Raw genomic sequence first — 107,500 nt, forward strand, 5'->3', positions numbered from 1 at the left:
GAAAGGTTTTCTTTGAAAAAAAAAGCCATCATGAATTTTGGTAGAAAAAAAACGCCTTACTATACTATGTCGAAAAAAAATGTGATTTTTCAAACACGTTGTGAAGACATGCCATATGATGAAATAATGGAAAGGAGACCGTGAAAAACACTCCAGAAAGGTTTTCTTTGAAAAAAAAAACCATCATGAATTTTGGTACAAAAAAAACGCCTTACTATACTATGTCGACAAAAAATGGGATTTTTCAAACATGTTCTTAAAACGTGCCATATGATGAAATAATGGAAAGGAGGCCGTGAAAAACACTCCAGAAAGGTTTTCTTTGAAAAAAAAACCATCATGAATTTTGGTACAAAAAAAACGCCTTACTATACTATGTCGAAAAAAAATGTGATTTTTCAAACACGTTGTGAAGACATGCCATATGATGAAATAATGGAAAGGAGGTCATGAAAAACACTCCAGAGAGGTTTTCTATGAAAAAAAAAACCATCATGAATTCTGGCGCAAAAAAACGCCTTACTATACTATGTCGACAAAAAATGGGATTTTTCAAACATGTTCTTAAAACGTGCCATATGATGAAATAATGTAAAGGAGGTCATGAAAAACACTCCAGAAAGGTTTTCTTTGAAAAAAAAATCTTCATGAATTTTGGCGCAAAAAAACGCCTTACTATACTATGTCGAAAAAAAATGCAACTTTTCAAACATGTTGTTAAAACGTGCCATATGATGAAATAATGGAAAGGAGGCCGTGAAAAACACTCCAGAAAGGTTTTCTTTGAAAAAAAAACCATCATGAATTTTGGTACAAAAAAAAACGCCTTACTATACTATGTCGAAAAAAAATGCAACTTTTCAAACATGTTGTAAAAACGTGCCATATGATGAAATAATGGAAAGGAGGCCGTGAAAAACACTCCAGAAAGGTTTTCTTTGAAAAAAAAACCATCATGAATTTTGGCGCAAAAAAAACGCCTTACTATACTATGTCGAAAAAAACACGGGATTTTTCAAACATGTTGTAAAAACATGCCATATGATGAAATAATGGAAAGAGGCCGTGAAAAACACTCCAGAAAGGTTTTCTATGGAAAAAAAAACCATCATGAATTTTGGCGCAAAAAAACGCCTTACTATACTATGTCGAAAAAAAATGTGATTTTTCAAACACGTTGTGAAAACATGCCATATGATGAAATAATGGAAAGGAGGTCATGAAAAACACTCCAGAAAGGTTTTCTATGAAAAAAAAAAACATCATGAATTCTGGCGCAAAAAAACGCCTTACTATACTATGTCGAAAAAAAATGCAATTTTTTAAACATGTTGTTAAAACGTGCCATATGATGAAATAATGGAAAGGAGGCCGTGAAAAACACTCCAGAAAGGTTTTCTTTGAAAAAAAAAAACCATCATGAATTTTGGCGCAAACAAAAGCCTTACTATACTATGTCGAAAAAAAATGCAATTTTTCAAACATGTTGTTAAAACGTGCCATATGATGAAATAATGTAAAGGAGGCCGTGAAAAACACTCCAGAAAGGTTTTCTTTGAAAAAAAAACCATCATGAATTTTGGCGCAAAAAAAACGCCTGACTATACTATGTCGAAAAAAACACGGGATTTTTCAAACATGTTGTAAAAACATGCCATATGATGAAATAATGGAAAGAGGCCGTGAAAAACACTCCAGAAAGGTTTTCTATGGAAAAAAAAAACCATCATGAATTTTGGCGCAAAAAAACGGCCTTACTATACTATGTCGAAAAAAAATGTGATTTTTCAAACACGTTGTGAAAACATGCCATATGATGAAATAATGGAAAGGAGGTCATGAAAAACACTCCAGAAAGGTTTTCTATGAAAAAAAAAAACATCATGAATTCTGGCGCAAAAAAACGCCTTACTATACTATGTCGACAAAAAATGGGATTTTTCAAACATGTTCTTAAAACGTGCCATATGATGAAATAATGGAAAGGAGGCCGTGAAAAACACTCCAGAAAGGTTTTCTTTGAAAAAAAAACCATCATGAATTTTGGTACAAAAAAAACGCCTTACTATACTATGTCGAAAAAAAATGTGATTTTTCAAACACGTTGTGAAGACATGCCATATGATGAAATAATGGAAAGGAGGTCATGAAAAACACTCCAGAGAGGTTTTCTATGAAAAAAAAAACCATCATGAATTCTGGCGCAAAAAAACGCCTTACTATACTATGTCGACAAAAAATGGGATTTTTCAAACATGTTCTTAAAACGTGCCATATGATGAAATAATGTAAAGGAGGTCATGAAAAACACTCCAGAAAGGTTTTCTTTGAAAAAAAAATCTTCATGAATTTTGGCGCAAAAAAACGCCTTACTATACTATGTCGAAAAAAAATGCAATTTTTCAAACATGTTGTTAAAACGTGCCATATGATGAAATAATGGAAAGGAGGCCGTGAAAAACACTCCAGAAAGGTTTTCTTTGAAAAAAAGACCATCATGAATTTTGGTACAAAAAAAAACGCCTTACTATACTATGTCGAAAAAAAATGTGATTTTTCAAACACATTGTGAAAACATGCCATATGATGAAATAATGGAAAGGAGGTCATGAAAAACACTCCAGAAAGGTTTTCTATGAAAAAAAAAAAACATCATGAATTCTGGCGCAAAAAAACGCCTTACTATACTATGTCGAAAAGAAATGCAGCTTTTCAAACATGTTGTTAAAACGTGCCATATGATGTAATAATGGAAAGGAGGTCATGAAAAACACTCCAGAAAGGTTTTCTTTGAAAAAAAAATCATCATGAATTTTGGCGCAAAAAAACGCCTTACTATACTATGTCGACAAAAAATGGGATTTTTCAAACATGTTGTTAAAACGTGCCATATGATGAAATAATGGAAAGGAGGGCGTGAAAAACACTCCAGAAAGGTTTTCTTTGAAAAAAAAATCATCATGAATTTTGGCGCAAAAAAAAACGCCTTACTATACTATGTCGACAAAAAATGCGATTTTTCAAACATGTTGTGAAAACGTGCCATATGATGAAATAATGGAAAGGAGGCCGTGAAAAACACTCCAGAAAGGTTTTCTTTGAAAAAAAAAACCATCATGAATTTTGGCGCAAAAAAAACGCCTTACTATACTATGTCGAAAAAAAATGTGATTTTTCAAACATGTTGTGAAAACGTGCCATATGATGAAATAATGTAAAGGAGGCCGTGAAAAACACTCCAGAAAGGTTTTCTTTGAAAAAAAAAAACATCATGAATTTTGGCGCAAAAAAACGCCTTACTATACTATGTCGAAAAAAAATGCAATTTTTCAAACATGTTGTTAAAACGTGCCATATGATGAAATAATGTAAAGGAGGCCGTGAAAAACACTCCAGAAAGGTTTTCTTTGAAAAAAAAATCATCATGAATTTTGGTACAAAAAAAACGCCTTACTATACTATGTCGAAAAAAAATGGGATTTTTCAAACATGTTGTTAAAACGTGCCATATGATGAAATAATGGAAAGGAGGCCGTGAAAAACACTCCAGAAAGGTTTTCTTTGAAAAAAAACAAACATCATGAATTTTGGCGCAAAAAAACGCCTTACTATACTATGTTGAAAAAAAATGCAACTTTTCAAACATGTTGTTAAAACGTGCCATATGATGAAATAATGGAAAGGAGGCCGTGAAAAACACTCCAGAAAGGTTTTCTTTGAAAAAAAAACCATCATGAATTTTCGCGCAAAAAAAACGCCTTACTATACTATGTCGAAAAAAAATGCCATTTTTCAAACATGTTGTAAAAACGTGCCATATGATGAAATAATGTAAAGGAGGCCGTGAAAAACACTCCAGAAAGGTTTTCTTTGAAAAAAAAACCATCATGAATTTTGGCGCAAAAAAAACGCCTTACTATACTATGTCGAAGAAAAATTCAATTTTTCAAACATGTTGTTAAAACGTGCCATATGATGAAATAATGGAAAGGAGGGCGTGAAAAACACTCCAGAAAGGTTTCCTTTGGAAAAAAAAAACCATCATGAATTTTAGCGCAAAAAAAACGCCTTACTACACTATGTCGAAAAAAACATGGGATTTTTCAAACATGTTGTAAAAACATGCCATATGATGAAATAATGTAAAGGAGGGTGTAAAAAACACTCCAGAAAGGTTTTCTATGAAAAAAAAAAAATCATGAATTTTGGCGCAAAAAAACGCCTTACTATACTATGTCGAAAAAAAATGCAATTTTTCAAACATGTTGTGAAAACATGCCATATGATGAAATAATGTAAAGGAGGCCGTGAAAAACACTCCAGAAAGGTTTTCTTTGAAAAAAAAATCATCATGAATTTTGGCGCAAAAAAACGCCTTACTATACTATGTCGAAAAAAAAAGCAATTTTTCAAACATGCTGTTAAAAACGTGCCATATGATGAAATAATGGAAAGGAGGCTGTGAAAAACACCCCAGAAAGGTTTTCTTTGAAAAAAAAATCATGAATTTTGGCGCAAAAAAAACGCCTTACTATACTATGTCGAAAAAAAATGCAACTTTTCAAACATGTTAAAACGTGCCATATGATGAAATAATGGAAAGGAGGGTGTGAAAAACACTCCAGAAAGGTTTTCTTTGAAAAAAAAACCATCATGAATTTTGGCGCAAAAAAAACGCCTTACTATACTGTCGAAAAAAAATGCAATTTTTCAAACATGTTGTAAAAACATGCCATATGATGAAATAATGTAAAGGAGGCCGTGAAAAACACTCCAGAAAGGTTTTCTTTGAAAAAAAAAACATCATGAATTTTGGCGCAAAAAAACGCCTGGTTTGGTCGGGAGCATGTGGAACAAACATTTGAAAAACTGCACTTTAACATCAATAAATGACACTGAAGTTTAATCTCTACATAAATGAGACTGAGTCTGGATGTGCTGCTCTGTCATTAACTTCTAAGTTTAGGGAAAGTTAAAACAAAAGAGGACAGTTCAGATCAGACTTGAGAATGAGCTTATTTTGAACAAACATCTCAGACTTTCTGAGCTTCAGCACCTCTAGCAAGATATTTTAACAACAAGCAACTCAAGAGATCCAGAAGTTGCAGAGAGTTAGCTTTAGCTGAGCCAAAGAACATGTGGGACGCTAACCGAGCAAACATTTCAGACTTTCCTCTGTGAATTCAGAGAAATAATTTCCTATTTAATGACAGAGCTACACATCTTAACTCAGTCTCATTAAAACAGACTCTAATTCAGTGTCATCCATCCATATTAAAGTGCAGTTACCCAAAATATTTGTTGCATGAGCTCCAACAAAACCTGTCCATTCCTCTTGATCTTGGCGTTCAGCGTCTGTTTTCATAAGACATTTATTCTCACATTATGAGCATGTTCCATCTCGTTACTGCCTGGGTTTTTATTTTTATTTGACTCAGAAACCCGTGAATTTTCCCGTTCTGCTCCACAGAATCCTGACCTCCTGACAGTCAGCTGTCAGAGTTGAACCTGAGGTTTGTCTGTTTCTCTGCAGGAGACTCAGAAAACTCTCCGTCGTCACATTTACCTCCCAGGGTTCTGCTCATCAACGTGTTTTGAAAATGCTGTGGCGTTCTGACAGAGAATATGGAAGTAATTTGATAAATTATCTTGGAAAAGATCTGAATTACAATGAATACTTTCTTTTACAATTCCTCTCCAATAAACCTTCAGCTGTTTAGCTCAAAACACTGATTGAGACGGAGTCCAGGGAAACCTGGAGCTACTTTCTCAGCTTAAAACCAGTTTTAAAAAACAGGACTTTAAGGACAAACCTTTAAAGTTGATGAAAATGTTTTCTGTTAGCCCCACTGATGGTCCTCTCTGATGACCACAGATACAGAAAACATGATCTCAGCTGTCAGAGGCCTCACAGAACAACAGAACATTTAAAAACCAAACATCTGGCACAGAGAGGAGCAAACCCTGGACCAGAACAGGAAGTGCTCACTACTCCATGACAAACTAAAGCTGGAACACTGATGGAAAAACACACCATAGACCAGTTTACGCAATTTCACATCCAAAAGTGTGATAAATGTGAAAGCTGCTTCAGCAATAACAGTCTAAAGCAGGGGTGTCCAACATGCGGCCCGTGGGCCAAAAGCAGCCCTCCAGAGGGTCCAATCCGGCCCTCAAAGTGTAAAAATTCCAGAGAAGACATTAACTTGGACCATAACAAGTTATTTTGATCCTAAAGTAAAATATTAGATTGTTCATTGTTCTTTAGTCGATTTGTGTCTCATTTTTCTAATATGTTCATTTTCTAAATGTTTTCGTTGTTTTTTTTTGTCTGACTTTTGTTGTTTTTCTCATGTTTTTGGCACTTTGTGTTTCCTTTTTGTCTCGCTTCTGTTTATTATCTCATTTTTGTCATTTTATGTTTTGCTTTATTCGTTGTTTGTTGTCTCGCTTGTGTTCTTTGTCCATTTATTTGTTGTTTTCTGTCTCATTTTTGTAATATTTTGTCTTGTTTTTGTTGTTTTTTGTCTTTTTTGTCTGATTTTTGTGGTTTCATCGTCCAGTAAATCCTCTATGGTTCAGCTCCAGATGACTAAATGTTGTGTTCCTTTGTAGACACTCTGTGATCTGGAAGTTGTAATGTGGAAATGATAAACTGAAGCTGAATGTTGCTGAAACTGAATTCATTTTTCTTAATAAATTTCAGGTCGTTCATGATGTTTTGTAAAAAGATAATTCTTAAATGTGAACATTTTCAGAATGTACTTTTTTGCACTAAACCAAAGGAACCATTAGTAGTTGTGGTTATTTATAGGTTATTATGCTGTGGTTTTACTGGTCCGGTCTGTTGGAGATCAGACTGGACTGAATGAGGAACCTGGACTAGAATGAGCTTGACTCCCCTGATCTAAAGAGTGTCAGAGTGACCAACATTGAAACTATTTCATTAACATTAACAGTATAATATGTTACTTTATACTAACCCTAACTAAGCAATGGTAATACAGGGGCTAACCGGCAGTTTATTTTATCTGTTACTTTAAGCTGTTTATTAGTAATAATTTAACTGTGAATTTTTGAAAGATAAAATAAGATAAAAGTAAATTTGGGCTATGTAATTATTAATATTTTTATTTATTAACTAACTTTATGTTTATTCTCAGGGACTGCACAGTGGATCAGTGGTTAGCACTGTTGCCTCACAGCTAGTAGATCCCCGGTTCGTGTCCCGGCCTTCCTGGGATCTTCCTGCATGGAGTCTCCATGTTCTCCTGTACATGTGTGGCTTTTCTCCAGGTTCTCCAGCTTCCTCCTACAGTCCAGAAACATGCTGAGGTTAATTGATGATTCTAAATTGTCCATAGGTGTGAATGTGAGTGTGATTGTTTGTCTCTATGTGTAGCCCTGTGATAGACTGTTACCTGTCCAGGTGTCCCCTGCCTTCACCCTCAGTCAGCTGGGATAGACTCCAGGCCCCCATGACCCTAATGATGGATGGATGATGTTTATTAGTAATAGTTTATCCATGGATGTTTTAGATAAAACTGGCTAGAAGGAAGTTCGAGCTGTATAATTATTTACTTTTTCTGAATATTCTCTGCTTTTTCTTGATAAGCCTGTGGTTGGAGGATAGAACCACAAAACAAACCACAGGAGATACAGAAGGAACTGAGCTCCTGGCATAAAAATGTATCATTTTAAACCTTGAAAGACTGTGCTGGTTTCTGCATTGTTTTGCTCATCTGGTCTCTGAATAAACGAGAATATTTCTCTGAAGAAAGCACAAAAAAGTAGCAGAACTTTCAAAATGATAAAACAAACTGTAGTAATCAAAACTCTGTGTTGAAGTTGCACAATCACATTTATATGTTCACCACAGACTGTTAAAAGTGACTTCTGCGAGTGTTTGTGAACGCAGCCTTTCTCCAGGAAACACTTTAGATGTGAGTAAACCTGATGGACTCCTGAGGAAGCAGCAGTGTCGGTCCTCCTGCTGGTGATTCACTTTAAACTGCACCAAAGAGACTCCAGCATCAGCAGCTCTGTTCTCCTACAGAGAAAGCAGCCCTGATCTAAACCCTCTGTTCTACATGACTCTACGTATGACCACTGTAACTCATCGGCCTTATGGTTTATTGGATGTATTCTGGTTGGAGGAGCAGAACTGGACTTTCCAGTGAACCTCCCTCCCTCTGCCGGTGGGCTGGAAGTGGGATCTGGATGTGGCAGAAACATGGGATGGAACAGTCTGTTGTTTGAGTGAAGCAGCTTCGGCTCACAGTGCAGACGTGGCTTTGAATGAGCTGTAGGTCTGTTGCTGGTTCCCTCTCACCCAGTGCATGCTGGGATAGACGCCAACACTCCATGACAGTTAACAACATACACCACCGTTCAGAAGTCTGGGTCAAGGGTTTTCTAATCATCAAGGAGCCTTTCAACACCATTAGCTAACACAGTGTAGCATTAGAACACAGGAGTGATGGTTGCTGGAAATGTTCCTCTGTACCCCTATGGAGATATTCCATTAAAAATCAGCTGTTTCCAGCTAGAATAGTCATTTACCACATTAACAATGTCTAGCCACAGATATCTGAGGCTATCAGCTGACTGAACAGGAACAGTGTGATGTGTGACTGAAACCACCAGAGGTCAGTGTTGTTCCTCTGTAGAAGCTCCTGGTGCTCCTCAGACAATCCGGGACCACAGCTGCAGCATTACTACACAGAGGTCATGTCCTGAGGATTGTTTTTCAGGAAGCTGGGAGTCACAAGTGCAGTTTGTGTTTTAAATTCCAAATTATACACAAGTGTTCTGTAATGTAAGGACAGAAATGTGTTTTTTTTTTTTTTTTTTTTAAACTAAGACTCCTTAAATTTGACACTTTTGGACAGAAATACAGATATTTCTGCTGCAGCCTGCTGCTGTGTCCTTTGGTCTACCTGCCGGTAAATCCAGACCTATCTGGGCCATGTGGGCCTCTACAGACTGCTCTTCCCTCTGTGTCCTTCAGACTGGCATTTTTGAACCACTAATATTTTGTATATGTTAACTGGGTGGATAAATTATTAGGAACATCTTTAAATGTGTTGTATTTTGGTGAACCACCATCCATAACTCAATTCAATTTTATTTATATAGCACCAATTACAGGTCAGATTGTCTCAAGACGCTTTACAGAACCCATATGAGCCCCCAGAGCAGCCCTAAGGAGACAGTGGCAAGAAAAACACCCTTTCAACAGGGAAAAAACCTTGAGCAGAACCAGGGACTCACAGAGAAAGGACATAGGAGGACACAGAGTGAATGCAATGCAATAACGGTATATATATTAAATATACAGGTAGTTAGAGAAGGGCTCAGTGCATCCAGAGAGGTTCTCCAGCAGCCTAGGCCTATAGCAGCAGAACTAGGGGCAGAACTAAGGGACGTCCAAGAGGAAGACTCCAGCTGACCCCCTCAGGGTCACCCAGTCAGTCCTAACTATAAGATTTGTCAAAAAGGAAGGTTTTAAGCCTGGTCTTAAAAATAGAGAGGGTGTCTGCCTCCCGAACCCAAACTGGGAGCTGGTTCCACAGGAGAGGAGCAGATAACTGAAGGCTCTGCCTCCCATTCTACTTTTAGAGATTCTAGGAACAACAAGTAAGCCTGCAGTCTGAGAGCGAAGAGTTCTGCTAGGATAATATGGTACTATCAGGTCTTTAAGATATGATGGAGATTGGTTGTTAAGAGCTTTATATGTCAGAAGAAGGATTTTGAATTCTATTCTAGATTTAACAGGAAGCCAATGAAGAGAAACCAGCATAGGAGAAATATGATCTCTCTTGCTAACTCCCGTCAGTACTCTGGCTGCAGCATTTTGGATCAGCTGTAGATGTTTCAGAGAGCTATTGGGACAACCTGATAATAAGGAATTACAGTAGTCAAGCCTGGAAGTAACAAATGCATGGACTAATTTTTCTGCATCACTCTGAGACAGGATGGTCCTGATTTTTACAATATTTCTCAGGTGAAAAAAAGAAGTCCTACAGATTTCTTTTGTGTGAGTTAAAGGACATGTCCTGGTCAAAGATAACTCCGTGGTTCCTCACAGTAGTACTGGAGGCCAATGTAATGCCATCCAGAGTAACTATATAAGTAAATATTTACTAGTAAATATGATCTCTCTTGCTAACTCCTGTCAGTACTGTGGCTGCAGCATTTTGGATCAGCTGTAGATGTTTCAGAGAGCTATTGGGACAACCTGATAATAAGGAATTGCAATAGTCAAGCCTGGAAGTAACAAATGCATGGACTAATTTTTCTGCATCACTCTGAGACAGGATGGTCCTGATTTTTACAATATTTCTCAGGTGAAAAAAAGAAGTCCTACAGATTTCTTTTGTGTGAGTTAAAGGACATGTCCTGGTCAAAGATAACTCCGAGGTTCCTCACAGTAGTACTGGAGGCCAATGTAATGCCATCCAGAGTAACTATATGCTTCGAAAGCGAGTTTCTAAGATGTTTGGGGTCAAATACAATGACTTCAGTCTTGTCTGAATTTAGTAGTAAGAAATTATAGGTCATCCAGTTCTTTATGTCCTTAAGACAATCTTGCAGTCTGGCTAGCTGATTAGTTTCATCTGGCTTCATAGATAAATACAACGGAGTGTCGTCAGCGTAACTAATGACCTCAACAGGGAACATGAAGCAGAATTGTCACACACACACACACACACACACACACACACACACACACACACACACACACACACACACACACACAATTTAGAATCATCATTTAACCTCAGCAAGTGTCTGGACTGTGGGAGGAAGCTGGAGAACCTGGTAAGAACCCACGCTGCACAGGGAGAACATGCAGACTCCACACTGACCGGGAATGGTACCCACGACCTTCTAGCTGTGAGGTGACAGTACAAACCACCGACAGATCAGGCAGCTCCATCACCACTGTCCTCTGGAGTATCAAGATGTTTGATGAAGCATTAATGACTGTGATCTAAAACATTTTTCATCCGATACACCTGATGTCCCCTGACAATCCACTAGCTGCCTGGTCCTTGTGTTTACTACTAAACCTGCTGTTCATCCACAGCACTGACTGTAAATGACCAGACTAATCCATTCAACACTGTTACAGTGTATCTGTGCACATGACAGTAAATCTGGTAAATGCCATTTATAGAGTACTGGATGAACCAAGATGTGGAGATGAAGGCTGGAGTCTATACCAGCTGACTGAGGGTGAAGGCAGGGGACACCTGGACAGGTAACAGTCTATCACAGGGCTACACATAGAGACAAACAATCACACTCACACCTATGGACAATTTAGAATCACCAATTAACCTCAGCATGTTCCTGGACTGTGGGAGGACGATGGAGAACCTGGAGAAAAGCCACACATGTACAGGAGAACATGGAGACTCCATGCAGGAAGATCCCAGGAAGGCCGGGATGTGAACCGGGGATCTACTAGCTGTGAGGCGACAATGCTAACCTGTAGCTCCCTCCAGTAACAACATGAGCCACGAGATCTTGATTAAAGGACAGGGTTTATTCTGCTTCCAGGCCAACCCGTGAGAACTGGGTTTAAGACAAAAAAATAAATAAAAATAAATACACAACATTAAATCACATGTTTGTCTGTCTTAATAATGAAAGCTTCCGTTGCTAATCTAATAGCATGTAGAGCTTATGCAGCATATAGCGCACCTTTCACATCTCAAACACCAATTAAAGGTTTACAGAATACTTGTAAGGCATCAATAACACATCAAACCCACAGTAGATTTCTTAACTTATACATTTAACGTAACACACAGCATGTCCATATATCATTATCGTAGCATGCTAATTGTTCTAACAACACGAGCGCTATTTGCATGTCATTTACACGTCTTTAATTTGAATAACAATGTGAACATAAATGTAACATACCTCGTAGGCTGCTTGTAACTAAAGAGGGGCTCGTATTAGACTGCTCTTCTCTTCTCTTCGTCTTTCTTTTTAGTTGTGTACAGTAAACGTTACACGCTGAAGTCTGCCGTTTTCATTCAGTCATTTCGCGCTCCGTCTCCACTTCCGGTTTCGCCGTCCGTCCGTAAACATGACGTGCGGAACACTCTATCAACAATAATTAGTTTCGCATCAATAAATAATAATATGAACAAAATTAGAACGGAACAGGGATATAACTAACTATGAGAGACAGTTACATAACCACTAAACCACTGTGCAGCCCTCTCTCAGTCATGTCCTGTTTAATATGCAGAGTTCACCACACTTCAGTCTCCCTTGTAGTTTCTAGGTTGTGCAGCATCTAACATTAAACTGCCTGAAGAAATACAAAGACAATGTGTTTATTACATATAAAACTTACTAATGTCTTCTTTTTCCTTTAATTTCTGACCTGCAGATAGCCTGTAAGTGCGTGTATTCTGCTTCAACTTTGTTTTAACTGTTGATATTAACTCTTGACTGACATTTAAATAAAGACACATGAAAATGTGTTACAGAGCACACGCCATGCACACATGTACGGGCAATTCATAAAGTATGCAGACTGCTTCACATTGTGTTGTGAAATGCATTTTGATCCACACCCAATGGGTCATAATGATGAAGCAAAACCTGAATTTTTAAATTGAAAGTCAAAAGATGAAAACTGTTATGTGAGATGAAATTATGACACAGAGCTAAAACCCAAAAGCAGAGGCTGTTAGGGGAAAATAAACCTTTGACAACAGTCAAAGACAAAAACTGATAGGTGGTAGTGTGGAGTGGACTTCAGACTGGAAGTGGGCAGTAAGGCAACCCTAAAACATGCTGTTGAAGATCAAAATCAATCCATGGCAGGGACAAAATATCAGCTGTCAGTGGCATAAAAGCCAAGAAGACTGAATGCTCAGAGCTACAGCAAGGTCAATCATGACGGAAAGTGGATGCAAATAACAGAGAACAGCAAAGCTTTGGTTGCTCCGTAACTCAGACCTTTATTATAGCTTCACACACAAAGCACATTGTTTCGTACGCTCAGTTCAAGTATACTGTTAGTATACATAATGTAGCTGTTCAACATGTACGGTCCTCAGAAAACAGAGGACCAGTTTGATAGCACCATTACAAAAAGTACATTAAAACTGGAGTCACACATTATTGTACAATAGAATAAAATGAGGTGACGTTAAAATAGGACCTTACTGATGAGCTGTTGGGAGAAAAACAACACATCTGTAACTCTGGCTGTCTAACAGAGAACAGAGAGGATGGTTTCTACCGATCACAGGATGGAAATCAACTCTTCTGTCCTCCTGATAGGAGAACATAAAGCAGTGAAGGGCTGAAACCTTCCTGTACCGACAGTATGCTGATGTAGACACTCCAGTAACATGTCTTAAAGCGCACTTCACAGGGATTTTTAAATATATCAGTAATATTTTTACTACTAAAAGGAAGAAAAAGGTTGCTTCAGAAACATTAGATGTGTTGTACCTTTGTCGAAGTGCACACAGACAGCTGTGGACGCCGTGGACGAGCAGCTGTAATTAGAGGACTAGAAACAGTAGTATAATAGTAGAACTCTAAGAAGAAAGAGTTGAAATGGTACTTCTCAGTGGATGTGAAGAATGGACATACGGAAAGATAGGGTTAGGGTTAGGTAGTGTTAAGGTTAGGGAGGTGATATTTGGGGCTAGCATGAATTTTAGCCATGACCAATCCTTTAGTTTGGGCTGATCCATTTGGTTGTCCAGAACAGGGTTTGTCCATGACACTGCCCGTTTCTTTTAACTTTTAACCAACTTCATCACAGTTGAAAAGCCAAGAGGAATCCTCCTTGGATGATTAAATTCATCTGCTGTCTTTCCATATGTCCATCCTTCACTGAGAAGTACCAGTTCAACTCTTTCTTCTTTCCACAAAGCCATATTTAATCTGTGGAGGTAAAAACATGATAGTTAATGAGACTTCCTGTGTCCAGACTTTGTAGACTCCCTGTATAACTGACTACACGTCTGTGGTGTCCGTGGCTGTCAGTGAACAGAGAATGATCAGGGCGTAACACTGGCCTGAGTCTTTAAACTGTACAATGTAATACAGCTGGTTAGCTGGTTAGCTAGTTAGCTAGCTACCCTGCATTCTGCCCTGGGGGGGTGGCAGATGCTGGGGTAACTCCGTACTATGCCAAGAAAATGAAAGTTATCTTAAAAAAGCTAATGTGAGCTGTTCAGCTGGAGATGTGACTACCACTGGTAAATTACCCTCTGAGCCATCCCATAAATCTGCTGGTGATTACACAAATGGTCAGTTAGCTAATTTGTTAGCTTGGCTAACAGAATAATAACTCAACAGGTAATGAAACATGTTTGTGCTACAAGTGGTGCAGTTAAAACGTCATGAGAGGACAATTCATGGTAAAGTAGCCCACAGGCTTTTCATTTCGTTCCTTTGAACAGTCAGATGGCTTGTTGTTGCGATCAGTGACCCATCCATCCATCCATTATCTATACACCGCTTAATCCTCACTAGGGTCGCGGGGGGGGGGGGCTAGAGCCTATCCCAGCTGACTCGGGTGAAGGCAGGGGACACCCTGGACAGGTCACCAGTCTGTCACAGGGCCACATATAGAGACAAACAATCACTCTCACATTCACACCTACGGGCAATTTAGAATAATCAATTAACCTCAGGATATTTTTGGACTGTGGGAGGAAGCCGGAGTACCCGGAGAAAACCCACGCATGCACAGGGAGAACATGCAAACTCCATGCAGAAAGATCCCGGGAAAGCCAGGACGCTAACCAGGGATCTTCTCGCTGCAAGGCGAAAGTGCTAACCACTACACCACTGTGCAGCCCGCGATCAGTGACCAATTAATCAATTAGCTTAATGTAACACATCTTTTCAGGTCACTGAAGTCAAACCTGCTTGAACTGAAAACACTCAGTTGTAAATGATGTGAGGACCTTTATGGTTGACTATGCAAATGAGGAGCAGGAAATGCGATGGCACTTCTCTAGAAATGCAAAGCGATGCTCCCAGAATGCACTGCAGAGCGGTTTCCATGGACGATGAAGGCGATGGATCCTGTGGACACACACCATCAGAGACTGGAGGTCTTAAAGAAGGGAGGTGGAATGAATGTAAAGGCAAAAAGAACGTTTGCTTCAGACACATACTGCTACATGAAAACAGAAAAAATAAGAATAACATTTCTATCTATGTTAAATGAGATTGCTTCCACTACACCTGTACAACACAGTAGTGCACCTCTGTTATTGAAATGTAATTTCACTCTAGCCCATTCACTTTGCAGAGCAGATTAGAGGCACTTTAGTACGTCACGTTTCAGCCATGGTAGATTAGTCCTGCAGCTGAATCAGGCAATTAGCATCTGTAATTGGTGATGAACGGGTGGTTTGCTTTCTGAGGACTTGCTTCTGCTGCAGCTCATTTAGCCCTCAGTGGAGATGTGAAGCTTGTGCCTTCACCTTAAATACCCGGCATGCAGTAGGAACGCCTGTGGAACATAACCTCACTGTGTCTGGACTTCAGTGTGTAAAAGGCACTCTGTGAAACTGTTGAAAAGTGGAAGAAAATGACCTGTGCTGCCACACTGATAATTCTCTCAATCTTCAGGTACAAAAACCCAAACTCTCCAAGGAGAGCTTTGAACAAAAAACACTGCAGCAGAGTTCCATTAAAAAAAGCACATTCTTGATGACGTTCCCCGCTGCTGCCACTAACCTGCAGGTTTATTCAGCACTCATTAAAAAGTAAAAAGGTCTCTCAGTCACAGAGCATGCAAAGAGCTTCACCAGCCTCCTGATCTGAACCAAGGAAGTGTTGGTGAAGCTGCAGCTGCCTCTGTCTAGACAGGAGGGGAATCAAATCATCTCTCTGCTGAAGGAAAAGAGGAGGGCTGAGGGTCAAAGAAAGCTGCTGCTTCATAGAAGAGGAGACATAAAAAGAGACGGTTGGACCAGGACATAGCTGGCAGGAGGAATCCAGCACAGATGGAGATGTGCAGCGGTTGGTGGGCGTCAGACAGTCGTCCTGCTGGAGGGAACGGCCGGTTGGCTTCGTTCTTCTTTACCTGTGGGTCACCTGGTTGTTGAGGAGGCCTGGGAACGTCTGTTCTGTTTCAGTGCTTAATGAGCCACCTACAGCAGCAGAGACAGGCAGTTACCACCGACACACTCTGTCCTCGTTTCACATCTGACACCAACAACTTTCATTCATTCTCACGGCCAAGCATGAGATCAGATCAGATGTAGAGGAGGTCAGACATGCTTACCATAAGCACGCAACATTAAGATCGCCCAACCAGAGGGACAGAGGGTGTTTACACTTTCCAAGACGTACGTAGAAAGATTAGTGCCACTAATTTTTAAAAATTACGCTTTGATAAAAAACTAAAATGTTATACTGAGCCAGACTAAATGTTATGAGTAACTAGGTAAGTTCCAATACTTGATGGTATATTATATTATATCTTATCTAAAAGTAATCAATATATGGTCAACATACACAGCAAAAGCTATTACTAGTTATATTTAATAGAAAATAAGGTTGAAAAAGCTAAAATAACATGTAAACTTTGGTATTAACCATGAATATCATCCTGCATTGAAGGTGATTGAGACCATAAACCTGTTAGGACAATGTTTACTGAGGTCGTAAAAGAAGACCTGTGTAGACCATCTGAACATTTGCATTTCTGTCTTTACAGTGACATCAAACATCCTGGAATATCTGCTATTATGCTGGACAGAACAATTCAATCTCTCCTGTAATAATAAAGAGCTACAGACAGTCTTCTCCTACCGTTATGGCAGCTGTACATCCACACACGGTGACCATCGTATCGACATCTGCATTTCATGATGTTATTGCTGTAGTCTGACTCTGGCACTTCATAGTTTGGATTGATTATAATCTGGAAGAGAGCAGACATGAATGAATATGAAGCAGAAACAGAATCTACAAGCATGACTCCAGGTTTAAAGAAAGAGCATCACCTGGAAAATGTAATCCCCAGGTTTGAGCTCGGTGATGTCAATCCACTGGCAGTCGATGTCATGTCTGTAGGTATCCCAGCAGCCCACAGTGATGCCCTGCTCTCCAAAGTTAGCACACTCGTACCTTTTTTCAATCCCTGCAATAAAAAATACAAACACTTTAGAGAACAAACCGTCAGACAGCATTTGATGAAAACTTGTGAATGTATTATCTGCTTTTAAAGTCGCTCTAAGCTCACTGATGGTCCCTCCTGACACAGAGCAGCATTAGCATCTATTTGTCATCTTCTATCTGGACGCTTCATGTATGGTTCTCTCTTTAGCTCTGTTCTGGTCTCACTTAACTTCTTGTTCACCAACTAGCTGCTGATAGAGCTGAATATGTAGAAAAACTGTTGACTTGTGTCTGGAAACGAGGTTGATAAGAGCAGTGGACCAAAACAGTAAAGTATTGACCCATAAAAAACTCCTTCTAACTGAGTGGAAGTTCTCACTAGTTCTCTGTAGGTTCGGTACCATCAGTCATCTGGTCAACCGTGAAAACAGGATTGTTCAGTGCTGCTTTAAAGACTATATTTGATATTAAAAAAAGAGCTTCTAGCACAGTTTTGAAAAGTGAAAGTGTTTTTGACATCCCAGCAAACATCCTATGGTGGTTCCTACCTTCATCACACTCCGAGTCCTCCAGACAGAAGCTCGCTTTGTGTCCTTCTGCCACTTTGGTTCCATTGAGGCTGAACAGGTCATAGATGGTGAACACCTCCATGCTGTGATAATGCCTACACACACACACACACACACACACAGACACACATAGAAATGGAGTTTTACAAACCTACTCAGAAACATTCTCTGTTGCCTACCGCAGCGCCAGTTTACTGTGCATCAAGATCCTGTAAAATTCAAAATGAAAATGACATCCTGGCACCTGTAATTCACAGCACGTCTTTAAGGTGGGTTAATGTCTTTTAGTGGTCCTGCCAGTCCTGACAAATGGAAAGCTGGTAGCTGTATGAAGCTGCAACAGCTTCCTCCAGAGAAGATGGGAAACCACAAAAATGTGGGACTTTCTGTAGCAGCTTTAGCTGGAGTACACATTCAATTAGAAGGCAGCAGAACATATGGATGTCTAATCTGAGATGTGGTTTCTGGATGTATGAATCCAGCTCTGGTACAGAAGACATTCATGAATGAAAACAGGTTGCTGCTGTGAGTAAATCTCGTATAGAAGCACTGAGAAGACGCTGACCTGTGACAGTCGTGCCACACCCAGGAATGTCTACCAGCTTTGGGCCGGAAGTCCGACTGTCCGTTGTTGTGGATCTGGGAGGAGAAGCGCAGCAGGCGGCGGTAGGAGTTGGCCGGGACCTGGCTGGACGTGGAGGACAGACAGTTCTCCTCGTAGGCACACTGCAGCATGAACATAGGACGGTCCTCCATGTAGGTGGTCTGCTCCACCACCTGAGGGTTCAGCACCAGGTCAGGAGCCGCTGTGGACGGGAGGATGTGATAAAAAAGAAAAACCCACAGAGGAGCAGACGGAGACAAAACAGATTTAGAAACTGAGAAGTGGCTCTGTACAGAGTAAATGAGTAGTTTCTGTTTCAGACTGCAGAGGCCTCTGGTGATTTTCAGTTACGCAAACATTTCTCTGAGGCAGAGCTTCTCCAGACCCAGAAATAATTCCATTTGTTGAATTTAAACTCAATGAGTAGCGCAAAAGGGTGAAAGCTTTTCAGTTGGAAGTGATAAACTGCATAGCAAAGTGGAATTAAAAGCTAAAATGTCAGTTACTTCTTTCCTGTATTCACTACTTCATGGTTAGACAGCTTTCAGGATCTCAGAGGGTAAACCTTCCAGATGGAACATCACACGACTCTAAGCAAACTGCAGCGATGTCTGAATTTCAGGCTCTTACTCTCGGAGCAGGACACTCCGGCGGCGTTGCGTCCGCCTCCCTTGGAGCAGCTGAGGTGGTGTCCGTGGTGCAGACAGTGGGACAGAGACATCTCCGTTCCAGAGCAGCGAACGCCGCTCATCACCACGGCGTCGGCACTCACCTCCCCCGGCCAGTACCACGTCTCCTGAGGAGGAAGATGGAGACTGAACAAACTGGTCAGGAAAGCTGCAAACTGGACCGTTCCGGACTGTTCCGGGCTATTTGTTGACATGCAGGCTCCACATGTGCACAGCAACAAATCGGTTCTAGACACATATTTCAGCTGCACAAACGGTGATGTCGATCCTTTCTGTTGTTTGACCCTTTAAATCAGCACCACTAAGCTCTGTATGATGAGTGAACATCACCCTAAGCAAACACTCCTTCCAGACGCCTTCTATATTGAGAAAGGTCGCAAACTCCAGAGAGAAATCATTGAAGCAATAACCGTTCAGCTCACAAAAGACATGACACCACTTCATACAGTTACCAGAGAGGGTTTAAAAACATGATCTGGTCGCTTGAGAAGCAGTATGTAGTTTTGTTCTTAAATTGCCATCCCAGAGTTGCATGAAAAATGCAACGTACAACCAAACAGAGCTGCCACAGGTAGAACATTCTGCAGTTGCAACAGACAGCGATGGCTCATCTAGATCTATGAAATAAAAATGATCATCACTGTCTGGTCAGAGCAACCCTCAGGCAGCTGTTACAGGTGAGAGGCGCTGGAATACCATGAATTGTTATGAAGGAAGGAGTGCCCTCTCTGACCACTAGGTGGAGCACCAAACCTTCATGCAGTATCATGAATGGGACATTATATTATGCTGATGACTGTGGCTAAAACAGGCAATTAAACTGCAACTTTTTTCCGTGTTGTACAGTGTTATTACCTGCTATGTATTTATTTCCAAAAAGTGCAACTTAAACCGCCAAATAAGGGCTTTTTAAATGATATTCCCATGTCTCTGATGAAGTAGAACACAACACTTTAACCTGGTAAATGTCCCCTATTCCAGCTGACAGTCCTTCTATATAATCACACAGCTCTTCATTCCACAGCTCTGCTCACACTCTGAGAGGCCGTCAGCCCTCCACCTCCACCACGCTGTTTAGGGTCACCCAGTTTACGCCCAGGGCTCTTTTTCTTAACGTCTCCCACATGTCAGCAGTAAGCAGAGGCAACAGAAGGACGTTTGTCCCTCTGAGCATCCACAGACACACAGGACAATGTGGCTGCCAATAAGACAAGGAATCATTTAATACAACTGAAATCAAATCATTTAGGTTTCCTGATTCAAAATTTTATATTTTTCTGTGCACCAGTAGAATTAAAAAAAAAAAAAAAAGTTACTGTCATATTTTCAGCTGAAATAAGATTTTATTTTGTTTTTATTTGACAGTCAGCAGCCTAAACTTGTCCTAAACATCCAAAGTTCAAAAATGCCAGAAATAATCACGCTTACAGCCTGGTAAACTAAATAGTTTTGGTCTCTGTAGTTTATTTTCCGTATAGGGGTGAATCTGTAGAAAACTCACCAATTTAAATTGCATTAAAGCTAAAAGTTGCGCATTAAATTGGTGTCTAGTCAAAGGAGCCGTCACTGCCCCCCTGAAATGTCTGCACGGCTTTCCAGTTTGCTTATTCAAGTTTATTGGAGCTCCTGCTTGTAAATGAAAATGATTTAAGGGGCAGTAATTTGGGGTTTTCAAGTAAGAATGTAAAAATGAAAATTGAAAGTCTAATTTTATGGTGAATGCTGCACAGACAAGAGAAAAAGAATGGCTTCATATTGGCACCTATATACTTCCAGTACTGTAGAGGAACAGGTACTTATTACAAAAGACAGTAAGGCTGGAATGTTTGCACCAAATCCAGTAAAAGTGATGCTAGATGGATCTCTACCTAAACATGTTCAGCTGCTTAGACTGAAAGGTTTTTGTTTTTATTCTTTATTTTAGCAGGTTAGATCAGTTGAGAACTCTTTCTCCTTTCCAATGATGACCTGACAAGAGGCCCCAGCAGGAAGAAGGAGAACAAATAAACAATATATATATATGAAAAAGGACACACACGTGTTTAAACAGAGATTTAAAACTGCCTAAATTAATGCAGTTCAGTTCAGTAAAAATACTGACACTGCAAATGTACTCACTGTCGCATTAATATTCTAGAGAGAAGAAAGAAGTCATGTTACATTTATTAATCTAATAGACTGGAATGCTTCAAAAGCTGGTAGTTGTCTGCAGAGTTGGGTCCAATGAGCTTTCATGGCACTACTGACTGCAAACAGCTTGGTGTGGCCAGTCGGACAGAAAAAGGAAAAAATGGAAAAAGCCATGAGACCATGAATGAGCTACGCCAAAGAAAACTAACAGACTGATGCTGACTGTGATTTAACCCAGGAAAAGGCAGCTGCCGAGGGGGTTACTGGCTTCATCAAGGGAACTGCAGTGCAGCTAGCATGTAGCAGCTATCATAAAGCATCTAGCAGCTAGCATGTAGCAGCTAGCATATAGCATCTATCATAAAGCATCTAGCAGCTAGCATGTAGCATGTAGCAGTGGCTCTCTGGATGCAGTCCATCCATCCATCCATTATCTATACACCGCTTAATCCTCACTAGGGTCATGGGGGGGCTGGAGTCTATCCCAGCTGACTCAGGTGAAGGCAGGGGACACCCTGGACAGGTCACCAGTCTGTCACAAGGCTACATACAGAGACAAACAATCACTCACACATTCACACCTACGGGCAATTTAGAATAATCAATTAACCTCAGCATATTTTTGGACTGTGGGAGGAAGCCGGAGTACCCGGAGAAAACCCATGCATGCACAGGGAGAACATGCAAACTCCATGCAGAAAGATCCCGGGAAAGCCGGGACGCGAACCAGGGATCTTCTCGCTGCAAGGCGAAAGTGCTAACCACTACACCACTGTGCAGCCCTCTGGATGCAGTCAGGACAGAAAAAAGCTGCTTTTTAATCCACCAGCTCCTCAGATCCACATGGATTTCTACCTTCCACCCACAAACGATGATCACATTTTACTGTTGCGTTCTATCTTTTTCTCTACCTCTTTCTGTGCAGACGTTCTAGCTGACTGAGTGCTGCTGTCTAGAGAATAAAGTGGCTGTTTTCTACTATGCCACTATCTATTTACTGGAAGCTGTTTTTCTGCGTTTTCAGGTGGGTTGATGCAGAGTCAGCGCTATTCAGTAGATGTAGGTAAATACACCTGTGCATGCACACAGGTAACATTATTTTTTACCAGCCCCACATACAGCAGTGTCCTACCACTGCTTAGGAAAACACTAATATGCAACGATCAGTTCAGAGGAAAGTTCCTGCAAAACATGATGTCATTTAGTGTTAATTAACAGAAACCCAGAGGTGGTGTTAAATCTGTACAACCCCAATTTATTTATTCACATTAAGTGCTAAAAGTGGCTTTTAGTCGCCACATAGCAGGTCACTTGGACATGCAAAAACATACATTTTCAATAATAAATAGATAATAAACATATATTCATGAGTTTAGATGAAGTAGATCTTTTAAAAAAATGAACTTCTCATGAACTCACAAAGCTTTTCCACTTTTTTCTTGCTCTTAACAGTTTTACAGGAAGCGTCCTTTGGGTCTCCACTTAGAAGCTGTGGCCTTGAAAACTAAAGATGCAGATCTAAGAAAAACAACTCTCAGAACAATCATTTAAAGGCTGAAACCAGTGGAACAGCAGGCTGACCTCCCCCCTGGCTGCAGTGACTCGTACCTGGAAAGCGTTGCTGGCGAAGCCCAGGCCCAGCTGTCTGCAGACCACCATGGCCTCCATGGTTCCCCAGCCCTCGCTGCACACCGTCCCCCACACCAGAGAGCCGTTCTTCTCCATCAGCACCTCCACACGGCCTTCGTAGGGGTTACGGCCTCCACTCAGGCGCAGCTAGGGGGGTGAAAAATACATCATTACATACAAACTGTTGCATGAATCAGTGGGGTTAATTGTCATATAATTTTTGTGTACATAAGTGAAGCTGTTAAAGGCAAAAATAAATGTATGAAAATGTATAGAAGACATAGAGCGCCAGCAAAACGTTTGGACACATTCAACAGTGTTTCATTTTTACTTTTTCTGCATTGTAGACCAAAACTGAAGACATCAAAACTGAAATGAGACATTAGGCGTTAAATCATGGCAAAAGGAACTCCAACTACTGCATACTTCATCCAGTAGATTTCTCAGAGCAGCCACCACTGGCCTAAATGACAACCCAATTTAACTACCATAGTAATAAACACTATGACACCAACCATTTAACCACGTACAGAGAAACAAAGCTCAGCATTCAGTGAAGAAGTCCAGAACATGTCTGGAACTTTGAGTTTCTTGTAGAGTAAAAACCATCAACCTCTGTGAAGAAAGTTTTTCCCTTAGGGACCACCCCTGGAAGGAAGACCAAGACTTCCCTCTGCTGTAAAGGAGCAGTTCACTAAAGGTCACAAACTAACAAGAAATAAACAGTTAACAGCACCGTGGATAAGAGCCCACATCAGTGATTCTCAGCTGTTGGGAGACGGTGTGAATGAGGTGCTCATAGTGGAACTACTGCAAATAAACCACTACTGAAGGAGCCCAATTAGACAAAGTGCTTGAACGAGGAAACATAAGGGACTGACATTAGACCAGTGGAAATCTGGACTTCTTAGCTCCAGCGAATGAGCGGATGGTTCCCATCATGAAGCATGAAGGAGGAACTGTGATTCTGTGGGCAGAATTCAAAGCAGCGCTTCACCGGGATGGCCACCACAACATCTGGCTAGGTCATATTGTTTTTCACAGAACACCCCCTGGCCTCCACAGTCACCCAGCTAAACCCAACTCAGAGGGTTTAGGATGAAGTGGAGAAAGAGAAAGCAGCCAAAAAGTGCTCAGCATATATAGGAACGTCTTCAAGACTGTTGGAAAAGCTCCCGGTGATGACATCATGATGCTGGCCGAAAATAAAGGCTGTGCACAGCAAGTATCAAAGTTTTAAAGAAACTAAAACATGAAACAGATTTTGTTCTGTATACACTTTTCCATATACTGGATGATTTCAAGTATCATTTTATAGTTCTGATGTCTGCAGCTGCTTTGTAAAAAAAAAATACATATTATGTTGAAATTAGTAGAAATGAAGAAAAATCCTTGAATGAGTCGGTGTGTCCAAACTTTTGACTGGCACAGAGAGGAACATTATTGAAAATATTTGCTGACCCTCTCCTGGAAGCCCATAGCAGGAACGTTACATCTGACGGCTGCATCCTCCTCATGGCTGCAATCCACAGCCTCCTTGTTGAAGAAACACTCAGTTATGGACTTCTCAAATCCAGAGCACTCCACCTCATTCATATGCACCGGGCCCATACCTGAAAACACACAGAAACTCATTCAGGTTCTTTTCTCGTAATCCCACAGAAACTGATACAGGAAAAAAAAACATACCAGTGATTATAATGGCAGAGCGAGGACTGCACTGTTTCTGGAGTCAGTTCCATTTAAAAATCAGCCTAACAGCACCTAACCACACCTGACTACTAATAGATAGACAAAAATTTAAAATTTAGCACAGTGGTGCAGTGGTTAGCACCGTCGTCTCACAGCTAGAAGATCCTTGGTTCGTGTCCCGGCCTTCCTGGGATCTTTCTACATGAAGTCTCCATGTTCTCCTGTACATGTGTGGGTTTTCTCCAGGTTCTCCAGCTTCCTCCCACAGTCCACAAACATGCTGAGGTTAATTGGTGATTCTAAATTGTCCGTAGGTGTAGCGTACTAATGAACAGAACATTCCATAGCAACACAAAGATCCAAAGACCCTCTCCCAAAGCTGTAAATTTGTTAAGACACCATTTCAGGAGACGGCTAACCCAAAATTCACCTCCAAATGGAACATCTGCTGATGGGATGTTTGCTACTAAAGGACCATTCACGGCTCTCTTGGAGACAACAGGATGCCTCCTACCTCCACTAGGATTTGATAAGGGTCATAAAGTGTCAACTGTGAGGAAAACCACACCTCTGGAGGATTGGCATGCTGACCTTCTGATCTCCCTAACTAACACACAGAGAACTTTCTACACAGGAGTGAATAGAACAGTTTAAATCAGAACATTAAAGAAATGCAGCATCACCAGAGTGAGCTAGGCAGACAGAGACTTTTTACTCTAAGAATGTGTTCTCCCTATGTCTTCTTTTTCTCATTATTAATGAATGTATATGCTTTTGTGTTTCACCATGTTATAAGTTTACCTTCATGTAGCCTAAAGTCTACAATCGGTAAGTTTATTCTTATGTTTATACCTTCTATTATTATCTCAGGAACCATATGAGATAAACACTGTTTGGTGTCATTTTAATCATTTATTCAGTGTTATTTTAGATCTGTGATCACCATAAATGTTGAACAACTGGATTTGTACATTTAAGAAATGAACTAAGAGTAAGTTAGAAAGGTATTTGGCCTCTGACCTCTCCTGGACAGTGAAGCTCTACACCACTCCTTGGGAGGAACACATCCATGATTGGTTAGATGCTGATTTGAATTTGGCTCCAAAACCTTGTACCGTGCTTTCCAGACTATAAGCCGCTACTTTTTTCTCACGCTTTGAACGCTGCGGCTAATGTATAGTTTTTTACATGCGAGTTTCATGCCATCAATACATTTAGCCTCGTCACATCACAATGAAATTACCAAACAGGTCACAGTGTTCCAATGAAACTGTTCAAATTAAATCAAACGCACTCACACTAAATTCTTCAAATCAGTCAGTTTGCGCTTCATGCACACACCCTCATCATGGAAAACACACGAAGAAATGCATATGATGCAGCTTTTAAGTTAAAGGCAATCGATCTGCCTATCGAAGAAGGAAATAGAGCTGCTGTCGTAAGCTTGGCATTAATGAATCGATGGTGAGACGTTGGAGTCGGCAGCATTAACTGACTCAACGCGTTTTACTGCTGTGTTACTGGCACTGTTCGGAAAAAAGCATTTATTTAATTAAATGTTAAAAAAAGTGTCTGTGTAAATATCTCATGTTACAATGGGGACACCTGCGGCTTATAGTCAGGTGTGGCTTATAAATGTACAAAATTTTTTCTCCTTTGAAATTTAGTGGTGCAGCTTATATTCAGGTGCACTCAATAGTCCGGAAATTACAGTATATAGAGGAAAGTCACTGGAATGTAACTGGGCTTTCTTTTGGAATTTGTCTTGGATGGATGGATGGATGGATGGATGGATGGATGGATGGATGGATGGATGGATGGATGGATGGATGGACGGATGGACGGATGGAGGGATGGATTGATTGATGGACAGTCGATTTAGAAATTATTCAAGCCAGTTCACTATTTGCAGTTGTGCTGGAAATTTCATTTAAAACTGTTTAACATTAAAATTTTCCCACCAGTCTTCACTCAATAACCCATAATGACAAAATAAAAACATGTTTTTAAACTTTTTGGAAATTTATTAAAAATGGAAAACTGAAATCTGTTTTTACAAAAGTGTTCAGACCCTTTGCTGTTGCATTTCAAACTGTTCAGTCCATCCTGTCTCTATTTAATATCCTTAAAATGTGTCTAAAATTTGATTTGTCATTCTGAGCTGTGGGCTGTAGACCAAAGGGAAACATCTCTCTGTAGACATCTAAATTAGATCTACAACACAATAAAGTTATTAAAAAGTGAAGGTGTCTGAAATCTGTAATCCTGATTTTGTGATTCAGTTTGGACAGTGCCAGCGGAGCTGTGGATCCCTGCTTCCTGTCTTCATGCTTGGCTAAGCTAAGCTACACTAAGCTAAGCTAAGCTACGCTGCTGGTTCTACGTTCCAACAGTATTTACTGGACAGACATTAAGTGATTCTCTTACCTCTTTCAACAAGAGAGCAAATGAATGCATTGACCAAATTTTACACAAGTATGTACAGCGTTCTTTAAAAAAACTAATCATTGAAAAATACCCACAAGGCTGATAGTGTTCTCAGTGGAACTGGATGGCAAAGATAGCATAGCTGAAGAAGCCAGTTTAGTACAGAAAAGAGGCTCATACTGATAACAAATGATCAAATAATCAGAAATCCCAACATGTAAGAAACTACACAACAGCAGCTTTAACAACATGAAGTCAAGTTTCCTAAAGACCTCAAAGTTCCTTAAAGGTCCAGTTTACTGAACCTGCAGATCAACTCAACCTGCTCTAAAGACACCAAGGCACATCAACAACATATATTTTATGTCTACTATGCACTAATAATCCATGTTCTCCTCTGTTAAGGTCATTTAGACCATGTTTTCCTCTGTTATGGTGCACTACTACTATCTGAACAGTTTTCTGATTGTTTCCATGTGACTGTTGTTTTTCATGAAGGGTTAGGGTTAGAGAGCCAGTGATGAGAAATCAGGATGGAAAATAAATTTGGAAAAGGAACATTCTCTCCATTTCAACATTTTCCGAGTCTAACATGACTGGAATGTGTAACAATGTACAGCATGTCCCTGTTGATCCATGAAAACTAAACACGGCCTTCTTTTTACCAGTTATTGGGGCAGAATATGCTTTTTTTGGCAGTAAACATTGATAACAGGTGAGCTAGGGCTTTAAAGTCTGTGGAACACATAGCAGATATCTGCTGTGTGTATAATTTAGAAATGGGTTAGTGGCACGTTTCTGTTGGGTGGAGGCTCCAGACCTTCAAACCTGCTTCACCTCCTGTAAACTCCTCATGCAGCATAACTTCATGGAGCCCATAAATGAGACTTTCAGACTGGAGGCCTCCGTGTAAAAATGGCTGGTCAGTAAAAGGCGGAGCACTTCTTCCAGACGCAAACTAAAAACAAGCAAGCTTTGCCTTCTATATTTCTGAATAAGACACCTGAACATTAAGGCCTGGTGAGAAAATGAGACGAACACGTAGAACACGTCACGAACATGTCAGGTTTATAGTGGTGTGGCCGGAGTTTGTAATTTGTAAAAATTAGCTATGATAACGCGTTTCTTTTTCCTGCTGCTCTTCACGTCAGGTAATACTGTCTGGCTTTAATTTTGTTATTTGCAATTATGAGCTATGTTAACTTATATAAATTCACTCATTTTTACATATATATTATTGTTATTACGGTATATTGAACCAGGACATTAAAGTGAAGTTGCACATATTCAATCAAGCAATGTATTTACAATGATCTGATATGTGGTCAGAAAAATAAACCTCTCTCTGTTGTCAGGTAAAACTAACTTTGTCATCTGGCTATATTACTATTTCATTTCTATTAAATTTGTTTATTATATTTCAGTATCACTGTTGCAGAAAATTTGGACAAATAAAAGCAAAACTGTAATTTTTTGTTATTTATTTAACCAACCTTCTAGGCAGTTTTAAACTTTAAATCTACTCTAATGGATATCTTCATGTTAAGATCAAGTCATGATCAGCAGTATGATAGATAGTCTTTGTGCTGACAAACCTAAAAACCCAAAAATAGTTCTAGTGTTCATGTTTTGGTACACCAGAACATAGAGGGAATACATGTTATAAATGATCCTAGAAACCATCTACCACACCAAAGGAAAGGGAAACATGGCCTCTCTAAAAGATGAAGGCTAACACACTGCCAGAACCACTACGTAACGTCATAATGTCAGTATTATGGATACTAGCAGTGGAATGACCCCAACTGGATTTAAAAAATGCTGCTATAAAGTAGAAAAAAAAAAAGCAATCTAAGTGGCAATCACTTTTACCATCAGGTCGAACTTCTCTGGTTCCACAGATGTGATATAAGGAGGAAAAATTAAAGGCTACAATTACTGTCTGACATGTTTAGAATATGTGGTTTTACTCCACAGTCTCCATCCCATGTAGGAAATACACATGGACAGTTGTTCCAGCCATCCAGTCTGTCATTGGCACGGGACAGTTTCAGATCAACCTTCTAATTATTCCAGACATTTTATTTTCTCTCTACATGTCTCTATACTGCTCTCATTTTCTTATTATACAGCTAAGGACAGAGCAGCACTTTCATAAGGAGTATTTTATACATTAGTTTCTTCTTCCCTTTCTCTGAACCATGAAGCGGCTGGAAGAAAGATGAAACATGAAACCAGCTACCTTGTCCCAGGCGACCTCCAGACAGGGCCTCCTTTGCCGTACCGAAGCCCAGCTCTCGACACACCACGGTGGCAGACAGCAGGTTCCAGTTGTCATCACATATGGTGCCCCACTCTCCATTTTTCAGCACCTCCACTCGGCCCTCGCCCACGATGGCCCCGCCACGGAGACGAACCAACGGCTGCTGAGGAGGACAGACAGACGTACTGTAAGGAGAGGCACTGTAAAATGCTCAAAGAACAAAACCACATTTTCCTTATTCTGGTTCTTTCCAAAAGAGCACACTCAGCTGGAAGGTCGGAACATCAACTTTTCCTCTCTGAGATGAGAACGCTGAGGCAGCAGACTGGGCGGCTTCGTGTTTATAGAACATGCCATTAATGCGGTTCTCCCGTTAACTGTTTAGATAAACTGGAAGTGTTTCATTTTACAAGACAACACAGTTTAATCTGGTTTACTGCTGTTTGTATACACCAGCTAAAGGCCAGATGTCTTAATGTGTGGGCTCTGGAACATGTCTTTACACTCACTGTGAACATACTGGCATTATCACTACAATCTTAAAACATCTACCATCCAAAATGTGACACAATCCTGCAAAACAATGGGCTGGAGGAGATGGTACATGTGTTTCAGGTGTACACAATTAAACCAAAATGCTAGGATGAAGCATAAGGTTGATTCTCTCATGACAGCAGCACATAAAGGGTCCCTCCCAACATGTAAACCCTTCATGACCATGGTGTTCCTGGTTGGCAGCGGCCTCTTTCAGCTGGATAATACACACTGCCATGCTAACATGCTGTTCAGCATCGATTAGAAGATCCTGACAGATAGCTCAGAGCGTTGACTCGGCCTCTATACTCCCTATATCTCATTCATCTTCAGGATGTTCCCCAAAAAGCAAGTTTGATCCTTGGAGGCTCCACCTTGCATTTCATTAGATTGAAACGATCAGCTGCTGACATATCAGTGCCTGAAATCATCCGTCCTGTTGTCTTCGCTCATCCTGACTGTTGGAAAGTTCTATATTCAAACAAACTAACTCTGCAGAGTTCCCACATTATCCACTTGTTGGCTTCGCCACATTATGCAGCAGCTTCCCAGACAAGGATTCCTGTTTATTATTGAATTCTAAAGCCTTGTAATTATTCTCACAGCCCAGGACAGCTTGGCTCAGGCTGTGAGCCAAAGCATTATGACTGCCCAGTATGCTGTTGGTCTTATAGATGATGCCAAAAGCACTCCAAGCCCCGAGGGATAGGCTCTACCAGAACTCTGAAGCTTCCTGTGGCATCTGACACCAGCATGTCGATGGAACCTCCTCTCTTCATAGGCCTTACTGATGCTCCAATCCAGTCATAAGGCCACAAACTGGTTCCATCAAAGGTTGGTACATCTGCTCATCATTCCTCCATCCAATGTGTTGACCACAAGAACCACTGTTTACCTGCTCTCTGATATATCCCAGACCCTGATCTATGGTACTGCAATGAGATCATCAGTGTTCATCTGTCAGTGGTCACAAAGTTTTGTCTCACTGGGGCAGGAAAAAACCCTCGGACTCCTGGGGACTGGTCAGTAAATCCACTACAAGCACTTCTTACAAACAGTTTGCAGATGACAGCTCATGTCACGACTCCCTGCTGATATATCTGGTGTTCCACTGAGCTCTCACATGTTCATGCACGGGTTGCCAGTTTGGGATTTGTTTTGATTAGTGACACAATCCAAACGAAGTAGAAGGAATTATCCTGTGTGGCATATCTCAGTCTGCATGTTGCTCCAGTTCAGACAGATCTGTTTGAAATCCTGGTTGGATCAAAGTCACTTTCATGCTTCTTTGGTTCAATTTATTCTCAGAATTTCTTCTCTTTTGTACTTTCAGAATGAATTTTAAAGACAACTACCACAAAAAAGGACGGATCAAAAGATACTGAAAATAATCTCTAATTATCACCTCAATGTTCATTAACTTATTGAATGTGGAAAGAAAATTCATCAAAAATCAAGATATCAAGTTAAATATAATGAAACAAGTGGATGAAATAATAAACTGCTATTATGTAGAAGGTCCAAGTCTTTGGTTCTGATGTGGTGATATTAGCAGATGGTGTCCCTTTTTCTTTCCTTTTTGAACTGCAAACATCTGGCTTCAGGGTAAAATTCCTTTGAGTCAGACCTTCTGAGTGTGTTGGAACATTTAGGATGTGATGTGAGGCAAACCCCTCTCAGTCCGGCCCTCAGCTGTGGAACGTGACGGAGAGCATGCACACTCCCAGCCTCACATCAGAGCGCCAGAGAAGTCACACACAGAAACTCATGTCAGCTCAGGGATTCTTCTCAGCTTGGTTTGAACGGTGCCCTGGTTGCTTACAGGCTGAGTGACTTTCACGACCCCTGAAGTCTTCAGACGGAGTGGAAAAGAATCACTGTTTGAGGTCAGGACAGGAGGGAAGGTTTGTGGAAGAAAAAAACCTTCTATTCAGCATGAACTTATCAAGACACTTCTGATGAAGAAGACATTCTGGTCAAAGCCTCTGTGAGCCCTGTTCAGTAAATAATGTGGAGTACACGGCCGTACGTCTGGATGTTACTGCTGAGTAGCCTGAACCCATGTGTCTGACCTGCTGTTTTACCAGACTTCATTCTGTTGGATTCAGGGTTTCCACCAGATGTTGAAGCTGCAGCTGCAGGGATTTGCTCCCACTCAGACTGTGTGACTGTACTGATGGCTGATGGAGGTGTTCCTGTTCATGCCATTGTGTTAGATGGTGAGTAGGTGAACTTAGACCAGGATGGACGCTTCCCCAAACCGTTTGGAGGTCCATTACTGTTTTCTCCTCATCTTGTAATATGGTTTCTTGCCTAATCCATGACCAGTATCTCCTGGCTGGATAAGGCAGGTCAGAGTTCGTACATTCTTTACTGTTTTCAGGAGGGAACAAGCCTGAATGAATGCAGCCACTCTGAGGGACTGACCTACATGAGATTCTGTTGATTTTAGGTATAGCGTACCTGCCAGTTACAGGTATCGTCCAGAAACTCCACATTTAACTGCAAATAGTTACTGTTTGTGTTTTTGGAAGACATCATAAGCAAAAGTATTCCTCAAAAATGGAAAATTGATTAGAGGTCTGAGAGTAGAACAACCAGGATCTGGAGCCTCGTTCATGAAAGTCCTGCACTGTCTACTCTAATGTGTTTACAGGCAAATATCTATTCTGTACATAATTTTGTATTTCCCACCTTCTGTAACAACCACCGCAGGTCTGAATGAAGCCAGAAGGAAGACGGAGCTCCATAATGTGTTCCATGTCTGGATGTGTGATCTAATGCACAGCTGGTAGATGATAGGAAGATTAAATCACCAATGACAGCTGAAATCTGACCTATCTAATAAACGGAGTGCTGACTGTCTGATATCAAACATATCTTTTAAGAATCTCTGAAACAAAAGAAGTGGAAGTTCAAATGCTGAGAATTAAGACGAAGAAAAACAAACGAAAAAGAAGGTAAAAGGCTACTGAGGATGGAACTTTAAAGAAAAAACCCGGTTTCAAGAGGGCAGGCATTGGTTTGACCTCTAGGAGTTTTGCTGAATAACAGCGGATGTAAACCTGATTCTGTTTAATATAAAACGCCACAGCGCAGCTTTCAGTCTGTATATGCAGTTAGAAACTCCTCAAAGACAACAGAATCATGGCAAACGCACCAAAAAGGAAGAGAGCAGATTTTCCATCCTGAATTCTCAGAAGGAGCAGAGAATGAATCACACCTCCAGGAATCAGCAATCAGCCTCTGTGAATTACATTTACACTTTACTAAGTCAGCTTTCTATTACCAACTGCACTGTGCTCTTTGGGAGGAACTGTTTGTGCCTTCTCTTTATTTCCCTGAATTTCCAGCGAATAGACAAAACTGTGCAGTTATTCAAGCAACTAAAGTGTAAAAAGCATGAGAAGCACTGACTGTTTGCTCAGGGACATCTGAGGAGAGAAACTGAGCTGACAGCAGCTCGCTTTGCATCTCCTTCTCCAAGAATTTGACTACATCATGTCATTTCTGAAACCCAGAGGCGATGACCATGAGGACATTTCCAAAGCAGCTCCAGCTGTAGTTCACTGAGCGACATGCAGCATCCAGCGTGACTCTTGGCTTAACGTCCAGCCAGAACCTCTCACTGAGCCACCCCCTGCAGTAGAGCCAGTGACCTGAAATGAACCCGAGCAGCTATTTCCTCCCAGCTTTGTTTACTAGATCAGTTAGTTCACACCATCTCTGCACCCTGACGCCTTGTTCCAGCGCTCACTGGGATAAAAGAAGAGGTTTTTTACCTCTTGTCGGAAGGCCTTCCTGAATCCCGTCATGGGCGTCGGTGCGAAGGCTCTACCGGGAACGCAGCTCACCACCACCGGCAGCCCTCCGCTGCACGTCTCATTGGACTTCAGGGCTGTAGCCTGGCCCAGTTTGCAGCTGGAGAGATGGGCTTCGTTTCCAGTGCAGTTGACGGAGTATTCCCAGTAGGTGGGCTTCCTCCTGCGAGCAAACATCCTGGACAGGAGCAGGAGAAAGAATGGAGGTGATAAACGGTGATTAAAGGTCCGCTACGTACACCAAAATGTTACATCTACCATTTTATGTGACTGAACTAAAGCTACACAAATCAACAGTTTCATATGAACAATGGGTAAAATGATCATGTATGAAATGTTGCTGCTGGTGATGATTCCATATAGACGCAGCAGCTTCAATGCAGGCTTCACTCACTCACATTCCTCATTCCAGCCTCCTAGAGGGGATTAAATGGAGCTACGACTCTACTGGCCTCTTGGTACACATCAGTTAAATCCTTTCCCCAGACATCCAGAATCATCCAGCATTAAAGAGCTGTAATAATTACTGCATTAGTTCATTCACTGGTGTTAGATTTTCAAATGTTTGCAACTTCTTTAGTTTTTCTGTTTTTGTAAACTTGACGGTGTTGGGGTTGGACTTTTGGTCTAACAAAAACAGTTAATCTGTTTTATTTGTTCCTCCACTAAATAATCACTATTTCAGACAGTAACTGTTGGTTTTATTGACCGTGTCGCTGATTGTTGGCATTAGTCTTACAACAATACAGCCTTCCTTCAGGTTTGTTGAGTGTTGATTACTTTGCACACAGAAAAAAAAAGAAGCAATCAGAGAAAAACAGACACAAAGACAAAAAACTGAAAACAGAAAAAATGCAAGACAATTTCCAGCTGTTGTTGTGGGTTTAATTTCCATCATCATTCACTGTCTTTACCTCTTTGGTAATCGAGCCTTCCATAGCAGATAAAAACCTCTGATCAACTTAATGTTTCCTGTCCAGCTCCAGCTGCCTGCAGGTTTAACCAGTGAAAGATTAGCAGCTAATGCTTTAGCAGCTGAATATTTAATTCAGGAGTTGTTAGAGACCAAACCACAGCTAAAGGAGAGTGAATTAAAAAAACGTACTTCTCAGGTTCTCAGACATAGAAATACAAATAAAAGCTACTGGTTCAGCTGTGTGTCAAAAAGAAGCATAATTTAACCTAAATAATATTGTTTCAAATCCATGATAGTTTATTTCATGAATAATCATGTCTGAATGAATGAACACTGAGTATAAATGAGCCGTCTAAGCTGTGTTCTGTAGCTTGTACGTTGTGGTAGACCGACGGTTCCTGAGGAGTGGATAATCTATACTAAGCCACCTGACACTATAAAACTAGACACAGGGAAGTGATATCAGCATATGGTATCATTAATACCAGGAGGAAAGGTTAGCTAACAGCTGGAGAGTTCACAGTCTTCATGTGCACTTAAACAAACGGAGGTTAATGATCCTTCCAGGCCTGCTGAGGTGCTAATCTCCTCCTCTCCGTTTATTACTCAGCCCATATTCTGTATTTAATGAGCCCCATTAGCAGAATGCCATGTCCTGTGAGCCTGATAGGGTCTGTGTCCTGTGTCTGAAGACAAGAAAGACCAGACTGAAGCAGGACAGGCAGCATTTGTCCTTCATTTGGATCTGGACACTGGAAGCCGTCCAGTTTAAAGCCTGAGGATTGGCTCCGCTGTTTCTTCAGTCAGTGCCGTCCAAAAGCAGCAACCATTGAATAAAGCATGAAAGACGCTGTAGAGGACCATTATTAGACCCCTACTAGGATCATATGTGAAGAGCTGAGTGAGACAGACATGTTGATAGGTTTTATCTCGGCTAGCTCAGGGTGAGGCGTGTAGGGAGATAATTAACTTCAGTCGTCCCGTTTTTCATCGTCCTGGCAGCAAATGTTGGGTTCTGGAAAATCTGAGTTCAGGAATCAGCAGGTTTTATTGGCTCCACAGTGAGGATATCTAGGAGGCTACATGAAGCCATGCAGGGCAAAGGTACCTGCTGATGGTCAGTAGATGCCTCCAAAGTGATGCCTTTTAAATGACTGCCTCATTTTCTATGAATATTAAAAGCAGCAGGACAGAGTGGAACGGTTAAAGGCTCTATTAACAGCTGGTCTGACTAACAAATGTCATGGAACAGAGAAAAGTCTCTTCTTCTTCTGCTGTTTACTACTTAGTAAATCACTGGGACGACCTTTAAACAAGAAATAAGAGATTAATAACTGATTACATTTAGAAAATGAGATATTTGTCTAAGGTGACTACATATTAGCGCTGGTATCATCAAACCTTATCTAATGATTATATAACTAGAAATCTGATCCTAATGACACCATCTTGTTAGAATATTCCTGATCTGTCATTTTCATCTGTTTACTTTTGAACAGTTTCAGATTTAAATGATTTTCCAGGTTAAATCCCTCCATTCTTAAGAAAATGTCCAGCATAGAAAGCATATCAGAACCACAAATTCCTTGATACTGGAATCTCAGAGTGTCTCTGGATGAAGCTGAAGTTACAGAACATCCACAGTTTCAGGATTATGAAACTGTGGCGGCTGCTGGCTGGGTGTCAGCACTGTTTCAGCCTGTAAAAGCACGCTACACATTTCATGGGGCTGAAGGAGCAGGCTGACACGTAGATGGAAAGTTAGGCTCTGCTGTGGTTACCTAAAGCACAGCAGACTTCCAGCCCAAGCAGACAGTCAGCTCAAGGTTAAGTTGAGTGCTGGAAGTTTTATGGTACGCTGAGATAAACCTGTGGATGTCTGGCTGAAAGCTTCATCATGGAAGCAGCATTTAGATCTTTGTGGAAAGCGTCCATGTTGGCTATGCAGTGGTCCCTCGTCTATGGTGGGGGTGACGTTCCAGAGGCCCGATTGGCTCTGAGCCAATCAGAGCCCAGCGCTGGATGCCACGCATTTTATTTTGATTAAATATTCTTTTAATATGTCTTAATTAATATTATTTTTATATTCTTTATATTGTTTTAAGTTTTTTAGGCTAGAAAACGCTTATTTTACAACAAAAATAATTAAAATAATGCAGCGATGGCAGAGCCGGTCTATGACTAAACTGTTGTGCTGCAATGCACCATGGGACTTCTGTGTGTTGGGGGTTTAAGTGTCATTATTGTAGTTTATGTTAGTGTTCCAGTGTTAGTAGAGTTTGTGTTTTATTGTGTTTTTGTGGGATAGTCAGCCTAGTTAGTTTGGTTCAGTGTTATGTTGTCAGCACCGTGACGTCTGGTGTGTTTGATGATTTCCTGCTACATTTTTACATACTGCCACTCTCTCTGAGTGTCAAAATAAAAGCATCTGTCAATTGTAGAGTGTATAAAAGGCAGACATCCTTTCTTCAGAGTCACTGTACAGCGCAGTATGCCACAATAATATATAGATAAAAATACAGTGAGACCGCGAAAAGCGAACCGTGATATGGTGAGGGACCACTGTATGCCAACCAGCCACAGCATTAAAACCACAGACAGGTCAAGTAAATAATTACGATTTAAAATGCAATGTTGTGCAGGGAAACTTCAGGAATTTCTGCAGACATGACTTTGACACGTACCACTGAACATGGTTGTAAAAACCCTGATAGTATCAGCCCCCCCATTGGACAGACTGCCCTGGGATGACTGGAGGAACATGAAAACAGCCCAACCTTCACATTTCACCACAATATGCAGCTGGTTTTAATGCTGTGGCTGACGGGTATGAGTTTCAGTGTGTAAGGACTTGAGATGTGAAGAAGAATCCACACACTGCAACATTTAGCGTGTTCCATGTATTTTAGTGTTATGATCCCCAGTCCAGCAGCCGAGCCTTGCTCCCTGCCTGCCGGTGTCGGCGATACACTTACCGACCAACCCTGCCTTGTCTGCTGCCGGTCCCGCTCCAGGTCACGTCTGACCCCACATTCCTGATCCTGTCTTTACCGTTAGTTCAGTTCCCCAGTTTAGTGAGTATTCCCTGTTTTGGTAGTGTATCTTTATTCAGATTGTGCCCTTAGTTTAGTGATTTCAGCTCTTTAGTGTTCATTTGGTCTCAGTTCTGTCTCCCATCACCAGTTATCCTCGCTGGTGTTGGTAATTCCCCATTAATGACTTTCCGACATTTTTGTTAATTAGATAAAATTTAATTTTGAGTTTAAGATTGTTAAATAGTCGGTTTGGTTTAGTTTCCCCCTCAATTCATTTTTCTTTTTTCTGTATTGGTTTGGTTTAAATGAAGCCTCTTCCTGTATTCCTCCTGTCTGTCTGGGTTCTCTGACCTCCCCGTGATATTTAGCCCTTTGTCACCCCTTTATGTCGTCTTCCTACATCACAACAATTATGAAAAACCTTTGTTTGAAGTTGAACCTAGATATTTAATAGACAATAAGAACAATAAAGACTGGAGATACACCTGTATGGACGAATGAAACTTTTCGTGATTTTCTGTCGTTTATAACAGTTTTGAATTCAGAAGTCTGGGTTGTAAATGGTGAAAGATCCAAAAGTTGAGGTGAAATCTGTAAATGTCCTGCCTGAGACTAATCCGTGAAAGTTCTCCCGCCTGCATTCGGATACAACAGTCAGTAGTAAAAAGCTAAAATCGGTCAGGGCTCTGGAGAGATGACTAAGAAGTGTCCAGTTCTGAGTGTCAGCTTGAGGGTGGAAAAGTAATCCAGCACACGGAGGGATCATGTTCTACCATGGAACCTGACATCCCTCAGAGATCCATGACAGCTGAAATGTTGGGTTTCAACAAACTGACATGAGGTCTCTGCAGGTCAGATGGCTGACCAAGGCTGGATTACCAGTGAGGCAAACCATAAACTGCCTCAGGGTCCCAGACAGTCAGGAGGTGTAGAAGAATCAAAGAACGAGGTTTACATTTTGAACATATGCAAAGCTGGAATCCAATGCTAATGACCTCAAGTCTGCAGTCTGAGGTTTTCAGACTTTGGTGTTTTAGACCTTATGATATATATATATATATATATATATATATATATATATATATAGATATATAGATATAGATAGATAGATATAGATATAGATATATATATATATATATATATATATATATATATATATATATATATATATAGATAGATAGATAGATAGATAGATAGATAGATAGATAGATAGATAGATAGATAGATATATATAGATAGATATAGATATATAGATATATAGATATATAGATATAGATATAGATATAGATATAGATATAGATATAGATAGATAGATAGATAGATAGATAGATAGATAGATAGATAGATAGATAGATAGATAGACAGATAGAAACCACACAGACAGTGTAATCAACAGAGGGTCTGTAAGGGTTGAACTTTTACCCAGGATCCCATATGAGGTTAACTGTCATTCTACCGATTCTCTGTTTTATTATTCAATATGTTGGATTTGGCTTGAAAGATGAATAAAATCCTCTGTGCTGACGTACTTGTCACCCACACAAATGTATTAATTTAAATAATTCAGCCACCGTCCCACATTACAGTAGCTAATAAGTGTAATCTATGTTTCTGTTGTTGTTGTTGTGAAGAGCTCCTCCATAAATCTATGTGAAACTAGGTTGTATGTCACTGAATGTTTCTGCATCCATGTGTGGCACCGGGGGTGGAAGCTCAGCATATAATTACCAATTTGTGGTGAAGGAACACGGGGAAAAGAGATCAGAGTTTACCATCTGCCAACTCCCCCAGAAGCAGATTTAGCCATTATCCAACAGGACGCCCACTGAGCCACAGCGCTGAGCACTAAGCTGGTGTCTGCATTGTTCTAGAAGACCTCATGATACCCTGAACCTCTGCCAAAGTGTCCGCTATCCAAACCTAAACGCTGTCCTGCTCTGTAAGCCATCTGTAACCTCACATACTCACTTGTAGACCCTGGCGTTGTACTTCCTCTCCCCAGGGAAGCCGAACATGCCACAGATGACTCTGCTGTTAAACTGGGTCCACTCTGCGTTACAGATCTGCTTCCATTTGCCGCCATCCTTGACCTCCACGTAGCCCTCAGTCACAGGGATCCGCTTACGGTACGATGACAGGATGGCTCGAATCCGCACATCCTCCACCTGAATATCAAGGTTCTGTGGACAACATATGAAGAAATGTGTCAAGAAGTTTGCTTTAATCACAGAAGAAAAAACATACAACCCACTTCTTAAGCAAAAAAAGGAAGGTTGGTCTTTCTGAGATGTAATTTGTCACAGTAACTATGTCCATGTGTTTTTGTGTAACTTGTTTAGCATACAGCCATATGCTACCCCTGCAGCTAACAGATGTTTAAAAAGAGCCTTTCTTTAAATGTTAACGCAAAAATGAAAAAGAAAATCAGCAGTAGTTGTGGCATGGGCAAAGTTTTAGGCCCCGAACATCATCTAACCCTTGCCAAAGGCCTCTGCAGGTCAGACTAACCCACAGCCTGATCTAACAAATCTCTACTGTTGTTCAAATTTGCTGGTTTAAAACACAGAGAGTCCTGGAGCAGCTAGAGGCTAAACATGCACCTTTACTGAACATGGTTATCTGTGAAGCATTGCTTGGTCTTAAATGGCTGCTTCAGTGTGTTCACTATGTTTCCATGTACACTAATGTCCCTCCTATCCTGGATTTGATCACACTCAGGTCATTCATGGACCCTGATAACCCAGTTAGTCAGACTGCTGTATAGAAAGGTTTCTGATCAGTTGTGTACAGTAGAGTAGAATTTCTTCTAATTCATTACATTCTCTACCAGCATGTAATGGTCAGAAACCTGGAAAAACTGGTTTCTGAACATTCTGCAACCAGATGAAGAGGTTTACATGTTGAACACCAACCAGGACACTCCAAAAACCTAATTATTAACAAGATGTAAGCATGTGAACTCAGACGTCATCTCTGGTACACTGAAGACAAACACTGACACCCCCGTGCTTTGATTTTTGTGGTGCTTTTGGTGAAAGAGTTCCAGCTGAACTCTATGAACAGCACCTGTTACCCCGGTGTTGCTTTTCAGGTGTCATGTTGACCATTAGGTGACAGATCAGGTTTTATTTCTGACATGTAGTCCTGTTTGTGTGTTAGCGCTGCTAGAGCTTGTTCATGTAAATAATCTTTTGGTCCCTTTGGTTTGTTGATGTGAGAAAATACCTGCAGTACGTCCGCATACTGATGTTTTATAAGCAGCTATACATCCCATCTGTACAGAAACTGCCTTTCCTGTATTACATAACCTGTAATAACATGCAGGAACCACTCAGCTCTGCCAGGCTGCTTGTAAATCTTCTCCAGATTGCTCAAACATTTTTACAGTGAATCACCTTATTAAGACTAAACACTATGACCGCCTTCCTTGCAACTGTTTCTGGCTTTACAAGCCAAGCGGATCAAAGGGTTTCCATGGTAAAACGTGCAACATACTCAGGTCTGCCACTGGAAACATGCACAAACACAGCATTGTGATTACACATGCAGTAAGAGGCAATTAACAGCCATTTCTTTCCAGACGGCACAAGTCTACTTCGTCATCGACCACAGATTGAGCTGTGAAGGGTTCAGACGGCACACCAGAGCTGGGTTAGTGTCGGTGGACTCTCAGGTTCTACTTTCAAGGCCTGCTTCCTGCTCTTCTCTACTCTTTGAGTAATAATGATGTTAGAATCCTAGATATGCTCCTAGTAGTGACTTCAGTCGACAACGCTGCAGTGGCTTTAAGGGAAACACTCATATAAAGTGATGCAGGGTCATTTTAATAACTACTGGCTGTAGCTGCACTTCTCAATAATAGATTAACAACAGATCAAATGCGAATCACATACAGCGATCAATCACCCCTCTGCAGGTCTTCAGCATCTTTCAGTTGACTTTTTTCATTTTACAGCCCAATATTTTACTGTTACGGCTGTTATTAGTGGTGTTTCCTTCAGCAGCATGCAGCTGTTCCATCTAAAAGAAGCTTTGATTATTGAACACTACCTGTCCAGCAGCAAACACATGATTAGCAGTTATCTGGTAAACATAGCTGCTCAGGAGCTACACATGTTTATGAGAAAAAAAAGAGAGTGGAAAAATACTGATGCTGTATTTGCTTGGAGCCAGAAATATGACTCAGAGGTGTAGCAGCTCATAGGCTGAGGAACCTCAGGAGGTTTACCTGCAGAACAGGTAGTCATGGTACTGTCCACACCTGCAGGAAACTGCACCAAGTTTAAGGAGATACTGAAGCAGAAACTCCATCCCTCCATAAATCCATCCATCATCCATCCATCCATCCATCCATCCATCCATCCATCCATCCATCCATCCATCCATCCAGCCACCATCTATCCATCCATCATCCATCCATCCAACCATCCATCCATCATCCAGCCATCAAACATCCATCCATCCATCCATCCATTCATCCATCCATCCATCGATCCATCCATTCACCATCCATCATCCATCCATCCATCCATCCATTATCCATCCATCCATCCACCATCCATCCTCCATCCATCCATCATCCATCCATCATCCATCCATCCATCCATCCACCATCCATCCTCCATCCATCTATCCATTATCCATCCATCTATCCACCATCCATCCATCCACCATCCATCCATCATCCATCCATCCAGCCACTGTTTAATCCTCATCAGGGTCATGGGGGGTGGAGTCTATCCCAGCTGACTGAGGCTGAAGGCAGGGGACACCTGGACAGGTAACAGTCTATCACAGGGCTACACATAGAGACAAACAATCACACTCACATTCACACCTACAGACAATTTAGAATCATCAATTAACCTCAGCATGTTTGTGGACTGTGGGAGGAAGCTGGAGAACCTGGAGAAAAGCCACACATGTACAGGAGAACATGGAGACTCCATGCAGAAAGATCCCAGGAAGGCTGGGATGTGAACCAGTGAAACCGCTAACCACTGATCCACCATGCAGCCCCTTAAGCAGAAACTCTGGGAACAAATGTGCTTTCTGTTGTGAATTCAGAACCTGTGAGCTCAGATCTGACAGCTCAACGTTAACTCATATCAGCTTGTGGATGTACAAGAAACTGTCTTGTCCTTCTGAAAACAGAGATGGAAAAAAAGGTTTCAGCTGCCTTAAAATGATCTGCAAGCTCCTGCATGGGAAAGTGGCCTTATGTAGTGGTACAGTTATCCTTTGTATTATAGTTTATATCTCTGACAGACTAATCAAGAACGACTGGATTGTTGGGGCACCCTGGTAGCTCATAAACAGGAGCTATAGTCCCCGATGCAGCACTCATGGGTTGGAGTCCGACCCACGGACATTTACTGCAGATCATTCCCCTACTCTTCTACCCATGTTTCCTGTCTCTCTCTCCACTGTCCTATATAATAAATTTTTAAAAAAGAAATTTAAAAAAAAGAATGACTGGTTTGTCAGTGTAAGCTTAGAGGAAACCTCCAACCACCTCAGCAGAACTCAGCCAGGGGCCAAACATTTTGCAGGCAAAAATCAGATTGAAATTATTAAATCAATATTTCCTCTTTCATTCTACTGCCAGAATATCTTGTCAGTTTCATCATTTGTAGTTATATTTACTGTTGGTATTAGTTTAATTACCTGATTCTATCTTCCTCAGCCTTAAAATGTTTTAACTCTGGTTCACACATGTAAAGCACTTCGTAACCTTTTTTTTTTTTTTTTCCTGAACAGTATTGTATAAATCGAGTTTGTTAAAATGATTACAAACCAAAGCTTCATTCTTGTGCTACGTGACGGAGCCGGCTGAGGGGAGGTCTGGCTGGAGGGGCTCAGCAGATGGGCCTCATACCAACTCCTTTCATTTACAGCCAAGAAGAATTTAGACATGAAATAATGAGAAAACACGGTTTCCTCAGCTGGCATTTGCCTCCAATGAAGGGCAGATGCCACTGGAGTCAGAACTACAAATCATCACTCTGTCTGCCATTTTCTCCCAGAGATAACCACATTAATCACTGTGGTCTGAGGCAGTGAGGTCTGGATGCAGAGGACATGAAACTGCATAAAAGCTGAACTCATGGAACAAGATAATGAGTGGAAATGTGGTGGTGGTGACCTGGTGTGGTTCTACTGGATATACAGTACATGACTGGCTAGTTACAGCCAAACGCTGTGCATCAGATGAGCCAGTAGCCTCCAAACAAACAACACTGCAGTCCAAGCTGAACATCTCATAACACAGAAAGACAGTTGGATCCCAGAAACAGCTACTTTAGTGAGTTTGTTTCAGGTCATCCATTTTGTTCCGTGGTTAATTCACGTGCCTACTTCCTTTAATTCCTCCTAACTCACTTCCTGTTTAGGGTTCAGATGATCTTCACATGTATGTCTGCAGACAAAAGAATGGCAATTTGACTGTAGAAAAGAAGAGCTTTCCAACATGTGCGTCTTGTTTTGGCACACTCCAGGGAGGAGGGCCGTTCCTGAGTCTTTGCTTTCCAAGAAAAAAGTGGCACAGATGGAAAAGCCATTAGTGGGATGAGTGGTTGGGGAAAGGTGAACAGGCCTCAATTTGTTGCAAAATCAGTCTGATTCCCAGAGGTTACTGAGAGGTTCCACTATACAGTATATTTTCCTGTTTGAAAAGCTGCTTTAATGCACCAAGTTTCTTGATTCTACGTGTTAAAGTGCAGCTCTCTCTCTGTAGGAAGAAAGCCAATATAAACAGCAACGGAAAAACAACTAGGGTTCTGTAGGAATTCTAAAGTTGAAGCATCGCTGCATAGTTAAGCTGTATTCTCTGGTTCTTAGATAAACTGTTTAACTGTCTGTGTTTGTGTCCACCTGTGCCTCCTGTGGACTCTATTGACTTCACAGATAAATATCTGTTTCTTTAGCTGCCACATTTTGGACTTTCCTTCATAACTAGTTGCCAGCTCTGCCTGCTGTTTGATGCTGGGTATACAGCCGGGTATCCTTTTTTTTTCCTTTTCTTAAAATAGCTGCCTGCTGCGGCTGGAAATGGCCCTGATGAGAGTGGTGAAACTAAACCAGAACAGAAAGTTTGCAGGCTTTAAAACGACGTGTAGCGCTGTAGGCACAGCAGATCACAGTGATAATTCTCTGTAATTAACATTCACATTACACACAGTCATCTGATCCACGTGTTTCATTTTGTAGCTTTAACACACAAATGTGCAGATAAACAGTCTAAACGAGCATCTGTTGTTGTTTTAGCTGCCGATTAGTGCAGCTTTAAAAAGAAGGCTGATACACACGTCTGAATGCATCTGCTGCATAAAGGCATTAGCTTATAAGTTGTTGTCTATTTTCAAACTAAAAAAGAAAACATGATGAACCTCTTCATAGCCCTTAGCTCTGCTCACTCCTGCAGAAAGCTGACTGTAGAATATTTTCAACTGAATCACAAATAAATCTCAGCATACAGACTTTAACTAAAAACCAATCAGACTTGCAGCTGCAGCCGGTTTGCACTGAAGTGATTTAATGGCAGCTTGTCCAGTGAGCACAGAACACAGATATATTCAAAAACTACAAGTGGAGAACAAGATATGAATCACATGAATGCAGGAGACCCTCCATTAGATCTGAAGGTTCTTCCAGGCTGAAGAACGCATTGCTTTAAAAGTAAAAACAAATGAATCCATTAATCAAACCCAACTGGACAATAATGATTTTCCATTATTTCCCGAACAGCATACACTTTGGTGAAAAGCATTATTATGCCTTTTGATTTTTCAAAAAAAGGAAAGACAGCTCAACACTAATTGTTGATATGTTAATGGTTGATGCTGGAAGTTTTGGCGAAAACCAGATGTATTCCCCAAAACGTGTATGTATTAATATTATATCCAAGAAAAGCACTCAGAGAGAGCAGTCCTCCTCCAAGGCTGCTCAGTCCTCCTCCAAGGCTGCTCAGTCCTCCTCCAAGGCTGCTCAGTCCTTGTATCATTTCTGATGGATAAGTCCTGATAAGTCCTCAGCGGTGGATTTGTAGTAGGATCACAATCATGTGATCGTCAGCAGGCAGCTGATGTAGTGTTCACTTGTTGTCATGGTTACAGTGACGCCGTGCCGCTATCTGGCAATGATACAGAAATCTTCAACAAATCCATGGATCCAGACTATAAGCTGCATCACTGCCAAAATCTAATCACTTGGTCCTTGTGTCATTTCTGACCTTCCCTGAAAATTTCATCCAAATCCGTGAATCTGTTTTTTGAGTAATGTTGCTAACAGACGGACAGACGGACAGACAGACCACTGCCGATCATCACATAACTCCGCCTGATAATAAAATAATAAAATAACTAACCCTGACATCAAAGATCTATCGAGGACTATCTTTCACATTGGAACAGAAATACCACAGGGCGATAGTATATTATTATCTACTATGAACAAATAAAAAAAATTAAATACTTCTATAAAAGGTTCTCTTCACATTCAGTTAAATCAAACAGTAATTCCCATCTGTGGCTATGGGATAGCAGCTCAGGAGATGGTCTTCATTTCCCAAGAAGTGAGTTTCTGTAAAGGCGTGATCATCAGCAGAGCAGACTGAGACTGAGGACGATAAACCTCCTCCTGGAGAGGAGCTGAATGCTGACAGACCAACATACTGTCGCTGTTCCACAAGTATATATTAAAAAAAAAAATCAGCAAAATGAGCTGTAATGCCTGCTACACAGAAAAATCTATTAAAAGCTCGGCAATAATCCTGAACTGTAACCACCATAAGGTTGGCAGGTCTTAATAATAATGTCTTAAAGAAGCTTCCCTCCATTCTATAACAGCTACCAAATGATTCCTTTCTAATAAACGTTCACTGGGAGAGATGGGGGTAAAATCCTCATTGCTTCAGCAGTCTGACTTATTCAGACTAACTGTGGGGTTTCCAAAGTTAGTTTTTGTTTTTGTCAATCCAGTGAAGCAGTAAAATGTGCATTTTTAGTTTAGAATCCTGTTGCTCTACATTCATTGTCAACCATCAAGGAGAAACTAATAAAATATTGAACTGAACCACTCAGCTGGAGATAAAACCTTCTCAGACTAGAAGCCTGTTGGTTTAACTCCTAAAATCAAATGTTCTTTCTTTGTTGTTCTGGTGTTGCTCTGCAGAAAACTGGCCGCCTCGAAGTCCAGGTTCTGTCTGGCTAGTTAATGAGAAACACTGATGGTCAGAGACTTTTCCCACTCCTCATGAGTCCCATCTGATACAAATGTCAACATCCAAAGAAGAAAATCTACACCGAAGAACTAAAACATGATAAATGCTGATGAAGTGGATCAGAGGTTATCTGGAGGCAGGTCTGGGTCCAGGATGTATGGTAGTTCACCTTTACTCAACATTCAAAGAGAACTTGTAGGTGCAGCGACCTGGGTGGCGTTGACAAGGACCAGATCATCCTGACCAGATCACATGGACCTGCTGATGACCCCAGGAGGGCTGAATCCTGGACCAGGACAGGCTGGTGGCTGCTGATGTCCAACAGCATGTTTGATGTTCGGCTACCTTATCTTACCCACAGTCATCTGTGACTACTTGAGGATAAGTGAATGTAGACCATACCACAGCCAAGTTACTATGGTAACCCTTTCTACAGTTCACAGTGAAGTGAAGACTACATTTTAAGAAGAGCTCAGTCTAGAAACATATGGTTCCAATAGATGGTAAACTCCAGCCAGCAGAAATCACCTCACATCTACTGCAAACACCGAGACCTGGTTCATATAGAGTGAAGGAAGCAGCAGCACGTCTCCTGAAGAACATTTAGTGAGTCTGCTGTCATTTTCTGGCACGTCCTGCTGTCAGAAATGACTATAAGAAATGAAAACATGTCTAATTAATACCCAGTTTTCCCAGAGAATTGGTATTCCACCAGCTGTGAAGCAAAGTGAAGATTACGTGTTTTTACTGTTTCCACAATGTGGAGAATGCTGCGTCTCTGTGAGCAGTTCCTCCTTTAAAACCCATCAGAAGAGATCCTTTGTTACCAAACTGGAAACAGATGCTTCACAGATTCGAGACAAAGGAGCTAAACCGCAGTGTAAATTACAAAGACAATGATTGAATGGAAAGCAAACATTTTAATATGGTATTAAAGCTGAAGTGGAAAATAAAGGCACTCTGGGGAGTGACTGCTGGGGACAAGGATCTGACTGGTAGGAAGACACTTCTCATATCAGTCCTGTAGTCTACTGACAGCAAAGTACATCAGAACTGTTTGAGCTGAAAACGTTTGCAGTGTGACACATCTATTGAATCCACAACATTTAAACTAGTTCACCAACATTCAGAGAAGAATTTACACTGCTGTTGTGTCTTCTCATGTCCCCTGTGTATGGCGGGTTAGACAGGACACCTACTGAAGGCTTTTAATTCCAGCCAGAACACTGAGATTTATCCACACACAGCTGGTACTGGGTATTAAAAACAGTAAAAACAGGGCAGTATTAGCTGGAATAAATGCCATGCAACACAAACAGCAGGTGTTGGTTGTAAAAATCTTTTCAATTGTAATTCCTGACATTTGCCAACACATTTAATCATCGGGTCCTTTTAGATTCATTCTAATTCTTAGTCTACTAGGAGATATAAAAAAGTAAATCTGCTGTAGTCTTTTTGTTTTGGGGATTCTAAGCCAAGAGTTTTTGGTGTTCCCAAGCTGTTTCTAATATTCCTGAAGAAGAATGTTTGCGAACTGTAAACATCATTGTGTTCTAGAAAAGTACTGCAAGCACCCACGACCCACGAAGGCCGGGATGCAAACCGGGGATCTTCTAGCTGCAAGGCAACAGTGCTAACCACCGAGCCACTGTGCTGCCAATGATTGTCCCAATGTGTTAATATATTTCACGAAACACTGGTGGGAAATGCTAGATATTCTCTGGGAGCATGAGTATCTGTTCCAAATATTTATCCAAAAGTTGTCATCCGATAAAGCAGAAACTGTCATGTTCATCTGAGGCCAGTGGGGGCGCCATTAACGTCTGCACCAAAGGACAGCTGTTGAGCTATTCCCATCTGGACCAAAGTGTAACCACATCACACAGCGTTCATCAGCAGATGGAGTTCTGCTCTCTGTCTAGTTTTTATGACAGTAAAAGATTGTAAGAGGACGTTGAACTGGGACCATTTCAACAAAAGAAGAAGATTTAAAATGTACAGCTGAAAACGTGATTTAGTCTGACTTCAGGTCTGACAACAGCAGGTTTTTCTGTCACCACTTCTGAGATCCTGTGTTGACTAAGAAGGGAAAAAAGAACAGCTGCCAGACAGTTTAAATGGCTGCATGCCTCTTTAACAACATCAGCATACGAAATGCAGCAAATATGTGGCACATGACTAGAAAGAAGAAACATCAAAAGTCAGTCAGAATAACCAAAGACATTACTTCTGTTGACACGGACGGATGTTTGTCATCCTCAACAGACTGGATTCTGTATGTGAGAACGTAGCAAACCCATGTTTCTTTAACATGAAATCAGTTTCTCTGTAAAAGCAAACCCTGCTGGCTGAGATCCTCCATCCACTGATGTCAGAGCGCTTCATTTTAGAATCTCCAGAGGCTAAACATCCGCCTGCAATGCACTGTGGGAATGTGATGCCTCAGGGTGAAAACAGAAACATCTAGCAGCGATGTGAGCGCCATAATGAAACAGCTCAAATCATTCTGAGGCCGACACAGAGCAGCCATGGATTAATCCACAGTGCAAACATGCTGAAGGGCTGACAAGGCAATTTATGACACCAAACCGCTACATGGTTGGAGGTTTACTATGAGAAAAGTGGAAGATGTGACCTTTAGGCGTCAGAAGGAAAAGATGACTGAAGAGAGGAAAATGGGAGTTGTAAACTCTGCTTGGGGTGACTTCATGGCTGCTTGTAATCCCCTTAGAGAGGCAGAGGAGGCAAAGCTGCAGCAAAAGAAGCAAAGAAATGAAGATAAAAATGCAAATACTGAGAACATCTTTGGTTCTGTTAATCCCCACAGTCAGATATATCCCCACCTGTGCTGGCATAAATCCCACAGAAGATGTGTTAGAACAGGAGAGCAGACTAACAGAACTAGAGGGAGGCAGCGTGGCCTTCACACATCCTATCATCAGGATCTCCTTCCACCACAGAGAGCTACATGTTGGGATGGATTTCACTCATCATTAATAGAACAAGAAGCCCTTTTCAAAGATGGGATAATAAACGTTGTTGTTTCATTTGTCTGTTAATGTGACAGAATTCTGTCAGTTTTAAGTTAATGTTCCTCACAGCTGTAATCACACGTACCTGCATGTCTATCCATTATTACTCCACCAAAGAACGGTGGAGTTACGTGACAATCCGCGTCCGTCCGTCCGTCCCTAACATTACTCAAAAATGGACTAATGGATTTGGATTAAATTGTCAGGGAAGGTCAGAAATTGTTCATAATAGATAATAATATACTATTGCCCTGTTGTATTTCTATTCCACCGCGAAAGATGGTCCTCGATGGATCTTTGATATCACGGTTAGTTATTTTATTATTTTATTATCAGGCGGAGTTATGTGATGATCAGCAGTAGTCTGTCTGTCTGTCTGTCCATCTGTCTGCAACATTACTCAAAAATGGATTAACGGATTTGGATGAAATTTTCAGGGAAGGTCAGATATGACACAAGAACCAAGTGCTTAGATTCTGACGGTGATGCAGCTTATAGTCTTTGTTAAAGATTTCTGTATCATTGCCAGATAGCGGCACAGCGTCACTGTAACCATGACAACAAGTGAACACTACGTCAGCTGTCTGCTGACGATCGCATGATTGTGATCCTATTACAAATCCACCGCTGAGGATCCGAGGAACAACTGATTAAATTGTGGGGGTGTTTCCGAGTCCCATCAATTCCCGCCGCCTGCTACATATTTAGGTCACGTGATTCGGTATCCGTACATTACGTTCACATGCAGAACACACACCTGTGCTCAGCTCAAGGTAATTTTTTATTAAAGATTTTATCTGTCAGAAATGATCCAACGACTGAATCCTTGGTGGAGTACTGCGTCTCTGAGTGACTTTCTAGTTGCAGTTCAGGCCTGTGTTGAAAGTGACAGAGAAATGTCTGGCCTAATAAAACTGCTGTCACAAGTTCTGTAATAAAAGTGAGCAGGATGCATTTAGACATGAAGCCGACTTGTTTGGATGTCACTGAATCAACTTAAGGACTGCATGTTTTTTTTGGTTATATTACCTTTACCTAACAACTAACACGAGATAGTAAACATGGCCTATGCCTTCCATACATCTCACAAAAATTATTTTGTTGCAAATATTCTCATATCCATTAATCATTCAATCACGTAGTCAACATCCCCTGTTAGTAACCTGAATGACAAAACACAGCAAGCACTGGTTAAAATTCATAAACCTGAATATAAAAAGTACTAACCAAAGGCAAAATAAACAAATTGAAGTATTCTTCTCTTACATTCATTATGTCATTGATTAATCTGTTAAAGAACATGGTGAACAGTCCCCATATGAGTGTCCTGCAGCCCAGGGTGATGATATCAAAACTTTAAAAAACAATAATATAACCTCTTCTGACTTTTTAAAAAGCTTTCAATGATTTTTAATGAAACACATTTGCACTAAATTACATCTCAGAACCCCTTCAGTTCTGTCCTCCTCCTACATGCAGCCAGTCATTTAACATTTTCTCTGAATATTCCTCTTTCACAGACGCTCCTCAGATGTTTCTAACTGCTGTGTTTGTCCCTTTAAACCAGGATCTGACTGCATCTCTGTTCATCTAACTGGGATAAATGAGGCAGCGCTCAGTCGACACTGCCAACCATCACATTTCATGAAGCCTGGAATTTCTTAATGTTGAAAATGGTTTCAAATGGAATGAAATGCACGTGCTCGATCACAGGTCAGACCCCAGAATTCTTCTCATACATAAGCCTTAGTGCAGAGGACTTCCTCAAAACCAGGAACATATAAACAGCTGAGAGATGTGGCGGTAAATATTCCAGGGACACAGCTGAACACTGGGTCCTACTGTGTGCTGTTTACTGACTGGAACACAAAGCTAAATATACCGCCACCGGAATCCACCGACCACAAGAGAACAAATTCATGGAACGACATATTTGTTTTCTGCAAGTACGCTTAAAAAAAAAACAAACTTTTCAGTGCACAAACTGTCAACACCTCCTTTTCTGTTTGAACAATGTAAAAAGACACAGCACAGCGAGGAATCTAAGCAGGGATGTCAGAGGTGGCAACACACATGTAAAGGTTCATGTTCCCCCTCTGTCTGAGCTCACTCTCTGGGCATTTCCTCTGCGGTTGCTTGGCTGTGCCCCTGTACTGAGCTTACATCACCTGAGAAGGCAGCGGTCCCTCAGCTTACAGCCTACTAATCATCCCACACCACAAAACCCCAGCGACATGTCGTCATGGCTGTACACCCCACAGTGAGGCTGCCTGGTGAGTCACCAGATGATAAGGACCGGTCCGGCCGCCCGGTCCGACCGCCCGGTCCGACCACCGGTCCGGCCGCCCGGTCCGGCTGTGTCTCAGAGTGGAGCACCAGGCTGGCAGGCCTTTACATGCCGGGGATCATGTGACTTCTTTCAGTGAATGGAAAAGCTGAGTCAGATCTTTTTCTTTCTAGCTGCTATCCCAGCCTGACTCCAGATGTCTAGACCTCTCCAGCAGCGCTCCCTGGAGAATCATAATCTCTACCTTTTGTGTCTGTAAACCTCAGTGCAGGAAGTCAGCTGCATGGAGCAGCTCTAAAGGGAAGTGATCTCACACTTCAAAGTGCATTTACAGGTTCTGGTTAGAGCTACTGTATACACTACTGTTCAAAAGTCTGGGGTCACCAAGACAATTCCATGTTTTCCATGAAAACTCACACTTTTATCCATGTGCTAACATAACTGCACAAGGGTTTTCTAATCATCAATGAGCCTTTCAACACCATTAACTAACACAATGTAGCATTAGAACACAGGAGTGATGGTTGCTGGAAATGTTCCTCTGTACCTCTATGGAGATATTCCATTAAAAATCGGCCGTTTCCAGCTAGAATAGTCATTTACCACATTAACAATGTCTAGACTGGATTTATCATTCATTTAATGTTATCTTCATTGAAAAAAAACTGCTTTTCTTTCACAAATAAAGACATTTTTAAGTGACCCCAGACTGGGTTAGGTAGTGGATGTGGAGAAAACAGCCTTTACCTTCTTCAGAGGTAAATGTGTCAAGTTTGATAGATGTCTTCAAGTGATGTAATTTAAGTTGAAATCATTGGAGCTGAAGTTGAGTCGGAGTTGTCTGTCTGTCCCTGAACACAAACCCGGATTTATTTTCCTCTAAATAGGACCATAATTTACTTAATGAACATGATGCTGTGTTCATGAAGTAAATCCAGTAAGAAGCGGCGTTACTTTCTTGTAGACTTCTACATAAGTGGACTTATTTTCTATTTTCCTTTAGGTTGTGAAGCATCTAGAAAAATTCATTTCATGATGTGTTTGATGGAAGTCTTTGACGGAGCAGATGGGGCTTACACTCATGAACATGCAGACGGCCACACAACTACAGACTAGGAAAAGTTTTCTGTGGTTTGTGCAACAAGGAAGCAATTTTCTGAGCAGGCCAGTTTGCCTTCATAAACTCATGCCAGCCATTACTAGCACAGGACACTCCAATCTCTGACCAAACTGACAGCTATCTTGGCATTTTAATGAAGGCACCACATTTTGCTCTAGAAATAATATGTTTGGTGGCGTAATAGCTGTCTATTGTGGGTTCCACAGTGGGACAGTAGAGCAAAGCTACATTTTTTTAAAGCACTAAATAGACTCAACTTCAGTTAAAACCTACCAAATCTCATTCTGTAGGTCTCTTTGGAGCAGATATAACACTGAACAACACAAACAAACACAAACACTCACAACAACAGATTCATTTGCATCAACATTCCCTGTAGGTTCATCGCTAAGTGTGACCCTCTATTACTTTTACACGCTGTTCCTGACATACTTTAACAATGTCTGCAGTCAGAGAGCACATCTGAGAAGCTCAGAGCTTCAGTGAATAGTTTTCTACTCAAGCCAGCCCTAACAAACCGTAAATCCTGCCAAAAAGAAAAGCTCCACACAATATCCGAGGGCATTCTGAAAAAGGCAGACCCTCATTTTTAACCTCCAAAGCAGCAGAGGAGTGGGTCAGAAGGAGAGTCAGAGGCAGTGCTAGCTCTGGTCTGCAGTTTGCTCATAACGTTGGAATGTGGATCCATGAGGCCTGCAGTGAGCAGAAAGATAACATTCTGCTTGTGGAGGCAATTAGCTGGAAGCTTATTGGCCAGAGCAGAACGCGATGCACAGCGGGCTCTTCAAAGGTCCGGCCAGATGACAGTTATGAGCAACACCCAACAATTACCATGTTAACTTCGCTTTCCCTGACACACTTTCACTGCAGGCTATTTAGAAAGGACTGTTATTAGGACACAAAGTCAGGATGGGTTGTTGACTTTATTGTACAGAGCTGTTTCCAGCCAAAGAACCAGGAAAGATTTATTGTTTTAGGAATACAACAACTGTCTGATGCTCTGAGCCCGGAGAAGTTTTATCAGGTCTGAAAGCAAACTGTTCCTGAACTCAGCTTAGTGTTGATCAGTTTGAGTATTTGCCATGCAGGGACCATCTAACATAAAGATGCTGTGAAGCTGCATGCTGGGAAATGTAGGATACGCCGGATGCAGTGTTTTGTGCTTAATCTGCCTGTAAGTCAGTCTCAACCTTTAGCTTAGTTTTTTTTTTTTAACTCCTCCACATACTTTTTATGTGATTATCTGTCATTTTCATGATGTTCTGAGTTTGTTGTGCATGCTCAGAGCTGTAGAGGTTGAGGTAAATACACATAAATATGCTTCTTGTAAGACGTTCTAACCTCACCTTCCCATCAAACTGACATTCTGCTCATAAACTGATCCATAGTGTTGGTTACAAAGACCTGGTAGCTGGTTGTTGGTGTTGTCCTTCCCTGTACCTGATGCGAGCTTCAACATGTACAGAGTTCACTTCTGTAGCCTCCAGAGATAAGCCAAGTCTGTCAGATTTCTAGAAGCCATCCAATCAGAACACAATCTGGTCATCAGGAGGGGCGGGGCTTAGATAGGAAGGAGCTAAAGCAGCATGTTTCACCCTGAGTCTACACACAAGCTAGTCTAGCTAGCAGAAAAGATTATTACCCAAACCATTAGGGCAGGGCTGTCAAACTCACTTTAGTCCAGGGGCCACATTCAGCCCAATCTGATCATAAGTGGACCGCATTCAGCCTCAGTTTATCATTTCCACATTACAACTTCCAGATCACAGAGTGTCTACAAAGGAACACAACATTTAGTCATCTGGAGCTGAACCATAGAGGATTTACTAGAAGATCAAAACAACAATCGTCAGACAAAAAAGACAAAAAGCAACAAAAACCAGACAAAATATTACAAAAATGAGACACAAAATGACAAATGCGAGAAACAAAATGACAAAAAATAAGACAAACTACACGAAACAAAACAAAAAAAAGGGGCAAAAAATTAGACAAAAAAGTTACAAAGCGACAAAAAAATGCACTAACGACAAAAATGAGACAACAAAGTACACAAAACGACAAAAACAACACAAAAAACAACAAATAAAGTGAAACACAAAATGACAAAAATAAGACAAAAAGCACAAGGGAGACAAAAAAGAAACACAAAACGACAAAAATGAGAAACAGAATGACAAAAAACGGACACAAGCGAGACACAAAAAATACACAAAACAACAAAAATGAGACAAAAAACAATGTATAAAGTGAAAAACAAAATGACAAAAATAAGACCAAAAACAAGAAAGAAAATGACTAAAACATGAGACAAACGACAAGTCAGCCAAAAAAAGACAAAAATAAGACAAAATATTACAAAAAAAAGACACAAAACGACAAAAATGAGACAAAAACCAAATTATTAAAGAAACTATTTGAATTTTTTAGTTTCACAAATTTACAGTTTGCAGTTAATGTCTCCTCTGGAATTTTTACACTTTGAGGACCGGACTGGACCCTCTGAAGGACCGGTTTTGGCCCACGGGACGCATGTTTGACACCCCTGCATTCGAGGATTATGTGTTGAATATTTCATTTAGATGCCATGAGGTCAATGGCAGGGCGTGGGTGGGAGGTCCACTGACTAACACTGCTGGGAACGTAGGAATTAGCAAATTTCCAGACACCTTTAGTGACTTTAAAATAAGAAAAAAACAACAACTAGCCACAAATCTAACAACTTTTTTTTAACAAGCTTCATGTACGTTCCTTACTAGAGAGTTGAATGGTGAGTGTGGGGTCTGGCTTTCACACAGCAGCTGGCAGCGACAGGAACGATCCCTGAACGATCATTTAACACAGAAATATCACCGAAAACATAACACAGCCACTGCCTTTAAGCCATGTATGTGGTAATAAATATCTGAGGTGACACTGGTTAGCGTGGAGTCTGAATGAGCTGTGTCTCACTACTCATTCTGATATCTGAGAGCAGAATAATATTCGATGAGCACAATTCTGCTGTATTAGAATCCAGAGAGACTAACGGATGTAAAGGCCTGACAGTGGCTGTTACTGGGCAGCGTACCAATAAAACAACTCACATAATACATACGTTAACTACTGCATGCATCTAGCAACATCTGGAAACTTTCTGAGCCTTTAGCTACTTTTAACTGAAATTAGTGATCAATATGACTGAGAAACAGAGAGTCAAGTCATGGCTGACAACAAGGGTGCGGTCCTTCATATTACCTCACTAAATGTGCACATTAATGCTCAGTGCTTCCTTTGCATAAGTGCTGCATCCATAACAGAAATGAATGATGTGCTCATCATTTGAACATCTCAGGAATATAAAGCCGACTTCAGACATCCACCTCCTTTCATAAATGGATGATAGATTACAAAAACAGATGTTTCGCATGAAAACAACACTTTTACTAGTTTGGATCCATTTCTGTAACACTTTCAACATGACTCTAGTTAAATGCAACGTTCAATGTGCACAGATGCAGCTGGAGGAGAAACTTCTCATGTCAGTCTGTAAATATGAGTTGTGTAAATCCTCTCACAACGTCACCAGGATAGAAGGAACACAACTAAACACTGCTGTCACTCTGTTTGTGTCAGACATTATCAAACGAGCAGGAAAATTCTCTGATAACTGATAAAATAATTAAAATAAAAAAAGTATTAGAAGATTCAGTGCGTAAACAGGAAGTGATACCGCCTCATAGTCAAGTTACTAATACCTGTTGGGTATCTGCAACAGTCAACAGTTGTCAACATGTGTTTTTTAGACTTTTTATGAATCACATGCAGTAACTGTGACTATATTAGCAGTAAGGATGTGAGTGTGATTACCTACAATTATTCATGATTAAATCTAATTGTCTGAGTACTTTCTGGCTTTATGTGGTTCAACAGTAAATGCTGTTGTATACTATAGTGGCCTGGACCCTGATAAATGGTATTAAATACACTACAGTTCTACCAGACATTTGCAGCTAAACACACTTCCAACGATCCCACTCGTTGTTTAGCATCCTTTGGACGAACACTAAATGAAAAAGATACGGTGAAAAACCAAAGCGGCACAAAGCATTTTGGTTTCCAGCCCTGCAGTCTTACCTCTACATGGTTGGGCAACGTGTTGACGAATTTAAATCCCGGGATCCTCTTGTCGCTGCACACCACGCCTACGTCTTCACTGTGTTTGCAGTCGGAAACGCCGATCCCGTTGGACGGACACAGCGCTAAAGTCTTCTCTTTGCCAGTGCAGTGGAGATTGTCGAACCAGATGGGTCCTGACAAGGCAAAAGAAAGACTCATCAGTGCTTCCATGGGGAGTCATTTTTCCTTTTAGTAGTGGAAACAAAGGGAAAAGAGATTTTTCTGAAGCTTAGGCTGCTTTTTCCAAAAACTGTGGAACATTCACCTTAAAACATTTTCCAGTTACTACTGAGGTACATAAACTGACGATCATGCACAGGAGTTACACCAGTATGTCGTCATCTGTTTTTATTGTAGGCCGAGTTTACTGCCTGTTTCTGAAAGGATTATGATTGAGGTACCTTCTCCTTTCCCATACTTTGAAGATGGTGACCATGAGATGGCTTCCAGGTAGCCCAGCTCCCGACACACCACCTGAGCAGCGTGGATGGTGAAGTCGTCATCGCAGACCGTCCCCCACTCTCCGTTGTAGAAGACCTCCACCCGCCCCTCGTTGTGCTTCCTCTTATCTCCAGCCAGGCGGAGCTGAATCCTGGGCGTGTCTGGGGCCAGCTGAGGAGCCGTGTACTGTTCCTGTTCCGGGTCAGGGTAGCCGGGTGGGTAACCCAGGTGCTCATACTGGGCGTGGCCTAGCTTCAGTAGCACCAATAGGATGACAGCGCAGCGTGGCAGCATTTTCAATGGAACTGATGAAAAGACAAAAAGAGAAGAGCACCCATTAAAACTCCCTGGCAGATGCCTTAGACAGTTTTTCACAGTGATATTTGTTGTTCATTTCAGTGTAATCCAACTGAAGGAAAAGCAAGGGATGAAATGCTTAAGAGGCACTTGACTGATTTTTATACACAAAGGTCATTTCACAGTCTGAGCACCACTTCTACAGTCCACAGGGTCACCTCCAGTTTCATAACAGGACATCTCCTCTACACACTAGGCAAGGAGGATTTGACAAAAAGAGCCGTTACATTGCAATATAGGAAATGAGCATTTAGTATTTTTTAGCCATTCTGGGGATAGAAGTCAGCACATCCCAGCTTCTGCTGTTTTCAAAAGAACTTCATAAAGTGCAGTTCTTCATTGTTGACATCTCTAAGCAGCAGCCATCAAATGTGGCTCAGTTCGGATTAAACCTGCAGTAAACATCCATCCATCCATCGATCAGCTGTTTAATCCTCATCAGGGTCATGGGGGGTGGAGTCTATACCAGCTGACTGAGGGTGAAGGCAGGGGACACCTGGACAGGTAACAGTCTATCACAGGGCTACACATAGAGACAAACAATCACACTCACATTCACACTTACAGACAATTTAGAATCACCAGTTAACCTCAGCATGTTTCTGAACTGTGGGAGGAAGCTGGAGAACCTGGAGAAAAGCTACACATGTACAGGAGAACATGGAGACTCCATGCAGGAAGATCCCAGGAAGGCCGGGACATGAACCGGTGATCTTCTAGCTGTGAGGCGACGATGCTAACCACTGGTCCACTGTTCAGCCCCAGCAGCAAACACTCTTTTTCTATTGGTAATGGAACAACTGTGTGTGATGTTTCAGGGGTCACTAAAGGGAGATCTACAGAGAAATATGACAGAAACAGAAAAATATGTTTTTACACAAAAGCTCGGACAAACCCACTGTGCACTACTGAACCATTGCCAACTAATGAGAAAGTCAGCATCTAGCGGGTGGAGCATTTAGCTCTGAGTCAACCATTTCCTTTGAGAGTTAGCAGGGACCCAAAGCAGAGCTAAAAGATAGGCGTCATTGTACTGTTCCTTCACGCCTGCTAACTGTGGAAAACAAAACAGGTTGCCAACGTATTCACACAACTTTGTGAAGTCAGTTAATATTTCGTCTACAGCTGCTTTCATTGTCCTAAGTGGCAAAAATACATCAATGCAACTGATCAGGGCTCTTCCCTGATAAATGCTCGCTCGTTCTGCAGTTGGGTGAAAGCATTTCCTGAACAGATGGCTCAGTTGATTTTAACACCTTTCAGTCAAACTGCAGGTTGCGCTCGCATCAATAAAAGACGCATTACTTTCTATGCAGCAGAGAACTTTCCACAGGACAGAGAAATGCCCTTTATGTTTGTTAAAACAGAAAAGAGAACCTTTTTACAGCTGAGTACTGGTTAAATTATTACACTGACATTAGTAGGAGGAATTAAGTAGGTAAATTTGGTTGATAAAAAAGAAAATTGTTCCACAACTATTCCAGGTACCCGATCACCCAGTTGTTTGCTTTGAGTGAAGATACCTGCCCTGACGTAACACCAAGTTCCTCCAGAAACATCCTGATAGACCCTACCACTGCTCCCACTGCTCCCACTGCTCCCACTAACTGCTGAACAGGGACAATAACTCCTAATTCCAGTACTGATGAAACCAAAAATTGACAAAGCGACAAAACTCAAATACTGTCACACAGCTGGAATCACTGCAGCTCCACAGACTAGTGGAATGTGAAAACCTGGAAATCTTGTGCTTTTGCGTAGAAACATCTGGCAGGATACGGATGATCCATCAGCGGCTGGATTTCTACTCTCCTCGGTGTGTAACGTGGCAGCAGTTGCACAAGCTAGAACCGACACACACACTCCACGATGAGCAGATGGAATGAAGCCTCTGGGTCTGTTACAGAGCGTCCGTCCAGACAGACAGAAAACCAGTCAGCACACACAGCGAGCAGAGGTTCAGCTAAGGCTTTGCAGCGACTCACTCGCTCACGTTCTGTAATTGAAGCTCTTTCCTGTCCAGAAGGGATCAGGGGTGGATGAAGCTGCAGCCACATCTGATCATCCGGAGCAACAGGTCCAGGATGTCCCCTCAGCCTTACAGACAAACCATAGAAGCAGCAATTCCACTGAACCAGAAACCTCTGCCTCCTCTCACATCACAAACGCTGACATTTCTGGACCAAAGAGATCCAGCTTTTAGGACATTCTCAGACTGTATGCAGGTGAACCTCTCTTTAAAGACTCTTAATGTCAGGACCATCGTGCTGGGAGGAAGGCCTTTTTAGTTCTCTATATACGTCCTGCTTCCACCTCCATGTCAGACTTCTGAGTCCCACCTGCTGCTGGAGGGGATCCCTGCATCGGCTAAAAGGTCAAGATGTCACTTTATAAGAATGTCAACTGCTCCTCTTGTAGCCTTTTCTAAAGCACTCCTCCCGTCAAGCACACATCTGTTCCACTATATGCCCTTTAACACATTTCTAAAGTCATACTAGAAACACAAAGGGCCTGACAGAAGAAACCTTGAATTTGAGCATATTAAACAATATGGCACAGTTTTGATTCTAATTTTATTTTTGAACTTCTTCATGTATGAAGCTGCTGGATATTTTTCAGATAAATGGAACCATTGTTTAGTCACTGATATGCCAGGAAGAAAAAAAAACATGCTATGAAACAGAAAAACAGCAGATCCTCCCAATGGAGAAGCTGCATTAACTGACTCATTGTTTTAGCTCTGTTCTCATGCATAACATGTTTACAGGATCAAACAAGAAGAAAACTGAGAAACTAGCACGTTTCCAGAGAAATGAGTCAACAGGTTTCCAAGAAAGACTGAAGTCTGAACCCTAAGCAGTGAGTCTCCTGTGGCAGCATCACGGTGCTCCAGAAACACCGTTCAGTCAGTAGATCTCAGCAAAAAGCCTGAAGTCACCTCCATGCTCGGCTGGACTCATTAACGAGCTGCAGCTGGACTTACTTTTGTTCCTCCGTCCGTCCTGAAGCTGCAGCACCAGGAACCCAGCAGTCCTCTCTGCAGACCGAGCCTCGACTCAGCTGCTGTCCAGACTTTCAGCCCCTCTCCTCTGGGAGGTCCCGGTCCCTCCCAGTTCAACCCCCAGCTCCACTCCCAGTTCCACTCCCAGTTCCACTCCCAGTTCCACTCCCAGTTCCACTCCCAGCTCCACTCCCACCGCCGCCCACCTCCCTACCAGCTCAGACGGCCCATAGACTGGATGATGTATTATGGGATGGCCCGGGACGGAGAACCGCATCCAGCCTGAACGTGCAGCTATGTGTTGCTTTCAAAGACTGTCGGAAATTTGTACTTGAAAGGAAAAAAAAATTTTTTTACTTTTATTTTAAACTTTGTCCTATATTACAGGCCAAAAGCTTGGAAGCAACTTCACGTATCTGTTCACAATGTCTGTCTTAGAACCCAGGATGAAATCTACGGATTATGGGATGTATCTATGAGTCATTCCAGAACTGGAGGACATTTTACATCCAATAATCCATGTAGAAAAATCCTAAAACATGCAGTTGTTTTGTCAATGTTCTTATCCTGAGACCACATCTAAAAAAAAAAAAAAAACTAGGAGAAAAGAATGCTAGAAAATATTTTTTTAAAAACAAATAATCTGGAGTTTCCCAAAAATGTCATTTTTTCTCTTGTCCCACCCCCCTGATGACCAAACTGAATCTCTAATAAAACAGTTCAGATCAAATTTAAATCTCCTTTTTTTTGGTTTTATGTTTTTTCATTGATGTCTCTTGTAATTGTGGGAACATTTTTAATCAACATAATATTTTAAATAATAATTATTGTGGATGACAACATGTTAGCGTAACCTGTTGATGATGTCTGTCTTTTCTGATTCATTTTTGTCATTTTGTCTCATTTTTCTAATTTTATGTCTTGTTTGTGTCATTTTGTGTCTTGTTTTTGTCGTTTTCTGTCGTTTTTGTCATTTTGCGTTGTATATAATATTCCATATCTATTTTTATTTTATTATTTTTATGTTTATTGTTACAATTACATAAAGTTTGGTCTGTCTCTAGGTTGTTGTGTGGAACCTTCGCTGGGGGCTCCTGTATCCCTACGGACACTTTTAGCCGCCCCACACAGTCCAGTAAATTAATTTTTCCCGCCTTACCTCTCCCCTTTTGTTTATGTGTTCTGAGAGAGAGGCCAGTCGGATTGTGCAGCTGTAATTTGTGTGTTTCATGTAATGTAATTCTACTTTTAAGTTCACTTTTCCAGTCTAATATGGTTATGCATTAATTAATTTCTGTAGGAGTACAGGTCTTGTAAATTGACTGAAGATCTTGTGTGTGTTTTTATCAGCTGTCAAGGCTGTAATTAATGAAAGAAAAGAAGGGCTTCGTTTTAGGGTTGAGAAGATTTACAAGAGTCACAACTTCAATGCAAAAGTAAAAAAACAAATCTCATTTTGCATTATTCACTTTAGCTCTTTGACTTTTGAGAGTTTGCATACAAAAATCCCAATAAATTTCAAATGTGTCCACCTCTGTATAACTACCACAGGAATGTCTAGAAAGAAACAGCCAAGTAAAGAAACAAGACCACAGATTTGTACATTGAGGAAAGAAGGATACACTGAAAGAGAAATTGCAAAACACTTAATGGTGTCCGACTAAGGAATTCACTAAACCCTGAAAAGACTAGAAGAAACTGGAAGTTATTATGACAGAAAGAGGACTGGAAGAAAGAAGGTTACTACAAAAGCAGAGGATAATCATCTCATTGTCACCAGTAAAAGAGAACAGCACCACAAGTAAGGAAGGAAATCAACATGACAAGGCCAAACCCAAATCTCTGACAACTGGGAAAACATGTTTGAGCAAAGCTGGTCTGAAGGGTTGTGAATCAGAAAAAAAAACACTACTCTGTCCAAAGAACAACAAAAACAGATATGAGTGGGAAAAAGCACACAAAAATAAGACCTATGATGACTGGAAACAAGCTCTCTGGACCGATGAAAGCAAGTTTGAACTATTTGGTTCAAATCACAGAGTCTATGTCCATAGACAAAGTGGTGAACGTCCTAAAGCATCATGCGTAACACCCACAGTAAAGCATGGAGGTGGTAGTATCATGGTATGGGGACAGAGTAGGAGATTTGTTTGAAGTTAAGGATATCATGAAGAAGGAACAGTACCACTCCATCCTCCAGCATCATGCAGTTCCATCTGGACTAAGATTTGTGGGTTGAAAGTTTGTTTTGCAGCAGATAATGACCCTAAACATTCTTTAAGCTCTGTCAGGGTTACCCAGACAAAAAGAAGAGGAAGGTGTTCTTCCAAAGATGGCTTGGCCCCTCAGACTCCAGACCTCTCTCCAACTGAGCTTGTGTGGGACGAATTGGATGATCAGTCAGAAAAGTGTGTCCCACCAATCTGCAGTCTCTCACTGATGAACCTCAGAAAGCCTGGAATGCAGTTCCTGCTCATACCTTAAAAACTTGTGGAACCAATGCCTCATATATGCCATGCTGTTGTTGAAGCCAGAGGAGGTAACTTTGAAAAAAGCAAAATTGAAGCAAGAAAAAATATAATAAAATATGATGATCATGTTTATTTTGTTGCCAAGTATGCCAATGAAAATATGATCTTTTGTTGTATAAATTTGATCTTGCTCCCAAACTTTTGGCCTGTAGTGTTTGTAGTGGACACTCAGTAGTTAGAGAGCCATAAATTGAGACTGAAATTCATTAATAAGGCACAAAGTACTCCTTTATACTGTTGAATTTTTGGGGAACACTGTACACTGAGTACAGAAATTCCCATAAAGTAAGCTAAAGACATGTTTAAATAGCCCTAGATATGTATTAGCATGCATCAATGTCAGAGAGCTACCTGGTGGTTAGAAAAGCTTGAACCTGCTTCCCCAAGTCACACCCAATTCAGAAAAAGAAAGATGAAGCCTTGTAGATAGCTAGATATGAAAACGAGTTGCTACAAAGGAAACGGTAAAAACATTTTGTTTATCCTCCCTTTCTCCTTTTTTAATCCATCTAGTTGAGTATAGTATTTCAGAATTATGGAACGTCCTTCAGAACAATATTCACACTGGCTTCTTTGGAATAGAAAAGATTTGTGAGTTGAAAAATCAGCGGGTTACAAATTTAAGCTAATGTTAGCTTGCAGAAAAGCAGGTTGTTAGGTATTTACCAAACATAAAAAAATAATATTTGATCAAGAGCATTTGTATTTATAACGATATCTCAGCAAATTAAAATATGATCTTTTCTAAGACAGGTTATCTATTATTTTAATACTTTAATATCTGAATGTAATCATCCGTTTCATGATAACGTGTTAAATGAAAAGTTAAAATACTAACAGTGTGAAGGAGTCAGTTGTTGAGGGAATTATGACTTCATGGATATCTACAGACAGTTTTTTGCTCAGCTGTACGACCCACTGCTTTACTCTGAACGCTGTCAGAGCATCATTCCAGATACAGATAATACACAAGATAAAAGAAGATTAATACTGGACTTAGCATTGCATTAATCATGGTTGGCAAAATTCTTCAGCTTTTAAGAGAACATAAAATCTTGTTGTGGTTACAACTTCTTTCTGAAGCTAGCATATGGCTTAAAAAACAGTTATTGCAGCTTTAAATAGTTGACAACATCTTGACAAGCCAAAGCTACCAATGAACAAAACAATATTAAGATATTTTGATCATTAAAATACTGAAAGAAGTTAGCAGTTAATTGAACTGTGTCTCTTTTTTTCTCTCACACTAATACTTATTGGTGCAACCTTCAGTTCTATTTCATATTTAAACAAATATTAGAAACATCTGAATTATAACAAATCTGAAATCTTCACATTGATTTCTTCATAGGATTGCAGATTTATTTCCTTTGTCAAAACACAGCAACCATTAAAAAACATGAAAATGTTCCCTTTTAGATCACTGACTCAACTGGAGAACCCCGGCAGCACTGTGAGGGTCATGTTCTTTGACTTCTCCAGTGCTTTCAACACAATCCAGCCTTCTCTGCTCAGGGTGAAGCTTGAAGGAGTGGGAGTAGACTGTCACCTGGCTGCTTGGACCATCGACTACCTCACCAACAGACCACAGTACACAGTACATCTATTTGTGTCAGACATTATCAAACGAGCAGGAAAATTCTCTGATAAATGATAAAATAATTAAAATAAAAAAAGTATTAGAAGATTCAGTGCGTAAACAGGAAGTGATACCGCCTCATCGTCAAGTTACTAATACCTGTTGGGTATCTGCAGAGTCAACATGTGTTTTTTAGACTTTTTATGAATCACATGCAGTAACTGTGACTATATTAGCAGTAAGGATGCGAGTGTGATTACCTACAATTATTCATGATTAAATCTAATTGTCTGAGTACTTTCTGGCTTTATGTGGTTCAACAGTAAATGCTGTTGTATACTATAGTGGCCTGGACCCTGATAAATGGTATTAAATACACTAGAGTTCTACCAGACATTTGCAGCTAAACACACTTCCAACGATCCCACTCGTTGTTTAGCATCCTTTGGACGAACACTAAATGAAAAAGATACGGTGAAAAACCAAAGCGGCACAAAGCATTTTGGTTTCCAGCGCTGCAGTCTTACCTCTACATGGTTGGGCAACGTGTTGACAAATTTAAATCCCGGGATCCTCTTGTCGCTGCACACCACGCCTACGTCTTCACTGTGTTTGCAGTCAGAAACGCCGATCCCGTTGGACGGACACAGCGCTAAAGTCTTCTCTTTGCCAGTGCAGTGGAGATTGTCGAACCAGATGGGTCCTGACAAGGCAAAAGAAAGACTCATCAGTGCTTCCATGGGGAGTCATTTTTCCTTTTAGTAGTGGAAACAAAGGGAAAAGAGATTTTTCTGAAGCTTAGGCTGCTTTTTCCAAAAACTGTGGAACATTCACCTTAAAACATTTTCCAGTTACTACTGAGGTACATAAACTGACGATCATGCACAGGAGTTACACCAGTATGTCGTCATCTGTTTTTATTGTAGGCCTAGTTTACTGCCTGTTTCTGAAAGGATTATGATTGAGGTACCTTCTCCTTTCCCATACTTTGAAGATGGTGACCATGAGATGGCTTCCAGGTAGCCCAGCTCCCGACACACCACCTGAGCAGCGTGGATGGTGAAGTCGTCATCGCAGACCGTCCCCCACTCTCCGTTGTAGAAGACCTCCACCCGGCCCTCGTTGTGCTTCCTCTTATCTCCAGCCAGGCGGAGCTGAATCCTGGGCGTGTCTGGGGCCAGCTGAGGAGCCGTGTACTGTTCCTGTTCCGGGTCAGGGTAGCCGGGTGGGTAACCCAGGTGCTCATACTGGGCGTGGCCTAGCTTCAGTAGCACCAATAGGATGACAGCGCAGCGTGGCAGCATTTTCAATGGAACTGATGAAAAGACAAAAAGAGAAGAGCACCCATTAAAACTCCCTGGCAGATGCCTTAGACAGTTTTTCACAGTGATATTTGTTGTTCATTTCAGTGTAATCCAACTGAAGGAAAAGCAAGGGATGAAATGCTTAAGAGGCACTTGACTGATTTTTATACACAAAGGTCATTTCACAGTCTGAGAACCACTTCTACAGTCCACAGGGTCACCTCCAGTTTCATAACAGGACATCTCCTCTACACACTAGGCAAGGAGGATTTGACAAATAGAGCCGTTACATTGCAATATAGGAAATGAGCATTTAGTATTTTTTAGCCATTCTGGGGATAGAAGTCAGCACATCCCAGCTTCTGCTGTTTTCAAAAGAACTTCATAAAGTGCAGTTCTTCATTGTTGACATCTCTAAGCAGCAGCCATCAAATGTGGCTCAGTTCGGATTAAACCTGCAGTAAACATCCATCCATCCATCCACCCATCTATCCATTCATCCATCCATTCATCCATCCATCCATCTATCTATCATCTATGCATTCATCATCCATTCACATCCATCCATCATCCATCATCCATTCATCATCATCTATCCATTTATTATCCACCCATCATCCATCCATCCATTCATCATCCATATCCATCCATCATCCATTCATCCATCCACATCCATCCATCATCTATCCATTCACCATCCATCCATCATTCCATCCATCCATCCACATCCATCCATTTATCATCCATCATCTATCCACATCCATCCATCATCTATCCATTCATCATCCATCCATCATCCATCCATCCACATCCATCCATCCACATCCATCCATCCACATCCATCCATCCATCCATCCATTGATCAGCTGTTTAATCCTCATCAGGGTCCTGGGGGGTGGAGTCTATCCCAGCTGACTGAGGGTGAAGACAGGAGACACCTGGACAGGTAACAGTCTATCACAGGGCTACATATAGAGACAAACAATCACACTCACATTCACACCTACAGACAATTTAGAATCACCAGTTAACCTCAGCATGTTTGTGGACTGTGGGAGGAAGCTGGAGAACCTGGAGAAAAGCCCCACATGTACAGGAGAACATGGAGACTCCATGCAGGAAGATCCTAGGAAGGCCGGGACACGAACCGGGGATCTACTAGCTGTGAGGCGACGATGCTGACCACTGAACCACTGTGCAGCCCCAGCAGCAAACACTCTTTTTCTATTGGTAATGGAACAACTGTGTGTGATGTTCCAGGGGTCACTAGAGGGAGATTTACAGAGAACATTCACCCTTCAGTGTTTTGGAGCAATTTAGCATCTTTCAGCTCATAGTTTTGGTTCTACAGTCGACACACTTACTTATTTGGTTGAGCTTTACCTCCAGTAGCAACAGAAAAATATGTTTTTACACAAAAGCTCGGACAAACCCACTGTGCACTACTGGACCATTGCCAACTAATGAGAAAGTCAGCATCTAGCGGGTGGAGCATTTAGCTCTGAGTCAACCATTTCCTTTGAGAGTTAGCAGGGACCCAAAGCAGAGCTAAAAGATAGGCGTCATTGTACTGTTCCTTCACGCCTGCTAACTGTGGAAAACAAAACAGCTTGCCAACGTATTCACACAATTTTGTGAAGTCAGTTAATATTTCGTCTACAGCTACTTTCATTGTCCTAAGTGGCCAAAATACATCAATGCAACTGATCAGGGCTCTTCCCTGATAAATGCTCGCTCATTCTGCAGTTGGGTGAAAGCATTTCCTGAACAGATGGCTCAGTTGATTTTAACACCTTTCAGTCAAACTGCAGGTTGCACTCGCATCAATAAAAGACGCATTACTTTCTATGCAGCAGAGAACTTTCCACAGGACAGAGAAATGCCCTTTATGTTCGTTAAAACAGAAAAGAGCACCTTTTTACAGCTGAGTACTGGTTAAATTATTACACTGACATTAGTAGGAGGAATTAAGTAGGTAAATTTGGTTGATGTAAAAAAGAAAATTGTTCCACAACTATTCCAGGTACCTGATCACCCAGTTGTTTGCTTTGAGTGAAGATACCTGCCCTGACGTAACACCAAGTTCCTCCAGAAACATCCTGATAGACTCTACCACTGCTCCCACTGCTCCCACTGCTCCCACTAACCGCTGAACAGGGACAATAACTCCTAATTCCAGTACTGATGAAACCAAAAATTGACAAAGCGACAAAACTCAAATACTTTCACACAGCTGGAATCACTGCAGCTCCACAGACTAATGGAATGTGAAAACCTGGAAATCTTGTGCTTTTGCGTAGAAACATCTGGCAGGATACGGATGATCCATCAGCGGCTGGATTTCTACTCTCCTCGGTGTGTAACGTGGCAGCAGTTGCACAAGCTAGAACCGACACACACACTCCACGATGAGCAGATGGAATGAAGCCTCTGGGTCTGTTACAGAGCGCCCGTCCAGACAGAAAACCAGTCAGCACACACAGCGAGCAGAGGTTCAGCTAAGGCTTTGCAGCGACTCACTCGCTCACGTTCTGTAATTGAAGCGCTTTCCTGTCCAGAAGGGATCAGGGGTGGATGAAGCTGCAGCCACATCTGATCATCCGGAGCAACAGATCCAGGATGTCCCCTCAGCCTTACAGACAAACCAAAGAAGCAGCAATTCCACTGAACCAGAAACCTCTGCCTCCTCTCACATCACAAACGCTGACATTTCTGGACCAAAGAGATCCAGCTTTTAGGACATTCTCAGACTGTATGCAGGTGAACCTCTCTTTAAAGACTCTTAATGTCAGGACCATCGTGCTGGGAGGAAGGCCTTTTTAGTTCTCTATATACGTCCTGCTTCCACCTCCATGTCAGACTTCTGAGTCCCACCTGCTGCTGGAGGGGATCCCTGCATCGGCTAAAAGGTCAAGATGTCACTTTATAAGAATGTCAACTGCTCCTCTTGTAGCCTTTTCTATAGCACTCCTCCCGTCAAGCACACATCTGTTCCACTATATGCCCTTTAACACGTTTCTAAGGTCATACTAGAAACACAAAGGGCCTGACAGAAGAAACCTTGAATTTGAGCATATTAAACAATATGGCACAGTTTTGATTCTAATTTTATTTTTGAACTTCTTCATGTATGAAGCTGCTGGATATTTTTCAGATAAATGGAACCATTGTTTAGTCACTGATATGCCAGGAAGAAAAAAAAACATGCTATGAAACAGAAAAGCAGCAGATCCTCCCAATGGAGAAGCTGCATTAACTGACTCATTGTTTTAGCTCTGTTCTCATGCATAACATGTTTACAGGATCAAATAAGAAGAAAACTGAGAAACTAGCACGTTTCCAGAGAAATGACTCAACAGGTTTCCAAGAAAGACTGAAGTCTGAACCCTAAAGCAGTGAGTCTCCTGTGGCAGCATCACGGTGCTCCAGACACACCGTTCAGTCAGTAGGTCTCAGCAAAAAGCCTGAACTTAGCTCCATGCTCGGCTGGACTCATTAACGAGCTGCAGCTGGACTTACTTTTGTTCCTCCGTCCGTCCTGAAGCTGCAGCACCAGGAACCCAGCAGTCCTCTCTGCAGACCGAGCCTCGACTCAGCTGCTGTCCAGACTTTCAGCCCCTCTCCTCTGGGAGGTCCCGGTCCCTCCCAGTTCCACTCCCAGTTCCACTCCCAGTTCCACTCCCAGTTCCACTCCCAGTTCCACTCCCACCGCCGCCCACCTCCCTACCAGCTCAGACGGCCCATAGACTGGATGATGTATTATGGGATGGCCCGGGACGGAGAACCGCATCCAGCCTGAACGTGCAGCTATGTGCTGCTTTCAAAGACTGTCGGAAATTTGTACTTGAAAGGAAAAAAAAATAATTTTTACTTTTATTTTAAACTTTGTCCTATATTACAGGCCAAAAGCTTGGAAGCAACTTCACGTATCTGTTCACAATGTCTGTCTTAGAACCCAGGATGAAATCTACGGATTATGGGATGTATCTATGAGTCATTCCAGAACTGGAGGACATTTTACATCCAATAATCCATGTAGAAAATCCTAAAACATGCAGTTGTTTTGTCAATGTTCTTATCCTGAGACCACATCTAAAAAAAAAAAAAAAAAAACTATGAGAAAAGAATGCTAGAAAATATTTTTTTTAAAACAAATAATAGTAACAATAGTTTCCCAAAAATGTCATTTTTCTCTTGTCCCACCCCCCTGATGACCAAACTGAATCTCTAGTAAAACATCCATCCATCCATCCATTATCTATACACTGCTTAATCCTCACTAGGGTCATGGGGGGGGTGGAGTCTATCCCAGCTGACTCAGGTGAAGGCAGGGGACACCCTAGACAGGTCACCAGTCTGTCACAGGGCTACATACAGAGACAAACAATCACTCTCACATTCACACCTACGGGCAATTTAGAATAATCAATTAACCTCAGCATATTTTTGGACTGTGGGAGGAAGCCGGAGTACCCGGAGAAAACCCACGCATGCACAGGGAGAACATGCAAACTCCATGCAGAAAGATCCCGGGAAAGCCGGGACGCGAACCAGGGATCTTCTCACTGTAAGGCGAAAGTGCTAACCACTACGCCACTGTGCAGCCTTCTAGTAAAACAGGTCAAATCAAATTTAAAACTCCTTTTTTTTGGTTTTATGTTTCTTCATTGATGTCTGTTGTAATTGTGGGAACATTTTTAATCAACATAATATTTTAAATAATAATTATTGTGGATGACAACATGTTAGCGTAACCTGTTGATGATGTCTGTCTTTTCTGATTCATTTTTGTCATTTTGTCTCATTTTTCTAATTTTATGTCTTGTTTGTGTCATTTTGTGTCTTGTTTTTGTCGTTTTCTGTCGTTTTTGTCATTTTGCGTTGTATATAATATTCCATATCTATTTTTATTTTATTATTTTTATGTTTATTGTTACAATTACATAAAGTTTGGTCTGTCTCTAGGTTGTTGTGTGGAACCTTCGCTGGGGGCTCCTGTATCCCTACGGACACTTTTAGCCGCCCCACACAGTCCAGTAAATTAATTTTTCCCGCCTTACCTCTCCCCTTTTGTTTATGTGTTCTGAGAGAGAGGCCAGTCGGATTGTGCAGCTGTAATTTGTGTGTTTCATGTAATGTAATTCTACTTTTAAGTTCACTTCTCCAGTCTAATATGGTTATGCATTAATTAATTTCTGTAGGAGTACAGGTCTTGTAAATTGACTGAAGATCTTGTGTGTGTTTTTATCAACTGTCAAGGCTGTAATTAATGAAAGAAAAGAAGGGCTTAGTTTTAGGGTTCAGAAGATTTACAAGAGTCACAACTTCAATGCAAAAGTAAAAAAACAAATCTCATTTTGCATTATTCACTTTAGCTCTTTGACTTTTGAGAGTTTGCATACAAAAATCCCAATAAATTTCAAATGTGTCCACATCTGTATAACTACCACAGGGATGTCTAGAAAGAAACAGCCAAGTAAAGAAACAAGACCACAGATTTGTACATTGAGGAGAGAAGGATACACTGAAAGAGAAATTGCAAAACACTTAATGGTGTCCGACTAAGGAATTCACTAAACCCTGAAAAGACTAGAAGAAACTGGAAGTTATTATGACAGAAAGAGGACTGGAAGAAAGACTCTGTGGTAGTGTCTGCTATCTTCTATGCAGTGGTCTGCTGGGGAGCAGGGAGCACTGAAAGGGACAGAAAGAGACTAAACAGAAGGTCAGGAGGGCTGGTTCTGTCCTGGACTGTTCCCTGGACTCCATAGAGGAGGTGGGTGAGAGGAGGATGTTGGCAAAGCTCACATCCATCATGGACAATCCCTCTCACCCACTGCATGACACTGTGGGGTCTTTAAGCAGCTCCTTCAGCAGCAGACTGAGACATCCACCCTGCAAGAAAGAGCGCTATCACAGGTCCTTCATCCCATCTGCTATAAGACTTTACAACATCAGCATCACTGGCTGATGTTAACATAAACTGGACTCATATCATTACCACCCCAAACCATAACAATTTGCACAGACATTATTGCACTGCTACATCTTTGCACTTTTAAACTTATTTTTTTAAAGCCACTTTATATTGTGTTGTTTACAGTGTGTCAATACTGTACTATTTCATTCTCATTTCTATCCCTGTACATATTGTAAATATTATTACTACTATTCTATTATTATTTTATTTCTATTACTACGTCTATTGCTACATAAGCTGCTGTAACTGTGAATTTCCCCTGGCGTGGGGAGAAATAAAGGACTATCTTATCTTATCTTATCTTATCTTATCTTATCTTATCTTATCTTATCTTATCTTATCTTATCTTATCTTATCTTATCTTATCTTATCTTATCTTATCTTATCTTATCTTATCTTATCTTATCTTATCTTATCTTATCTTATCTTATCTTATCTTATCTTATCTTATCCTGTCTTATCTTATCTTATCTTATCTTATCTTTTAGATTTGGGGGAAAAAAGCTTTAAGAAGCAAATCACTGGACTTTCAGTCAGGATGATGTAAAGCAGGCAAAGCTAACTATAAGCAGCTACAAAGTTGAGTCTGCAAGGTAGGGATTTTACCCTTGTACTCCTTAAAATTCACCATTTCTCCCTCTCATTAGCAATAAGGCATGTTTATTATGGTTTGTTGGATTTTCAAGTGCTTTTGGCTTTAATGTGATGATTAAGTTCATCCAACTGTGTTGTGATTTTTGGGTTCTGCCTCAGTTTAGCATTGAGATGCACTCAGATGAGCAGAAAACTGATGGTTTGGAGTTCATTGATATATTACCTGTTTATTTTTGACCCTTTCGCCTCAAGCCAGCTGGGAAAGGCTCCCCTCCGACCCTAATGAGGCTTGAGCGGTGTATAGATAATTGATGGATGGATTTTTGACCCTTTGTTAGTTCATTTTATTTATTTATTGTTTAGCTGTGGTTCTTATTTTGGACTGTCATGAGTGGTGGGTGGATATTTATCTGTCAATCTCTCTTTCATTTGGTGGTTTTGGGATCAAATTGGTGCATAAAGTTGATTTTTTTTCACACTTTTTAAGAGCACAGGAGCAGACCTGGACTGGACTCTGCTGCCACCTTGTGTAAAACTAAATATATGTTCTTCAACTAATGTGGAAAACTTTGTGGCACAGTCCGGCCAAGTTTCAACACAGTCAGCTAATGTTCTACTTCACTTATAAAATGTTGTGTCTTATGTGTCAGAACACTTCCAGCATTTTCCTTCCTAACACAACCCAGACTGTTCATTAGGAGATCAGTCAAAATGTTCTGAAATCAAACTCACACGACTTTTGCTGTGGTTCATTTGTGCCTTTTTTGTGTGACTTTGATTCCTCAGGTTTCTATAGCGGTGGAGCTTCCAGTGTTTGCGGCCTTTGATGATCATTTGTTCCATCGCTTTCTCTTTGAGCCTTTACGGCATCAGTGGAGACTGTCACTGCAGCGCTGCCAGACCTTTCATTTCTGAGAAAAGAGGCCACATCAAGCAGTGACTGATGGTGATCAGTGTTGCATGAACTCACTTTATCTTCTCCTCTTTCATAACTCTGGAGCGGAGTTGTTGCCGAGCACAGATTGTCCCAATTTTCCTCAAGGGAAACATGATACTCAACTCCATCACACCTTTGCCATTTATTTTCCCTGATCATTATCACAGATACGATGAGAATGATTAGAATCATTAGTGTTTTTGATCCCCTGCACAGGTATTCAATCTGTGTACTTCCTTCATTATCACTGTTTTCCTGTGTCCAGACACATCGAGACACCTGGAACAGAACCTCTACCCATTGCAGGCTGAAATAAACATTATTCCTGCATGTCATCTTAAATAGGACTGAGGGGTGAAAATATAAGACACAAACAGTGAGATAGTTTGCATAGTATAGTTGACATTTTGGGAAAACACATGTTAGATCTTTGGTTCGAGTTAGATAAGAGGATGAGCACGTAGCCTGCCTAAGAAGTTGTACATATTTAGCAGAATGTGAACATGTAGACTGTATATAAGAGATGAACATAACCACCATGATGTCCCCTACTGGTTCATGGAGCCTCGTTTTGAAGATCTGAGTTTGGAATTAGACCATAGTTACTTCTGCACTGGTTTCACTGATCAGATCTGGCAGTTATGCCTGTTTTTATATATGTGAGAATGAAGGCAAAATAAATCTCCAGCAGTGAATGAGAAGCAGCCAATAAGGGCTCTCTACTGTCATGTTGAGTTGTCCAGTGATGTAAATGCTCAAAAGTCATAAACGTGGGAAACTTTTCCAACAAAGCCGTCCTAACATTTAGTAGTCGAGCTTTGGAATTAAAATGACAGACATCATCTGCATTCTGCCAAGTTGTGGCTACACTGTGACTGGTGATCATTTTAATTCCAGATGTCTACTCTATAACATTTGGACATTGTTAGATGAAGTAATGGTGGCTATGAAACAGGTAGAGCTTATCAGTAAGGAGCTCATATAAAACAAGAGCATCATTCATTCAAGCCACGTGGTACAACATTACAAGAACTTTGGTCTCAAACTGCTCTGACATTGCTGTAAAACGGCTTGTAACCAGTTGTTATGGCTCCAGTGTCATAATACACTCACTGGTCACTTTATTAGGTCCACCTTGCTAGTAAAAGGTTGGACCCCCTACTGCTTTCAGAAATGCCTTATTTTTTGGTGTCATACTTTCTACAAGGTGTTGGAAACATTCCTCAGCGGTTTTGGTCCATATTGACATGACAGCATCACACAGTTACTGCAGATTTGTCGGCTGAACATCCATGATGCCAATCTCCTGTTCCACCACATCCCAAAGGTTCTACTGGATGGAGATCTGTTGACTGTGGAGGCCGTTGGAGTACAGAGAACTCATTGCCATGTTCAAGAAACCAGTTGGAGATGATTTGAGCTTTGTGATGTAGAGCATTATCCTGCTGGAAGTAGCATCAGAAGATGGTCCACTGTGGTCATAAAGGGATGGAGATGGTTAGCAGCGATACTCAGGTAGACTGTGGAGTTTAAACCTGATCAGTTGGTACTAAGAAAATATCCCCCACACCATTACACCACCAGCAGCCTGAACTGATGATACTAGGCAGGATGGATCCATGCTTTATGGTGTTTACTCCAAGCTATGACCATCTGAATGTCAGAGCTGAAATGGAGACAAATCAGACCAGCAACATTTTTTCCAATCTTCTACTGTCCAGTTTTGGTGAGTCTGTGTGAACTGTAGCCTCAGTTTCCTGTTCTTAGTTGCTAAATGTATTGAGCTGTGGCCTTTGGCTGATTAGCTATTTATGTTAACAAGCAACTGAACAGGTGTACCTAATAAAGTGGCCAGTGAGTGCATGTGTGAAAAGCAAGACACAACCACCTTCCATTTGCTGTATCTTGTGACATCATTACAGAAATCTAGTTCCAACTCTAATTAAAGATATCTATAATTAGATTTCAGTTGAAGATGTCAACATCATCCCGACCAGTTCAAGCCTAATTCCAGGACCCTGTAGATGCACTGAACTGAGAGGACTTAAAGATATCTTGAAGTAGAATTGTGGCTTGCTAGAATTTAACTGTGTATATTTGAAACTGGACTCACAACTAATCATAATTCAGCTGCAGGTATGTGTAATCCCTATTGTGAATATCTGTAGATGAATCGTAGATATCTGTAATGACAACCCCCATATACATCAATGATAGAAGGAACAAGGACAATGTGGATATCTGAAATGTTCTAGTATAGCCTAACAGAGCTGCTAGTATGGAACAGATTAAACAACAATACAGTGTTTTATACATGCAATGTTAATTAGTGATGTTCAGAGATGCTGGTAGAGACATATTTTTATTCATCTGTAGACAGGCCCATGCTGGCTGGTTCCTCTGTTTCCTGTCTTCTAACTACAGCTTCAGATTTAACGGACAGACATGAGAGTGTTCTCAACTATTTTACCAAACTCAGCTAAAAAAAACTGCTGAACTAATACATTTCCAGAATTGTCATATTATGAGTCACCCTGGTTCCAGCCAAGCACCAGATCTGCTGCTTTCCATCACCATTAATTGTGTGACGTCCTGCTGGCCTTCAGCTCACTGCAATCTGTTCAGAATGTCTGGCAGCGAGACAAATTCTACTCTTCACTGGTTTCACTTTCACATATCTATGTTGAGCACTGGGATGTACACTCCCTGCATACTTCCTCCAGATCTGTCTCTACTTCTGTATTTTGTGGCTTTGATGAACACAGAATTTCATCAAGAGTTTGTTATTAAGATCCACTGCAGCAGCAGCAAACACTGGTTTGTTCTGTTTGGTCATGTTCTGGCTTGGGTTTGGGTGAATCATTTATATCCACTATATCCTGTAGAGCCTATCCCAGCAGGGTTCATCCTAGACAGACGGTTAGGGTGTATATGTATTACTTAGAGTTCAGAGAAACAATATAAGGAGTCTTCTGAAATTACTAGCTGCTTTACTGTTGGAGTCAACAGAAGTCTGACCTCAGACAACCGTAGAGGAAAGAAAACCCTTCAGTACATGACAGCGTGAATGAAAAGTAGTTTCTGCAGAAACCACAAAGTAAGAGAAATGAGAGTTTACTCATGCAGACAGTTTGTTTCATTAGTTTTAGGAAGATGAAAGCCGTTTCCATGGTTTCCCAGGGAATGCTTCAAGCATATGGTGACCAAATATAATGAGAGGCATCCTGACAGATTGTTTCATGTGGACTTCAGATCATTTAATAATCACTGTGCACCTGATAGAGGAGGAAAACAACTGTACAAGAAGAAAGGAAAGTCTTTTTCTTCAGCTGTGTAGAATGCAGCAGCATAAGGGATGAGAAAATGTGAATTTCTAGATTTGTGTAATATTTCATGCATTACAGCACAATTCTGAACCCCGTACTGTTTAAGTTTCATGATAGCATCAGAATTCATCTAAAAGAAGTGGAATCCTACGCACTGATCAACAGATCTTCATGTACAACAAGCCTCAGGAACCAATGCTGTCCACTTGCAGGATGGGACTTTCTCTACCATTATTCTCCTTTAGAATCAGTTTATGGTTCAAACGTGTACAACTGAATTCCTCTAATATTACAACTTGCTATTGTGTAGTGTTACAATGTTTGAGCAGTTGTAGGTGAGCTGGTGTGCTCCATCTGCAACAAGCAGGAGGGTTGGATGGAGAAAGATCAGCACAATCTAGTTCTATTTCATCTATTTTAAGGCAGAGGGAACAGTTTTCATGAAAAAAGAAAGTGGGAATCTGTGATTTTGACAGGCAGTGATGAGGTTTTAGAGATTTAATCAAAGACAACAGAGGGACTGTAATTAAAAACCAACATTTCACTCATAGTGAGACAATAAACTCATTATCTCCAACATGTTTATCTTGGAGAGTTTTTAATCTTCACTTTCGTGTCTTAATTCTCTGCCTTCAGGAGAAATCAGAACCTCATCATGTGACCTCACCTGACCTGTATAATGTGATCATCTCCCAATGTGGCCAAGGAGGAAAGACAAAAACTAGGAAACAATGAGTGAACCACAGATGCTCTGAGGACCAATCAAACCCAGAGCCAACAGCTTTCCCTGCAGCTGTGCTTCCAGCTAAATGTTCACATCACCACGCTAATATGTTCAGAATAACACTGGTAGCCTGGAGATGTTTAGCAGGTAATACGCCTGACATCTTAGTTTGACTTATGCTAGCATGGTGACATGTGGTAAAAGCAGCTAAGGCTGATTCCAGGCAAAGGGCTACAAACAGAACATTCTACCAACATTAAAGACCAGGGGCTGCTGTATTCTCTGGGAACCACAAGTAGCTGCTAAGATGGTGCTGAATCCTTACAGGATAAATACAGACCTGACCACAACTCCTGATCTGGAAACTGACTTGAGTTTTGCTACATTAAAGTCTCTCTCAGAATAGTAAAATGGGACTACAGCCACTGATTGGCATATTTTGTGCTAACAAACATCCTTGTGAGAAATGCAGAACCATCAGTAAACCAGTGTAGGCAGTAAATCTGATCCAGGTACAGCTCATAGACTGTATAGTACAGCTTTACTGCAGGGAGGAAATGCTGCAGTGCATCATGGGGATGGAAGAAAGGAAAATAATACCGCTTCCATGACAAACATTCTTTTATTCTTTGAGCAATGAAGCAATTTTAAATATAATTTCAAATAAATATATACATCCACAATAGACAGGCGATTCTTCCACTGCTGCTGCTTCTACATTACAACAGACTTTTATTTGTAACCCACCATGATTGGACTAATTTACCCCGATGCAGTGAGCAGTTTTCAAGTTTCCCTTCATTCATTTTCTTCTTGAAGCAAAGGCTGTGAAATAGAGTAGATAAGGGTTACTATTAAATGTTCCATCAGATTAAACCCACTAATCTGTCATCTCATACAAACCAGGCTGGTTTTCTCACCGTGTAAGCCAGCTCCTCAGGCCTGGAGTCTGGTCTCTGCCATTTCTGGTTGGACAGAATGAAGAAGACCACCAAGCCGAAGGCCACAATCAGAACTCCTAATGAATTAGCTAGCAAAGCTTCAGGTGGGAGGGCGGAGTACGGCTGAGCTCCACCAGCACTCGCTTTTCTGTGCAAAGAAAAAGATATTTAACAAGAACAGCATTAATATTTGATCTTAAATGAAAGAATAGATCAGAAGTATTGATAAAAAATGACACTCACAGAACAAAGAAGAGCTTCTCATTGATGCCAGAGATGCAGGCAGCGATGCTGAGCGACAGGATGCCGCCTCCCAGCCACACATGGACAGGCTTCAGCAGTTTACGGAGGGATGTGGGGGAACAGGGCAGGAGGAATACAGCCAAACCAGCCACCCACTGAACACAGAAGCAGGTAACAGTCACTGCACGTGACCAACAGTGTAAAGTGATGGTGTTTCTGCAGTTAAAGTCATGTACCTGCATGGCAAACAGCGCTGTAGCCGCGATTCCGATCCAGCTGTGTAAGGAGTACAGGTTGGGGATGTTGTTGGCGTTGTGGAAGCCAAACACAGCACAAAGTCCCACGACTGACAGCACCAGGGCGAGGAGCATCAGCGCTGCATGGAGGAGCTTCCAGGGGAGTTTATTCTGGCCCCAGGTCAGAGGGACACGGTACAACACAGCTCCTGGAGGGAACAGAACGCATTAATACGTTCATCCATCCACTGTGAAAGGGCCACTGAGCTCCACGGTGTTTTCTGTGGATCTGGAGACTCAAAGCTGAATGAAACATGCAGCTGCATTATGGGAAACATTGGAGTCCTTGCTGCCTTTGACTTCTACTAGGAACTAAAAGTTAACATTTGTGTTGTCTGTCCCAGCTACGTCCATTACTAAACCACCTGAGTACAAGCTAAACAACAATGTGAGCCACACTAGTCTGCACTGATGTTCATGTACATCTTCATTTCTGCACATCATTTACTTTACTCAGGCTCTGATGTACACATTAAAGGAAGGTTTTTTTTTGTCAGGTTTATAATAGGAATGACAGATGAAACATTAACAGTGTGAAGGCGCAGCTATAAAACTCCTCGGTTTGTTCTTTTTAAGGTTTTCTGCTACATTGTGCTAACACTGAACCCACTAAAATACTGAACCGTCCAGTGAGGGTTTAGTTAGTGGAACCCCTGAACCACAAACACAGCTAGAGAATAAATCTTTTAACTCAATTTCCAAAAGTTGACATTCAGGAGTAGGAGGAGCCAGTTATTCATCACAGCCTTCAATCAGTGACCACAGACAGATAAACCTTCCGATGTTATTAGTGAAACAATAATGTCTAGAATGACCACCAACACATTTAACAGAGTCACAGAATTATTCACTCAGAGAGAAGTCTAAATAATAATACAGTACAGATAATAAAGCCTGTTCGCCCCTACGTTACCATGCGGAACATGATTCAAACTAAAAAATCTGACGTATCAAGCACTTCTTATAACATTTGTGTTTGTTCAGCTGTTCATTTTCTGATCTGTTTGTTTTTTATTAGTTATGTGAGACTTTAACAAGGATGGATGTTGTCATGATGGACTTAAAAGTAGTGGAGGAGGAAGGAAAGGTTCTCTGTTTGGACATGAGAAGTTATTACAAATTTTAGAGCAAACTAGCTCAACCACAAATCAGTTGATATGTACATTCACTAGCTAGCGAGGCGCCTTTCTTTACAGCTGTGTCTAGTTAACTTGTTCTGATCAGCAGCAAACATAGAGCATCCAAAATAGTCCACACTGTGCTAGCAGAGTGAACGTTAAGGGGTGCTCACACCTGGGCCTGGCAGGAACCTGGACAGCACATCTCCACCCTCCATCATCTACTGAGCAGTCTCATGGTGCAAACTACATCAAAGGTAACGGCAGGTCCCATTCCTAGAATGTTCTGGCTTCAGGTTTGTCCAGGGGGAGGAAGTGGTGACATTTATATACTGGCCTCTCAGTCTGGGAACTACTGCTTCAAACGAGGCTCACTGACTTCCTGTATAATCAACTCCAACCGTTGTCATTATGTAAAATCATACACGAGATCATCATGTTACAAGTTAAAGGAAAATAATAAACTCTGGGTCTATTGGTCACTTATGATTCCAATGATTCCTGTCTCCAGACTAACTTCTTACACTGGATACACATCAACACATAAAGTAGATGCACCCATAGTTTCACCGTGTGTTTTGGAACTGAATGAAACTACTACATTATTCTTAACGGTTATATAAATAAATAAATACATAAATAAATAAATAAGTGGTGGGACGCGATTAAAAATATGAATCTAATTAATTACAGGCTTTCTAATTAATAATTAATCGCTATAAATGGCATTTTGTCAAACAGCAATATTTGACACAATAAGTAAAGTTTTTCAGTTCAAATAACTTTTGGTTGACAGTTGAATCAATGAATAGATATATATGTGTTTATAATATAAAATGATTAAAATTAATATAATTTTAAAATGGGACATACAGAAAAAAGTGATTTTGATGATTTAAAGCCTGGATTTAGTTTTAGGTTTTTATAGAACCTCAGACCATCAGCATAAGTAGTTCAAGGACCTTCAAAAAGTTGAAAATCCATAGATTCATTCTGTTTTCATTGTTTCTGGGTCTGATAAATGGTGCCATTTTGATGTTTCTTTTTTAGGAACATACAATTTTAGTTTATAATTAAGTTATGAAAAGACAGACATTATTGTTATGTAATGTTACATAATGTTGCTGTTTAATATTATTTCAGTATTTCAGCTCCTTCTGCAGTTGAAAGTGGGTGTAAATGTAACCTAAAGCCCTCACATGAACCAGTCCACACTATGAAGACGCTGTGCACGGAGATGCTGCTAGTCTCCACACAGTTACTGCAGGGCAGCAACTCTGACAAGTCTGTGGCCAAAAATTTAACTCTAGTGTCAGATTTCCCAGAGTTGAAGCCAAGCGATCTACCTGGTCACACAAACAGATCTACTAAATGTGAGGAGCACTGACAGACGTTTGGTTCCTCGAACAACCAAGATGGTTTCACAGTGGAATTCAGCTCATTTACAGTATTTGTACTTTAACATTACATGGCAATATTCCCTTCCACAGCTGATTCTATTTATCGAATATTGTAAAAATATAAAAACTGCTGTCCTCCATCCACCCACAGTCAGTATGATATTACAACTAATGAGGAGAATGAAGCTCATTCATGCATTAAGGACCAAATATAGCTCCATGCACTGCAGTTTCACACATTAGGATATCAGTTCAGGCAGTGAAGTGCTTCAATGTCTAATCAGATTGTCTGCTCAGACTAGCAGAAGTGTGTAGTTCCTACTATTTACTGAATGACTGTAACCACATGAATGCAGCCACACAGAGCAGTGAAAAGTAGACAAGAATATCCAGTACGTTCAAGACATCTTTCATTTGATGGAATTTGACCAAAAATGATAAACAGTCACTGCAGACGTTACCGGAATTACAGCTTCTTCTCTACAAAACCTACAATGTGTGATAAAATTAATGTCTGGAGGAAGAGCAGAAGTGAGAAGCAGAAATGAAAGCGAAGTGAATGCGGTCAGTCACCGTTGCCGTACAGCACCACCAGACCCGCCACCATCAGGACGGGGTGCCAGTTGAACTGCAGACCCGAGCCGTCCCAGGCGAACCCGCCTCTCCACCGCGCGCTCCACACACACACACACACCAGGCAGGCCAGGCTCAGAGCCACGCCCAGCAGGTAGCTCAGGTAGAAGATCACGGTCTGCCGCATCCTGGAGACACCTGCAGGCTACACCAGCAGAAGAACACATCAGACGAGTGGAGATCATCTAACACAGGGGTGTCAAACTCATTCTAGTCCAGGTTCCACATTCAGTCCAGTCTGATCTCCAGTGGACCGGACCAGTAAAGTTACAGCATAATAACCGATAAATAACCACAACTCCTAATGGTTCCTTTGGTTTAGTGCAAAAATGTTCACATTTAAGGAATTATCTTTCTACAAAACATCATGAACAAACTGAAATTTCGTAAGAAAAATAAATTCAATTTCATCAACATTCAGCCTCAGCTTATCATTTCCACATTACAACTTCCAGATCACACAGCGTCTACAAAGGAACACAACATTTAATCACCTGGAACTGAACCATAGAGGATTTACTGGAGGATCAAACCACAAAAGTAGACAAAAAAAAAGACAAAAACAAGACAAAATATTACACAAACAAAACACAAAACAACAAAAATGAGAAAGAAAATTACCAAAAAAATGAGACAAACGACACGAAACAAAGCAAAAAGAGACAAAAAAAGTTACAAAGAAACAAAAACAAGAAACAAAACAATGAATAAAGCAAAACACAAAATGACAAAAACAAGACAAAAAACACAAGTGAGAAAAAAAGGAAAGACAAAACAACAAAAACAAGACAAACGACAAAAAAAGAAAAAATATTACCACAATGAGATGCAAAATGACAAAAGTGAGAAACAAAATGACAAAAACACGAGACAAACAACAAAAGTCAGACAAAAAACAACAAAAACAAGACAAAACATTACAAAAATGAGACACAAAACAACAAAAAATGGACAAATGACACAAGTAAGACAAAAAACAACAAATAAAGCAAAACACCAAATGACAAAAATAAGACATAAACACAAGCAACACCAAAAGGAAACACAAAACGACAAAAACATGAGAAAAACAACAAAAGTAAGACTAAAAAAACAACAAAAACAGGACAAAAATTACAAAAATGAGACACAAAATGACAAAAGAACAATGAACAATCTAGCATTTTACTTCATGATCAAAACAACTTGTCACGGTCTAGAAATTCTTTTAAATTTATAGTTTTACTAATTTACAATCTGCAGTTAATGTCTTCTCTGGATTTTTTACACTTTTAGGGCCGCCTTTGGCCTGCGAGCCGCATGTTTGACACCCCTGGTCTAACAGGTTTACGTACTGCCCAGGAAGCAAACTCTAAGCTGTGATAAAATGAAGGCTTTAAAGATTAAACAAAAATCTGGATTCACGCTGCACTTTAGAAATGTTAACTGAATTTACTGACAACTACAAATAAAATGACTGCAAAACGGTGAAGAAAATGACATGAAAACACAATTTAACACCAGAAACACTAACAAAACGCTACGGAGAGGGTCGGCTCCTCTCTAAGCCGCTGCGTTCTTCATGTGCTGGATGTCTGATAATGATCGGAGGCGAGGAGGCTCCTTACCTTCTCCACAGCTGCTGTCACACTGATAACACTTCCTACTCTACATCATGCAGGAGGTCCTGCTGGTCTCATGACCCTCTGGTTAAAGTCTGACTGACTCACAGCTCCGGGGGAGTTCACTTCGTGTTTCTGTGGCGGAGGGAAGGTCTCACTTCCACATGGGTCCAGGTGTGAGAGGGGGAGGCAGTCAGAGCCCCGCTGCATCTACTGGCTGGAAATCACATGCAAAGTGGCAGAAGAGGAATCAGAAGCAACACAGAGAAGTTCATGTCAAAAAACACAACTCCTCTCTACTGCCTTCGTTTAGCAGCTTTGACTCCTACAACTACTCGGATAACTAACTCTGACATCCAAAGCGTGTTTTTATGTATACCGAATTAAAGAGTGCAAAAAAACAGATTCGCCCAGAGTCTTAATTTGTGCTAAAACGGGTGCGTGTTATATTTTAAAGCGACGCTACGTTGAATCTCCTGTTTTTTACGTTAAGTCTTGTATAATAAGTTACGTATCTGTCCTTCGCATTAAGGCCGGGATTTATTTAACGTGTTTAAGGAGCTTACAGCTGTCTACCTGATCTCCAAACACTCCACATGTACGAAGAACCTGTAAAATGCCAAAAAATAACCCGGTGTTTACAAGTAGAACGCTTTCATACCAGGAAGAGATATTTACCGAACCATTTCCTTGTAGAAGCGCAATGCCTTCTGGGAAACGTGGTTTTATTAGTTACCAGCCCGTCCAGCACTGAGCACTGTCTGCCCTTTTATTAAACAGTATTCTATCTATCTAAAGTTCACCGTTACAGCAGCTCCAAAAGAAAAAGTATAAAGGCAGTACAAGAATAAATAAGAATGAAACACAGTACAAAAATTACAGAGAACATTATATACAGATGATTTTTTAAAATACTATACATTATATTGAAGACTATATACAAGAGGATGAGGTATCAGTTATTGCACATGAACAGAATTCACATTTTTAGACACAAATTGGAGCCAGCGCACTGGAATTCTCTGAGAAGTCAGAAATTATAATAATAACATACAACCTCTAAAACTAATTTTTCCAGTCAGGAATGCAGCAAATAACTGTAATTTGACATCTTAATCAAATAATAATAAAATATTAATAATCATTTTGATTAAAGAGCTGCACATTCTGACAGATTGACCATTACAGAAACATAAAATAATATTTTATTAATCAGTAATACTGTTAATTTATGTCGGCGGTGGCAAACACCTTACACTGTGTGGTGATCTAAATTATTTGTTCAGCTCTGTATTTGTCTTGCATGTTGTGTGGTCGCTGTGATCACCATGACACATGAATGGAAATGTAAGAAAGAAGGATCCCTATGGAAAGAAAAGGCCTGCAGCTGACCAGTAGAGATGTAGTCTTTCAGCTCCACCTGGAGGCAGCATCAGTCACTATCTATCTGCTGTCCACAGTCTGCTCTCTGTCAGGCTGCTGTCATACAAGAATTAGACTTAAATACTGACAGTGTTGTTTTTTGTCATAAAAAGGCAGAAACAAGCTTTTTTGTTGTGGCTGCTCTACTTCAGGGATGAGGTGGCAGAGGTAGATGCTACAGAATGACTAATGGAAGAACTAAATCATTAGGCATTACTGGTTTTAATTGATTTTTGGGGTGAAATTTGATGTCAAATATCATAAAGTTCAAAGTGAAGAATGTAAAATGGACCCAATTTTTAATACAAAAATCCCATAAATTCCATTTCTGAATTGTCACTATAGATTTATTTGAAACTTGAGCTTCAAATTTGACTAGAAATATTCACCACTTTGCTGATTTGTTGGTGGGGCTGCACAATGGTTCAGTGGTTAGCATCGTCGCTTCACAGCTAGTAGATCCCTGGTTCGTGTCCTTCCTGGGATCTTCCTGCATGGAGTCTCCATGTTCTCCTGTACATGTGTGGGTTTTCTCCAGGTTCTCCAGCTTCTTCCCACAGTCCAGAAACATGCTGAGGTTAATTGGTGATTCTAAATTGTCCGTAGGTGTGAATGTGAGTGTGATTGTTTGTCTCTATGTGTAGCCCTGTGATAGACTGTTACCTGTCCAGGTGTCCCCTACCTTCACCCTCAGTCAGCTGGGATAGACTCCAGCCCCCCATGACCCTGATGATGGATGGATGGATGGATGGATGGATGGATGGATGGATGGATGGATGGATGGATGGGTGAATAATGGATGGACGGATGGATGGATGATGGATGGATAATGGATGGATGAATGGATGGATGATGGATGGATAATGGATGGATGCATGATAGATTGATGGATAATGGATGGATGATAGATGATGGATGGACAGATGATGGATGGATGGATGATGAATGGATGGATGGATAATGGATGGATGCATGAATGGATGGATGGATGATGGATGGATGATGGATGATGGATGGATGGATGGATGATGGATGACAGATAGATAGGTAATGGGTGGATGGACGGATGGATGGATGGATGGATGGATGGATGGATGGATGGATGATGGATGGATGGACGGATGGACGGATGATGGATGGATGGATGGATGGATGGATGGATGGATGGATGATGGCTGGATGGATGATAGATGTTTGCTGGTCTACACTCACTGCCTTCCTGAAAAAGTATAAATTAATGATGGGCCCTTAGAATCTGTTATTTCCTGTCTTAGTAACATTTTTTGGCAGCTTCCTAAAGAGACATTAATTTTTCAAACAAAAGTACCATGTAAGTTAATAAAACCAAAATAGTGAAGGACTGAGTGAGATTCAGCGCATCTAGAAACTCATACTGTAAGTACTAGAGTTACTCAGGGACATCCAGTAAATACATGTTTGTACTGCAGAGCCTGGTCCCTGTAAATCTGTACATGAACGCAGCATGCCAGGATTCAGACTCCTCTCCTTCCCCTCACTGTAGTTTAGAGCCGTAGCTTTCATTTTTCCATTACTGACTTTTTTTCATTTTGTCTGAACATGATAGACTTTTAAACATGCATTTGTATGAAGCATCCTTTCACTGAGCTGCTCTCCTGTTGCTCTGCTTGTGTGCAGTCTGTTATAACAGGTAAACACGTGTACAAATAAAACTGACATTTAAAGTGGCGACTGGGTCACCAGGTTTCTCTAATCCTCCTCACCAATTACCAACACCAGGGTTCTCATTTACATGACAGATAAGAAATGAGTTTCCTGGAGACCTGTGCATGTGAAGCTGCTGATTAAGGTCCCATCAGTGTGATTTAGTGGCACCTACAATATTACCAAACAAATTTTCACATAATTAAATCACCACAAACTAGTAGCCGCACTGAATTTGGAGACTTGGGGCTCTTGAAGGTCTTTTGTGCGTATATATGTTTGATTTTGCAAATGTACCTTAAATTCTACATTTGGTTTCTACCTGTGTTATCTGACTATCATCATATGAACTACTAAATGACATTCCACTGGTTTCTGGAACACATATGGGGCATATTTCTGAGTGTTTATCATCCTGAATGGTTTGAAAAGTGCTCCTTCTCTGACTGGATTCATTATTTTTTTCTGTCACGCTGCTTTGCTGTGTTTTAACCAGTAAGGTGACCAGACCAGTCAAACACAGCACTCTGCTCTAGCTGAACATCACATGACTGCTCAGGTTCTCTGCTGCACCAGTGCAGACACCATTAATCATTGTAGTCCAGCGTACAGGTATGCATACTAGACAATCCTGCTGTGTGCTACAAAATAATGTGCACACGCAGGCACAGCCCTGTTTGTGCTGCTCAGGCTCTTCTTCCAGCAGATGGTGCAGGCTTCAGGGCAATAAAGATCACTACGTACTTTCCAATAAATGCCTAAAATTTAAGTGCATTTTGCTGTAAGGGAGTGTACATAAATCAAGTGCTTTGCTTCTGTTGTAACCACAGTTTGGTGTCAACCACGAGCGCAGTGTCAGGGTGAGTCGTAAACATTCTGATGTTCTTCATGCAGTAGGTTTGTGTTTGCTGTGTGTAGGACCTCCAGCACTGTTGTCAATGGGAGCATGTCCCTGCTTTCTGTTATCAAAGCCTCTGTCAGTCTTTGAAGGGATGATTCTCTCAGTTCCACCTCAGCGTGACCCATCTCAGCAGCACAGCGTGGGGACAACACCTGGGTCACGCTGCTCACCTGAGCTCTGTGAGGAAACATCAGTGGACTGCTGCAGACAGTCCCCAGTGTTAATGCCATCCTCTACTGGTCTACGCTGAGTTTAGTAATGGACATCAGTAATATCATGTTTCATTTCTTTTTATTAGAAATGTCATTTATATTCCTTGAGTCCACCCTCGTACAGAGGAGAGTAAGAGGGGCAGATAGAAGGATGCTGCCCTTCAGCTGCTGTTCTGTTAACTAGCAGACTAAGACTCCAGGTCCAGGTTGACCAGATTTCCAGGTCAAGTCTCTGAACAGCTTTCCTAACAGCCAATAGGAGATCAGGAAGTAGTCACAAAAAAAAAACAGGAAGCGGTTTTCATTAAATTGGAATCCATTTAATATGAGTGTATGTGTATGTATGAACAGGTGTGTGTGTATACATACGTGTATATCTTACATGTATAAACAGAAATTGTTTATTATATAAATATTGTATAATATATATTAAAGTCGAAATTATCCATCAATAATTTATGGAAAAGGGGTGGAATTAAACAAGTGTTTTTTTGTTTTTTTGACTTCTTCTCACTCCTTTTCAAATCTGTAGACCTGGTCTAGAATTATGGAATATTACTATAGCTTTATGATTTTGTTTTGTGTGTATGTATGTATGTATGTATGTATGTATGTATGTATGTATGTATGTATGTATGTATGTATGTATGTATGTATGTATGTATGTATGTATGTATATATATATATATATATATGTATATATATATATATATATATATATATATATGTATGTGTGTGTGTGTGTGTGTGTGTGTGTGTGTGTGTGTGTGTGTGTGTGTGTGTGTATGTGTGTGTGTGTGTGTGCATTATATTCCTTGTTTTCTTGGTACTTTTCTTTACATATTTGAAGTAAATATCTCAATCCATCAGGTCCATACAGTGGAGGGACATAGAGTGAAGCGTTTATGAACAGTAACATGCAGAGTTGAACAGAAACGAAGTGAAAGTCTCAGTAAATGAGTGCAGATAGTTGGACTGCAAAGACGCCGTTTCATTTTCCATCACCATGTGTTTCCGATTCTCTTCAGATGACTCTTACCCATATCTGTATTTTAGAGGCATTACATAAGAGACATTTGCATGTTCAGATCAGCTTGTTTTGTGTGTCTCCAGTCTGACCTGCTGACTCTCACTGCAGCAGAAAACTCACTGTCCTCCCAGAGAGCACTGGAAATACGATCCCCGCCGGGACTCCCACTGAAGCTGACATTTGGCTTATTATGCCACGAAATAAGTGGAATGAACAGGTCTGTCCTAAAGCAGAGTGAGGAGTTGGGCTTGGATGTGTAATGTCACTCTGATCTACAGCGTGGAGAACGCTGAACCCCTCCTGCCCTCTACCCCCCCCGACTTATTCTGAGAGAGTCATCCCCAATGCTGTCACTGTGACCTTTCTACCTTCTACAATTTATTCTCTGCAGAGTTTTACATCAATATAAAGAACACGGCAGTGGAGGTAGTATATTTTACACTCTCTCCTATAGCTTCACATTTTACATCTCCATCTCTCTTCTATTGTCTTTTAAGTTCTATGAAGGATCCCCGAGGGCCAAAAAAAGTACGACTGAATATCTTCTTATTCTCTTCTCATCACTGATTAACAGAGCTCTTGGTCTGAAAGCTGGCAAGCTGTTTTATCTCCTTCTTTCTTGGCTTGAATGGAGTGATGATCATCGTCTCCATCGAAATCAGGCCCTATTCATCCAGAATCACACAGAAGAAGCAGCAGCTCTCCTCTGAATCAGCACTCATATGGGTGTGAAAGGAGCTGAGCTGGATAATTCAGGAGCAAATCTAATTTATTCTCCTGGCATGTATGTAGGTACAATGGTTATGAAAATGTCCTTTTAAACTGAAGGCAGCTCACTGAGCTCTGCTGTGTTATGGGTTCTGTGTTGCAGCGATGGGAAACAACTCGAGAGCTTCCTTCAAAAGAAACCAACAGTAATACGGCCACTGGATGTCAGTGTGATCCCAAAGGCCCTCTGGTTCACAATCGCTCACACTGGAGATCCTGGACATCTGCCTGCAGCTCTGGGGAGCCAATGGAGCCGCTATCATGAAGTCTGTGGAGTGGCAGCTGGGCTTCTTGGGGTCTGACCAATAATCACAGGAAGCTAGAGTCAAATTACAAAAATAGGAGATGCTAAAGGAGTCAGAAACTGCAGACTGAGAGTCATTTTCACAATAAAGGCTTGATGAAACACTTTAAAGCTGCATGAGGATGTTTTTGACCACGAAGGATCAATGCAGCAAGCTATAAAAGGCACTAACACGTTATCATCATATACAGTTAATATAGCTAAAAATGGCTCATTAAACATAAAGAAGACGCAGTGGAGCAACAGCATTTAGCTGTAATTAGCATTCTTTCCACTCCACAGATGTACATTCAGTGTGACATTCACTCTGCCTTCAGCCTGTCTATACGGCACACAGTTTAGCTGCTAAATGCTCTGTGAAGTGTTTCTGTTGGAGATTTGGTGCTGGCCAAACAGTGGACGGTAGAGTTTATAGCAGAACACAGCAGAAAACATACAGACGAGAGCTGTGAGACTCAGTCGGGTCACAGGGAGTACAAAGCTAAAACCCTAAAACCTCCCCAGAGCTGAGAGGACAGAAGAAATGGAATTCTGACAGATTCTCATCACACATTTGATCCACTGTCAGAGAGAACATACTGACTGCAGCAGCTTAAAAGTTATAAAATGGCTGCTTGGTTGAACTTGTTCATCTTGGTTTCTAGAAATCCACAGAATGCGCTCTTAGTAATTTTGATTTAAAGTACTTTCCACAGAAGAAACAGTCTGATTAAAATCTGTTAACACCTTATAGTCATTTATTCACAAAGGTCGGCATACTGTGAGGTTCCTGCCATCTCTCCACACTGATGTCCTGATAGTCTGACCCTGTGAGGGAACCCCACTGGATGCTCCTGGTAGTGTCACTGAGGGCCGTACTAAACTAGATTAACGTTAGCAGCTATGATGAGCCTAAAGCCAGAGTTTAGAGTGTCACGAAGGTGGCTCTCTTTAAACCTGCTGGATCACCATGGTAACTGATGCTGCACAGCCAACCTGCTCCAGAGGAGATTCAGAGTTTGGGATTAAAATTAGCAGTAGTGAGCACCACCCTTTCATCATTTCTTCTCCTGATGTTTCTCCTTCAGTGATACAGATATGAGGGAATACAAGCCTGTTGAACCTTCCGCTGAATGAAGCCCTGCAGTTACAGTAGGAAAACTGTACGAGATGCGTTGCCATGGGGACCTACATGCATTCAGCTGGTTATACAGAACACGCATAAATATGTTTTCACGTATGCTCCTGTTCAGCTGCCAAGTCCATTTTACACAGCGGACAGCAGCTAAGGAAGACTGGATCTGAACTAGAAAATCCATTAATCATAGAGAATATCCAGTCCATAATATTACTACTCCACCAAGGAACACGGTACGGAGTTATGTGACGATCTGCGTATGCCTGTCTGTCTGTCTGTCTGTCTGTTATCAACATGACACAAAAACAGACTAACAGATTTGGATGAAATTTTAAGGGAAGGTCAGAAATGTCACAAGGATCAAGTGATTAGATTTTGGCAGTGATGCGGCTTTTAGTCTGGATCCATGGATTTGTGAAAGATTTCTGTGTCATTACCAGATAGCGGCACGGCGTCACTGTAACCATGACAAGTGAACACTACGTCAGTTGCCTGCTGACGATCACATGATTGTGATCCTACTACAAATCCACCACTGAGGACTTATCAGGACTTATCCATCAGAAATGATCCAAGGAACAACTGATAAAATTGTGGGGGTGTTTCTGAGTCCCATCAATTCCTGCCGCACGCTAAATATTTAGGTCACATGATCCGATATCCATACAAAATGTACACATGCACAACACACGCCGGTGCTCAGCGCAAGGTGATTTAGGTCGTGGGTACATCTTTTTTAAATGGTGCCGTGATTTCTGATCATCGATAACTAATAAACAAATGCTGCATTTTTGACAATGCCATATGTGGGAATGAGCAGCCTTGGAGGAGGACTGCTCTCTCTGAAGGCTTTTCTAGTTTTCACTTTGATTTCTCTGACCCTTAGTGCCACGTTTAAAAGTGCTGCTGCTTTGAGAGTGAACTCAGCGGTAATTCACCATTAATTATGTTCTGCCCGCATTTCTCTCTCGTGTCATTTACAATAGCAAGGCTTTTTACGATTATACATGCTTATATTCTTCCTGTTTATCCAGATAACAACTTATTCCTCTTGACTGAAGTAGGTAGAACAAATGACGTCCTGTTTTATGGGAACACAGAGCCTGATGAAGAAAACCAGGTTAGCTAAGAAAGTTGACAGCTGCTGTTGTCAAACCCATTATGTCTGATTTAGGTTTTATCTTTTGTTGAGGCAGCTGACATGAAGAAAACCTTATTGTGTCAAAGGTGCTTTGTAGTAAACACCTCTGATTGTCATTATGTAGCACGTTAGCATGAAATGATCAACATAATGATTACTGAAAACCAAATTTAATTAGTTTCAGTTGTACTGTGGTGGAATGTAAGCTTTTCATTCAGAATTAAACTGAGCCACGACACTCAGACAGTACATACTTTTTGAGGATTACAATAAGTAGATCGATAACTGCAGTTATTTGCCATTGCAACCGTTCTGATTGCTTTCAGAAATACAAAAACCAAAAATTCCAGTGGCACTGGCAAATATGTCCATTCAGATTTGTATTGTTTCATTGTGATATAAACGAGTTTCACACTCAGCTTAGCAGCACTACCTCAGATGGCAGCTCAGGCGTTTTCTGATGGAGTTCTTTTAATTGAAGGTAATTGTGTCTGTGGAAACATGCCAAATTTAAAGTGAGTCAGTCATCAAAAGTCCTGCTTTCTTCGTCTGCGCCGTCATCTGTGTGTTTTCTCTCTGCTTTATTTCCTGTCGAGGATCAAACACTTTTTTTGGGCTTCATCCCTCGCATGCTTGTACCTGAGCTCCGTAGCCAACAAGCTGTATATCTCTGAGTGTTTATTCCCAAAGGAACCCTGTAGGGTCTCCAGCAGGAGTCTCTGTCTTCAGAACCAGGAGTCTCATAGTGGCAGATTTATAAAGAACAGTGGCAACAAAGCAAATACTATCGTTTTTATAACCATTATTATTATTATCATTATTGTTAATATTTTATTTATTTATTTATTTACTGTGGAAGACAGCTTAGTGAGTGATATCATTACTAACAAACACCCTAAGATGGACACAGCCTCCGAGTCTGAAAATTCAAGCAAATGTGGAAGTTAAACCTGTATTCTGTCTGACATCCAGCAGGGGGCGACTCCTCTGGTGGCAAAAACAAAGCCTGGTAGTATAAAAGGCTCTGAGAATGGACTCTTCTTTTCACTAGATCTGTTGCCTCAGTAATCAGTGTCCTAACGAGTTAATAGTCCCAGCATGGTGCTCATTTTGTCAGTCATGACCCCTTTCAGAGGAAAATGGAAAACAAAGCAGCGTGTGTTTTAGGGCAGGTCTACTTCTTCAGTCAGATCCACTCCTCACTTCTTACTTCTGCTTTCACAAGACTAAGAAGCCGAAGGCCGAATTCAAGATCCAAAGCTTCAGACCCGTCGTCACAAACCAGTGAGTGATGTAACGGTGGCTCCATTCATCTTTTATATACAGCCAACGTAACCGTGCAGCGTTAGAGGGGGACGCTGTACAAACTAACTTCAGCACACAATTCAAGTATACAGTTTTTTTCATTAGGTTTACAAATAAACAAATCATGAACGTAAATTTGAACATAATTCCGTGTTTTCTTTCCCGTGCTGGCCTCTGTACCCCTATGTAGATATTCCATTAAAAATCAGCCATTTCCAGCTAGAATAGTCATTTACCACATTAACAATGTCTACACTGGATTTATCATTCATTTAATCTGATCTTCATTGAAAAAAAGCTGCTTTTCTTTCAAAAATAAGGACATTTCTAAGTGAGCCCAAACTTTTGGATGGTAGTGTACATAAAAAATAATTTAAAAAAAAAATAATAATAATAATAACACGTTGTTAGGCTTTCTGTATTCAGAATGACCCTCTTGATTTTATGCTTACTCATAATAAAATACAACAACTAAAGGGAATATTGCATCTGTCATTTCTGTTATTTGCATGTACAGATTCAAGGCCATAGAGGAGGTTATTCCACTGTCACTATTTAGCAAAGATGAAAGTGAAATAAAAAGCTTTGAACTAAAAAGTTGTTCTGTTTGAAAATTCCTTCAATACTTAGTGATGATAGCAGCTGTTCCTGACATCCAATGTGAGTATTTACCTGCTGTCAGACTAAAAAAACAAGCATCTAAACTGATTAATGTAAAAGTAGAACACACATTTTAATACCCCAGGAGGCATTGTGTTTGTATATCTGCTGCTCCATTCTGGTAAATGTCCAAGTTCCACTCAGATGTTTAAGTGGATTAAATGATGACTCTTTACGTCTACGTGGTCCGTGGTCAGGTCTGGACAGTCTGGGTGCAAACTGGAACTTTACTGGTTGGGGGAGGTAGACTCTTCACGGTGGATTCCTCTCCTTGACTCCAGTCTTAGTCCTACATGAGAAGTGAGTGGAGGAGGGAAGGAAAAGATCCGAGGAGAGGAGTCGAGGCAGCTAGCAGAATGAGACCTCCTTGTTTCTACAGCGACGTTAATCAAACATGACGTGAAGCACGGCGGCATCATCTGCCTAGCCTACAGCTGTATCTCATGATCTCTCAAACGAGCAGAACAGCGCTCATGAAAACTTAAAATGCATATTTACCTTGAATGCAGCTGACAGCGTGGCATAATGTGACAATACACGTCTAATGTGTGAATCTCTGTATGGCTGTAGATCCACAGCAGGGAACTGAAGTCAGATGGAATGATCCTTTACATCCTGTGTCCTGATTGCTCATGAAATCACTTAGTTTTCACCTAAATTACTGTGATATTACAGTAAACAGACAAAACTGTACCATCAAGCATCAGCATTATTACACAGCTGCCTGCTGACTAAAGACAGAAATGTCAAATGAATAATTAAAATAAGTAGATGCGGTTTATTCCAGCAGTGGAGCTTTGATCCTCGTTACATCTTTCATTTCATGGATCAGATTCATATAGGAAGAGTGTGTAGACTAAACTGATGCTCTCAAAGCTGCATTTGATTTTGATGGTAAGTTTATAATTAGTGTGAAATGTCTGGAGGACTGTGACTTTTCAGGTAGCAGTTCAGAAGTAATGAATCACGTGCATTCTCCTTAACTGTTGCAATATACTTTAATAAATCAGGCAGGAAAATGGTTTCTAAATGACTCTACTTACCATTCAGAAACTGCATGATATGTCAACAGGTTCTTGTTAGACACTCATGCGTGTTCTACTTGAAGAACACTTTCTCTGCTGCAGCTCCAGACCTATTTTTCAAAGTCAAACACATTTGTATTTCATGTAATAAAACAGTCAGTGAGCAGCCGAGCTCTGGGGACCGTAATAGATACCTACCTTCAAATCACCTTTCCTGAGTGGTAATTTACTGGCAGCGACAGAATGCTTAATAATGTTCTCAGCCGGCATTAGTTTGATGCATGAGATTCAGAAAGCTGATTTGTTCCAGCAGAAGTATCATTTAGCTGAATGTTTCTGCGACGCCTCTATTAAAGGCTCTGAGTGGGCTCTGCAGGGCCGGGATCTGAACCCACGGACACGGCAGGCCCATCAACATCCATAATGCTAATGTGAGAACCGGACAGTCGTCGTGAGAGGAAATGAACAGCGAGCCGCTCAGCTGGCTGAATGAAGAATGAAGGAGAAAATGAGGCGGGAAACTGCTGACATGATGGCGAAGGAAGTCAGAGCAGCCCATGAGGACGGATTAATGTTGGGATGTGGAGCTTATGTTTGCCAGTTTAGCTTCGGCTAAAGCACCAGTGAGAGGTAAGAAATGCACTCTGGAGAGGAGCAGTCGCCCGTCACCCATCCTCAGCTATTTGCATGAGGTGCTAATATGTGCTAGATCAGTGGGACGCTCCATGTCCACCTGCTGATCGCTGTCACCATCAGGGCTGAAGGAGCTCAACAGAGGCGTCTTTAGTTCTGGGTGCTGGGTGTGCTCTCCACTCCAGCTGCTAAACATCACCTGGACCGCCGTGAAGCAAATAAAAGAAACTCAGTGAAGTAGTTCTGTAGCGTATTTAGCATGGCAGTGAAGACCAGTCTGATGGGCTGCCATGGAGTTTTGTACAGACGTGAACAGTTCTCAAAGAAAGAAGTCCACTCTGCTGACTGGTTATCCCATGGGACACCGCCACGTGGCCGACATGGTGGTCTTTTAGTGAAATGTCTCAACAGCTGTTGGATCGAAATCTGCTCCACATACAGATGCATTCAACACATTTAAATATGGATCAATGGTCTGTATTCATTACACGATGAATGTTTCAAGCTTTTTAGGTTTTATCCAGTATTTCAAAGCCAGTATCTCAGATCAGTAGAATATTCCCTATGATTAACCCTCATGTTAAAGGTTTTAAAGTAAAAACCCGTTTTAAAGTTTGAACATGTGGAAAAAATATATATTTTCACAGTGAAACTTCTGATGTCCACATTTTCAAAGTCACTGAGCATTTTTTGGTGGAAAGAAATGTTAAAAAAAATCAACCAAAATCCAGCGAAATTTGCTGGATTTTGGTTGATTTTTTTTGTGAATGTTCTTAAAGAAAATATTAGAAGTTTTAATGATATATATGTAATCACTTTACATATTTTTAGGATTTTTTTGCAAGACTTTTACTAATTTTTTTGGAAAATATTTACAAGAATTGCCAAATTCGGGGGATTTTTTTTTTTTTTTAAATAAAACTTTTGAGGGAAATTTTTAAGGAATTATTTTAATTTTCTTCTTGAAGGTTTTGCAAATTTTCAGAAACTAAGGAAATTTTTTTGCTGAATTTTTGAATTTTTTCAGAAAAGGAAACAGTATTTTTTGGTGCCTTCAAATGAAGACAACAGGAGGGTTAATCAGGAATGTCCAACACATAGAAAAGACTTCAGTAATTCCTACCTGTTGATCTGAAGCAGCCTTCATGTCAGACTGGACTTCTCCAAAATATATGAATGAATTCGAAACACTCATCTTTTAAAAAAAATCAAAGATTAAATTCTTAAGAGAGAAAATCATGAAAGTTGTGACAATAAACAGGTTCAGGTGTTTCCAAGGTAATGAATAAGTGCTGGATTTAAGATGCAACAATTAGCTACTGGATCTTTTTTTTTTTTTTTTTTTTAAAAAAACCTATAATAGTTTTGATAACCAATCATGAGTCAGTGAACTGAATGATTTTTGGCAGTTGGGCAGAAGAAACAAGACATTTGAAAACATCACTGTTCTCTGGTATCATGCAATTTTTTTTGGAAAAAAAAAAAAAAAGTTATTCAAGTCAGCCTTCCGTTGGCTTTAAACAGACTTTATGAGTTTACTGAGACACTTTAACCATCTTTAACGATACCAGAAATGTTTGTTTTGGTTCTAACAAGTTATGATTTTTCCATTATAAAGGGTTACCGTTTTGTGAGAATGACTTTTCCTGCTTGGTGTAAATGAAAAACACGTACGGAGAGCGTTTGTGTGGAACCACATATCGCTGTTTCTCCAAACTGAGACTTTGTTCTTCACTTCCTATTTTGCTTCGTTATCTTGTATTATTGTGAGTGTTGTGGTTCATAGTCCACTAAGAAGGGGGTGGTCCTGGTACACAGACAGACCGGACTTCAGGGAATTTAAATCATATTCAAGGCATTTTCACATCAGTACACAGAAAGTTTCCTACATATACTTTACTCCTGCTCCAGTGTCTATATATTCTGGAGTAATTTCACACAAAAACAGGAAGAAAAACAAAACTAGAGAACAGAGCAGCGTGGTGCTTTATTGAGTTCACACAGGTTGGACTATTATGGTCTTCTGTAATTTAGCTTCTGCTATTTAGCTTCTGCTGAGAAAACGACCAAAAGAAAGCGACAGCCTGGCAAACAGTATAGGACCTGAACGTGACAGAAAGCAACAGATAAAACGTGTTAAAGAAAGATGTAAAAACAGGCACTATGTAACATCGTGTTAGCCTATTTGTAAAGCAGAGAAGCACAAGACGAGGAAGCATGTGGTTGGTTCATCTCCAAGGTGTGGCTGTTATGACCGGATTCTGACAGAAGTGTAACAAGAAACTAGAATCAGAACGCACCCAGGAGATTACAACAATAAATAAACAGCAAACAAAAAAACCCACATCTCTGTTATCAGGCTGTTAGAGCTCAGGAGAACACAGTCAGGCAGAGAGCACTGGATTTAAATAAAATTACTGCCAGTTCTCTGATATAACAACTTCATCGACTGGTCAGACTGATCCCTTTGTTAAATATTCACATCTGGATTCTTGGTAATCAGTGCAAACATTAAGATGTTAATTCCTGAGTTAAATTTGAATAAATACAACTGAAGGAACACAGTTGTCACAATTGTCTAAAAACAGTGACTGAATCAATCATCCTGTGTAGAGATCCAGAGTGAAAAGTAAAAATCATTTTCTGAACAGCAGGTAGAGGATAGAAGACGACAAACACTATTCCACAGCATTCTAAGTAGCTGAAAGGAATGAATCACCTCCAGACAGAAAACAGCCACACTGAAGCTGTCATTCTGGAGTGTGAGAAAGGAAGCAAGGATGTAATCAAGCAAAGTCGGACTTAACAACAGCCTGTTTTTCCATCTCAGCTGTACAGTAACACAACCCGACTGAAACAGCAGCACAAACACACTGTATGGGTGTAGGACAGAGGCTTGTTCTAGGCAGAATAGATCAACTACTCAACATATAGTCTTCGGCTGTCCTTCAGCTAGTACAGGACATAGAAGAAGGTTTGAGGACCTTCTTCGTGAGACAACACTACTAGTGGTTCCTCTCATTAAAACTCTCTCTCTTTGGCAGAACAGCCTCCAGCCAAAGGATCACCATGTATGGTAGCATTGTGAGGTGCTGATGAAACAGAAACCCCAACAGGATGCATGGAAACCACATGTTCCAGAGGCAACCATGGTTTTCATGCCCAAAGAGCACTTTAGATGGTCTTCTTGTGCAGCGCTCCTCTAACTAGTAGCTTTCAGCAACAAGGACCTTCAGTTATTCATCAGGCAACATGTTTTCAAAAGGACTCCTTAAACATTTCCACCCTCATTAACACTCGCAAAGGTAATGACCATGAAGAATAGCGTTCTCTTTGACCTTCTCAGCTGTTCGCCTCTGACTCATGTCCAGCAAAACTTTCAGCAGATCGTTTAAGCTGGCTTCTCTGCCCACTCTCTCTATCCAGATATTCAGCAGTTCATGAATCCTGTCCTCATAAAGAAGGTGCTCTTTGCTTTTGATCACGTTGTCGTTAATCCCGAGGTTACGGAAGAACCTCTTGTGTTGGTCCACGTCGACTTCTTCAAAGTACTCAAAGCACTTCCTCAGAGACTCTTCACCTGCAAACCGAGAGAAAGACTTTCAGCTCAATCTGGTCATCGGTGTAGTCTAACATTTACTGTGAACATTTACAACAGCTGACTGGATGGACTCAGTCAGATGTCCCTCTCATCCACATACATCTGAAATTGTGACTGGAAATAAAAACGCTTTACCATTGACAGGAACAAGCTTGGGAAACTGCTCATCTTCCTAAATCAAGAAAAGAAAAAACAAACAAGCATTAATGTCAGAATCTTTACATTGTTAGTTGTGTAAATGTCTTCTCTTGGCTGGGCAGTGAGCTGAAGTTGGTTTGCCAGATAGATTTCTCAAAATGCGGCGATGCATGTTCGTTGTGTGTGAATGGAAGTTAAAGTAACATCTCATATTCCAGCTGTGATAATGTTTTTTCCAGCTGCAGTAGAGGATATCTGAGTTATCAATTTCTGTTTCCAATAATATCATCACAGCTCTGGACTTCACAATGACAACAGCCACAGCTAGTTTCACACTGATTAATGCACTAAATCAAACAGACAATGCATTATTTTCTACAGCTGAGTGTCTCTGACTTCTACCAGACCTGTTTAGTGCTGAGGACATGGCTCTGTTTAGAGGTAACAGATCTACCACTAAATCATCAGAGTCACAGGGATTGGTCCAGAACTACAGCACTAGAACTCATGCTGCTGGAGGACACTGGAAATCTGAACCCCTGAGAAATCTTCAGAAAAGAAATCTGAATTTGATCCTGGTGTAGTATGAAAATGCACTAGTGGTGTTTTACCAAGGCAGCTGTATAGAACATGATCCCTGCACTTCATGTGAGACCAATGTGAGAAAAAGTGGTGAACAGGAACAGTCAGATGAGTCGAATCACACAGCTGAGGAGTTCAGGAAGCAAAGCCTTTCTCAGCAGAACAAACAAGGAATGAGCAGCTGAGAGGAAAAGCAGCAGGACTAGAAGGATGGAAGCAGGGTGGAGATGAGGATGGAAGCAGGGTGGAGATGAGGAGGAAGCAGGGTGGAGATGAGGATGGAAGCAGGGTGGAGATGAGGAGGAAGCAGGGTGGAGATGAGGATGGAAGCAGGGTGGAGATGAGGATAGAAGGGTGGAGATGAGGAGGAAGCAGGGTGGAGATGAGGAGGAAGCAGGGTGGAGATGAGGAGGAAGCAGGGTGGAGATGAGGATGGAAGCAGGGTGGAGATGAGGATGGAAGCAGGGTGGAGATGAGGATGGAAGCAGGGTGGAGATGAGGATGGAAGCAGGGTGGAGATGAGGATGGAAGCAAGGTGGAGATGAGGAGGAAGCAGGGTGGAGATGAGGAGGAAGCAGGGTGGAGATGAGGATAGAAGGGTGGAGATGAGGATAGAAGAAGGCTGGAGATGAGGATGGAAGAAGGCTGGAGATGAGGATGAAGCAGGGCTGGAAGGATGGAAGCAGGCTGGAGATGAGGATGGAAGCAGGGTGGAGATGAGGAGGAAGCAGGGTGGAGATGAGGATGGAAGCAGGGTGGAGATGAGGTGGAAGCAGGGTGGAGATGAGGATAGAAGCAGGGTGGAGATGAGGATGGAAGCAGGGTGGAGATGAGGATGGAAGCAGGCTGGAGATGAGGATGGAAGCAGGGTGGAGATGAGGTGGAAGCAGGGTGGAGATGAGGATGGAAGCAGGGTGGAGATGAGGATAGAAGCAGGGTGGAGATGAGGATGGAAGAAGGCTGGAGATGAGGATGGAAGAAGGCTGGAGATGAGGATGAAGCAGGGCTGGAAGGATGGAAGCAGGCTGGAGATGAGGATGGAAGCAGGGTGGAGATGAGGTGGAAGCAGGGTGGAGATGAGGATGGAAGCAGGGTGGAGATGAGGATGGAATCAGGCTGGAGATGAGGAGGAAGCAGGCTGGAGATGAGGATGGAAGTAGGCTGGAGATGAGGATGGAAGCAGGGTGGAGATGAGGTGGAAGCAGGGTGGAGATGAGGATGGAAGCAGGGTGGAGATGAGGATAGAAGCAGGGTGGAGATGAGGATGGAAGAAGGCTGGAGATGAGGATGGAAGAAGGCTGGAGATGAGGATGAAGCAGGGCTGGAAGGATGGAAGCAGGCTGGAGATGAGGATGGAAGCAGGGTGGAGATGAGGTGGAAGCAGGGTGGAGATGAGGATGGAAGCAGGGTGGAGATGAGGATGGAATCAGGCTGGAGATGAGGAGGAAGCAGGCTGGAGATGAGGAGGAAGCAGGCTGGAGATGAGGATGAAAGCAGGGTGGAGATGAGGTGGAAGCAGGGTGGAGATGAGGAGGAAGCAGGGCTGGAAGGATGGAAGCAGGGTGGAGATGAGGATGGAATCAGGCTGGAGATGAGGAGGAAGCAGGCTGGAGATGAGGATGGAAGTAGGCTGGAGATGAGGATGAAAGCAGGGTGGAGATGAGGTGGAAGCAGGGTGGAGATGAGGAGGAAGCAGGGCTGGAAGGATGGAAGCAGGCTGGAGATGAGGATGGAAGCAGGCTGGAGATGAGGATGGAAGCAGGCTGGAGATGAGGATGGAAGCAGGGTGGAGATGTTGCTCTCACCCTCCTGTCGGGCAGCCGGAGGATCTTGGGGCTGGCTTGGGAAGGGAAGGCAGAGGAGGCGAGGCCGGTTAGGCTGTGCTGGGAGTTACTGGCTGAGCTGTTGAGGCTTTCACACAGCTTTTTACGCTCATCCTCCACACCGGCTGGGGATTTGACTCTCACCAGTGGCCGGGGCAGGATCAGATTGGTGCTGCTTGGCCTTTGGGTTTCTCCGTCCCTGTTCTCCTCAGGGGGACGGATGTCGGTGTACTGCTGAAACACACAGACGGTCTTCAGATCGAACAAGCAGGCATTCATCCTACTTTCACTGATGAAACAAAGCCATCACATCTAAACAAACAGTTTGCAATCAGCTGAGTTTTGCTGCTTTGCTCCCGTTTCCATTAAAGTAATGCCAGAAATATAAATAACTCACCAGGTCAGTTTTCATCCCATCGGGTCTCTGAGATTCTAAGGAAAGGATGTGAACAGAAGATTATACAACTTTAATCATTTATCTATATGAGTAGCCACTCTGTGTGATCAATTAATCATTCGAGTCTTTTTTTTAAATTAGAAAAACGCTGCTGCTGTGTGTGAGCTCCAGCCTTCATCAGTGGAGTCAGTCAGAAGCAACGCCTGACCAACACGGTGCCAGTCTGGGCAGCAGCTTCTGGGAAAATCATCGTTCCACAGCTCAGTCCAGGTGGGAACGTTTGGTATTAACCTTACCAACAAGCGACAGCAGGAAAACTTCAAGTTGAATGAAACCGACACACGCCCAGACAGACTGCACTTTAACAGGTTTATGTGAGCCTCCCTGATAATTACAATCAAACACACCTCCGTCTGCCTTTGTCTTTAGTTTACTGCCTCCTCCTGCTGCTGCTGTGAGCTCATCGACTCACACGCTTCACGTCATACATGCCACTAGTCCATCCGGTTCAGCAGCTCTGTGTCCATACTTCTACGAAACAGGCAGCGTGGCAGTAAACGTGTGGAGTGATGCCATGTGTGTCAGAAACAAACCTGATGGACCACAACCACCTCTTCACCATCAACCTCTCCAGACAGAGCTTGTTTCTGCTCTAATCAGAACCAGTTGTAGATAATAAAGGACATCTTTTAAAGGGAAACTGTCTGGAAAACTCTCGTTTGTCGAGCTAAACCATGCTAGTCCTGTAAGCCTCATCTAATGACAGCCGGAGCTTCAAGAACATCATGAAGACGCAGCAGCTCTGGAAGCAAAAAAGAACATGTCAGGTGATTCAGTATCACCTGTGAGCATCCATTACTGGTGCAAAATAAATAAATAAATAAATGGAAGTCCTCCACAACATGAAGCAAACACCTGTCAAAGAAGCAACAAGCACAGGAGAGGTGTTTTACTACTGATATGAAGCCAGATTAATAGAAAACACTGTGATTTTAGGTGCTTGAGTCCTGCTGCATGTGCAGTGTTTAAAATAGAACTGGAACTGTGTGAGCTGAAATACTTAGTCGCATTAATTAGAAGTGAAAATGTCATTTTTCGGGTAATTAATGCCAGACGCTCCTCAGTTTAAACTGAAAGTTGGGATGATTTGACACTTTACTTCATCATATATCTACACAGAAGATATTTCTAGGTTTGGGAATTGTTCAGGTGGAAAATAAATGATTTATCAAGAATATAACAAATAAATTGACAAAAAAATGGGAACGACTAGTTGCTATGTTGTTCAGATACAGTGTGTGGTGTGTGTGCAGCTGCAGGGTGTTTAGCTAGCGGCTAACACAGGACAACATATGAAGGACACCATGAGGTTCACTGATCTATCACGGGCTGAATGAACTCTGACGTCTCAAACGGAAATCAGAAGCAGTGAAACACGTCTACTATCTGGGGTGTGGCCAGAGCGGCACCATGAACTTCCTGTATGACTCAGTTTGTCGTCTATTGAGCTGGTAAAGAACGAGACGAGGCTGGATTCACTCTGGAAGGTGAGCAGCTTTGATCCAAGGTCTCTGGACTCAAGTCTCATGAGGACTCGTCTCTACCTTTTGGAACAGAATGTGAGCCTCTTAAGCAACACAGCAGCTCCAAGTGTTGTGTTCTACCATGTGCCATCATCTCCTTTAACCCTCCTGTTGTCCTCATTTACGGGCACCAAAAAATATTGTTTCCTTGTCTGAAAAATCCAAATATTCAGCAAAAAAACTCCCTAAATTTCTGAAAATTTGCAAAACCTTCAGGAAGAAAATTACAATAATCCCTTAAAAGTTTCCCTTAAAAGTTTTACTTTTAAAAAAAAAAAAAAAATCCCCCAAAATTGGCAAGAAAATTCTTGTAAATACTGTCAAAAAATGAGTTAAAATCTTCCCAAAAAAATCATAAAAATATCTAAAGTGAGTACATATATATCAGTAAAACTTCTAATATTTTCTTTAAGAACATTCACAAAAAAAAAAATCAACCAAAATCCAGCAAAATTCGCTGGATTTTGATTGATTTTTTTGTGAATGTTCTTAAGAAACATTTTCAACATTTCTTTTTCCCACCAAAAAACGTTCAAAGATTTCCCAAAAATGTTGAAAATGTGGACATCAGAAGTTTCACTGTGAAAATAGTTTTTTTTCTCCACATTTTCAAACTTTAATATGGGTCAATTTTGACCTGCATCATGACACGAAGGTTAATAATAAAACCGGATCCTTTGTCAGGCCTTAATGTGCACCAGTCAGTGTCAGAAATTCAGCTGCAACCTACTGTTAAACATAAAAAGCAGAAATCTTAAGATCGTTTTAAATGTTTCTTTAAATATTGGTCACATTTGTTCACACTTCTTTCCATTTCTACATTTCTTGTAATAAAGATATGGGATGTGTTTTTCCAGCCTCTACACAGCGGTTGTGCATTTGACAAGACGCTGTGTTTAGTTTTTGTTATTTCCACTTACCTGCTCTTCTATGTCTCCACTTGTATGCAAAACATATGATGCCGACTGCTGGAGCAGCAACAGACAGGACGATGATTGCAATCACCGAAGCTCTTACTGGAAAATAAAACACAGACACACGTAATGGTCAGCCATCAGCACCATATTACACAGAAAATATGATTATCACCGGAAACAGGGCCGTCTCTGCCTGAACATGCAACCAGCTGCAGCCTCGCATCTGTAGTCACACACTGCATTTAAAAGCTGGAAAACAGAGCTTATTCAGAGGTTTCACAGTTCTGTACCTGAAGCAGAGCCGGGTTTGGGCTGGGTTTTCTTGCACACTGTGTTGCTGGTAGGAGTGCAGTTCCTCACTGCTTCTTCATCCTTTTCACACCTAGTTTAGAGGCAGGAAAGAGACTAATTAAAAGCATGAATGAATCCCAGTGAGCGAAGCCATCAGAAACAGTCTCTGAGAAACGGGTTCTCAGGTCGGTTTGCATACTCTCACCTTGAACACTTCTTGCAGACTTCACATGCCTGGTCAGGATCACAGAACCTCCCAGGTCTGCACCGACATTCTGCATCCTGAGTGTGAGCACACGGCCGTACGACTTCCTGGTCTGAGAAACGAACATGAAGACGACCTTGTTTAGTCAGAATCTATGCTCAGAGCACCATGAAAAGGTTGACTATTGATGTTCTTCTGCAGTCATTGCGCTAGACAGTGGAAAGCTGTGAAACAGAGTCACCTGAGCGGCACTGTGTGCACTTGAAGCACTGTTTGAGGCCGTTGGGGTGCTCCGTGTACGTCCCGTAGTCGCATTCCTCACACTTCCCCTTCCCTCCCGCTGTGGTGCACGCCGATTTCACATACGTACCTAACACACACGTAGGAAACACACCAAACAATCCTTAAACACTGACTTCACTGATCCTTCAGCTGCACCTGTCACTCTAGACCAGGGGTGTCCAACATGCGGCCCACGGGCCAAAAGCAGTCCTCCAGAGGGTCCAATCCGGCCCTCAAAGTGTAAAAATCCCAGAGAAGACATCAACTGCAGATTGTAAATGAGTAAAACTAGAAACTTAAAATAATTTCCACACCATGACAAGTTGTTTTGATCATAAAGTAAAACACTACATTGTTCACTGTTGTTTTGTCATTTTGTGTCTTTTTTTGTCTCACTTGTCTCATTTGTCCATTATTTGGTCACTTTGTGTCTCGCTTTTGAAATATTTTGTCCTTGTTTGTTGTTTTTTTGTCTTTTTTTGTCTGACTTTAGACATTTTGTGCCATGTATTTGTAATATTTCGTCTTGTTTTTTTGTCTAAATTTTATTGTTTCTCATGTTTTTGTCGGTTTAGTTTCCTTTTTGTCTTGTTTGTGTTTTCCGTCTTGTTTTTGTCATTTTGTGTTTCCCTTTATTTCTTGTTTTTTGTCTCATTTTTGTCATTTTGTGTCTTTTTTTGTCTCGCGTGTGTCATTTGTCCATTATTTTGTCACTTTGTGTCTCGTTTTTGTAATATTTTGTCCTTTTTTTTTTGTTTTTTGTCTTCTTTTTGCCTGACTTGTCGTTTTGATCATAAAGTAGTTCCAGATACCTGAGAATGGATGTTTTGTGCTTTTGTGATCTGGAAGTTGTAATGTGGAAATGATAAACTGAGGCTGAATGTTGATGAAATTGAACTTATTTTTCTTCAGAAATTTCAGGTTGTTCATGACGTTTTGTAAAAAGATAATTCTTTAAATGTCAGAATGTAAATTTTTGCACTAAAACAAAGGAAACACTTTGGGTTGTTGTTTATTTATAAGTTATCATGCTCTGGTTTTACTGGTGGGTCCATTTGAGATCAAACTGGGCTGAATGTGGCTCCTGAATAAGATGAGTTTGACTCTCCTGCTCGACATAATAAACACTCAGACAGCTTCACGTGGCCTGTGATGGATCTATGGTTCAGGTTGGTCACAGAGCTTCGGTCTCGGTGGACCAGAGAAAGTGTAGCT

At 41.1% G+C, this 107,500-nt stretch overlaps 3 protein-coding genes across 11 annotated transcripts in view; all 3 read right to left on the bottom strand.

Annotated features, from left to right (window-relative positions):
• Nucleotides 1-12,967: 12,967 nt before the first annotated feature.
• Nucleotides 12,968-70,150, bottom strand: loxl2b (lysyl oxidase-like 2b). Of its 3 annotated transcripts, none has more exons than XM_055011505.1 (14): nucleotides 69,992-70,150; nucleotides 66,139-66,483; nucleotides 65,696-65,871; nucleotides 39,411-39,622; nucleotides 33,453-33,669; nucleotides 29,116-29,299; nucleotides 24,216-24,367; nucleotides 22,734-22,901; nucleotides 18,937-19,102; nucleotides 18,268-18,508; nucleotides 17,682-17,797; nucleotides 17,019-17,155; nucleotides 16,825-16,936; nucleotides 12,968-16,160 (listed from the first exon to the last, which is right to left on the bottom strand). In XM_055011505.1, the coding sequence occupies exons 2-14, from the start codon at nucleotides 66,470-66,472 to the stop codon at nucleotides 16,090-16,092; spliced, it is 2,286 nt and encodes a 761-aa protein (XP_054867480.1). In that variant the 5' UTR covers nucleotides 66,473-66,483; nucleotides 69,992-70,150; the 3' UTR covers nucleotides 12,968-16,089. The 3 variants fall into 3 exon arrangements, with proteins under 3 accessions (XP_054867480.1, XP_023148657.1, XP_023148656.1); XM_023292889.3 differs by lacking the exons at nucleotides 65,696-65,871; nucleotides 66,139-66,483; nucleotides 69,992-70,150 and adding exons at nucleotides 57,218-57,393; nucleotides 57,661-58,005; nucleotides 61,041-61,198 and having other exon boundaries at nucleotides 29,116-29,296; XM_023292888.3 differs by lacking the exons at nucleotides 65,696-65,871; nucleotides 66,139-66,483; nucleotides 69,992-70,150 and adding exons at nucleotides 57,218-57,393; nucleotides 57,661-58,005; nucleotides 61,041-61,198.
• An 8,486-nt stretch (nucleotides 70,151-78,636) lies between these two features.
• On the bottom strand, nucleotides 78,637-84,953 carry LOC111583692 (lysosomal membrane ascorbate-dependent ferrireductase CYB561A3). 3 transcript variants are annotated; one of them, XM_023292890.2, is made up of 7 exons: nucleotides 84,842-84,953; nucleotides 84,374-84,482; nucleotides 82,605-82,809; nucleotides 79,454-79,662; nucleotides 79,218-79,372; nucleotides 78,954-79,122; nucleotides 78,637-78,858 (listed from the first exon to the last, which is right to left on the bottom strand). In XM_023292890.2, the coding sequence occupies exons 2-7, from the start codon at nucleotides 84,473-84,475 to the stop codon at nucleotides 78,832-78,834; spliced, it is 867 nt and encodes a 288-aa protein (XP_023148658.2). In that variant the 5' UTR covers nucleotides 84,476-84,482; nucleotides 84,842-84,953; the 3' UTR covers nucleotides 78,637-78,831. The 3 variants fall into 3 exon arrangements, with proteins under 3 accessions (XP_023148658.2, XP_023148659.2, XP_035814362.1); XM_023292891.2 differs by having other exon boundaries at nucleotides 84,832-84,943; XM_035958469.2 differs by lacking the exon at nucleotides 84,842-84,953 and having other exon boundaries at nucleotides 84,272-84,482.
• Nucleotides 84,954-98,429: 13,476 nt separating this feature from the next.
• The window catches only part of hdr (hematopoietic death receptor), a 12,499-nt gene continuing 3,428 nt past the window's right edge, over nucleotides 98,430-107,500 (bottom strand). For 2 of the 5 annotated variants that reach the window (XM_023292894.3, XM_055011712.1), the window contains exons 3-10: nucleotides 106,245-106,373; nucleotides 106,004-106,115; nucleotides 105,798-105,889; nucleotides 105,511-105,606; nucleotides 103,008-103,042; nucleotides 102,593-102,844; nucleotides 100,203-100,239; nucleotides 98,430-100,046 (exon numbers count right to left, since the gene is read on the bottom strand). In XM_023292894.3, coding sequence (XP_023148662.2) covers nucleotides 99,757-100,046; nucleotides 100,203-100,239; nucleotides 102,593-102,844; nucleotides 103,008-103,042; nucleotides 105,511-105,606; nucleotides 105,798-105,889; nucleotides 106,004-106,115; nucleotides 106,245-106,373 — 1,043 coding nt within the window. In that variant the 3' untranslated portion in view covers nucleotides 98,430-99,756. The remainder of the gene's footprint in view (nucleotides 100,047-100,202; nucleotides 100,240-102,592; nucleotides 102,845-103,007; nucleotides 103,043-105,510; nucleotides 105,607-105,797; nucleotides 105,890-106,003; nucleotides 106,116-106,244; nucleotides 106,374-107,500) is intronic. The other 3 variants (XM_035958475.2, XM_035958473.2, XM_035958474.2) reach the window with 3 other exon arrangements.

Source organism: Amphiprion ocellaris, chromosome 6 (assembly GCF_022539595.1).
Source record: "Amphiprion ocellaris isolate individual 3 ecotype Okinawa chromosome 6, ASM2253959v1, whole genome shotgun sequence".
NCBI lineage: Eukaryota > Metazoa > Chordata > Actinopteri > Pomacentridae > Amphiprion > Amphiprion ocellaris.

Bases quoted from the DNA above. Each gene is read 5' to 3' on its own strand.
- loxl2b (XM_055011505.1), bottom strand. From the start codon at position 66,472: ATGCTGCCACGCTGCGCTGTCATCCTATTGGTGCTACTGAAGCTAGGC. The intron at 39,623-65,695 runs GTAAGACTGCAG...TGTTGTCCACAG, and splicing joins CGTTGCCCAACCATGTAGAG to AACCTTGATATTCAGGTGGA. The intron at 16,161-16,824 runs GTAGGAGAAGAC...CTGCTGCTGTAG, and splicing joins GATGTACAGCTGCCATAACG to GTGGCTCATTAAGCACTGAA.
- LOC111583692 (XM_023292890.2), bottom strand. From the start codon at position 84,475: ATGCAGCGGGGCTCTGACTGCCTCCCCCTCTCACACCTGGACCCATGT. The intron at 82,810-84,373 runs GTGAGTCAGTCA...CTGCTGGTGTAG, and splicing joins AAGTGAACTCCCCCGGAGCT to CCTGCAGGTGTCTCCAGGAT. The intron at 78,859-78,953 runs GTGAGAAAACCA...TCTATTTCACAG, and splicing joins CTGAGGAGCTGGCTTACACG to CCTTTGCTTCAAGAAGAAAA.